The 121,618-nt window shown below is 36.2% G+C and overlaps 2 protein-coding genes and 1 long non-coding RNA gene across 4 annotated transcripts; 2 read left to right on the top strand and 1 right to left on the bottom strand.

Annotated features, from left to right (window-relative positions):
* The first annotated feature begins 9,357 nt into the window (after positions 1-9,357).
* LOC124364565 (visual pigment-like receptor peropsin) lies at positions 9,358-36,188 on the top strand. The gene is made up of 9 exons (XM_046820122.1): positions 9,358-9,508; positions 16,875-17,040; positions 22,183-22,310; positions 23,042-23,126; positions 24,115-24,240; positions 30,529-30,610; positions 33,098-33,229; positions 34,255-34,396; positions 36,026-36,188. Exons 1-9 carry the CDS (start codon positions 9,418-9,420, stop codon positions 36,058-36,060), a joined length of 987 nt encoding a protein of 328 aa, XP_046676078.1. The 5' UTR covers positions 9,358-9,417; the 3' UTR covers positions 36,061-36,188.
* A 13,983-nt stretch (positions 36,189-50,171) lies between these two features.
* LOC124364563 (sodium/potassium-transporting ATPase subunit beta-2-like) lies at positions 50,172-118,488 on the top strand. 2 transcript variants are annotated; one of them, XM_046820121.1, is made up of 8 exons: positions 50,172-50,329; positions 75,276-75,415; positions 106,696-106,836; positions 108,137-108,256; positions 110,517-110,686; positions 112,432-112,542; positions 114,182-114,350; positions 116,039-118,488. In XM_046820121.1, the coding sequence occupies exons 1-8, from the start codon at positions 50,274-50,276 to the stop codon at positions 116,140-116,142; spliced, it is 1,011 nt and encodes a 336-aa protein (XP_046676077.1). In that variant the 5' UTR covers positions 50,172-50,273; the 3' UTR covers positions 116,143-118,488. The 2 variants fall into 2 exon arrangements, with proteins under 2 accessions (XP_046676077.1, XP_046676076.1); XM_046820120.1 differs by lacking the exon at positions 50,172-50,329 and adding an exon at positions 65,441-65,578.
* LOC124364564 lies at positions 60,257-61,368 on the bottom strand. Its single transcript, XR_006922635.1, has 2 exons — positions 61,187-61,368; positions 60,257-60,540 (listed from the first exon to the last, which is right to left on the bottom strand). It is a non-coding gene; the product is annotated as an uncharacterized LOC124364564 (long non-coding RNA).
* Positions 118,489-121,618: the final 3,130 nt, after the last annotated feature.

Raw genomic sequence — 121,618 nt, 5'->3', positions numbered from 1 at the left:
GTCAGCTATGTGTTACGCTTAAACACATCGCTGTTTAAAGTAACTTAAAACTTTGATCAGTGAAGACGGCATTAAAGGTGCATAAGTTTCACCGTTATAAAATCACACCAGTACAAGGACTGAATGAAGATGAGTTTGATAGAATGCTAGAATTTTCTTGCGCAGTATCTTCTTTTAATATTCTTTTTACTGATGAAGATTTCAACTTAATGGACAAGTTAACAGACACAACTGTAGGTATTGGGCACAAGAAAACCCTCACTGGTACCAGGAAGGCCACACCCAACACCCACAGAAATTAAATGTATTGGCCGGTATGATTGATAATTTTATCATAGGATCGTTTTCTGTTGGTGACAAGTTTAACTGTGTCAACTAAAACAACATGCTAAATACACAGATAATTCTAGCTCTCGACAACTAAATAAAAACAACTGCAATACCAGATGGTAATCATGTTTTTAATAGAGATGAAATATTTTTTCAACAAGACGGAGCCCCATTATACAAGAGTTAACAATTCCCTAATTATTGGATTGAACGGAGAGAAAGTATCAAGTGGCCAGCCCGATCACCTGATTTAAACTCACTAGATGTTTTTGTGAGGCCATCTAAAATCAGTGTTATACAGTTCAAAGCCAGCATCTATTGAACAATTAAGAGAACGAGCAGAGACTGAATGCAAAATAATTAGAGATGAAACATTTCAAAATGTCAAGAACATGTTTGAATGAAGACTATTACTGCATGGAGGTTCATGGAGAGCAATTTGAACAGTATAGGAGGTACGGAAGCGATTATCTCTTAATATAATTAATATTTACTAAAAATATTCAGTATCCAGTACTCATAATTGATTTGGTTACAAAGTTAAATTTTTAATAGTTTTATTTTCATTTTAACAACTTTTTTAAATGTAAAGGTATAATAAAATAAATCAGTTGAAATAGTATCTTGTTCAAGAAGGTTCCCTCAGTGGTTAAACAATTGTTCTTGATTTGTAGCCTATCACTTCATATTCTGAAAGATTGTCGCAAGATTTAAAGTGATATCTGCAAAAAAGTTAAGGGGATGCAAATTACTTTTTAACATCATACGTTTGGGCTGCCATTTCTAGTAGAGTGACCTGATTTCAATTCTTAAACTGTATTTTTATTGACTAACCTAGACCTTTAAAATGATATGTTATAAGACTATAAGTGCTATTTGAAAATTTTTAGTTACCTCCACCCCCACTTTCACTCCCACAGAACTGCATAAATATAAGCATAGAAAGTACAAACCGCAAGTGAAATATTTTCTATGACAGCACAGCAATTGTTAAATTGGTTACCCATTTACCACCTTGTACTACTATTTCATTGGTAATTTGCGTATATCCAATCATAAGCTGTCTACGAATATGCGCAATAGACTTGCAGTGTTGCATGTACATAAATATAGAACTGATAACTACAAGAAAAAATTATGTACAAAAATACAATGATTTGTTAATTAGGTTATCTGTTTACGGGTTTTGAGACACAAAGTACAACAAAAACATTGTAGTGATCTGTGACTTGCGTAAGGCGAATCAATTGATAATTAATGACACAGCAAGTCAATGCTGAATCTTATCCATCGATTCAGGATTTGGCTACACATCACTAGTGTAAATACTGTAATAGCATATCCAGTTGCAATTAATAAACTGAACTACAAAAAAATATAAACTACTGCAAATCGTTTCCCTTATTTCTTGGCCAACTTATGCAGTATTCTAATATTATATATACAAATAAACGGGTTGCAAAAGGTTCAAATCCTTTAGTGCAATTTTTCACTACGTGCCATTTGTAGTTTTATAGTTGAGAATAGTCTTTTCCAAACACCAAATTTGGTTTTTTACCACCATAAGTGTCTGTGAATAAAAGTATAAGGAGGATTGGAATTGTCTTCTGACATTTGCTCGGTTAACACTTTGACTAATAAGCGTGTTACTCGAGAATGCGTCTTGTGTCATTAGCAGTAATCCAACTTGCTCTGCGGAACCTGCTTGTCATCTGTCTCGGAACAGTACAAGATTCTATTGTAAAATAGTAAAAGCAATCACCAGATTCTGTTTCATGTTTGTTTACTTTCTTGCTACATTCTCTTATTTAGTAAACTTATTTTTATGTGGTTGATGGATATTGCAAGTGATTATTAGTGGATAAACATTTAAGCAGCTAGCAGTAGTATAAAATAGCACAAGAAATATTTTCAAATACATTTTACCTGAGTTTTTTATGGACAAAGGAAGTGATTATAGTTCTAATAATGATGAAAACAATTGCATAGAGACTGTCGGTTATACTTCTGTGGGGTGGTCTATTACCATGTACTCAAGGGCCTTTTACACACCCCAGAAGTGTACCATTAGGCTGACAAGTGTACGATTTCAGCAGTTTTACAAATCGCTGAAAACAACCTATTAGGTCCTCCTGGGGTAATTTGCCACCCTTATCCAGACTACTAAAGATGGTGTACCACTACCTTGCTATTGCTGGACAATGAAAGAGCAGGTGTTCAGCAGTTTCCTCCTGCTCGTTACACATTCTACAGAGCGGATCCTTCCAAAGGATGCTGACTCTGTGAAGGTGCTTCCTCAGGTGACCATGTCCCGTAATCAGATCCATAACCCGAGACATTGATCTACGAGTACTTAGTGAGAGAAAGTCAGACACCACTCTGGAGGAAGGCGACTTCCATTCTGCTCATTCTCATGCCCGGATGCAACCTCCACCTTCTCTCATGTGCAGCGTGAACCCATTTCGAAACAGCCCCAAAGGATTCACACATAGAAATGCCACAGAACGGTTGAGGTCCCGTCATATTGCACGCTGAGACCAAGTTGGCCAGAGCATCAGCTCTTTCGTTCCCAGAGATCTCCTCATGACCAGGAACCCAACAAACAGTCACATTGTTGATTCTGGCAAGGGAAGAAACGACTTGATAGCAAATCCCAGACAAGTTTGGAGTCCAACGCCTTCAGTGCTGCATGGCTATCTGTGAAAATACTAATCGTCTCACTCCTATACCGCAGACGAAGATTCTCACAAGCACACTTCATAATGGCTGCGACTTCTGCCTGATAAACCGACTGTGAGTGTTGATTAGCAGCAGCATCCATGATGTGCTGTGCTCCCCAACTGCTTTCACGCCTTCACACCATTAAAATTCCTATAGGTACATATATACACATTTTATAATTATGTGTAAGTGTTTGGTATGTTTAGTTTTTTTAAAGAAGATTGACTAAAAATAAGTTTTAATAAAACTACTTTTTTGTAAGTTATCTGCTCACTTTCTGGGGAAGAGCTACTGTGAATATGTCAAAGGGTTAAAACATCAATGCTAACAAATGCAAAATCTGAGTACGGACTCATGTTACAAGGTTGTATGTGACATGCATGACGCTAACAAATGACGCAGTGAGGAATAATTGATTGAGTCAGTGACTACTGTTTGATCGGCACAGTAATCATATTACTATCAGATTGTTTGATCAAAGTAGGAAGACTAGCTGATAAAGTGATATTATCAAAGTGTTAAATTTTTATCAGTATATTTTACAAAATATTAGAGTGAAATAAAAATATGTCAAATAATTAAATATGAAAACAGTTCATTCAGTGCTGTTTAACAAATTATAAAGATAATTTCTGTTTAGGTAAATAATAATGAACATCTAATAATAATTGTTGGCTGAAAGGAGGAAAAGCCAGAATTTCATAAGTAAGCAGTATATTTTCTTAAAAAAATAAAGTTTTTTCTAAAACAAGAGTTTAAATTTTGGAGTTATAGTTTGAACAATCTTGTTACCTGCAAAGGTGGTCTTTACAAAGAAATGTCAAGGTATTTTTTGCTCTTCTTCAGCAATTCAAATTGAAGAACTTGAATCTCAAGGCTCGATGCTCTGGAAATTTAAATATGCAGTTTACAAAATTGTGTTAACTGCACACACAAAAACTGATTCACAATTATAGATAACTGAATTATGTCCTACAGACCTATAAGTCCACGTAAAAAACATATCTAAACCGAGAAATGCAATAGCAGCACAGTTATGAAAAATTATCTTACACAGATGGACTTAGGATATCTTATTAAAATATGATAAATAATAATTATCAGTGATTTTGTAACATTTTTAATATAACCGTGTAAATAATTGTATTAGAGATGTAGCCTCGAAAAGTGTTTATAAAAATTCCCAGAATTTGAAATGTACATAGTATGGAAAATAAAAAGTGTTAAAAGGTTTATAATTATATACATAAATAATTGTCTCAAAAAATTATTTTTACATTTATGCAGAAGATGTTGCAGCTAGTAGTATAATGTTTTCGAGATAGCTGAACAACATACAAATAGTATTGAATTACTCAGATGGATGCATGATCAAAAAAGTCATAAATGCTAATAAAATGAAGTATCGAAGCCCTTGACAGAACATAACAAAAGCTGTACTACGCAATCCATTAAAAATACCTTCATTGCACATGGAACTGTGTCATATGATTGTACTGTTTGTTTACAAATTTTTTTATTCTGTGTGTGTGTGTTTTTTTTTTTTTTTCATCATGGTTATCTGTATAGGAGCAATGTAAAAATGTAATTTTGCTTTTCTCTTTAACTTTTGACCTTTGACCCCAAATTCAACAGCGTTCTTCTTCGAACCTAAGAGAACCTATGTACTAAGTCTCTAGGATCTTTTTATCAAAGAGTCATCGCTCAGATAATGATATGATTTTAAGAAAGCGCTATCAGGTTCTTAATAATGATGTTAGAAGTTCATTCATCTCATAACATACCTCATTAAAGCAAATATTCAAAATTATGTTGCAACTTTGTTTGCTTGAAAAATCACTTTTAGAGTACAATACTGTGTGATTGCCATTTTGAGTATAATAAGTACCTGCAAGTAATTTTTGTGGATCACAATAAGGTAAGTTAGTTCGTTCATATAGGTACTTCATTAAGGACATTAAGATAATTCAAACTAAACTTACCATCTCGAATCATTTTTAGCTTTAAACTAATTTCCAAAAATCCAAACCCTTATTTATTCCTTATGGAATTTAAGTCTGGGTAAAGATTATGATGAGAAGTGTGTTTACTCGAATTTTTTAAATTTTATAACAGTCTGTTATTATTTGTCTTTTGTTAATGTGTTTATTGTTCAAAACTAACAAGTGACATTGTAGAGTTCAATGTAGAACAAGGCAGCCTTTGTTCTGTCGTTAACTACGATTTGGGTGAGTTCATCGATATTGATTAGTTTCTGTGTGTACTTAATATTTTGTAAGGTTTTTTGGTGCCTGAAGAAGAGGGTAGATTCCAGTACCTGAAACTTGATGTTCTATTTTTGTAACTATATAAAAATCAAATGCAATACCGCTGATGGTGTAATGAACTTGTACTGAGCAGGTAGAGTGAAAATATAGGAAGAAAATTCCATGTCAATATTTTTTGGTTGGGAGCTGCTGAATAATTCGTTGAAGCTCATCCTCAACGACAGCGCCAATACCATTGACGTTGCTGGGCTCTTCACAAGGGGCATACTTGAGGCTCAGATGGCCGAGGATCTTTCCCACCAGCAACAGATGTGAAAGTCATTAAGCTGATTGGCAATCTGTTTCATCCTTCACAAGCCTAGACCCAATCTTAATTTTAATTGGTTTGTTAGCTTTTTTATTGGTAATTATGTCCCTAGTTGTTTTTTTTAAATATTTTTGGAGCTTCAATCACTTTGTGTTTTTTTTATAATTCTTGACAAAATTTTTGGATTGCTAAGACTCGTACTACACGCAAGCGTCCACTGTTACGACAGTATCGTCTGGATAACCGAGAGATATCGGAGGTTCACACTGTGTGGCACAGTCTGCAGTCATGGCGGCACGCGGCGCGGTCGTATGTGCGAAACTGGAGTTGTTGGTGACAAACATTTGGTCAGTGGACTGGAGAAGACGAGTGTCCCGATTCAATTGAGTGGTCCAGTAAAACCGTTACTCTTCTGTTTAGATCAGCTATTTTCTCCCTCAGTAACTTGTTTTCCACTGCCAAATCGTCCGAAAGTGTTGGGCTAGGCGAGGAGTAATCAGGTGTTGAGGGACTGCCCGGTAGAGTAAATGGTGTAGGCGAAGGTGGCATTGAGATGGTGACACCGGGCGTGGAGCACGCGGGAGTTTGTCCCTGTTGTGAAGACATCAGTTGTCTCATAGTAACATAGGAAACATGTAATGCAAGCTAAATATTATTTGAAAAACTAAAATGATTTGTTAATTTGGTTATCTATCTATAAGTATGTTTTCATGCACAAAATACGATGAAAACACGTTTTAGCACTCGGATCTGCGGTTGTCCGCGAATAGACGCAGCTGACTCGAGGCGATGCGCGATCTTAAAACATATTCGTATCTAATGCATTTCAACAAACTATATATATTATCTGAGTCTCGGAAACGGCTTCAAAGATTTTCATCAAATTTAGTATGCAGGGGGTTTGGGGGCCGATAAATTGATCTAGCTAGGTTTCATTTTTAGAAAACGTTGTTTTATCCGTATTTTCAATCAATAAAAAACAGCTACAAAGTAAATATTTATTTATTTGTTTATTTACATTCTATAATAAATTACATCTGATGTATCATAACAAGTCATCATACTGACGAATATCTCACAGCTGATGTTTCATCAGAAATGCCAAAGAGTAAAAATTAAAATGTTTATATACATTAACGAAAGATTAAACCGAAAGGAAATTTTGATTGTAATATTTTTTAATTAAATCTATTTCATATACTTCGCCCCACATGTACTGCTGAAGTTAAATGCCTGCAAACCTTAATTAACATTATACGAACAGAAACGTCTCGTGATTTAGATGTTTCACAAGAGGTAGCTACTGAAAATAACGAACAAGAGCAACGTCTGCAAGATGTGCGGCAGCGTGCGACACAACGTGTAGCTACTGAAAATAACGAACAGGAGTGACGTCTGCAAGATATGCGGCAGCGTGCGACACAACGTGTAGCTACTGAAAATAACGAACAGGAGTGACGTCTGCAAGATATGCGGCAGCGTGCGACACAACGTGTAGCTACTGAAAATAACGAACAGGAGTGACGTCTGCAAGATATGCGGCAGCGTGCGACACAACGTATAGCTACTGAAATAACGAACAGGAGTGACGTCTGCAAGATATGCGGCAGCGTGCGACACAACGTGTAGCTACTGAAATAACGAACAGGAGTGACGTCTGCAAGATATGCGGCAGCGTGCGACACAACGTATAGCTACTGAAATAACGAACAGGAGTGACGTCTGCAAGATATGCGGCAGCGTGCGACACAACGTGTAGCTACTGAAAATAACGAACAGGAGTGACGTCTGCAAGATATGCGGCAGCGTGCGACACAACGTGTAGCTACTGAAAATAACGAACAAGAGCAACGTCTGCAAGATATGCGGCAGCGTGCGACACAACGTGTAGCTACTGAAAATAACGAACAGGAGTGACGTCTGCAAGATATGCGGCAGCGTGCGACACAACGTGTAGGTACTGAAAATAACGAACAGGAGTGACGTCTGCAAGATATGCGGCAGCGTGCGACACAACGTGTAGCTACTGAAAATAACGAACAGGAGTGACGTCTGCAAGATATGCGGCAGCGTGCGACACAACGTGTAGCTACTGAAAATGATGAGCTACGAGAATAGAAGAGATTAGAAGAACAAAGGCGTCGTAGGACTTTAGAACTTAATAATTATTTACCGATACATAAATGTACCATTACTGCAGCTGTGCAATATTACGCCTTAGGACCATTTGAAATTCTGTGTTTTCCTTGCGATGCATTCATTGCATTTCCCTGAGGGACTGGTTTCTAATCGCATAAATAGAAATTCTTTTGGCGACTGTTCTTTGCATGGACAAATTTTAACCGAGAAACCAAAATTGTCAAATGGATTAGTACATTTTTTAACCATCACCCATATTCGGAAGAATTTCCTGATATTATAAACATTATCTATGAGCAACGTATTATTTAAATCACTATTGTAATTATTTTAACTATATGTGTTTGCTATACACAAATTACGACGGGAGCACGTTGTAGCGATCTGCGTATTGCGATGTCGTCCGCGAATAGACTTATTTGTAAATTCGTGTAATAGCTTCAATCCATCACTAGTCCCAATAGTGTGAAATCGTGAATTTCTACGCATATATAAGCACTACTATCGATTTTATTGCATCATTTCAGTATCGAGAATCCTCGATATTATTGGAATCGACCCATCCCTAACATAATGTTTTTATCTGAATGCATACAGAATAAACTCCTTGGAGTACTTCCCTGTTCTTTAAAAATCATACATATACTAGACATATTTATAAAGCGATTAAAAGCTATTCTAATTAAAACTGTCACTAAACTATTAGGAATATAAGCTATACTATTGATTGAAAAATATTTTGAATCCTTTCAATCAATAGAAACCCTCCCGACTCCCAACCTGGTGTCCTACTGCCTACAACCTGGTATCCTACTGCCTACAACCTGGTGTTTTACTGCCCGCAACCCTGTGTCTTACTGCCCACAACCGGTGTCCTACCGCCTCCAACCCGGTGTCCTACCGCCCACAACCCGGTGTCCTACCGCCCACAACCCGGTGTCCTACTGCCCACAACCCGGTGTCCTACTGCCTCCAACCCGGTGTCCTACCGCCCAACCCGGTGTCCTACCGCCCACAACCCGGTGTCCTACCGCCCACAACCCGGTGTCCTACCGCCCACAACCCGGTGTCCTACCGCCCACAACCCGGTGTCCTACCGCCCACAACCCGGTATCCTACTGCCTCCAACCCGGTGTCCTACCGCTACTGCCCACAACCCGGTGTCCTACCGCCTACAACCCGGTGTCCTACCACCCACAACCCGGTGTCCTACTGCCCACAACCCGGTGTCCTACCGCCCACAACCCGGTGTCCTACTGACTACAACCGGGTGTTCGCCCTGCTAAGCATGATTTGTGCATGAAGTGTGCATTTTGCGACGTGTCTTCCTAAAATTGAAGCTCATTGTCGTGTCCAAGGCGTGGGGAAACACTGAGCAAAAGGGTGTTATGTTTTACAGCAACTCAAACATGACAATCTGAGATTGGAACCTGCTATGTTACAGGATTTTAAACATAAGAACATAGAAAATAACATATAAACAATTCTCATATAACCAAGAAACAATGATATTCATTTAGTAAGGAGTAGTGTGAGCACAAAGAAGGGTCAGACAGTGTGAATGTGGGTTTACGCTCAGGTGAGCCAAGATGATGGTGTCAGTTACGAGATGTCAGTTCCTGCTCAGGGACCGTCACATCTGCCTGAGCCAGGATGTGGACCACTCTGCTCCTGCAGGACTGTGGAGTCCCGGTCCTTGACAATCACATGAAGGCGATGTTGGGCTCATCTCTTATATTTACAGGTTAGTGAATTGAACAGTGTTTAATGTGAATTTATACAAATTTATATTTACTAGAATTTTAGGTGTTAATGCGTTATTAGATTTTAAACTTCTCCCTAATTAAGAAGAAAGTAATGTAGTAAATACGTTTAAAGTCTCAACGAGATATTGTTTAGGGTTCCCTAAAAGAAACAACAGCTTTGATGCCTGGATGTATGTACATAGATTTACAGATGTAACATTACTCACATGAAAGACGTGTTTAATTTGCTAATACTGCAAAATAATTTTCAAACGGTAACTCATTTATACGAATAAATAAACTTCCTTAAAAAATGAATATTATTACTCTTACACGTAACGTAGATGGGATGGGTTGAATCAATGTGAATGTTGAGTTTAGCGCCAGTTCACCTGTTCACCTAGGCTACATTATATTTTGTATCGTCTCTGATGTCGAAACAACACATAGAGTTCGTTTTGAACTTCTTCGTCACCGAATGTTTTTCGATCTCTTCAGACGAACATGACCCCAAATTCCAGGAGTGAGGTCTATGACATTAGATTTCAGACGCTGTATTAAGAGGAAGGTGGACTGCAACTAAATTAAATTTTCAAAATTTGCATTACCTTCAAAATCCGATTATACGTTAAAATTCTATAAAAAATTGTAACCAATATCATAATAAAATGGTTTCATTTTTCCTGTATGTATAGTATAGCATGTGGACCATTTATTACTAGATTCTAACATTAAATCAAATTATACATTTCACGATCTTCTATTACATTGATTTAGGAGTGGTACATTTGCATCAGTTACTTGAACCGAATCAGCGATTGGGTCAGTTGTTACGGTAAGGAGATACTCTGACAGATGTAGTTTAGACACGCACATTAAATTATCATCAAGATAACATAAAGGTGCTTTTACCTAAAATATCAAGATAAGATAAAGGTGCGTTTACCATAAGCACATTAGCTTAATAGAATAAAATTAAATATGGTATCATTCTTTGCCTGCTTGATTGACGTACCTACTTTGTATGTGTAAAGTTTCGAAATTTTCACTATAAACCCTTTGTGTTTCATAGAAATGATTAACATAAAATATTACGGAGATGTTTCCTAATTCTCGTTATTCATCACAAAACAGTAGATAGGAGTCTATGTTGTTCATTAAGTACGGTAGATGACAATGACATATAATGATACAGGGCGTTCTTTGGAAAACAAGTTATAAACTTTTAGCATAGTAATCTTTCCGATCGGAACAAAAACTTATAATCATTATTTTGTCCGTAAAACATCATAGGAGTTCATCAGTATAACTGTTCAAATATTAAGGAATGTGGGTTTTATTCTTAAGTTTATACTAGCCTCTCATGAAGTCCCAGGAACTGCATCCCAACGACTACAATCTGAGCTGGATGACTTGTCGGAGTGGCTTGTGAGATGGAGGGTGAAGGTTAATGAAACCAAGTCCACTCATGTAACTTTCACAACAAGGCCTGCTAACTGCCCACCTGTCTCTCTTAATAATGTCCTCCTCCCCCAATATGAAGAAGTGAAATATCTGGGTATGCATCTAGACCGAAGACTAACTTGGCGTTCTCATATCTGGCACAAAAGATTATTTTTAAACTCAAAATTCAAAAAAATATCCTGGCTTTTAAACAAGAGGTCGAAATTATCATTAAGAAATAAGTTGTTAGTATATACAAGGTGATTTTGAAACCTGTTTGGACTTATGGTATACAGCTTTGGGGTACAGCCAGTAACTCCAACATCGAAATTCTCCAACGTTTTCAGTCTAAAGTCCTTCGGAACATCCTGGAAGCTCCGTGGTATATAACTAATCAATTAATACATCAAGACACCAAAATTCCCACAATAAAAGAGGAAATAACTCGCTACAGCAAGAAGTACCAAGACAAGCTGTATTCTCATCCGAACTACCTTGCGATGAACCTGTTGGATAATAGTGCGTCAGTTACACGTCTGAAGAGACACTCAATCCTGGACTTACCTCTTAGGTTCTAATTTCAAACTTTCTTGTTTATTTGTGTTAGCTCTATCGCTGGATAGAGTCTAACTCGTGTTAATTTATTATTTTATCTAATTTACTTATTGTTCTAAGAATGTCTGAACAGATTGCAAATACAATTGTAAAAAAAAAGTTTATACTAACTCTAAATTAAACATTGAAAAAATTACTGGCCACGTAGTATAATACATTATAAATTTTGTTAAGCAAATTTTAAACATTCAGTGACTATCAGAGTTTTATTCTCAACGACTTTAATATTTAGAATAAAAAAACCCTAAAACTAAAAATTAATATTTATTTCCAACACAAATTGCAATTAAAAATATAATTTTCCTTCTGCAGGGTTTCGTTCAAACTGAAATAAATAAAAGGTAAAGTAAAAAACATTACTAGAAAAAACACACTTATGTACTTTATTAAGTAGATGTAGAGGCATACAAGAAGAAGTTTGTAATTGTAGAAGAAGCTGTTTTGTATAATACAGTTTCTGGGTAATCAAAGTCTCTAATCCATGTCCCAGTTCAGTACATTTCCTTGTGGTTTTAGACCACATATCCAAACATCCTGTATCTTATTAATAAACAAGGTAGAAGTGACCACCACGTTATGCGTAACAGGCTTCGATGGGAGTGCTTGAAAAATTTCAAATCTGTATCTAATTATATTCTTGATATGTTCACAGATAAACATACAGACAATCATACAGAAAAGAAAATTTTACATCCCCGACTGACAAGAGAAATTGTGTTATTCAATTGTGTTATTGAAGCCTCCTGAGCGATAGGCTTCAATAACACTCAGCCAAATTCCATGATTAGACATACACCTTCATGTAACTTATCCTTGTCTATGTAAAAATAAATTTTCATGTAATATTAACACTTTACGGATGAAATCTTTTTCAAGATATCTTACCACATGATACATTCACATTTTTGTGTATTGCGTTAGCTTTCACAGCAGTGTTCAAATAATAACAGTTTCGCTGTTTCGGTGACCTAGGGAGAGTACTACAACGCAAGAGTCCGCTGAAATAAAATCTTGCCACCAGTTCATAATATTGACTTTCCACTCAACGATTTTTGCTCTTTTACCTCTATTAATAAAAATGTCACATATTGAAACTTCATATGGTTGTACAAGTTTGTTTACAAATTTACTTACAAATAGTAAATATAATCAGACTAAGAATTAATAGGACATGTCACAGTGAACAAGACTCTTCATCTAATGAAACTTTATTTCATTCCTCTGTGCTTAAATTGCACTGCAGGCAGTAGCGTAGCCAGAAATTTCGTTCGGGGGGGGGGGTCCGAAAATTTGGGTCCGAAACCGGGGAACGTTTTGTGTGTTATTTGCCAATGAGTTCACTGGTAAAAGGTAAATACCAAAAATATGGAGCTTTAGTAACTACGCCTTATAGAAAGTGGAAAGATGTAATAGGCAAATTCAACTCTCACAGCAACTCTAGTACCACAAATTTTCTTGTATAGCTACAGAAACTTTACGAAGTTCAATTCTGGCCGAATAGATGGCACCAAAGTGATGTTGGATTCACTGCATAAGAAAGAAAAAGAACAAAACAGAGCTTCACTCAAGCGTATATTTGACACAGCTATATTCTGTGGAGAAAATGAAATACCCCTTCGGGGACATTGGGCCTCTGACGGCCGAAAATCCTTTTAGAAAAGGAGGGCAATTTTCGAGTGTTGCTCGGGTACAGATCAGACTAACGGTCGGAAAATGCACCGGAAAAACTTTACTGATTAGAAGTTCGGCTACTTTGGATTTCACTGATTGAGGTATTTATGAATAAGTTATAATGAAGATTTTTTGTATCATTACACTGTAGACGAGTATATAATTATCGGAAAAAATAAAAAAAATCACTTTCGGTCGGAAATAAAATACACCTGAAAAACTCTAACTATTAGAACTTCAACTACATCGGACTTAAGGTATTGAGGTAAACGTGGCACTTTTGATTGAGTTAGGACGACGATTTTTGTTATCATTAAAATGTACTCGACTACCTATATAATTATCGAGAAACAAAACAATAAAATCACTTTCGGTCGGTAAATACCGAAGAAAAGCTCTCTACATATTCAAGTTTTGACGATTTTGGATTTCACTGGTTGAGTGGTTGAGGTAAAGTGGTACTTATAATTATGTTAGGACATCGATTTTAGGTATTAATTCAACGCCGACTAATAAATATATAATTATCGAGAAAAAAACAAAAATAATCACTTCCGATCGGAATATACTAAGGAAAATGAAATAATACCTCAGTGAGTGAAATCCAAAGTAGTCGGAACTTCTTATCAGCAGAGTTTTTCCGGGTGTATTGTCCGACCGGAAGTAATTTTTGATTTTTCTTCGATAATTATATAGGTATTAGTCGACGTTGAATTAATACCTAAAATAAACGTCTTAACATTTATAAGTACCACTTTTACCTCAACCACTCAACCAGTGAAATCCAAAATCGTCAAAGCTTGAATCTGTAGAGAGCTTTTCTTCTGTATTTACCGACCGGAAGTGATTTTTTTCGATAATTATATAGGTACATTGTACACTTTAATGATAAAAAAACTCGTCGTCCTAACTCAGTCGAAAACACCACATTTACCTCAATCACTGAAGTCCAAATTAGTTGAAGTTCTAATCAGTAGAGTTTTTCAAGTGTACGAGTATTTTCCGACCGAAAGTGATTTTTTATATTTTTTTCGATAATTATATACACGTCTACAGTTTAATGACACCTAAAATCAACGTCGTAACTTAATTCTAAGCAGTCATTTTACGTCCTCAAGACTATGCAAGGAACTCATGTTTCCAACAAATTAGAAGAATACCTGATGACGATACCTCAGAAAAACTCAAAAAAATTTTATATAGTTTTGATGCAAGATTATATAAGGAAATAAATCGATTTCTGACAACCATAAAAAGAAACATATAGCATAATAGTGGAATAATGATCGAAGGCAATCGCAGATGAAACCAGTGCAAAACATTCTTTTAAGTGAAAATTGACTTCATGGTGTAATTCCAAGTCAGCCGTAAGGCATTTAGATAAAAAAATAAAAAATAAATTACTTATCTGGTATTTTAACGTTGCTATCATAGACCTATAAGACCAATGTAAACATATTCGCTAACGCTCAGCCAAATTCCATGGAGTGACATGCGAACTCAGTATCGCATATATAAAATTGAAGATTCATGGCAACTTTAAAGTCTATAGGTCAGTTCATTTTCGAGATACCGTGCGGACACGCAATACAAAAGTGAAACTTTTTTCTAGCGTATCGAGTAATAGGCTTCACTAAGGCTCAGCAAATAATAAAAGAGGAGATTAATCTAGGATAGTAATAAGAGCTCTCCAGAAATATCTGATATCGTGGAGCTAACAAAATGCCACCTACTCGTATATTATATGAGTAGAAACTGCCCTATTTCGGTGATCGGTCTTTCTGGAAGGTTTGATAAGAAATGAGTTTTGTTATCCGGTGAGTTATTTTATCCTTCATATTTCCTAATTTTATTATTACAATTTCAAATACTCCTATGTAGGTATTAATGTTTTATTGTACATTATTGTATTTGTTCCAAAATTGTGGTATCATGTAATACAAATTGGTAATTAACTTGCAAAATTTGATTTTCTGTAGACTACGCTTTTTGACACGTCAGTGTGGCAATTTGATGCTGTCAAAACTATAATTGTATAATATTATAAATGAGACATTGTTGAAAATGCCTTTATTGTAAGGCATTGTATTGTTTATTATATAATTCCAATTCAATAAGCAGACAAGTAAATTTATAACACTCAAAGATTAATAATCAGTAAACAAATATTGTCATTGTAACTTCACTTGTCTAATTGCAGTCTAACTTCAGTAAGTTAACAAATGAGTTCAAATTGAAAGGATAAGAAACTACGTAACAATAATATAAACAATGTTTACCACAGACTAGTATAACATGGTTACAGTTAACACAAGTTTTTCAGTTATGGCAAATTTAAAGTTTTCATTCCTCCTTTACTAAGTTCCCGTCAAACAAAGTTTTAAAAGCTCCTACATGGTTATAATCAGATAAATTTACTTTTAAACATAATAGTTAATTGTGCAAGTTATTTTCATCGAATAGTTCAAGCGATTCTCAGTTAAATGATTAAATAAAAAAATATATATTCTAGATAACTCATCTATGATCTCTTCTGATTTTGATTTAATTCTAACAGAGCTTGATTTGAAACACCGCTCGATTCACGATTGGCAAACATTCTTTTTGTAGATATTGTTAAGTAAATTGGTATCTTATTTGGTAGCGTTGACCAAAATAATACATTTTAAATATGGTCAGTATAGTTACCCAAGCTGCTTTATTAATTGTTGTTTAAATTAACTATAATTACTGAACATAAATTATTATTTAAAATTAAATAGGTACTTAAATACTTCTCGATTAACGATTTTATAGTACAACATGCTAAGGCAAGGTAACTGTTTTAATTTCATAATCATATCATTCTCTTTTAATCAGACATTTCGAAGTTAATTAATTGTCTTTTTCCAATTATAAAATATTGTAATTCTAATCTAAAAGCAATTAAATATATATATATATATACATGTCAGGCCGTTTCTTCGTTTATATTCATATATATATATAATTTCAATATATATATATATATATATATATATATATATATATATATATATATATATATGAATATAAACGAAGAAACGGCCTGACATCAAAATGACCGCGATAGTCCCACCCCTAGCGGTTACAGAGCTAACAAGCGTGACGTGACAATCCGTGACGCGAAACGAAGTTTTCTCCCTATGCAAAACATTACATCCATAGCTCGCCAAAAGAAGTAATCGCTTTAAAAGATTTGTATATAATAGTATAGACTGAAAGATCTTTTAAATGTAATCAACTGTTCGTATAAAATTGTTTTATAACAGCACAACGGTATGTTTAATTAATTTAACTACTATTTTCAATTTGTTTACAGTTATAATAGTCTTGACAGCATAGCTTTATACTATCAACACTTATTTAAATCTTTTCAGCAACCACTGTTGATAACAGAGACAGACATTGATACGTCTCAAGTGCAAGAGCTTTAGTTTAATACTAAACATGTATATAAAATTATAATTTTACATATCTAAAATCGCTGTAAAATTAAGAAATTATTTTACTAATGTTGATAAATAGATGATGTTTCAAAATTGAGGTAGTGTTACCTTAAAGTAACAGCCACAGTAACAGACAAAATTATGTTCAATCAGTCTCTGTATTTTGTAGGTCTGGTAGGAGCAGCGGTAAATGGATGGCTTGTAGCTACGTTGTTCCTCCGAGCTGAAGTCATGTCCTGGAGTCATCTGTTGCTACTCAACATCGGAATATCCTGCCTCGGCAGGTCTCTCCTGGGTGGCTTCCCATTCTCTGCAACGTCAGCCCTGGCCAGCAGGTGAGTAGACGTGATTAGATGGAGTGTGGCTACATTGTTCTTCCGAGCTGAAGTCATCTCCTGGAGTCATCTGTTGCTACTCAACATCTGGATATCCTGCCTCGGTAGGTCTCTCCTGGGTGGCTTCCAATTCTCTTCAACGTCAGCCCTGGCCAACAGGTGAGTAGATGTGATTAGATGGAGTGTGGCTACATTGTTCTTCCGAGCTGAAGTCATGTCCTGGAGTCATCTGTTGCTACTCAACATCTGGATATCCTGCCTCGGCAGGTCTCTCCTGGGTGGCTTCCCATTCTCTTCAACGTTAGCCCTAGCCAGCAGGTGAGTAAACGTGAATAAATGGAGTGTGGCTACATTGTTCTTCCGAGCTGAAGTCATGTCCTGGAGTCATCTGTTGCTACTCAACATCTGGATATCCTGCCTCGGCAGGTCTCTCCTAGCTTCACATTCTCTTCAACGTTAGCCCTGGCCAGCAGGTGAGTAGACGTGAATAGATGGAGTGTGGCTACATTGTTCTTCCGAGCTGAAGTCATGTCCTGGAGTCATCTGTTGCTACTCAACATCTGGATATCCTGCCTCGGCAGGTCTCTCCTAGCTTCACATTCTCTTCAACGTTAGCCCTGGCCAGCAGGTGAGTAGACGTGAATAGATGGAGTGTGGCTACATTGTTCTTCCGAGCTGAAGTCATGTCCTGGAGTCATCTGTTGCTACTCAACATCTGGATATCCTGCCTCGGCAGGTCTCTCCTAGCTTCACATTCTCTTCAACGTTAGCCCTGGCCAGCAGGTGAGTAGACGTGAATAGATGGAGTGTGGCTACATTGTTCCTCCGAGCTGAAGTCATCCCCTGGAGTCATCTGTTGTTACTCAACATCTGGATATCCTGCTTCGGCAGGTCTCTCCTGGGTGGCTTCCCATTCTCTGCAACGTCAGCCCTGGCCAGCAGGTGAGTAGACGTAAATAGATGGAGTGTGGCTACATTGTTCCTCCGAGCTGAAGTCATAATAATAATAATTCCTTATTGCAGTAAAATAATTAACAAAATTGTAATGCAAGCGTCATTTATCATAACATTGATTAAAAACCTATAAATTAAACCTATCTTACGTTATCATAAGCACAGTCAATTCCACACTATATATGTATACTATTATCTTATGATTTAATTTTCACTTAAAAGTCTAGTTGTGAGCAGAATTTAGCTCAACTCCTCTCTGTATCAATACCAGTTTTGTATGAATTTTACATGTTTTTATGTGTATCCCCACATCTACCAAAGCATGTGACTTAACATATCCATATGCCTACTTATGTGGGTTCAACTGGAAGGTATAAACCAGCCAGAAGTGAACCCTTCTGGGTATCACTCGTGCGGACATTTAACGTTTTGTCACCTCAATGTAGACCGAGCCATAAACACACGGAATTTCGTAGATTTCCGGCGTACACAGCGGCATGGTGTCCCTGCCTGTTTTCACACGATCCTTCGGTCTTTGAGCTGCTTGAAAGTAGTGTTGATATTGTGCATCCTTAGAATATTAATACTCTATTGATACTTTATTTACAGTTATTTGAATTTAGGGAGATAGGTAGTTTTGTGTTTTGTTATGGACACTCTTCCTTAATTCGATTTAAATGTTTTTGGTTTAACAATAGTAGTCTTTCCACAGCGGAACTGAAATACCGTACTAGCAGTACTAGCAGTTACCCGCGGCTTCACACGCAAAGTTTCAAAAACGAAGGCTATAGCTTCCTTAGTGAAAGCATTTTAATTATTGTTTCACTATCCATGGTTGAGAGATTCAAAACGTAAATACAATTTTAACTGGTTATATTTTAAGTTGTTGAATATGCATATATCAAACAATTATTTTAATTATTGTGATGATGTATTGCATATTGTATGTGTTCTTAAAATACTGATACCGTAGTAAAAATGTTCCAAATAATGTACTCATCAGAATTATGTTCGTCATCTCCGTAATCTCTCCATAATTAAATGTGTTACATAATGAGTTTTCATTTTTTCTAAAATTGATTAAGATCTGATCCATCTACAAAGAGTAGGAACGTGAACCAGAAAGTGAATAATAGCCAATAACTCAACTCCGGTCCTGGCTGAAGCGTTGGCACTCTTGGCTTTGCACACTGAGTTTCCAATTATTGGTTTTCCATTTATCCTATCGTTGTTGAAACTCTTTAATCGTGTTTTACATAGATTTTGTATAGAAACTCGTCCTCTTGGTAGCACTTATTGAAAATTTCCACATAACTTCACCAAATATAACCTCCAGAGCTCAAAACAAGAATGTTACGTATGTATGTTGATCAGCAGCTTGGTATAGAAGAGAATTTATAGCATGACCGGTGACTTCGAGATGCGCCATAGGCAAAGACGCAACTAAAGTGGTGGGGGGTGGAGCGGCTCAGTCTGTTGCCGTATTTAGCCTTGTGAACTTCGGTCTCCAGTCTTCTATACTTGCCGCCCAAAAAACATTCGCTTGTGCCAGTTCACGAGTTGTAATACAATTTGTGAATTAACTGCGTTGTGCTCATTACGTTTTAAGTAAAGAGTTTGAGATGGATCATAATGTAAAAAGTAAAATTGGAAGTAGAAAGGTTATACACGGCCAAGCAAGAGAAGTGCTTCCCATTTTATGAAACGGGAAGCAGAAACCAACACACTTATAAATTTGAAGAAAGTTCAACAGCGTGTCGTAGAGGCAACTGGAATTTCTGGAAGTACGCTGAGACGAATTTTGAAGGAGGAAAAAAAATAAGTCCAATTGGCAATTCTTTTAGTACGCCCAACAAAGTAAGAAAACGCAAACATACTAAAAGTAATCTGGAAAATTTTGATTTGGGTGTAGTTCGAAGAACAATAAATAATTTTCATCGACAACGGGGTTTTGTTATGTTAACTATTGCGTGTGGATCGTTGGCGTTATTGTTATTTTAAGTATACATCATTAAATTAACTTGATACAAGTTGGTAGATAAAACTGAGTTTTTTTCTTATTCTACTGTGTATATTGACAAATTAGTTTAACCAGTTTTATATTAATTTTTAATTTAGCAGCTAGGCTATGTCAATTGAAAATTTTGTGTATCTACTATCGTAAATCCTGAAGCTTACACGGTTAGTATATGATAAATTGAATTTTAATGGCTAACAAAGCGTAACAATTACAATTCTGAACTGTTGTCGTCGTTGGAGATCAAGAATAATATAAATTCCTACCCTTTCCCAATTTATGAGAACCCTTTCTTACCACCAGGTATCTCTACTGCGAACTCATTAAGAAGGGTGAGCTATGAACACAAATTCGGCAGAACATAGTCATTGTTAAGATCACGTACATCCGGTCCCAATATTTCCAAGATTTCCTGTATTGAATTCCCCATCATAAAAGTCCGTCGCCGTAACTTCAAAAGAGTCTAGAAATGTTCAAATATTCTCAAGGTCTCCTATACTAAATTGCTCATCATAAAAGACCACCGTGGTAAGAACATAAGGGTCTAGAAATGTTGGCAAACACTAAAATATTCGGCTCCCGCCACCACTATGAGCCGGGAGCCGAAAGCTCTCAGTAGGGTTAGTAGCACCGTATTCACTCCCCTACTTTAGATTGTGCCCCCACGCGCTCAACTCCTCCACTCCTCACGCGCATCCCACCGGTCATGCTATAACTTTCCTAGAGTACGTCATTTCGCTTCAATATGGCGACCGTATAAACTTTATACAAATTCACAAGTCCTAGAAAAAATCGTTCTACAATCCATTTAAGACTTATACTATACATTTTGTAATATATTTTGTTGTATCTCAAACTGTATTCGAGATACTGATTATATGTAAAAACGTCTATTGCTAAGAACAAACGATAGGAATGCTGAAACAACTTCTGACTAGGCACAAAGATTAACCTTTCAAATACAAGTATGTTGACTGTGTTCATTGGCCAGCTCGGTACACCATTTTGTTTAAATTTGGCCGTTGAAACTTAAAAAACATAACTAGCTTATTTATGAATGTAAAGAAAAAACTAAAACTGTTTTAGAATACTTTTCTCTCCTACAACATCTCCTAAACCCTTTTCTATGAAAAAGACTTTGTATCTCGTACAGTGTTTGTAATATTGAATACATTTAAATCTCACGAGAATGAATATTAATAATATTTACGTTGTCGCAAAATTTATTAATCGTGATAAAATTATTTTATTGTCCTATCATATTCTCAGTACAAACAGTTCTTCAGATCTACTCTGTTCATAATTGCAATAGAATACATAATGTCTAACTACATTGATAAATACTATGCGGTACAACAACTTTAAAATTATAAAACTATAATGACTAAAGACATGTAAAACTAATCACAGCACATTGCTACAAACACGTTAGTCAAATGCATCGTTCATATGTACATTAAATATGATTTTACAGAGCAAAAATCTGTGTGACATTCATTCTAGAGTGAAGGGGGGATATGTGAAATAGTTTGTGTCTTTTACAAATAGCTAGACATCCAAAAGTTATCTTGCCTGCCCATGTGAAATAGTTTGTGTTTTTTACAAATAGCTAGACATCCAATAGTCATCTTGCCTGCCTAAAGCAGAAGCCAATACAGTATCTTCTCGTTATGCACAATAACTGGTTGTAACACCTACAATATCAGAGAAAAGATGAAAGGAACTCACAGCAAGTTTCAAGGAATTATAACTGCGGTAATTGGGAGTTTGAAAAGTAGTACAAAAGGCAACCACCAAGTGTTAAGTACTTCGTCAAGGGATCAAGGCAAAATTAGTTCGAGTCCTCTTACGTAAAAGGCAGTCAGTCAGTACGAGCCTTACCGGTACTCATAGCTTTTCCTCATAATCTCATTTCATCTGGATGCTTGGTTGCAGATGGCTGTTCGGAGATGCTTGCTGCATGCTGTACGCCTTCCTTCACCAACCGTTCAGTGTTGCAGAGCTTCTTGCTGTGATCCCCATAATATCACGTAATCTGGATGCTTGGTTGCAGATGGCTGTTCGGAGATGCTTGCTGCATGCTGTACGCCTTCCTTCACCAACTGTTCAGTGTTGCAGAGCTTCTTGCTGTGATCCTCATAATATCACGTAATCTGGATGATTGGTTGCAGATGGCTGTTCGGAGATGCTTGCTGCATGCTGTACGCCTTCCTTCACCAACTGTTCAGTGTTGCAGAGCTTCTTGCTGTGATGCTGCTATGCCTCGAACGCTACCAAGTCACTCGTCACGCTCATATGGGTAACTCTCTCTCTATCTCTCTCTCTCTCTCTCTGTCTCTCTCTCTCTCTCTCTCTCTCTCTCTCTCTCTCTCTCTCTCCCTCTCCCCTCACCATCACCATCCCCCTCTCCCCCTCTCCCCCTCTCCCTCTCTCTCAATCATTCTTTATCACTCTCGTTTACGAAACACAATCAACTTCAATACTATTAAAGATCTGGGAAGAATCGTTGGATACGTTTGTTGTAAATGTTTGATTAGAATGCCTAGCGTTGTTCAACTGCATACAATTCTAATATTTACTGCTAGACCTTTATCCATGTGTGCTGTTACGTAAGATAGGGAAATAATTGGTAGAGTTGTCACTCTCCAGCCACTTTTTTTATCATATTCCTCCAATCTAGAGAAAGAGAATCTAGCACTCCTATTGGAGTAGGCCCAATATCCAAACCATAAGGATGATAAGGCTGGAGGAAGATGTGCCCTTACAGTAAGAAACTGATTGGGCCTCTAAAGGCTCTTGAGGGATTGTATTAAACACTTTCTTAATGGGCATACCTGTCTTTATTTGTTAATAAAGAGCAATTAGGCAATCCTTTTTCATGGCCTCCTTTACTGTTTCATGTTTCTTGGTTTCAACGGATACAACCAAAACTTGAAATTTAATTTACATTTTGTGGGTTCCTTTCCCTCACAAGACTTCTAGTTTATAAAATGGGTAAATTAATAAGTTTACATTGTATTTTTCTTGTAGGTCAGTGTGCTTACATGTCTTCCCTGCTGCTGATGTGGATTGCATCCATGGTCTGGTCGCTCTTGCCCCTCCTCAACTATGGCAGGTGACTATAACTTGCACTTCCTAAAGGATCAGTTCCAATAAGTTAAGGTAGGAAAGGAAGAAACTATAAACCAATATTGGATTGTTATTAGTTGAACTCTTCAGGAGGGTTCACTCTTGGCTGGTTTACCAAATATATATCGAGTAGCGGCACACCACTAACCGCAAGTATCGTATTGGGATAAAGAGAGCTATTCGATAGATCTGGTTCACTCCATTAGTGTCCATGGCCTGTTCAAGCCTAAATGTGAGGGAGTTATCCAGTTCCCCTTTCCGCTTTGTTGGAAGAGGCTGGGCATAGCTAGCTTTCCCTTCCTCCTAGATAAAAAGACTGAGATATTGCCAGTTACCTCTCCACATGGGATCTCGTCAGGAGGTGACCCTACCCTCAACCTTACCCATCCTGGATATTCCCATCACTCCGGAAGAAGCGCAATGGTCCTTTTGGGACTAAGTGCAATGAGAGGTTTCCCCTTCCTCTTGTCCTAAGATAAACACGACTCGTATTCACTCCTTAAAGTATCAGTCCCAGTAACTTCAGGCAATAAAGAAAGAAACCATGATCAAAGTAGGGGTAATGTCAGTTTGATATTATCTCATGAAAACATGTGTGTTGCGCGTAATCTCGAAACGAACCTCTTCTTCTAGATTACACTTGATTTTGTAGTATAGTTGCCTCTAATGTCGAAGCGATGTAAATATTTCGTTTTGAGCTTTTTTGTTGCCGACTTTTTCGGGTCTCTGTAGACGTACGTGGACTCTAGATTCCAGTTCAAGTCTTTTACTAGTGTCCAGTGTTAATACAAGATATCAATTGTTGAAAATTACTCTAGTCTATTTAATAATGTTACGAATACAAAACAAAGATTCAATGTCTGATTTTGTTTATTATGACGTAATATATTATCATTTTAAATCCTTTGTTTTAGGAGTTTAAAAGGCTATGTAAGTATGAGGTAAAACATTTTATTTTTGCACTTTTGACGTAGGTATGGGTGTGATGCAGCTGGCATAGCCTGTGATCTGGACTGGCGGGTGGAGTACGGGGACACGTACAGCTTGGCCTACAATGTCTCTTATCTCGTGTTAGGGGTTCTTCTCGCTGTCATCCTCTCGTAAGTATCAGTGTCATGTGAGGATATACCACTTTACCACAAGTACTATACAGTTCAGTTGTCAAGTGGGTTTAACTATTCACTACAGGTATTACAGAAATTGGCCGAGGTAAGTTTAAAGCAGTTATTTCAAGAGGGAGAGTGTCTCCTATCTTGTGTTAAGCATTCTTATCGCTGTCATCATCTCGTAAGTACCAGTCTCATGTGTGGATATACCACTTCACCACAAGTACTATACAGTTCAGTTGTCAAGTGGGTTTAACTATTCACTACAGGTATTACAGAAATTGGCCGAGGTACGTTTTTAAAATCAGATTATTTCAAGAACAGAGTGTCTCCTATCTTGTTGTTAAGCATTCTTATCGCTGTCATCCTCTCGTAAGTACCCAGTCCTCATGTCGAGGATATACCACTTCACCACAAGTACAATACAGTTTCAGTTGTCAAGTGGGTTTAACTATTCACTACAGAGTATTTACAGAAATTTGGCCGAGGTACGTTTAAATCAGTTATTTCAAGAACAAAGTGTCTCCTATCTTGTGTTAAGAGCATTCATATCGGCTGTCATCCTCTCGTAGAGTACCATCGCATGTGAGGATATACCACTTCACCACAAGTACAATACAGTCAAGTTGTCAAGTGGGTTTAACTATTCACTACAGGTATTACAGAAATTGGCCGAGGTATGTTTTAAATCAGTTATTTTCAAGAGGGAGAGTGTCTCCTATCTTGTGTTAAAGCATTCTTTATCGCTGTCATCCTCTCGTAAGTATTCGTCTCAAGTGTGGATATACCACTCTTCACACACAAGTACGACAATTACAGTTCAGTTGTCAAGTGGGTTTAAACTATTCACTACAGGTATTACAGAAAATTGGCCGAGGTACGTTTTAAATCAATTATTTCAAGAACAGAGTGTCTCCTATCTTGTGTTAAGCATGTCTTATCGCTGTCATCCCTCTCGTAAGTACCAGTCTCATGTGAGGAGGATATACCATTCACCACAAGTACAATACAGTTCAGATTTTTTTTTTTTTTTTTTTTTTTGTTTTTTTTGTCATAGTGGGTTTAACAATTCACTACAGTATTACAGAAATTGGCCGAGGTACGTTTTAAATCAGTTATTTCAAGAACAGAGCTGTCTCCTATCTTGTGTTAAGCATTCTTATTCGCTGTCATCCCTCTCGTAGTATCGGTCTCATGTGAGGATATACGCACTTCACCACAAGTACAATACAGTTCAGTTGTCAAGTGGGTTTTAACTATTCAACTACAGTTGTTTACAGAAATTGGCCGATGTACGTTTAAATCAGTTATTTCAAGAGGTGAGAGTGTCTCCTATCTTGTGTTAAGCCATTCTTATCGTCTGTCATCCTCGTCGTATGTATCGTCCTCATGTGTGGATATACCACTTCACCACAAGTACTCTATACAGTTCAGTTGTCCAAGTGGGTTTAACTATTCACTACAGGTATTACAGAAAACTTGGCCGAGAGTACGTTTAAATCATTATTTCAAGAACAGAGTGTCTCCTATCTTGTGTTACGACTCATTCTATCGCTGTCATCCTCGCTCGTAAGTTACCTAGTCCCATGTGAGGATATACCACTTCACCACAAGTACAATACAGTTTCAGTTGTCAAGTGTGTTTAACTATTCACTACAGGTATTACAGAAATTGGCCGAGGTACGTTTAAAATCAGTTATTTTCAAGAGGGAGAGGTCTCCTATCTTGTGTTAAGCATTCTTATCGCTGTCATCCTCTCGTAAGTATCGGTCACATGTGTGGATATACCACTTCACTCACAAGTATAACAATACAGTTCAGTGTCAAGTGGTTTAACTATTCACTACAGGTGTTACAGAAATTTGGCCGAGGTACGTTTAAATCAGTTATTTCAAGAGGGAAGTGTCTCCTATCTTGTGTTAAGCATTCTTATCGCTGTCCATCCTCTCGTAAAGTATCGGTCTCATGTGTGGATATTACCACTTCACCACAAGTACTATACAGTTCAGTTGTCAAGTGGGTTTAACTATTCACTACAGGTATTACAGAAATTGGCCGAGGTTACGTTTAAATCAGTTATTTCAAGAACAGAGTGTCTCCTATCTTGTGTTAAGCATTCTTATCGCTGTCATCCTCTCGTAAGTACCAGTCCCATGTGAGGATATACCACTTTCATTCACCACAAAGTAACAATACAGTTCAGTTGTCAAGTGTGTTAACTATTCACTACAGGTATTACAGAAATTGGCCGAGGTACGTTTTAAACAGTTCATTTCACAAGAACAGAGTGTCTCCTATCTTTGTGTAACAGCATTCTTATCGCTGTCATCCTCTCGTAAGTACCAGTCTCATGTGAGGAATATACCACTTCACCACAAGTACAATACAAGTTCAGTTGTCAAGTGGGTTTTAACTATTCACTACAGGTATTACAGAAATTGGCCGAGGTACGTTTAAATCAGTTATTTCAAGAACAGAGTGTCTCCTATCTTGTGTTAAGCATTCTTATGCTGTCCATTCCTCTCGTAAGTATCGGTCTCATGTGAGGATATACCACTTCACCACAAGTACAATACAGTTTTCAGTTGTCAAGTGGGTTTAACTATTCACTACAGGTGTTACAGAAATTGGCCGTAGGTACGTTTAAATCAGTTATTTCAAGAGGGGAGAGTGTCTCCTATCTTGTGTTAAGCATTCTTATCGCTGTCATCCTCTCGTAAGTATCGGTCTCGATGTGTGGATATACCACTTCACCACAAGTACTATACAGTTCAGTTGTCAAGTGGGTTTAAATCTATTCACTACAGGTATTACAGAAATTGGCCGAGGTACGTTTTAAATCAGTTATTTCAAGAACAGAAGTGTCTCCTATCTTGTGTTAAGCATTCTTATCGCTGTCATCCTCTCGTAAAGTACACAGTCCCATGTGAGGATATACCACTTCACCCACAAGTACAATATACAGTTCAGTTGTCAAGTGTGTTTAACTATTCCACTACAGGTAATAACAGAAATTGGCCGAGGTACGTTTAAATCAGTTATTTCAAGAGGGAGAGTGTCTCCTATCTTGTGTTAAGCATTTCTTATCGCTGTCATCCTCTCTCAGTAAGTATCGGTCCTCGATGTGAGGATATACCACTTCACCACAAGTACTATACAGTTCAGTTGGTCAAGTGGGTTTAACTATACACTACAGGCGTGTTACAGAAATTGGCCGAGGTACGTTTAAATCAGATTATTATTACAAGAGGTGAGAGTGTCTCCTATCTTGTGTTAAGCAGTTCTTATCGCTGTCATCCTCTCGTAAGTATCGGTCTCATGTGTGGATTATCACACTTCAACCACAAGTACTATACAGTTCAGTTTGTCAAGTGGGTTTAACTATTCACTACAGGTATTACAGAAAATTGCCGAGGTACGTTTTAAATCAGTTATTTCAAGAAACAGAGTGTCTCCTATCTTGTGTTAAGCATTCTTATTCGCTGTCATCCCTCGTCGTAAGTACCAGTCCCCATGTGAGGATATACCACTTCACCACAAGTACAATACAGTTCAGTTTGTCAATGTGATTAACTATTCACTACAGGTATTACAGAAATTGGCCGAGTACGTTTAAATCAAGTTTTATTTTCAAGAGGGAGAGTGTCTCCTATCTTGTTTTGTTAAGCATTCTTATCGCTGTCATCCTCTCGTAAGTATCGTAGGTCTCATTGTGTGGATAACCACTTCACACACAAGTACAATACAGTTCAGTTTGTCAAGTGGGGTTTAACTATTCACTACATGTATTACAGAAATTGGCCGAGGTACGTTTAAATCAGTTTATGTCAAGAGGGAGTGTCTCCATATCTTGTGTTAAGCATTCTTATCGCTGTCATCCTCTCGTAAGTATTCGGTCTCATGTGTGGATATACCACTTCACCACAAGTACAATACAGTTCAGTTGTCAAGTGGGTTTAACTATTCACTACAGGTGTTACAGAAATTGGCCGAGGTACGTTTAAATCAGTTATTTCAAGAGGGAGAGTGTTTACTATCTGCCTTGACATAATTTACTGTTTGAAGAATCATGTCCTAGCAAGGTATATGTATTCAGACTGTTAAAATACATTGAGTTGAAACGGAATTGAAAAGGGTACTGGGAGCGATCTGATTGATCTGGTCTCCCCTCCACCGACAGACAACTGAGTGTTAATGGCGTTTGACGTTAACCGTCTAAGAAATACTAATTTAAGATTTTTTAAAGATTTAATTTTACCTTGGGGAGGATTAATTATTACTAAACAAAACATAAATATTTCTTGACTTTATAACGAAATAAGGTTGAATTTAATGCACGGGATCCAATCTAACCTCGTATAATGAATAGATCATGTTTGATGTATACTGGTTATCAAACAAAATTCTATTGTTCCATGTAATAAATTGTATTTAAAAGTTTTAACACAAAGTCATTTTTCAGCAACAAAAATATTGACAGGTATTGTTATCTAGAAAATAGTCTTGTACTTTAGTGGTACAATTCCAAATTGTGGGTAAATACCTCAAAAAGTCTTTAATATTTGGCTGTTCCAAAACTGGAAAAACAGCTTTGTAATTGTTTGTAATAGAAACAAAATCATATAGGGGAGGTATGGACACGAAACTCTAAGTTAAAATTCGGCCGCGTTTGAAATTGATCTACAGTGAAGTGTTACTGAAAATTTGACTGATTTAAATAGGAAATTAGTTCTTCGTAGTTGCTATAATCCATGTTCCCCGTAAGTTTAGATCTGAAGGAAATATTCAGGGTGTGTACCATCACTAAAAAATTATAAAAAAAGGAACCGTGAAATATGATACTTAATACCGTACAATTGGACTTGTAATAATTTTTACTATTATCACAACAAATTAAAACATATACGATACTTGTGTACATTAATCATTATTAGTTGGTGGTTGGTTAAGCTTCAGCCAATCATGAGAAAGCTCCGCCTCTTCAATTCTCCTATACAGACGAATGTTTATTATTAGCAGTTTCGGGTTATCGTCTGTCTCTTGACTGAAGACTGGTCGCCACAGCGTGGCCGAGATATTTCAAGAAGATAATTGTGTAACCAATGTTTTACCGGAAGACTTGGATTCTTTGTTATGATATTGTAAAGACATAAATGTAAATTGGTTTTTGACAGTTGAAAGGAAATAAATAAATAAAGACTACAATCATTTACGTGTTATAATAATGTCATAATAAAGGGACTTGTTAATTTGCAGCTTGCCGGAATTGAATGATATAGAAGAAATTTGAATTTTAGCCTCACCATGTTTAAATCTTCATTGAGATATTTTCAATAGTTTATATTGGATTGCCATTCAAAATTCCTTTATTTTTCATACGTTTTATTATCTAACTTGCTATGAGACGAGCTAGAAAGAAAATAATTTTGTATGCAATATTCCACGCGGCGTGAAGCGGTACATTTTGATGTTACATTCAATAAACCATAATAAACATTATTATTGTGGAGAGACTAGCTATTAAACAGATAGACAGCATTAATGGTGTATTACTTGTAAAGCCATACAATTGTAGGAATCCACAATTCCTATTATGCCTATTTATACAGTGTTATTGTAATTACAATAATTCGAAACATAACAAGCAAACACAAGTATAAAAGTAGAATATTAAGTAATTACGTAACAGCAGAGTGTTGGCGTACTGTCATGTCCAGTGGTGGTGGGGAGTGGAAGATATTTATCGTCCAGCGAACGCTTTCTCGTTGCTTTCGCATCTTCAACAAGCAATTCAGTTCTGTTTCAAATCGATGGTTCTTACCAGCTGAGATAAAGTATGAGCGTGTTTAGTATCTTTTTCCTCCGCAAAGTATCGCTTTGAAATTCCAAATTATTTTTTAACTTTCTAAATTATTTTCTCTAAATATTTTTAACTATAACCATATGTCTTTAACAACAGTAATACTGGAAGATATTTTTGTATTTTCACTAGTTATGCTTCAACATTACTGTAGTTGGTATAATCCCAGGAAAATCAATTAAAAGTAATTTCTACAAGCCTGAGACCATACTCTGCTATAAACCTTTGTTCAACTATATGAGAACCCGTTGCCTTTTTTAAAGTGGTTTTTACAAGAGAGATATTACGAGTGTTTGGCTCCTGAAGGTCTGTTAAGCAGTGCCCTGAGCTTTCAAAGAACATTTAGTATTTTGTCCACATTGTGTTGTTTCTGGATAACATATTTTTTTATCACAGTTCGTGTTTCATACTTTGTTTGCAGGTGTGGGAGCCTATGGAAAACTGTGACGTCGCCAGAGAGCGTTTATCGTCTCTCAGGTCACCACCAGAGACACATTACTAAGGTGAGTGTTTTAACTTTCTCTAATTGGAGGGTATATTTGATACTCATCTTTCTTAATAACATATACTTTGTTATGTGGCTTTGACAATTTTTCTGGGGGATTCCTAATATTGTGCAGAAGGCGAAAAGGTAGGCTGATGAGCAGATGGAATATGACAGTACACTTGCGAGAATATCTTGTGGAGAGAGAAGCTGAGGGAAATGTAAAGAAGTAGAGAATAAATATAGGAGGACAGAGTATCATTTGAAATGCTAGCTGGGCATTCTCGGGAAAATTCTGGAATTTGTACTAAAATGAAGCAGCTGTAAACTTGTTAGGAGCTCGAAGGCAATTGCGATATAATACCATAAAAGTTGAGGCTAAGATATTCTACTTCGTTCTGTGTTCAACTCTAAATAGATATGTATATGCCGGTCCTGGCTCACTTTTGGAAGCAAGCGGTAAATGAAAGTAAATAACTGTTAAAAAAACTATAAATAATCAAACAACAAATCTGTTAACCACACTTTAAAACAGACCGAAAAATCGATCTAAAATACTATATCTAAAATTGTGTTCAGAGGATAAAAACCAAAACAGTAAATTTGGTAAAAATTAATGAAAATCTGCTTGAAAACAACTGAATAATGTATCCAATGAAAAATCTGCTCGGAATGTGTGAAAAATCTGTAACAAAACTGAAAAATCTGTCATCACTAAAAAAAGTGTTGAGAATTTCCGTAAAACCAATGAGGCCATCTGCAGGAAGCCAAAATGTTTTCTCACCAACTTTTTCATGTAGCCAGGCGAAGAAATAACAGCGAAATTATAAAGAATTTTTTGAGAATATAAATATTAGCAAGAATGACGCTTAGTAAAATTCGTCTTGTGGAAACACTCTGCTTCGAAATCTCACACGTTTAATACATACGCGTTGTATGACTTTTGGTAAACTCTATTAATAGATCTCTCTACACATTAAATCATTAAATATTTTTAGATTAATGCGAATTTAATTTTATAAACAGTATTGCCTCAACTTTATTAGAATGATTTGCCTCTTGACTCTTACTACAGATGATTTTCCACAGATTCTTCAAAACTGACAGGAAACTGATAGCGTACAAATTAAAGTTTTGTTTTAATGAGCTGGGCTGTTAAAATGTAACATTAAAACAACCGTACTTTTTGGAATTGTTAAAAGATTAGTTGATAAATGCCAGACATAAATTGTTTTTACTTTTAGGATAATTCATTATTACTTATTCATTACTTTTAGGTCATTTTGTATATGTAACTGTTATAGAGCCACCTGAAAAACTAATTCTTTGGGTGTATAAAATAAAGAATCACTAAGATTGATTGAATGATTTATAATGAGTAATACAAAAGTTTGCAGTAATTTATTTGGCGTCTTCTGAACCTTCTATTCTTGGTTCGCTTCGCTCTGAGAGTATGGTTGGCTGGATAATTATCCTCATTTACACAGTTTTTTTGTCACACAAGAAGCTGAGGAACCTCTCATTGCACAGTCCTAAAGGAGCTTTGCGCTTGCTTCCGAAGTGACAGGATATTCAGGATGGGTAGGAACCATCTCGTGAGGAGGTCTAGTGAGCTCTGTATCTCAGTCTTATCACTTTGGAAAAAGGGGAAATTAATTTGACCCAGTGTCTCCCAGTCAACAGTGTCTTGCAACAGACGTTAAGGTTGAGCTTGCAACCGCTAGATCGCATGAGCATCATCGTTTCCTATTTTCTGCGATAAGCAGCCTGCTGGTCCATCCCGCCTCCTCTCCAAATACCGGGATCGGTTACCATTCTGTCCCATTTGTGTAAATATCTCTCTCTCTCCCTCGATCTTTCTGAGCCCTAGATCTGACAGTTTCTAAAGTAGCAGTGTACTATTTGATGTTTAGCATTCGTAACAAATATTTTTATACTCAATTTATCAAGTAATCGGTATTGCTATCTCCATAAAATTCTGAAGTTTATTTATGTACCAATAAATACACAATAAATAAACAATTGTCTTGTTGTATATTGATTTTATCAGGTTGAACGTAAAAATTTAACATTTGTAAACAAAAACTTCAAATTTGGCAAAAAGATGCGAAAAGTAAAACTTTGTTAAAATCGGTTTTTAGAACTTTAAAAATATGACACAAATAAAAACTTATATAACCACTCTTTTCCCAAACTGTGAATGTGTCAACTTTAAAGTGTAAGAGTTGTCAAAGAAGTGTAAGTATAAAAAACTGTAATATTGTGTCTGTATCGGTAAATAATTGAATTACAACTGTGCAGTGTTGAATAATATACAGTATACACTATAACATACACTAAGGGAACTCCACCCACCTCCAACCATCTTCGGTAAACAAGACCTACAGACCAACCCTTATACCCAACCATCCTTAGGCCTCTCACACAAACACATAGATACCTTCAGCCAGTTGCAACCCAGAAGTGAACACATTGTAATAATGTTGTATTCTTACAATGTGTGCAGGCCACCATAGCTCTGGTCGCGGGTATGTACATCATGTGGACTCCCCAGGCTATATTGTCTCTCTGGCGACTGATGTTCAATGTTCCTCGGCTCTCCCAGTCCATCGTCTTTATGGCTCCAGTCTGTGCCGAGGTGAACATATTTCTCTTTAAAATATCTTAGGTTAATACAAAAGATTAAATTTTATTAACTACCCTCCAAAACAAAAGTTGGAGTCAACAATTACTACCAACAGAAATCATTGCAACAAAATTCATAGTCCGAAAATGTTCTCAAAAACCTTTGTCTTAAAACATTGGCAACAAAAATACTGCCTATAAATTATAATTCTGCTCATTTTCCTTCTAATAATATTTTGTTTAAATTGCCAACTAGACAAATACAGGACAAAAGTGTATAACTCCAAAACTTTTCATTTCAAAAAATTTGCCTTAAAATTGGCAGCACAATAGTTTTGCTCATTAATTCTAACTCTAGTATTTTCTTTGTCAAAATATGAGCATTTTGTGTTTAAAAACTTGACAAATACCGAACAAAAAATTCAACTTCAAAGATTTGTCAGGTCAATAATTAATTGTAGTCAACAATTTCCAACTAAACATACCGCACATACCATATAAAAAATCTGTCTTAAAAATTAGTAAAACAATATTTATCATACTTTCTTTTCCTCGTCAAAATATTTTGTTTAAAAATCGAACAAATTAAATTTCATTCAAAACTTTTATTCAAATGCTAAACAAAAGTTCTAACTTTGTAAATTTTCCTTGTCAAAATATATTGTTTTCAAACATTTCCAATGTCTTATACTGCTCAAAAAGTCTATCTCTGACAATTTTTCATGTCAAAACATTTGTCTTAAAATATTTACAACAAAAAATAATGCCTGTAAATTCTAACTATAGAAATTTTCTTGGTCAAAATAAGAGTATTTTATTTTCAAGAATTTCTAACTCGACAAATACAGAACAAAAATTCATACTCTGGAAATGTTTTAGGTCAAATATTTGTAGTCAATAATTGCCAACAAAACAGCACAAAAATACGTACACAAACATTTTTCTATGTCAAAAATTTGTCTTAAAAATTGGCAGTTGTTATTAACTATCATTTATCTCAGAGAGGATATTTATTGTCATAAATAGCGTTTTGTGAAGTTTTCAGCTGTAGTGCCCACCCTTGCGTTTCTCTGCTACGAACCACGGCTGCGCAACAACCTGCTGGGGCTACCTCCCGATGACACCCCCGAGAAACCGCGCATGCGCCGTCATCGCAGGAGAGCCCCTGGGCGAATCTACGGTAATCCCGACTTCATCTCAAGCTGTTACTGAAAGGTTCCTCACACTACCATTTGTACGAGCTGTTGAGTGAAAATAGAGTTTTGCTAATCTCAATGGTCTATTTTTCCAAGTTTCAAAAAATTAAAGTATTTTTCTTGTTTCAAAAGTTGATGCAAGTACTCAGACAGTATAAAAATAAAAAAGTTATTTTGGGTAAAAAAAAATAAACACGATAATTATTATTAAATTTGGAAAACTATATTTTTACAAACAATCTGCATGACTTAACTTTCATCAGCTGAATCTGCTTTCATGTTAAGACACAGCTGATTAGAACAACAATTAAGTCAGATAAGTAAGTTATTTCCTTGTTTATATTTGAATGGGTAACCTGCAATCTTAAATAGGATAAGAGCACTATTAACCAATAATGTTTTACAACTTGGCAAATACAATATATTACTAAGTTAAGAAAATTGCCACGACTTTTTTTATCTATTGAGCGATTTAAATAAATAAGGTATAGTTTTTTTTAAATCTATTGACCTTAGTACATTTTTTCTACAGGAAGTAGTTTTTAAGAAATTCACCATCAAAGATTTTAACGAGCCGCCATTAATTTTGAATTTTATTGACTAAAAATGTTCAATTGTTTAAAAATTGACGATCTTTGCTAGATTAGCATATGTTGAACATTTTAACTTTCCATCTTTAATGATTGTTTAGAAAAAAATTTTAATGTAAAAAACACAAACAGACAAGACAGACGGAAAACGATACATTTTAGGACATACATTTATAGGAACTTTTTGAATTGTTTTGATCCCAGGAACAACCTCCTGAAGTTTGTCGGTCTATTTCAGTTACACCCTGTATAGAAAATTATTTCGGGGGAAATGTTCACTGGGTGGTTTAGGAAGTATAAAATACTCTCCAAAAACAGGGGCTCAAGAATAAGACCTCATGAGTTTTTTATAGCTTAAAACCAACAACTGGGGCAATTGTAATGAATGTCTTTCAACATTTAGGAGGGGGGCGGTTGAGCCCCCTGAGCTCCCCCTTATATACGCTCCTGTCTAATAGAGGAATCAGTCGTCAGTCCAGATTTTTATACAGGTACCTGGAGAAATATTTTTATGCAGATATGGATATCGAACCTCAACAGAGTTTTCTTTAATTATTAATATTTATTTTTAAATGGTTAATATTTTTGTGCACTACAAAAATGTTTAAATGAATGTGATGTAGTTTGATGTTTTTGATACATACAATCGATGTAAGCTGTTGTTATGTATCGATTTTCTATTATTTTCAAGGTAGTAGTGTACTGTAAGAAGTAGTTTAACACTAAAATCTGACGCGTCACAGACTTTTGGAACTTTTCAGAGAAACGAGGAAAGTGAACTGGAGCTAAACTCAACATTCAAAATATTAATTTCCTTCGTTTCAAGTATTTTTTGTTTTGCAATTTTAAATTTTTATTCTGAATGGACGTATGGTTTTAAAAATTTGAAATGTCTAATGATATACATATTTTAATTACGAATTGGTACATTGAGTAGCTTTCCAACCATTAACGAAATTGAATGTCAAAATTAGCTGTAAATGGTGTATACTATAAAATTTTAAATTGATATTTTTGTTTCAGGTGGGAAGATGGTCGAGAGAGAAATCTTTGCCTAAGTAATACTAACTATCTATTGTTAAACGTTTTAGTAATCTTAACGAATCAGTATTCGTACACTTTTTTATCTGCAACGTAAATAAAGTTTAGCAATGTAAACTAAACAAATAAAAATACTATCTGAAAATGTCTCGTTCGTTTATATTTCCCACTTCTATGTAACTCATAACTTGTTACTTTTCAAAAATTAAGTGAACTTATTTGCTGAGGAAATAAAAAAAATAGTATTCAGATATAAATGTGTTACTGCACTCAAATTAATTTTGAAACATTTTTGTTCTTTCAAAAGTACCTGGACATATTCGTTTTCAAATTTATGGGGTACTGAAATCACATGATTTTAGCTTTTATTAATATACGCGCAATATATTGTCAATACCAAGGAACCCTCCTGTTCCTTCCGGCTGGTTTATACCTTTCAGTTGAACCCACACTGGGCACAGCAAAAACCGATGTGTCACTTAAATCTGGGCAACCTTATGAATGTCCAGGAGCGGCACATCACTAACTGCAAATGTTGAGATTCTGGGGTGCAAGGATAGATCGATATGTCTAGTCTACTGCAGGAGATGACTGTTGGAGTTGGTAGGGTTTGTTTCCTAGGAGTCAAAGGTTCTTGCTAGCCCAGACATAAAGGTTTGCCACCCTCTGCCTGCTTTGATTGGAGGGACAGGTTTAGAGAGCTGGCTTCCCCTTCTTCCGGGCGGACATGCCCTAAATTCTTCTACATGAATTTTGACAAAAGGCGGCCCCTACCCCCAAACTTACCCATGCAGAATATCCTTTCATTCCGGAAGCAGCGCAAAGGTGCATAGAACTAAATGCAATTTCTAAGCTTCTTGTCCTAAATGAACAAAAAGATATATATTGTCAATTGGTAATGTAAACTTTCCTTTTCTTACTTCTGAACCATTCTCCTAATGGCTCAATGACAAAAAAAAAACTTAAAAGGGCTATATTTTGTTAAAAAAAAAAAAACATTTATCTAAACTAAGGTAATTATATCAATATTTTTATATCAATTCTATACTATCACTCTATATTTCTACACACGCCGTGTTCTAATTTTCTTCCTGTAACATTTTTCACCTTATTTTGCCAGCATAGAGTTGTATGCAAAATTAAATTAAAATAGCCTTATTAGTTATCAATCCAAAATGTTATATTATTCCTATACAAACACGATGCGAAAATATATCAAATGGAGACCAATTATGTTTTAAATCTTTGAAATATTACTATATACTGTATTTTATTAGATATTACAGTGATTATTCATACTTTAGATTGTATTTTCTTAGTTTTTTAATAAATAAAAACATAAGTAAAAATTTGAAATAAGCGGACATTTCTTAGGAGTTGCTATATTTTCTTAGCTGTAGGATTTTGTGAATTTATACTTAACGTTGGTTAGTATTAATATGCACGCGGAGTGCAAGATGTGTGAAAATATACACATTTAGCAGATATATAATATTAAATATTAAACAAATCATTTTTATAGTATTTGTAAAATACTGTAATTTAAAAGAAAATGGAAAGTGTCTCATCATTTATCATTTTTGGCTAAATTAAGGATTTTTGAAATAAGCTAAGTGGATTTTTCAATCCAAATCTATAAAACAAGAATATAATGAGGAGATGTTTGATGTAAGGAGTGAGGCGATATGGCAACAGCGACAACACACCGCGCCATTGTTGGCCGGACCCCAAACGTCGTCTTTCCTGCTCACGGGTGTAGAGTAGCGAGCACTGAGCAGGTTTTTACAACAAATAGGTTTAGAACGGGTAACACGAAATCAGCATGCCAGCATTTTATATTAAACTGTTATTTATGAGAGACAAAACAATGTACGTGGGACAAATGTTAAGTATATGCCGTAGAGATATTGTGTTAGAATTTTCATAAACGAGTAATCCTCCATATGTATAATATGAATTAATTATAAATTTATAATTTAAAATAAATAATATTTGAAATAAGTAAAACTACATTTCTCACATCAAAGTTAGATCAGATTTATTTATTGCTACTTTGAATATGAAATACAGGAGATAAAGAGATTGAATGATGACTGGAATAGTTATAATATATTATTCATTAGCAGAGACGTAGCCAACTCCAATCAACGTACGGTTTCCTCCTTTCCTCACACATTTTCCTCTCCTACCGCTTTTGCTGTCTCCTTCATCAGTTCTATCTGGGTACTTTTTCTCCTGCATATTTTACATAAGGTTTTGTATATCCTTTCATAGTTCACTCTGGTTGGATGAGGATAAGGAATGTTTCAGAAAGGGTCCATTTTACTCCTTAACCCATTTCATTTTTTAAATATTCATTGAGATTTATAAAAGGATTTATAATTTCATAAAAATATGTTTTAATTTCAAAATTTAGTTTTAATTAGAAATTTTAAACGATAACACGTTTTCACTCATTGAATATTATTTAATGGAATAAGACAAGCACAAGTCAAGTGCCAATGTTGACACTTTGTGAATCTAACTTTATAACAGGGTTTAATTTTTGCATAGAGTTACGAAATTAATATTTGTTTAAATTAGTGTTACTAACTAGATAAACTTAAGTATTCTAAACTCTAAGTAAGGGAATTAACATTTATCATTGAGTAGGGGCTTCGTAAAGTTTCAACATAACACTATTTAAGAAACTACCAATCAAATTGTATAAATGATCAAACACTTTAATGCACATTTTTTATGGCTCTCGAAGGACAAGAAGCTTATAAATTTCACTTGGTTCTGTGAACCTTAGCGCTGCTTCCGGAGTGACAGGATATTCAGGATGGGTAATGTTATAGGGGGTTGGGGCCGCCTCCTATCGAGATCATGAGGAACAATTAGGGCATTTATCTCGAAGTCATGTCCCCTCGGAAGAAGGGTAAGCCAGTTATGAACCAGCCTCTCCAGTTAAAGCAGGCAGGGGGTGGCACACCCTTGTTGGAAGCTCACGAACTTCCAATAGTAATATTATTATAATAATGCCAAGTTTGGATCCTGTGTTCTTGAGGTTTTGGCGACACAATTAATTGTGTCCTATGTTGGGGAGCAATTCAGATTTACTATAATGCCTCAACATGAACGCGGAAATGATAATCTACTCATAACCGTCAGTGATGCATAGGAATATATCGCCATTTATAAGAGAGCCGTGATGTTCTAAAAGCAGGTCACTTGCTCCGGAGTTTGGTGCAGCGGTATGAGCTAATATGAGAAGATTTTATTTACACAATTGACCATCACCGATGTCAGATGCATTGAGGGGATCTCGATCTTCAGGTAGAGTACCTGGTAACACTCATGCTGAAGACACAACGGCGGTATGGATGTTTGGTTTGCATTTTGACTCTTTTTAAAGGAGAGGACGATTACATTTAGGCTTTATTATATATGTCCTCATGAGCCACTGGCCTGTGCGAGGATTTTATCAAACACAATAACAGGGACAGCCGATACAGTAAAAAGTCGATGGCACTGATAAAACTTGGTTTGCTCACAGATATGTTTTGAACCCACATTCAAATTCCGACATTTTAGAACGCTCGGAAATTGGCACTCCCAGTTCATTCCGGGTTGAGAATGAATTCCCAATTTGTTTTTATTTGTTGTTGAATTGTCCGTCGCAATTGGTAAGAAACTATGCGCCTCGGAAAATCCAGCAAGCTGCTTGGCTGCAAGGCGCCATTGATCGCGTTTTCTCGCGGATGACTTCCAAGCACGAAGCTTTCGTCGGCGATGTACTACACACAGTGTGCCTAACTACTGCACATCTTTCTAACTGTCGTGTGACACATTTCCTGCATGTCAATCATATGTGGAACATGTGAACGAAGTGAGGAGATGAATGCAGGGGTGTCGTTAGGCTACTGAGCATTTTTGAATATCCGGACGGACTTTCGACCCTATCATGATAACGGTCCACATAATAAGTTCACCCCCTAGATGATCAGTTATATCAATACATATTTCACCAAAATAAAAATAACGGAAGTAACTTTTTCAAATTAAACTAAGTTGACCACAATGATGAAAGCATTTTAGCATACAGTTGCTTAACTTACAGTATAACTATTATATCTCAGCTGTACGTACAATATTTGTAGTATATTTACATAAAAGTTGTCCTTATCATCCAAGATGAAATATGATGAAAAAATCGTCTAAATACGTATTTTGGACGATTTTAGGTATTTCTTGTGACGAATGGTTAAGAACAGAATTGTTTATAACAAATTTGTGTATTTTTGCTTAGAGAAGGTGCCTATAACACTTAACTGTTAAAATGTGAATTCACGTAGATTCTTTGTATTAAATCATGTAAATTGTTTCATCTGAATCAGTTTATAAAATTTTGAAATTAGTGGATGTACCCAACCACAGAATATTAATTAATCTTAAAAACTATCTTGCACTATAACAATACTGTAATAAGCTTAAAATTTCATTGCTAGGGTATACTTAAATTCGTATTATGTAGAGCATTCAGTTTCCATGTACGATACTAAATATAACAGAAAAGTATGACATTCTTTTTTTATTGATTATTAATGTTTTAAGAGATTAAAGTATCTTAGACAGTTAATTGAAGTTCTCTTAAGACACACTTGGAGAAATGTTAAATTGCTGTAGAATCAAACTAGTCGCTACAACATTTGGCATTTGCGAATGTTGCATTTAGCTCCACTTAACTTTCCTCTTACGTGCAGCATCAGAAACTTGATGCTGTTGCACACTGAAATCTGGCATGCACTAAATCATCATTTTCAAGTACATTCCTAAAAATCCAAAAAATGAAACGTTTTTAATTTTATAAAAAGTATAGAACTGACAGAAATAAAAAGAGAATATGAGATAATCGACCAAAATATGAAGTGTAATTCTTAAAGAAAATTAGAATTGGTTGGTCTCTAAGTTGGTCTCTACGTACAGTGGGATATATTAAGCCCCAAACCTTATTGTACAGGGTGTCGCATATGTCAGTTACCCAGAAGAAAAATTTGTTATAGCAGTTGTTCGAAATATCCACCTTGATTTTCTACAGGGTGTCCAGCAACCATTCGAACAAACTTTGTCACATTGTTCAGCAGGCCAAAACTAACAAATAATGCAATATAACAGGTGCCCTATTTCACTTCGTTTAGCGTCTGTCTGTCTGTATGTGTTTTTGGGACACATTGATTACTGTAAATGGAACAAAAATGATTTTTTTTAGGTTATAATAATTGTTCAGTATTTTAATAAAGAACCTTAAAAAGTTTATTCGTAAAAATCCACTACATTGTTGTATGTACTTGCAATGCATGGATTTAACCTGTTTTTTACGTTTGATGCTGTAACTCAGTTATTTGTTATTCAATCTTTTTGAAACAAAAAGTGTTGAATTGGTAATAAAATACGCTAAAAAAAGTTATCCAGGTGAATTTGTTGTCAAAGTAGCCGTTTCAAAGCTAATACAATTTAAAAATTTTGAACGGCCGCCATTTTGAAATGCAATGAGATATTTGTTTCATTTTTTTCACTGAAAAGGACCAACACTAGGTTAACATAACTGTTAAGTTTGAATTCTGTATCTTAAGTGGTTTTTGAGTAGTAATTGTTTCCCAAAAAACACATACAGACAGACAGACGCTAAACGAAGCGAAATAGGGCACCTGTTATATTGCATTATTTGTTAGTTTTGGCCTGCTGAACAATGTGGCAAAGTTTGTTCGAATGGTTGCTGGACACCCTGTATACACTTCATACAACGACTGAGAAAAGAATTACAATTTTTTAGCAATAAAGGTTTATTGTTATTAAGAAGTTCAAATGCATTTATAATTATTAGGTTTCTGAGTTCGTCAAGATTTTGCGGTATTGAAGCATACACAGTCTCCTTTATAATACCCCACAGTGAAAAACCACATAGGATCAGGTCTGGCGAGCGTGCAGGCTAATCAATTATACCACGGCGACCAATCCATTCATTAAACGTGTTATTTAAAAAATCTCGAACTTGGGTACTACTTTGGGATGTGCTAAGGCACCATCTTGTTCCCAGATGAGCGAATGAATATTGAAAGCAGGATTCTGAGCAAAACTACCACCTCTTGCAGTTACCGTAAGTAACTTTCTGAGTTAACATTTCCTTGAAGAAAATAAGGTCCAATCGATGCAGTACTCGAAATGCCTCCCCATACCATAACACCAGGAACATTGAGTTATGCGTGGATTTTATTAGGATTTACATCCGACTAGTACACGCAGTTATGCCGATTAACGCGTACACTACATTTTAGTCTGAAACATGCCTCATCACACCACAAAATTGATCGCAAGACGTTTTAATCAGCCTCTGAGCGGATAATTATTGTCTCACAGAATTCCAATTTTCTATCGGAATCATCCATTAACATTCTTCTTCTTGATATTTCTAGTTCAGCAGATGCCTTACGAGTCGATTTACCGGGACAAGCTACAAAAGCTTGAGCAACAGTCTGCAGGTTTTCGTCGTTACAAATTGATCGTGAACGACCACACTTCGGGGCATTTAAAACGCTTCCTGTGTTTTCAAATTTCTTATTTAACTTCCGCATATACTATCGGGTGGGTATCACGGTACATGGATATTTACCACTAAATTCTTCAATTATTATACCAGTATTTTTATTATGCTTCCACCACAACTCCACAACTAAAGGATGTTGGGTTGTAAACATTTAAAAAACACACACACAAACAAATAACATATACAAAGAGCGTCTCTACACTAGCCACCGGAACAGACAACAATGAATTTACTACGTGTTGCTGCCAACTTAACATTGTTACCAACCTATCGAAACAAAATATCCCAATTTATGGGGAAACTAACACATGCACCACCCTGTATAAAGGTTTATCATCAGAATGAACACTTACCTATCCGAATAAAAACGCCCTTTCAAAGTAGTGTTTAAAAATATATTTCCAAACGTTCATGAGAGAAATTTACAGATATAGTCTACAAAATAGTTAGTTTTGCGATAGGTCTATAGTAACCTTCTAGGTTAATTTTGGTAGTTTTGCCTACTAGCTCTGCCATATGGCGCCACAGTTGTTCCATTATCGTATTATCAGAATATTGCACAAAAATAATCCTGTATCGTTTACCAAATATTAGGACGTTATTGGGGCGTGAATGTGGATTAGCTCCAGTTCACCTTCATCTTAGTGCAGCGTCTGAAATCTGACGTTATAAACTTAAGTAATGGTATCTGGAGTCATGTTCTCTTTTGAACAGATTCAAAAATGTCTGCAACGAAGAACGTCAAAATAAATCCATTACATCGGGAAAATGGTAATATATTATGTTTCATAATTTAAATTTAACTGACAATAAACAGCTGTAGACACTTTCAGTGTAAGTTCGTCTAAGAGGCTGAAACACTTATACACTAATATTTATACACTGTAATAAATCTAACATAAAATAACTTAAACTAACCTCACATAATCGAATCAAACCTGACCTAACTTAATCTAATCTAACATAACCTAAACTAACGTAAGGTAACTAAAATACCCAACCTAACGAATATAAAACTAAAGTAACGTAATCTAACGTAACCTAATGAAAACTAACGTAACGTAACATAACCAAACCTAAAATAACGAAACGTAAGGTCAAAAAACCTAACCTAACATACCAGTACCAAAATATATTACTATCGAGAGCCTAACTATGTTGTACCAGTACCTAACCCAACGTAACAGAACATAAAGTAACCTAACACAACGAAATGTACCTAATTAAATATAACCTAATCTAACCGGACCTAACCTAACATATAACGTAGGTTAACCTAAACTAACCTAACGTAGAATAAATTACCCTAACCTTACCTAACGTATCGTATTCTAACTTAACCTTACGTAACGAAATATAATCGAACCTCAGCTAACGTAACATTACATAATGTAACCTAACATAAACTAACGTTACATAACCTATACCTTATCTAATCTAACGTAACCTAGCCTAACCAAAACTAATCTAACGTATACTGTATTAACCTAGGAGTGAATGGAATATTGTGTTAAAGTTTAGTTAGAAAAGTGTTTTTCTGTACTATTAACATTATTTTTTATTAAGAGGTTATATGTAAGAAATGGGCATGTGGTCCTAATTTCGCCGAAATACCTCACCTATGCTAACCCTAAGTAAAATTTACGTAACCTAAACTAATCTAACCTAAGGCGATCTAACCTAATCAAACCTAACTAACTTAATCTAAACTAATCTAACGTAAATAAATGAGTCTAACGTATCATAGCCTAACCCAAGCTAACGTAACGTAACGTAACTTTACGCAATCTATCCCAACCGAAACTAACGTAACGAAACCTACTCGAACCTCAGTTAACGTAACATAACCTAACCATAACTAATCTGACATATCCTAAACTAACGTTATGTAACCTAAACTAACACAATCTTACCTAACCGAACCGAACCTAATGTAAGATATTGTAGGAATGGTTCTAATGATTGAGCAAACACGTGGTAGTAAACTGACTGTTATTCAAAACTGCATCAGCAGGGCCTAGCATCGGGCAACATTAACTACGAGGTCCAGTCACCAAACGGGCGCAAATGTTCTCCAAATATTTACACATTGCAACATACTATTTTTAGGAAGAGTGTGACCGTTTGGGTCGTTTCCTCTACATTCAATTCTAAAGCATTATTAGAACTTCACTAAGTTTGTCAAGTACTGTCCCGTCAGCCTCAAGATGGAATCGGGCTGGCCCTTTTCAAAGGCATCTCTTGTACTTCTAGAAAGGATCTTAGATATTTCTAGATCTTGGTCTGAGGATCAGTGTCAGAACTCTAACATAGTGAATGTTCCGAATGCACGGCGTCAAAGCATTCCTTACACAATCAATTAAAGTCTCGACATAATTGTCTTGTTGTGGTGAGTTATTGGAACATCAGATTAGAGTCCGGGATTTTGTTTAACATCTCTTGACTCAAGATGGATCCTCCAGATTGAGGCAGACATCTCAAGATTACAAATCCGGCATGAACCGGAAATGTTAGAAAGTAGACACTTTAGTATCCGGAATACACGGACTCTGTGTTCTATTGTAAACAAAACAAAACGAGAGCATCTAGTTATTTCATTAGCATAACCATTCCAGTATCTAGTATAGTACAGTAGTATACATAACAATTGGTCTTCATGTTAACGTGACTCACAATCGCCACTGCGTTCAGCTATAAATGACAAATAATTTCAAATATAGGGTTATATGGCCTACAATTTTTAAATTGTAAATCATAAACACCAGTTTGCTGGTTGATAACATATTGTTCCATGTTTCATACTGGAACATCGAAAAGATGCCAATCAATGGGGAAATGTTTCTACCTATACAGTCGCGGTACACAGCTGATCGGCAGTTGAGCAGCCAACAGTTGCCATCCGGTTTCTGTCAAAATGTAAGTGTATAGATAGAGTAGCCAGGGCCAAAATACCCCGATGACTTCTGAAACGGTGTTGCCATATCGCTGGTGACCAACAGCTGTTTCCGCTACGATGTGGCTATGCTTACTAGTGTCTGTTCAGTTTACATGTTGTATGAAAAGGTGAATTAACTCAAATGTACGAATGTTTTTATGGCGAACTTTAATTTTTGAACAGATGTTGAGACGGGTCGTTTGTTTTCTAAACACGTAAAATTGGCAACATTGCTTAACGCTGGGTAGCAAGAGCCAACATTTGACTAGCGACGTCGCACGCAATTTTGAAAATCGAAGTCCTTAATAGCACTTATGGTGTAATATGATAGAATCTTATTCATTTTTTCAAACGTATGTAAGCATACATTAAATTCATATTATTTTGGTGTTTATGGTTAAGATGATCAGAGTGTAACATGATTCTTATATCATGTTGCCCAGATCACGAAAATACTAATACACAGGTCTCGGAAATCTACTTAGGTCAAAAGCCTGCTTACAGTACTTGTCATACGACACTACTACCGGTCTAAGATATTTCCAGTGTCATAGTAGTTTGCTTTGTTGTCCCGACGAAGAACCAATACATACATATGTAGGACTGAGAAGCCTACTTAGGTCAAAAGGTCTACTTCTGGCCGTTTAAATTCATTTATGGTGTCCCAGTTTAATTTTTCTTATTGTCTGATCAAAAAAATATAGGCTACGTATTTAGCCCTTGAATCTTCTTCGGTCAAAAAGCGTCTTCTTCCGGTTCATGCTATTTTCTTTTTAAGATATTCCCAGTGCTATAGTTGTGTTTGCCTTGACTCCACGAAAAAATATTCATACAGACTTAGGGCTGACAAGCCTATTACAGTCTAGGTAGAAATCCTTCCTATCTACTTCCATTATTCGGGGGGGGGGGGATACTTATTAATTTCATGCGACATTTAAAAATCATTCTTTAAAACGTTGTTTGGTTTCAAGTCTTGTTTTTCTGACTGTAGTATGGGAAGGAATGTATCGTTAAATGTATTGATATACCTTATCGTTGAGGCATGTTAGTGTTCATTTCTCTGTTTCTTCCTTAAAATAATGTTAAAATACCATATCACAATGCTAAGTAAGGCAACCAGTTTCGAGACATTAAATGACAACAATCACAGCTTTGCTCGCTTTACACGTTAAATAGTATTTACAATGCATTAGATATCGAGGATGGAGCTTGTATTGGCTACTGTTGACTTAATCAATTTTAAACACAAACCAACATTTAAAACTTAGTAGTAACAGTAGTACCATCAGTCTTTGCTATCTGCATCATTACTAATAAAGCACTGTTCTAAAATTCAAGTCGTAAACAAAGTATGTATCTCCCTCTTTCATAAACTCCTACTGTTAGTGTCATTATCATTTCCCAAATTAAAAAATATTCCAACTTTTCAGATCGTTCTTATATACCTTCCTCGGATTTTAATAAATATTTTACAAAAAGAATTAATTAGTCGAATTGGTCTGGTTAGCGTTTCATTTTTATACATAAGATTATCTCGATCAGCTGTACTCCGCAATAAGATGTGCAGATTCTTTTTGTGAACACATGCCATATTACTTAATTAATGTCATTGATCATAAGGCCTAATATTTATAGCTTTATAGACAACGAAAATTTCGCTATAAAACTAATATTTTAGAATCCTATCTCCAAGTTATAAAAGACTTGAAACATCACTTCGTATCTGAGATTGTATTACTGCTAGATGAAATCCCCTAAAGCAATCAAAAGGTAAGCTAAACTTACAATTACATCTCCAAATATCAAGTTTTTGAGTTTCTCCTTTCAATTGCTGACATTAACATAATGAATGGTAACTCACAGCATTTATGAACCATAACGACTTATCTTCGATAGTCTTCAGTTAAGTGTTAAAATTATCTCTGAAACGTGCTTTAGCAAAAATTTCCTTAACTATGTATTATTTTGTTATTTAGTATCCAACAGCATTTGTTATTTGTTACAGGTTGTTATTTAGTGAGAACTGGTTTCCGCAATAACCGCCATTACCTAATCCAAATTTAAAACAAAACATGAATATTTAAACCCTTTTTACAAAATAGTTAATTTGTCACTAAGATGATTTGTGCGTACCTATTAATCGATATGCAATGCTCTTATCTGTTACAAACAAAATAGGTAGTGATTATTTATTTGTAGAAATATATATATATATATATATATATATATATATATATATATACATAGAATACATAGAATATATACATAGATTCGGGTTCGAGTCCCGGCGGAGCAAGTACTTTTTGCGATTCAATATTTATTGAAATTAAATTAGGCTATTGCCTCTTATACAAATTTAATGAATGTAAACAGAAGTCATTTGACAGGTATTTGATCTTCCGATCATATGTTAGTTTGGTTATTTAAACACATATGTGAAAGAAACGGCCAATTACAAAATAATTGAATCGTAAAAAGTGAGGGCTCTGTGGTGTGATGGTAGCACATTCACCCGGCAAGTGAAAGATCCGGGTTCGAGTCCCGGCGGAGCAAGTACTTTTTGCGATTCAATATTTATATATTATTGAACATATATAAAACATCGACCACGGCAATGTTCTGTATTTCTAAAAGTAAAAAAATGTATAATTATTTTTTTAGCTGAGTGTCAGCAAACCTGTGAAATTTCTTTTCTGTCCGTTAAACCACAGGATATTCGGGAACACTTGTACACTTGAAAATCGCATGTAATAGAACTTTATTTCTACAAAGGCTTTTATCATTAAGGACCCTATAGGCAATAACAATCAAGTTTGTCCTAGTTTCATGTAGATTCCGAACCATGTGGATGTCGTGCTTGTATCAGTTGGTATACTGGAGTTCAGTTTTCAATGCCAAATTCTACTCTTCGTTTTCTTAAAAGGTAGACTCCATTATACCTAGATGAGGTTACTTTGAGAAATAGGCGTCCTACAAGTGTGTAACAGTGGTTTCACAGCTACGGTTTAGGTTATAAACCCTGTCCCTGTCTATATCTGCAGGATATTTCCAAAATTAAATGAGCTGTATATAGACTTGAAATTTTGTATGCAACCTTAGCGAAGTGGAGGAGCAACCGTGTTTTCTACGCATGAAGTAGCTAAGAGGTGGGGTTGATTCAATTAGATCTCTTTTGTACTGTAGGTGTCTCTGATGACGAAACGATGTAAGGAGTTCGTTTTGAGCTTATTCGTCGTCGACTGTTTTGGGTTTCTTGAGACAGATGCCTTGGAGTCAAGTATGTGACTCAGATTCCAGGAGTCAAGTCTGTGACAATGTCAGATCCCAGGAGTCCAGCATGTGACTGTGTCAGATTCCAGGAGTTAAGTCTGTGACAGTTGAGATTTCAGTAGTCAAGTCTGTGACAGTGTCAGATCCCAGGAGTCCAGCATGTGACTGTGTCAGATTCCAGGAATTAAGTCTGTGACAGTTGAGATTTCAGTAGTCAAGTCTGTGACAGTGTCAGATCCCAGGAGTCAAGTATGTGACAGTGTCAGATCCCAGGAGTCCAGCATGTGACTGTGTCAGATTCCAGGAATTAAGTCTGTGACAGTTGAGATTTCAGTAGTCAAGTCTGTGACAGTGTCAGATCCCAGGAGTCAGCATGTGACAGTGTCAGATTCCAGGAGTTAAGTCTGTGACAGTTGAGATTTCAGTAGTCAAGTCTGTGACAGTGTCAGATCCCAGGAGTCCAGCATGTGACTGTGTCAGATTCCAGGAGTTAAGTCTGTGACAGTTGAGATTTCAGTAGTCAAGTCTGTGACAGTGTCAGATCCCAGGAGTCAAGTATGTGACAGTGTCAGATTCTAGGAGTCCAAGTCTGTGAGAGTGTGAGATTTCAGGAGTCACGTTTGTGACAGTGTCAGATCCCAGGAGTCAAGTATGTGACAGTGTCAGATTCTAGGAGTCCAAGTCTGTGAGAGTGTGAGATTTCAGGAGTCAAGTTTGTGACAGAGTCAGATTTCAGATACTTCACTGGGTTGAGGTTGATTTGGAACTAAACTCTACATTCGTATCTCATTGAAGCGTTTCACGCGAGAGGTGTGTGTGGGATTCTTCCAACGCTGTAGTAGACAAAATGAATACTTACATATATGTTTTATTATTAATGTTTCATTTTAAGTGCCCAAAAGAAGTATTTTCCCACAGTTTAGCCTATGGAATCCTTCTGTTGTGTGGGCATGATAAATATTGTGCAATAAGAGATTGTTTTTTAATAGTAGCTTTAATCAACTGAGGGCCAAACGATATAATAAAGTCAACTTTGTTTAATTTCTCAGCGAGTATTGCAGTCAGTCAATGCATCGTCAATAGGTAAAAATATACATAACAAAATCAGAAAACCTTTAGAATATCGATAAGCTGAAAATAATTACTTATCGATTTGTAGTATAATTTATAACCGAGGATTATAGACGACTCACTGAACTGATACGGAAGTAATCTAATTGGCAGATCGCTACTTGTCTACAGTCATGTGAGGAACAACCGACTCTTTGTACTGAAACATTACGTCCAGTACGAGTCAGATAGGGTCGGGAATCATGTCGTCTCTTGCATAAGTACTTGGATCGTTCACAAAACCACTGGGAGTCTCAAGGATATCTTGCAGCTGGACTAACTGCTTCGCATCCATTGCAGTTGGACTGAGTGGTGTAGTGGCTGATACGATGTACGGATCCATGGGATACATCGATCACAAAGATAAGGATGTGCTGGTGCCCAGGTATGTGATAAGGAGGTCTAAGACCGCTCTAAGTCAGCATTGTTTGGTAAATGAAATTGAATCACTCCAGCAACAATTTTTGGTTTACACAATGTGCCGGTAGTATTTTTGGAGTTAAAATTTAAGCTTCGTTTTGTAGACGGAGAATTCTGGTATAAAATTAACTGAATAAATTTAATTAAATTCAAGAGCAAGGCTAAAATTAGTTGAAGAGTTAAAGTAGAGTTGTTTACGTAATCAATAGAGTAACTGAAGGCATGTATATAACAACAAGATCGTGATAACTTGCCAAGTTCCTATTACAATCTTAACAGAGAGAAAATGATGAGTTTTTAACTTGTGCCACCCACTAGTAAATGAAAAAATAAGGGACAATCATTAATGTTTTATTTTAAAATATATTTATTAAATGACTATTAAATTATGGCCTAAGGAAGTAAGTTTATATTAAACCAAATAAAATTAATAACTTATTCATATAATAACATAAGTAACGTATTAGGGTTTGTGTAATCACCAGGCATAAAAATAAAAAAATATTAATTTATTGTTTTCGTGTTTTTAAATTTAGTAGCTAAAAATGGGTAATCAATATAAAAATTCATATTTAGACCTATTTTGATGACATAAAAAAATAGAAAGGTAATGATCTGTCATGCAATATATACTGTATTTTATGTTAGCAGCTAGCCGTTACTTCGCACTCAACTTTATATCTTTTGTGCGTTTATCACTTCTGCTTCCAACGCCAATGTTGCTATGAAGTTTGCCTTGTTGCTATGATAAAAAAAATCATAGATCTCAAAAGCCTACTTACGTAAAAAACAAATAACATGGGTTGCGTAATTAACAATCTTTAAATTTATAATAGATTATAGTAACTTTGTTTTTGATACCTGCATTACAGTACTTACCAAGCACTGCGTACTTAATAGTTGCTAAAATATACAGTCTCATGTATTTTAATTTTCTTATCTGGACATTTTCTTACTCTCTGCACAACGTAGGTTGCAGTAAAGAATGAAATAAGAAGTGTCGTTACTATCAAGCTTACTCTTTGCTTCCACACTATAAAATATGTCAAACTGAAAATAGTGGTAAAGTTAAATACCACGTCTGTGCTGTTTCAAACAACGTTTACACAGAACATTTGGTTACATTAACATACTTTTCCAATTAATATTTTCCAACCTTAGACACCAGTGGGACGTATTCCAGGAGAGATTCTTGAAATAAGATTATGTCTAGTATTCATACCAGGGACCGTAAGAATGCCGGCGTAAAATTTCAGTACAATCGGTTGAATAGTTTACGCGTGAAACCCAAACAAGCAAATAAAGTCGCTTTCGTATTTATAATATTATTAGGATTAGGGATGTCAGTATGTCATAATGATAACTTAAATTAAATTAACTGTTATTGTTGATAAGCAAGTAACACAGTTAGCCTACATTAGCAGTAATACTAGTATATAGTAAAACGTTACAATATAGTAGTTTTCAAAGCAAATGTTGTATTTATTCGCGTTTCATAGCACGTTTTACGGTTCATTAGATAAAGTCGTATTGGGTTTTGTTGTGAAGTTTGAACAAATATTATGTATGAGTAAAGTATACATTATTTAAAATTATGTGACTTTAGAACTTAAGGTATAGAGAGTGAGGTAGACCAGACGTGCTGTATGTAATTGCAGTCGCACTAACTCTAGTTTCTCATTTCCCATAATTCGACCTCACAGGATCCAATGAAATTGTTACCAACTTTGTAAAATTTCCCAATTGTGGGCCCATAGGGGCATGCACATCATCCAACGACCTCTTCCTTACATATAAAAGAAGTTTCAAGCAAAATTTAAATTCGTCGCTCAATTAACCCTCTGATGGTTCCTTGAGTGGTAGGCTTCGCTAACGCTCAGCTAAATCCTGTGGACGGACGTGAACAATAATCAAAGTGCATCTTGCCTATGTAGAGTTCAAGCACATGCAAAATGTCATGTCTACATCAAGATAAGTTTTCGAGGTACAGACAGAAGACGCTCGGACAATTGCGCAATACGCACTCCCGGGAGTGCTAGAAAAGCTAAAAAATAATTTGCAATCTGACTAAATTATAACACCAAAGTCAAAATGTAGAAAAACGGAAGGTCAAGTTATAATTCATAGAATTCTGCTTATCATTATCAGAACAATTTGCTGAATACGCTACTGTTCTGAGAACTACTTGCATCTATAGATACTGACAAGTTTACATGCAATACGTCTTTAGATTAAGCTATGCCGATTTCAACATCGTTCACTAATCTGAATTTTACTCTTTAATATGACATCATATAAATAGCTAAAGTCTACACATTTTAAAACATATTTTTATAAAGCATAATTTGATCTACAGAGTAGGTACGTTTTCTACAATTTTACTTCGTCAGTTCTAACTTTTATATTTTTAACCTAAAATAACGAAACGTAAGGTCAAAAAGCCTAACCTAACATACCAGTACCAAAATATATTACTATCGAGTGCCTAACTATGTTATACCAGTACCTAACCCAACGTAACAGAACGTAAAGTAACCTAACACAACCAAATCTACCTAATTAAATATAACCTAATCTAACCGGACCCAACCCTACCGGACCTAACCTAACATATAACGTAGGTTAACCTAAACTAACTTAACGTAGAATAAATTACCCTAACCTTACCTAACGTATCGTATTCTAACTTGACCTTACGTAACGAAATATAATCGAACCTCAGTTAACGTAACATTACGTAATGTAACCTAACATAAAATAACGTTACATAACCTATACCTTATCTAATCTAACGTAACCTAGCCTAACCAAAACTAATCTAACGTATACTGTATTAACCTAGGAGTGAATGGAATATTGTGTTAATAAAGTTTAGTTAGAAAAGTGTTTTTCTGTACTATTAACATTATTTTGACGTGACAACGTCTTAAATTAGGTTGCGGCTCGGAGTCACTCATGAAAAAGTGTAACGCCCGGTAACGTTACGATGCCCGTCCAGTGGGTCCGCCGCACGGGATCCGCACGGGATAAAGCAGATAACTGTGGGTCCGCCGCACGGGATAAAGCAGATAACTATGTTTATTCGTGAAAATGTGGAGTGCTTAGATTCGTCATTTACAACAACTACAACAATAAAGGTAAATAATTGTACACTGATATTTCATTATCGTAAACTATGATTGATTGATTAATTGTTAGATTGACACAAAAGTTGAGAAACTGAGTTTATAGGTTATGTCATACTATTGACAAATGTTGATAGTGTTAAGTAAATTATTAGTTTAAATCGCTCTGCAATCAATCGTAATTCAGTCGATTGAGAAGAAACAGCGCGTATTGCTAGTCAAACATTTAAAATAACAAATTATAACCTCTAACCTGTCATAACAGTGCGACCAAACAAACGAACTAAACCGATCAATCACCACGCGCGGAGTTAGAATTTAACTGTGTTTAGCAAGAATTTCAAATTCCAATTTTAGTAAATGTTTTATTCAACTTTACCATTTACAATAACAAATTTTAATTAATTTCAAATTATGTACAATGTTTTAGTAAACAAAATATATTTCTATAGTTAAAATTTGTGCAATTCTTATTTTCATTCAATTCCTTGTTCCTATTGTGCAATTTAATAATATTCATATCAATAAATATTCTACCGAGAAAAAGACGTTGTCACGTAAAATCTTCGCCCGTAAAACCGACTTTACAGGCAACCATAATTTTTTTTATTAAGAGGTTATATGTAAGAAATGGGCATGTGGTCCTAATTTCGCCGAAATACCTCACCTATGCTAACCCTAAGTAAAATTTACGTAACCTAAACTAATCTAACCTAAGGCAACCTAACCTAATCAAACCTAACTAACTTAATCTAAACTAACTAAACCTTAATTGAACTAATCTAACGTAAATAAATGAGTCTAACGTATCATAGCCTAACCCAAGCTAACGTAACGTAACGTAACTTTACGCAATCTATCCCAACCGAAACTAACGTAACGAAACCTACTCGAACCTCAGTTAACGTAACATAAACTAACCATACCTAATCTGACATATCCTAAACTAACGTTATGTAACCTAAACTAACACAATCTTACCTAACCGAACCGAACCTAACGTAAGATATTGTAGGAATGGTTCTAATGATTGAGCAAACACGTGGTAGTAAACTGACTGTTATTCAAAACTGCATCATCAGGGCCTAGCATCGGGCAACATTAACTACGAGGTCCAGTCACCAAACGGGCGCAAATGTTCTCCAAATATTTACACATTGCAACATACTATTTTTAGGAAGAGTGTGACCGTTTGGGTCGTTTCCTCTACATTCAATTCTAAAGCATTATTAGAACTTCACTAAGTTTGTCAAGTACTGTCCCGTCAGCCTCAAGATGGAATCGGGCTGGCCCTTTTCAAAGGCATCTCTTGTACTTCTAGAAAGGATCTTAGATATTTCTAGATCTTGGTCTGAGGATCAGTGTCAGAACTCTAACATAGTGAATGTTCCGAATGCACGGCGTCAAAGCATTCCTTACACAATCAATTAAAGTCTCGACATAATTGTCTTGTTGTGGTGAGTTATTGGAACATCAGATTAGAGTCCGGGATTTTGCTTAACATCTCTTGACTCAAGATGGATCCTCCAGATTGAGGCAGACATCTCAAGATTATAAATCCGGCATGAACCGGAAATGTTAGAAAGTAGACACTTTAGTATCCGGAATACACGGACTCTGTGTTCTATTGTAAACAAAACAAAACGAGAGCATCTAGTTATTTCATTAGCATAACCATTCCAGTATCTAGTATAGTACAGTAGTATACATAACAATTGGTCTTCATGTTAACGTGACTCACAATCGCCACTGCATTCAGCTATAAATGACAAATAATTTCAAATATAGGGTTATATGGCCTACAATTTTTAAATTGTAAATCATAAACACCAGTTTGCTGGTTGATAACATATTGTTCCATGTTTCATACTGGAACATCGAAAAGATGCCAATCAATGGGGAAATGTTTCTACCTATACAGTCGCGGTACACAGCTGATCGGCAGTTGAGCAGCCAACAGTTGCCATCCGGTTTCTGTCAAAATGTAAGTGTATAGAGTAGCCAGGGCCAAAATACCCCGATGACTTCTGAGGCGGTGTTGCTATATCGCTGGTGACCAACAGCTGTTTCCGCTACGATGTGGCTATGCTTACTAGTGTCTGTTCAGTTTACATGTTGTATGAAAAGGTGAATTAACTCAAATGTACGAATGTTTTTATGGCGAACTTTAAATTTGAACAGATGTTGAGACTGGTCGTTTGTTTTCTAAACACGTAAAATTGGCAACATTGCTTAACGCTGGGTAGCAAGAGCCAACATTTGACTAGCGACGTCGCACGCAATTTTGTAAATCGAAGTCCTTAATAGCACTTATGGTGTAATATGATAGAATCTTATTCATTTTTTCAAACGTATGTAAGCATACATTAAATTCATATTATTTTGGTGTTTATGGTTAAGATGATCAGAGTGTAACATGATTCTTATATCATGTTGCCCAGATCACGAAAATACTAATACACAGGTCTCGGAAATCTACTTAGGTCAAAAGCCTGCTTACAGCACTTGTCATACGACACTACTACCGGTCTAAGATATTTCCAGTGTCATAGTAGTTTGCTTTGTTGTCCCGACGAAGAACCAATACATACATATGTAGGACTGAGAAGCCTACTTAGGTCAAAAGGTCTACTTCTGGCCGTTTAAATTCATTTATGGTGTCCCAGTTTAATTTTTCTTATTGTCTGATCAAAAAAATATAGGCTACGTATTTAGCCCTTGAATCTTCTTCGGTCAAAAAGCGTCTTCTTCCGGTTCATGCTATTTTCTTTTTAAGATATTCCCAGTGCTATAGTTGTGTTTGCCTTGACTCCACGAAAAAATATTCATACAGACTTAGGGCTGACAAGCCTATTACAGTCTAGGTAGAAATCCTTCCTATCTACTTCCATTATTCGGGGGGGGGGGGATACTTATTAATTTCATGCGACATTTAAAAATCATTCTTTAAAACGTTGTTTGGTTTCAAGTCTTGTTTTTCTGACTGTAGTATGGGAAGGAATGTATCGTTAAATGTATTGATATACCTTATCGTTGAGGCATGTTAGTGTTCATTTCTCTGTTTCTTCCTTAAAATAATGTTAAAATACCATATCACAATGCTAAGTAAGGCAACCAGTTTCGAGACATTAAATGACAACACTCACAGCTTTGCTCGCTTTACACGTTAAATAGTATTTACAATGCATTAGATATCGAGGATGGAGCTTGTATTGGCTACTGTTGACTCAGGGGTGCCCAGCCCCCCCAAGGGCAATGGCGCATGCCCCCCCCAAAGTACCCCAATACCCAACCCTTTAGTTTTTAACATTAGTCAGTGTATGACAATAAAATTCACATCTTACATTCTAATCTTCCAAAGGACATCATTTACCTTTGGTCTTGTGAGGAATTCTTTCTGTTTTCATTATTGTAAAAAATATATACCACTGTTTATTATCTTTTTTAGAATAGAAATAAAGTATCTTTTTGAATTTTGATATAATTTTTGACACTAGCAGTGCACCCGTTCTTTGTACGGGAGGACTAAAAAGTAGTAAACAATTATTATAGTTTTTAATATTTATATGTTTATCAAAGTACTAGATTACATCAGGAATAGCTACATGACAAATATTTTAATAGGATATTAAAAGGTCAGTAAGGGAGGCTTTGCCTTTTAAATGTTAAGGTTACTTATAAAAAGTTGAATAATAATATCATTGATAATTCTTTATTGCAAAAGAATATTGCATAGCAACTTTGGTAAACATTCATACAATTTTGGAACGTTTATAAAAAGTTAGATTCCAGCCAAAAAACCAAAAAAGGATTGAAAAAAAAATTGAAGAACTGAAGGTTAAGGTTATCAAAGGTTAAGGCAATGAAATAATAGCACTTCAATCTTCAATGTATATGTCATTTTAAACACTTTTATTTATAAGTAATTATACTGTAGTTCCAATAGCAATTATAGTCACTAGTCTAGTATGTTGCTGTCATGAAAACAATGAGATACAATTTACAGCTGATCATACAATACAATCCAAATAGTACAACATATTATAATCCAAATAGTGTTGTAAATTTTATTTCATAAAACGGCATGTATTAAAAAGTTTAATAAATGTATTAATTTAATTTTGTTTCTATTATGGTGGAGGCATCATGTTTAACAATAACCAGAGTTTTCACAAGTGAATGGAATAAACATAGCTGTAAATTAATATATAATGTTGGCAAGTTTAGGTATTCTAAATTATTATAAATTGGAACAGGTTGTTACTGATGTTGTGTTGTAGGTTGTATTTACTTTTACATTACAAGAGTAAATAACAAAAATCTAACAAAATGTATCATTAAATGGTTTGATTTTTGGAATAAAGATATCATCTGAACAAGTACATTTTGTAAATTCTATCTACTAATACCAATAACAATAACAACTTTTACAAAAAAGAAAAAAGTAATAAAACATTACAATAGTTACTTGATTACTGTGTGGTAAATAGGGTGTAAATTTGAAAGGTTGAAATTGGCTTCATTTGATACTTTTCTTAAATTTTTGACAAAAGAAGTTTTTTTCTTTGCACACTTGAAAGTGCAAACCTGTTGATGATTTCTTCATTTGAGATCTGTTTTAGAATTTCTTTCTCGCAAGAAAGAATGAGCAAGCTTGAAAGCCAACTATCCCCCATGGTGCGTCTTAGACGATTCTTAACTATCTTCATCCGACTCATAGTTCTCTCAGCAGAACAACTTGTGACTGGCAGAGACAACAGTATCCTATAAAGTATACTGAGATGAGGGAATCCTGATAGATTCAATAGGCACCTGTATGGTCTAATAAATCCTCTTTTCACCCAGTCGTCAACATTTTTCTTTTTCTTGAACTTGTCAGTCACTGTAACGTCCTCCTGTTCTTCATCTTCATCATGGTCAGAACTTAAACTATCCTCGGGGTTAGCAGTACTGGTTCTCTCTGATTTCTTCTTCTCAGACATGATATCAGAAATATCTATGTCCAAGTGAGTAGCTTTGTAAACATCAATGAAGATGTCTAGTTCATCTACAATTAATTCCTTGTCTAGATTGTAGTATTCACAAAGATTCTCAATTGAAGATGGATTACATTTTAGGCCTTTTTTCTTATCATCTACCATCTTCAAAATTCCATCATGAGAAAAATATCCCATCTGCGACACCATAGCCAGAGAACTTTCTGGAAATCTGTCATTTAGCTGGTTGTAGAGAGAGTCTAGAACGTTGAAATAAATATCAACCTTTACTTTCTTAATAGGGTCTTCTATGCATTCCTCAATTGCCAACTCGTCCATGAATCTTTTCCTTTTTCTGATTCGTTGTCTGGTGGGTAAAGAAATGTTGTGTTCTTCAGCAAAGGAAGTAATGCCACTTTCAATCTTTTCCCACGCCGAATCTTGGCGCATGAACGCCAGTTTTTCCTGTGTTTCTTTAATAACTTTTGGGACTATACTGTAATCAATGGTAGGTGACTGAAAACAAATTGTTATGGGAGACAATATTTTGAACAAAGAAGATGCTATGTATATTGTGCTTATATTTTCAAAATCTGTCATTTGCTTTAGGAGGCCTATTGCTTGGGCTTTGGTGTTGTTGTCAGAATTCTTGTCAGTCGACAAATTTTGCAATGTATCTCTTATTGTTTCAAAACAACTCACAATGGTTTGAAGGGCGTCAGTTTTACTCGACCAACGAGTAGTCTGTACTCTTTTTAAGCGTCTCTTGCTTCTTTTTTCCCCCTTTTCTAGATTTTCGAGCAAAAGGTGGTGTCTCCTGTGGCCTGACATGAAAACATACAAATCTTCCAAGAATGAAAACAAATTCCTCATTTGACAGCATATATCAAGGGACTGCTCTACAACAAGGGCGAACCTGTGAGAGCAGCACCATACATAAAAAGCTTTAGGGTTTTCTTTTGTGACTAGTGATTTGAGACCTTTGAACTGCCCTCTCATGTTCCCTGCACCGTCCATACTCTGGCCCACTATACCTTTGAGATCAAGGTTTAGGGCTGTTAAGCATTTCTTTAGCTCTCTAAACAACATTTCCCCGGATGTATCCCCACTTGTAAAAACCTTGACCAAGCGCTCTTTTGGTTTTACGTTTGATATTGTAGTTTGTTGTGTATCATCCATGTGCTCAATGTAGCGAACTATGATAGTGGTACATTCTTTTTTACTCACATCCTGGGTAGAGTCTAGTATAATCGAATAAATGTTGGTTAAATTCACACTTGTTACAATTTTATTAACTACCACGTCACTCATTGTATTGATAAGATCAAAAATATTCCTGTAACTCAAGAAATTAGATCCCAGTCTTACATTCTCAGCCCTTGCTCTATCAATTTTTTCAAGGTAAACTCTCGCATCTGGGCTATATTTTCCTATAAGTCTAAATAACCCTAACAGCTTTCCTTCTAAAACATCGTTTTTGCGAAAGGCAATCATTCCCTCACTCAAGTAACTACAGCAATCAATGACAACTGACAGGACTTCTCGGTTTTGGTCAACTGCTCTGTTACATTGTTGAGCAAGGCTCGAATCTATTCTCTTTTGTGATATCCATTGAATTCTGGCAACCTCTGCAGATATATGATTTTTGGAAGTCTCGTGGAGTAAAAAATCTCTTTCTCCTCTATGCTCTGTCCACCCTCTGTAGCCGGTTGTTCCCCATACAGACCGTTCAGTTGGAAGTGCAAATAATGGTGTGCAAGGCAAACAAAATACAGCGTCCTTTTTTTACTGTACTGTACACTAGCCACTTCCTAGGTTTCACACTGTTATTGGGCAATATACAATTTTTCCACAGAGGATTAAATTTTCTTCCACTCGTTGAAGGAAATTCTATTGATGATAAGTCTTGATTTTCCAAATTTAGAGCCACATTTATGTCTTCAGGAGAGAGCTTGAGGTTAGCATATGAAGCTGGATCACTGTGATCTTCATTAGATGAAATATCCGAGTCTGGTTCATCTACATCACTTGTTCCAAAATTGTCAGGTTCCTGTTCTTCCAGTTCTTGGTTTGATCTACAAATATATACAAAATTTGTTTAGTCTGTGAGAAGTTATTAAGCCCTAAGCTAATAGGTTTTAAAATTCTCAAAAAATGGTAGGCCTATAACTTCCAACATATGCCTGAAGAAAATTAACCCTTCTATGCACGCCAATTCTATGCTCTACCCGTCGATAGATAAACAACCAAGAAGCTTCTGAACTCTAACGGGACTTTGGCGAACTACAAAAATATTCAGACAGTGAAGAACGTCAAGAATGTTGTACACGGTTATATTTGTATTCAGTATTTGGGTCAAACTATTTGGGTACATAACTATTAGGCCTATGTTATAACCTAACCTAACTCCACAGAGTGCTGAACAGTACCAAAATACTTATAACAGTGAATACGGCAGAACCAAATCAGACTTTGGTTTCACTCCTCAGAATACAAGCTTGGGTAAGTTAGGCTATACCATACATTTTACAAGATATTATGTTTTTAGGTAGGTTGGATACATAAAGGCTTAGTATTCGTGTTAATCGTGTTTGCCTCTATAAAACAATATAACAGCCTGCGCCCTGCGCCTAGGCCTAGACATATTAAAATTTTGACTAAGTAAAACCCGTTTTTGCCCCTTAGGTTTACATTAGTTAGTTATTACAAAGTTAGGCCTACCTTTGTGTTTCTAGTTCAGAGTCTGTGACTTCTAGTAGTGGTAGAGTAATTGCATCAGTCTCGATCTCGCTGGTAGATTTATCTTGGAAACTTTCTGATGTTGGCTCAAAAACATCTTAATCTTGGTCTTGGGTAGGCCTAATCGTCAAAGTATGAGGGATGTCATCCAGGGATGTAGATTGGCTTGGGCTTGGGTCTGAAGAACGTATTTTTGCCATGGGCCGTTGTCGACCTTTATTTCAACCACTTTATAATTGATTTTTAAATTGTTCTTAAACTTGTAACTATGTTTCTTCTTACAGTGATCCAACCATTTGTCTTTGCGATGGATCGTGTTGCACATCACTTCTAGGCATTTAAATTTGTACAACGTTTTTGCTCTCTTAGGCATCTTTAGTTTTAGTTATGAACAAATCACAAATCTACAACATAACATAAGACATACATACCATACGCATAACAAATACACGCACATTCAACCTTCATTAACGTCCGTAACCGAGCTTCTTCAAACGAGACAGTTTTGTTCTGTTGCAATAGGTACTCAAACTCAAAACTCACGACTCACATTCACATCAGTACATCACTAACGGCTGTGATGTGACTGTGACAGACAGCAGACGGCAGACAAGACAGTGTTGCCAGTTGAGCCACTGCCAACCTAATCGCCCTAAACAAATAAAATATTTCTCTTAAGGATTTACACGGAGATCCTGGAGTTAGTTTAAACGGCGGAATAATATTTAGCTATGGCAATTTCGATCTTGAATCTTGATGATATGGTTAAATGATTAATCAGTACTTTTAACTTAACTGTTGAGTATAATTCTCATTTCTCTGGTTATCGTCATGGTTTAAAATGTTAACATAAAAAAAAATCATGCCCCCCCAAAAAATTTTGATGGCGCAAATTGCGCCATGCCCCCCCCTTCTGGGCACCCCTGTGTTGACTTAATCAATTTTAAACACAAACCAACATTTAAAACTTAGTAGTAACAGTAGTACCACCAGTCTTTGCTATCTGCATCATTACTAATAAAGCACTGTTCTAAAATTCAAGTCGTAAACAAAGTATGTATCTCCCTCTTTCATAAACTCCTACTGTTAGTGTCATTATCATTTCCCAAATTAAAAAATATTCCAACTTTTCAGATCGTTCTTATATACCTTCCTCGGATTTTAATAAATATTTTACAAAAAGAATTAATTAGTCGAATTGGTCTGGTTAGCGTTTCATTTTTATACATAAGATTATCTCGATCAGCTGTACTCCGCAATAAGATGTGCAGATTCTTTTTGTGAACACATGCCATATTACTTAATTAATGTCATTGATCATAAGGCCTAATATTTATAGCTTTATAGACAACGAAAATTTCGCTATAAAACTAATATTTTAGAATCCTATCTCCAAGTTATAAAAGACTTGAAACATTACTTCGTATCTGAGATTGTATTACTGCTAGATGAAATCCCCTAAAGCAATCAAAAGGTAAGCTAAACTTACAATTACATCTCCAAATATCAAGTTTTTGAGTTTCTCCTTTCAATTGCTGACATTAACATAATGAATGGTAACTCACAGCATTTATGAACCATAACGACTTATCTTCGATAGCCTCCAGTTAAGTGTTAAAATTATCTCTGAAACGTGCTTTAGCAAAAATTTCCTTAACTATCTATTATTTTGTTATTTAGTATCCAACAGCATTTGTTATTATTTTGTTACAGGTTGTTATTTAGTGAGAACTGGTTTCCGAAATAACCGCCATTACCTAATCCAAATTTAAAACAAAACATGAATATTTAAACCCTTTTTACAAAATAGTTAATTTGTCACTAAGATGATTTGTGCGTACCTATTAATCGATATGCAATGCTCTTATCTGTTACAAACAAAATAGGTAGTGATTATTTAAAGTAAAAAAAAAAAAGTAAAGAATGTCTTATTTTACCAGGCGAAGTTAGGGCTAAGAAGCCCTCTCTAACACTTAACCTGGGGACCAACGGCTTAAAGGTGACTTCCGAACCACCACAACATTACACACCACAACAATTTATTTGTAGAACATTTGTAGAAATATATATAAATATATACATAGATCCGGGTTCGAGTCCCGGCGGAGCAAGTACTTTTTGCGATTCAATATTTATTGAAATTAAATTAGGCTATTGCCTCTTATACAAATTTAATGAATGTAAACAGAAGTCATTTGACAGGTATTTGATCTTCCGATCATATGTTAGTTTGGTTATTTAAACACATATGTGAAAGAAACGGCCAAATACAAAATAATTGAATCGTAAAAAGTGAGGGCTCTGTGGTGTGATGGTAGCACATTCGCCCGGCAAGTGAAAGATCCGGGTTCGAGTCCCGGCGGAGCAAGTACTTTTTGTGATTCAATATTTATATATTATTGAACATATATAAAACATCGACCACGGCAATGTTCTGTATTTCTAAAAGTAAAAAAATGTATAATTATTTTTTTAGCTGAGTGTCAGCAAACCTGTGAAATTTCTTTTCTGTCCGTTAAACCGCAGGATATTCGGGAACGAATGTAGCTGTACACTTGAAAATCGCATGTAATAGAACTTTATTTCTACAAAGGCTTTTATCATTAAGGACCCTATAGGCAATAACAATCAAGTTTGTCCTAGTTTCATGTAGATTCCGAACCATGTGGATGTCGTGCTTGTATCAGTTGGTATACTGGAGTTCAGTTTTCAATGCCAAATTCTACTCTTCGTTTTCTTAAAAGGTAGACTCCATTATACCTAGATGAGGTTACTTTGAGAAATAGGCGTCCTACAAGTGTGTAACAGTGGTTTCACAGCTACGGTTTAGGTTATAAACCCTGTCCCTGTCTATATCTGCAGGATATTTCCAAAATTAAATGAGCTGTATATAGACTTGAAATTTTGTATGCAACCTTAGCGAAGTGGAGGAGCAACCGTGTTTTCTACGCATGAAGTAGCTAAGAGGTGGGGTTGATTCAATTAGATCTCTTTTGTACTGTAGGTGTCTCTGATGACGAAACGATGTAAGGAGTTCGTTTTGAGCTTATTCGTCGTCGACTGTTTTGGGTTTCTTGAGACAGATGCCTTGGAGTCAAGTATGTGACTCAGATTCCAGGAGTCAAGTCTGTGACAATGTCAGATCCCAGGAGTCCAGCATGTGACTGTGTCAGATTCCAGGAGTTAAGTCTATGACAGTTGAGATTTCAGTAGTCAAGTCTGTGACAGTGTCAGATCCCAGGAGTCAAGTATGTGACAGTGTCAGATTCTAGGAGTCCAAGTCTGTGAGAGTGTGAGATTTCAGGAGTCAAGTCTGTGACAGTGTCAGATCCCAGGAGTCAAGTATGTGACAGTGTCAGATTCTAGGAGTCCAAGTCTGTGAGAGTGTTTATCAGTCAAGTCTGTGACAATGTCAGATCCCAGGAGTCCAGCATGTGACTGTGTCAGATTCTAGGAGTCCAAGTCTGTGAGAGTGTGAGATTTCAGGAGTCAAGTCTGTGACAATGTCAGATCCCAGGAGTCAAGTATGTGACAGTGTCAGATTCTAGGAGTCCAAGTCTGTGAGAGTGTGAGATTTCAGGAGTCAAGTTTGTGACAGAGTCAGATTTCAGATACTTCACTGGGTTGAGGTTGATTTGGAACTAAACTCTACATTCGTATATCATTGAAGCGTTTCACGCGACGTGTGTGTATGATACTTCCAACGCTGTAGTAGACAAAATGAATACTTACATATATTTTTTATTATTAATGTTTCATTTTAAGTGCCCAAAAGAAGTCTTTTCCCACAGTTTAGCCTATGGAATCCTTCGGTTGTGTGGGCATGATAAATATTACAGCTGTGCAATAAGAGATTGTTTTTTAATAGTAGCTTTAATCAACTGAGGGCCAAACGATATAACAAAGTCAACTTTGTTTAATTTCTCAGCGAGTATTGCAGTCAGTCAATGCATCCTCAATAGGTAAAAATATACATAACACAATCAGAAAGCCTTTAGAATATCGATAAGCTGAAAATAATTACTTATCGATTTGTAGTATAATTTATAACCGAGGATTATAGACGACTCACTGAACTGATACGGAAGTAATCTAATTGGCAGATCGCTACTTGTCTACAGTCATGTGAGGAACAACCGACTCTTTGTACTGAAACATTACGTCCAGTACGAGTCAGATAGGGTCGGGAATCATGTCGTCTCTTGCATAAGAACTTGGATCGTTCACAAAACCACTGGGAGTCTCAAGGATATCTTGCAGCTGGACTAACTGCTTCGCATCCATTGCAGTTGGACTGAGTGGTGTAGTGGCTGATACGATGTACGGATCTGTGGGATACATCGATCATAAAGATAAGGATGTGCTGGTGCCCAGGTATGTGATAAGGAGGTCTAAGACCGCTCTAAGTCAGCATTGTTTGGTAAATGAAATTGAATCACTCCAGCAACAATTTTTGGTTTACACAATGTGCCGGTAGTATTTTTGGAGTTAAAATTTAAGCTTCGTTTTGTAGACGTAGAATTCTGGAATAAAATTAACTGAATAAATTTAATTAAATTCAAGAGCAAGGCTAAAATTAGTTGAAGAGTTAAAGTAGAGTTGTTTACGTAATCAATAGAGTAACTGAAGGCATGTATATAACAACAAGATCGCGATAACTTGCCAAGTTCCTATTACAATCTTAACAGAGAGAAAATGATGAGTTTTTAACTTGTGCCACCCACTAGTAAATGAAAAAATAAGGGACAATCATTAATGTTTTATTTTAAAATATATTTATTAAATGACTATTAAATTATGGCCTAAGGAAGTTTACATTAAACCAAATAAAATTAATAACTTATTTCATATAATAACATAAGTAACGTATTAGGGTTTTGTGTAATCACCAGGCATAAAAATAAAAAAATATTAATTTATTGTTTTCGTGTTTTTAAAATTTAGTAGCTAAAAATGGGTAATCAATATAAAAATTCATATTTAGACCTATTTTGATGACATAAAAAAATAGAAAGGTAATGATCTGTCATGCAACATATACTGTATTTTATGTTAGCAGCTAGCCGTTACTTCGCACTCAACTTTATATCTTTTGTGCGTTTATCACTTCTGCTTCCAACGCCAATGTTGCTATGAAGTTTGCCTTGTTGCTATGATCAAAAAAATCATAGATCTCAAAAGCCTACTTACGTAAAAAACAAATAATATAAGTTGCGTAATTAACAATCTTTAAATTTATAATAGATGATAGTAACTTTGTTTTTGATACCTGCATTACAGTACTTACCAAGCACTGCGTACTTAATAGTTGCTAAAATATACAGTCTCATGTATTTTAATTTTCTTATCTGGACATTTTCTTACTCTCTGCACAACGTAGGTTGCAGTAAAGAATGAAATAAGAAGTTTCGTTACTATCAAGCTTACTCTTTGCTTCCACACTATAAAATATGTCAAACTGAAAATAGTGGTAAAGTTAAATACCACGTCTATGCTGTTTCAAACAACGTTTACACAGAACATTTGGTTACATTAACATAATTTTCCAATTAATATTTTCCAACCTTAGACACCAGTGGGACGTATTCCAGGAGAGATTCTTGAAATAAGATTATGTCTAGTATTCATACCAGGGACCGTAAGAATGCCGGCGTAAAATTTCAGTACAATCGGTTGAATAGTTTACGCGTGAAACCCAAACAAGCAAATAAAGTCGCTTTCGTATTTATAATATTATTAGGATTGGGATGTCAGTGTGTCATAATGATAACTTAAATTAAATTAACTGTTATTGTTGATAAGCAAGTAACACAGTTAGCCTACATTAGCAGTAATACTAGTATATAGTAAAACGTTACAATATAGTAGTTTTCAAAGCAAATGTTGTATTTATTCGCGTTTCATAGCACGTTTTACGGTTCATTAGATAAAGTCGTATTGGGTTTTGTTGTGAAGTTTGAACAAATATTATGTATGAGTAAAGTATACATTATTTAAAATTATGTGACTTTAGAACTTAAGGTATAGAGAGTGAGGTAGACCAGACGTGCTGTATGTAATTGCAGTCGCACTAACTCTAGTTTCTCATTTCCCATAATTCGACCTCACAGGATCCAATGAAATTGTTACCAACTTTGTAAAATTTCCCAATTGTGTGCCCATAGGGGCATGCACATCATCCAACGACCTCTTCCTTACATATAAAAGAAGTTTCAAGCAAAATTTTAATTCGTCGCTCAATTAACCCTCTGATGGTTCCTTGAGTGGTAGGCTTCGCTAACGCTCAGCTAAATCCTGTGGACGGACGTGAACAATAATCAAAGTGCATCTTGCCTATGTAGAGTTCAAGCACATGCAAAAAATCATGTCTACATCAAGATAAGTTTTCGAGGTACAGACAGAAGACGCTCGGACAATTGCGCAATACGCACTCCCGGGAGTGCTAGAAAAGCTAAAAAATAATTTGCAATCTGACTAAATTATAACACCAAAGTCAAAATGTAGAAAAACGGAAGGTCAAGTTATAATTCATAGAATTCTGCTTATCATTATCAGAACAATTTGCTGAATACGCTACTGTTCTGAGAACTACTTGCATCTATAGATACTGACAAGTTTACATGCAATACGTCTTTAGATTAAGCTATGCCGATTTCAACATCGTTCACTAATCTGAATTTTACTCTTTAATATGACATCATATAAATAGCTAAAGTCTACACATTTTAAAACATATTTTTATAAAGCATAATTTGATCTACAGAGTAGGTACGTTTTCTACAATTTTACTTCGTCAGTTCTAAGTTTTATATTTTTAATCTGACACTTTCTCATTTTATTTAATCTCATTAATGTGATTAATGCGAAAATTCGTAAAGAATTATTGTGTTTGCATGTTTTGATATTTTTATTTTTGGTTGTTTGGATATTAATACTTAATCACGCAAAATCTAGTGAACATACAGGGTGGTTATAAATTATTGTACACATTTTAAGATTGAATAAATAAATAACCAATCAACTTAAAAACATGGAAATTGTTTTATTAAATAGCAAATTTAAAACAGTTTTATTACCAATGAAGGACAAAAAGATTACTGTTACTCATACTTCTACAAGGAAACTAAACCAATTCCACGTGCTCTCCGAGGTTTGCACGCAAAGTTTGTAGTCTAAATTCAACCTCACACCATGTGTTTCTGAGCATTGCTGGAGGTATGCTTCCAATAACCTCTCGAACTCTATTCTTGAGTTCCTCAATATCTTAAACTTTTTTGGCGAAGACTCTGTCCTTGACATAGCCCCACAAAAAAAAAGTCTAAGGGTGTAATGTCTGGGGAACGTGGAGGCCAAGGAATTGGACCATCCCGTCCAATCCAACGACCAAGAAACGTGTCATTTAGGTAGTCACGTACTATCTTACCCCAGTGTGGAGGGGCATCTTGCTGCCAGTAAACATTTGGTTGTCTATGCTCAATTTGCGGTATTGCAAAAAGTTCAAGCATGTCGAGGTATACCTCTTTAGTGACTGTCGGTTCTGCGAAGAAAAAGGGTCCTATCACTTCATCTATAGCCAATGCACACCAAACGTTTATTTTAGGGCTGTCTCTTTCTTGTTCTCGAACATTATGAGGATTTTCAGTACCCCAAATCCTACAATTGTGTCTATTCACCTTACCAGAAACATGAAAGGTTGCTTCATCAGAAAAAAATACTTTTTTCAAGAAATTGCTTTCTCCAATGTTTATTGTTTGTTCTTCGAGGTCAAGTAATCTAACAGCAAAATCGTAGCGTCGAGGTTTATCGTTAGGTTTTAGTTCATGTAATAACTGAATTTTGTAGAGATGGAGATTAAGGTGTTTGTGCAAAATTTTTAAGACTGTTGATCGAGGTAATCCTAGTTCCAAACTTGCACGCCGAGTAGACTTACCAGGGCTCCTCGTAAACAATTCTCTTACTTGATCAACAATAGCTTCAGAAACTGGAGGTCTACCAGCACCTTTTCTACATTGGACACTTCCTGTCTGTTCAAACTGCCTATACCAGCGTTTTATAGAATTGTTACTCGGAGGATTGCGGCCATACTCTAAACGAAACCTTCTTTGAACAGTTATTACAGATCTGCTTTCATGAAACCAAAGAACACACCTTGCTTTTTCTTGCACACTAGCCATTTTGATACTGAGGTTAGTTTAGTGTTTGTTTAGTCAACTGTAATTAACAGCTGGTGTGGAAAGATCCATTGTTGACCAGCTGACTATGTCACAACACAAGTCATTAAGAAGAATCATACCTTACACCCACAGTTTAAGTGACATTTTTACTTTCTTTTTATAACTACTTTTTATAATTATTGTAATGTGTACAATTATTAATTTGTATATAAAATTTGTATATTATCAGTCAGTATATAAAACTGTTTTAAATTTACAATTTAATAAAACAATTCCCAAGTTTTTAAGATGATTGGTTATTTATTTATTCAATCTTAAAATGTGTACAATAATTTATAACCACCCTGTATTTCAACGAAATTTGGAATGATTATTGTTTGGATTTCAGAATAAAACATAAACGTACTTTTATGAGATGTGTTTATCAGTATGTTACTAGGTTATACTATAATTAGGTTTTATTTTTCTCTTACCTATTAGTTTAGAGATAACAATTTGTTAATACAAAATCCAAAATGGCGGCTAGCGGCTAAAGGAAGTGGAAACTGGAAAAGTTCCTTCATTTTTAGCTTAGAATCACACATAGAATTTGAAAATACATAGCCAGCCCAATTTTTTTGTTACATCCTGTATACAGGGTTAATTATGTTCTGATACGCTTGGATATACGAGTATTCCAAACGATTGAGATATCGATGTACAATCTTCACCATACTCATTAATATTCTTTATTTTAGACTTTTTGAAGAATAAAAATATTGCCCCAAATGTACAATCACCACTTTTTCAAATGTACAATCATCGCCATACCCATTAAGTTACCTTTATTGGTTTTTTTAGGGTAAAAATATTTCACCCAGTTTTTTAAAAGGGGGCAGTGTGGGGTAATTTTAAATTATAAAACTTCAACCCCTTTCTTCTGACATGCCATTTTAAAAGTCTATTCAATGGAAACACAATACGATAAACAAAACATCTAAACAACGATCCTACCAAAAGTTAAGGGCAAATAATCCGTTACATTGTAATGCCACGTAGAAAAAGATACCTCTTACCAAAGTATGCACACCAGAAACATGAGATACTACCTAAAGGGATAAACTGGGCACCTCAAACTCTTACTGAAAGATATCACGCATGCATTGTGTTCATATGCGCAAGACACTAGCATTGTCCGGATTATTGAAATTACCTTAAAAAGGCCAGTATACACTAATTAAGTACACAAACATTTTAAAATTTTATATTTTCTGTTATACAGTAAAGGGTTTAGAGGTAAAATTAATCAAAAACATATCTTATGTTTACACACTGTATTGTAATTTCTTAGTAGTAACATGTGTACAGTAAAAACATCAAACACTATTTGATCTTTAAAAACATGCGTAATAGGTTTTTGGACTGCAGTAGTGATTCTTTTCTTCGCAGCTAAGTCCTTAATTCGTTTTTAAAAATATCAGCTGAGTGGGTGAGCTCTCGTTTTGTTTCTCTAGCTAAAACATCATTATTTGTCTCCGCTGATACAAACGCTTCAGAATGAGTGGGACCTGTTTTTTCTGTCTCATGTTCTGAGTGCAAGGGTAGATGGTACGATGTTTTAATTTTTGCTAGATACAAATCCGGATTATTGACGGTCCGGAGTTTTGACGTCCGAATTATCGACGTTCTACTGCACTTTGATAATCCTGTGGATATCTTTCTATAACAGCGAATGAATAGTTCAGTAGCACGTAACTTGCACGGACAATGGAATACTTAAACTCACAAAATACTGGTCCCCAAGAAGGTAAGATCTGTAAATAAAGAAATTACAGCGTTCACAACATATTCAACCTCTATGCAATTTCTGCAACTAACCGGTTTGAACCAGAATAAAATTATGCACTATAGTATTAACCGGTGTTAACCATAAGTTTCTAGTTAGCTGTTAAGATCACACCTAGAGAGTCTTACGCATATCTCTGCTCCGCAGATAATTTACTTCTTCCTCATGTCACAATGTGAGCTAGGATTACTCTGAAGATGCTTGACAATCTAAATTGGTACTGCAAGAGCCAGCATAATACTACTGCATATTGTTGAGAAGTGTCAACTTACTTGTATTAGCTGAGCGTTAGCGAAGTTTATAACTAGACTGAACAAATTTCCTTCCCGTCTGTCCATACGACATTTCAACAACGAACTGACCTATAGACTTGGAATTTTGCTCGAAACTTAATTTCTACGTAGGCAAGAATGAATTCTATGATTGTGCACGCCCAGCCATGGAGTTAGTCAGCAAAGCACACTGTTTTCCGCTCAGATCGGACCCATGCCTTGGAGATCGGCAACAGTTTTAGTTGTTCAAGTTACGTTGCCACAATTGTAAATATTCGTACTGCAACCCTAAACAATGTCATCCTCCAGAGTCATGAAACAAACTAATGTCCTATATTTAAAGTTTGTTTTTGACGATGAAAGGGTTATGAAGGGAACATTATTTCCCGCATATTTGCTATCGTTCAATGATACAAGAAATCAGCAACACTAATTTCACTCTAAACTAGGCCGCTTTGGTTTCCAATTCTGATAAATTAAGGTAACAGTAAAACCTAAATTATCGAACAGATTTACGATAAACCGATGGTGAGTTATATTATGCTTTTAAGAATATTGTCTAGAATACATAGAATATATGTCTAGAATAACAATAAAAATAACCAAATCTTGTTTCCAAATTACGGCAATTCTGTTGCTGCCGTGACGATCGCCATTTACTATAGCCCTCAGGTCAGTTTTCGGTGGATGGACGGTCAGCGCAGACCTTCATTAACTTGTATTCTTTATATCGGTTTCTAGAATTAGTGTTTTTTTTTTTTATTAAATAATTGTTTTAGAGTTAGGATGCATGGAGTAGACACAACTTATTTGTTGTAATTCCTGACCTATGCGTGTCACAACGTTCTGGTATGAGTTATCTATACTGTACTTATGTGTGTTAGGTTAGTTATCCACGTGAGAAAGAGAGCAGATTGCAGATCTCTAAACTTAGTAGTAAAGTGATTTATCGTATTACTGAACAATATGAAATGCCCGGAAAATCCTTTTTCCTTCCTGTTAATATCCGTTGTCTTAATTTCCCCAAGATAATTTATTTGATCGGGCAAAGCATAGCTTGTTGGAGAAGAGATAGGAGGCGTAATAAAATAATACCGTACTATTTATTACTTAATCTGCCGGTATTTACTCATTCTTTAACGTTTATAATATGTAAAAAACCGCCATGTCTTATGTCACCAAATATGAAAATTTGAGCTAAAAAAGTATTCAAGATAAAACTAACGAAATTTTAGTAATAATGGACTTTTTCAACGTTCATTAAAAAAGCATTAATATGGCTATTAAAGATTGAACAGGTCTATTTTTAGTTACTACCTTTTGTTAATAACGACCAATTATATAACATCAATATGTTTTTATTATTAATGGTACGGTTGTAACAAATTATATAAATAATTATATATTGTTTTGTTGTTTTCATAAAGTAGTCCGTTATTACAAACTTTGCCATCGTACAGATTTAACGTCCACAATTAAAATAAAACTGTGGTATAAAACTATGGTAGTTAAATCAATGTTTTACACTACAAACATAATAATTCCATCCAAATTTGAAACTTTAAACTTTGTTGTTTTTTTCATTAAAATAAGAAAATACGAGTACTCTTACGCACAGGAAACACGTAGGAAACTCAACATATTAGAATGTATTTTTTTGAAACTTTTTCTCTGTTTTTAATGTTTTATCATTTACCAGTTTACCCTCCTCCCTGAAAAGGCCACCCTGATGTAAGACGACGTAGATGGTTCTGAGAAGCACGATTAATTATATACTCGTATATTTTGACTTGCACATTGCTTATTATGACTATTATCAATGTATTTTGAATCAACCCATCTTACTTATGAAAGATTGGAAAGTACTGATAGGTTATCCCTTAAAGCCCTGATGGCGGGAGGCTAGTCGTGGAACTCTGGCGTACTTTAATACTTTTACAATGTCCCAGAGCGCGATTAATTCACACATAAAGAAGGTTTGTTTCATCACTTAGTAATTTGGAAACATAAGCACGCACGTTATTGCTCCAAGAGAAATGCTATAACTTGAGTCGTATTTATGTCGTACTATTTTTACCAACCGCAATAAGTAACCGAGACGCAAACCAGAAGTGATAAAATCTTCACTTTGCGTTGTGCAGCAAACAATCCAGATTAGATTTATGTTGCTGCCGTAAAACACAACTGTATAGTTCTCTGTTGTACGTGACAGATCAACCTACTCTTCAGATTCTGAATGCTTTCAGCTATTGCTTGAGCTTTTTATTTCTTTATTAAACGGAGAGGCCATACCAGTTTTGCACGTCCTCATGCGCTAGTGGCCTCCAGATTTGAGAAGTCAAGTATGGAACGGTGGCATCGGATTTCAGAAGGTGAAATGGAGCTTCACTCAACTTTCGCACTGAATGAACATATCCCACCATAGCTGCGTTGTGTGCGTAAAAGAATGTTGCTGCCTTCATCGAATTTAGTTCATAGTGTTTTTGTTAGTAAGCAATTCAGGCAGGCCAAGTAAGAATAAACTTGTGTCGCCAGAACCACGTGTCGTCAGCACACTAGAGTCACCAGCACACTAGATTCGTCAGCACACTAGAGTCGCCAGTACACTCGTGTCGTCAGCACACTAGAGTCGCCAGTACGCTCGGGTGGTCAACACACTAGAATCACCATCAAGATCGTGTCGTCAGCACACTAGAGTTGCAGTAACGGTTATGTCGCCAGCACACTCGTGTCCTCACTAGAGTCGTGTCGTCAACACATTAGAGTCTCCAGCACGTTCGGGTTGCCATCAAAATAGAGTCACCATCACGCTCGTGTCGCCAACACACGAGAGTCATCAGCACACTAGAGTCGTCAGCACCTTAGAGTTGCCAGCAAATTAGAGTTGCAGGCACGCTTATGGCGCCAGCACACTAGAGTTGCCAGCACGCTCGTATAGCCAGCACACTAGAATTGCCAGCACGCTCGTGTAGCCAGCACACTAGAGTTGCCAGCACGCTCGTGTCGCCAGCACACTAGAATCATCGTCACATTTAAACTAAACATAATGTAATAATTTATTTATGAACACATTAAACATTGATGTAGAATCATTTGGTACGAATTAAAATTTCCGCGTGTAAGTATGAATTTTGTTTCGCTTAGCATAAGCACAGAGCAGTGTTACCAATCTAACAGGTGATAAGTGGGTGATCTTACAATCTTTCTGCACCCGTTTCACTCTTTGTTCTTGTAGACTTACATTTATCTCATTTGTACAGAAATAAATACATTGCCTATCATTATTGATTGGCAAAACTAATCTATGCAAAATGTAAAATATATTTAATTGTCTATATATTTTTGTTTGAAACTTGATATTTTCGGCTAATACTTCTGTGTATTGTTTTATTAATATAAATAATATATTTTTTCAATTTATTAAATTCAAGGCAATGTTTTTGAAGAAAAAACTGTATATTTGCTATAATTTGCGAACATTTGATTCAGTGGTGGTGGAGGGGGAGTGGTTGGTCTGATTTTTTAAAATAGTTTTTAGTTGAAACAGTCTTTATGTCGGCAAGTAACTGCAATTAATCGGCGATCCCGGGTGCCACTAACATTTCTACATATTATCAGGAGTGTGGCTAGGAGGCGGGGGGCGGGGGGCTGACCCAGCGTCGTCTGCTATTGATCTGACAGTAGCAGGCTACTCCGCGAGCCGCGCTGTCGTGCTCGCACTCTCCGCGATCGATGCACAGAGGCGCCTAGGCTCCGAGCACCCTCCTTTCTGCTGCCGCACTCCACACTTTCCTGTCCAGGTTCAGATCCACGATGGCGGACAAGCTGAAGGAGGAGTACTACTCGCCGCCGCCCAAGCTCGGCAATTGGGAAGGGTTCAAGATCTTCCTCTGGAACTCGGAGACCAAGCAGTTCCTGGGCCGGACAGCAGGAAGTTGGGGTAAGTGATTTCAAATTTGCTCTACACCGCACCTCACTCAGTCCTGTCCTGCGTTGCATTAAATGTCATTTAATTAGAAAAAATAAATTAAAAAGAAAACAATCTGAGGGTATTTTAAAGAAAACAAATTATTTAATTTCCAAATGATAAAGCAACATCCTTGTTTTAACCAACAATCGTGGAATTTGCAGTCGTTGTGCCAGAAATGTGCAAATTCCAAATTATTTTCATCCAGCTTACATGTCAATTTGAAAATATTTAGATGCGGTGGTGAACTGTGTTCGGTACACATTACATAACGCACGGTTCTACTCTAGGTAAGTACGGGCATAGGGAGTCGGTGTCATCTGGTATCGATTGTGGGTAGGGGCGAGCGCGGGTCCGAGTCCTGCTACTCCTTTATTTCACCCCTGTAGTCCTTGACCTGTCGTCCTCCAGACCGCCATTTTACCGCCAACCACTCTGAGGGTTGGAAATCCACAAGAAATTGTGTTTCTGGAGAATGCAATATTTGAAATATATCGATCGTTCTTAATTTTTTTGTGACCAAAGGTATTGATTGTTTCATTGATATATCACTATGTAAATTCAAATTTAAAAATCAATTACTTTAACCTTATTTTTTCATAGTATGAAATGGATAACAAAGAGATGAGTAAATAAATTGGACAAGTTCAATTAGGATACATGAAAATCGGTACGATATTATCCTTAATTTATAATCGCCGTTATATTGTTAATACTTCCACCATCTTGGATTGTTTTATTTCTAACGACGAGGAAAATATGATTTTGTTGATAACCAGGAAATGTTGAGGCAGTGAAGAGGTTCCTGTGATAAACTCTTTAATATATGTTGAAATGGTAATTGTCATGAATAAAATGGAAAAGTAAGTTTTAGTAGCTATTAACTAAAGAATTTGTTGATTACATTCGATGAAGGTGTTTGAAATATCAATTAATATGTAATTTTAGTATTTTTTTTTTAAATATAAAGTTGTAATGGCATGTAAAGGTTAATCAAACAACTCAATTTCTTTTAGTATGCCTTAATCGCAAATCTCTTACATGAGCAAAAGGAACTTTAAGCTCCTTAGCTCAGACGTTTATGAAACTTCATAACATAAGTTTGTATCAAAATTTAAACGTGTGAACTAACCTTGAAATGCCGAAGAAAAAGATCGAACGAGCTCAAAGATGAGATGAGCCTTGAAGGCGGGCAATACATAGAGTAAGATATAATACGTTACTCTATGGACAGGGGTGTACTCCTAGCATTTTAAAACTTCTGCGTTTAACAATTAATAATTATGAACTTGAAAATTAAAGCCTTCTTTTCAGTTTCAATTATACATCGCTGGTTCTTGAGCTGTAACAGATTACGATCGTACTGAAAACCATGAATATATTACTCAAGTAGTTTCTTGAGCACTTGATTTTTTTACTTTTACCCATATATCTAAAAGTTGGTCAACTGCACATTCCCATAAAGAAAAACAGTCTATGTATATGTATCAAATTGTAAAGTAACTGATGCATTATGTGCAATTTTAAATTATATTATTATATTTCAAATTATATTGAAACATAAGAAGTAAAGTCTTGAAGAAACTATCCACTTTAATAAATTCGCAATACACCATAAAATAAATGTTGAAAGGTCATTCAATGTCATCGGGTTCAGACGTTCTCTGAAGTTTTGGACCTGAAAGTATTACAAAACAACTCTAGTAAAGTACACAGATGTAGTAAATCAACTATATCACAGTTTAAGTTTGAATTTTTAATTGTTTAAATAATTATTAAGATTGTTGAGAGGGATTTAACTTAAGACAACTACGTAGCCTGTGTCTTACCTCCTAAAGGATAAAATCAATATATGCAAATTTTTCTTGAGTTATGTTATGTTTATTTAATGAGTACCTGATGGATACACGTACTACAGTTTAATACACCTACTGCGATTACATTATGATAGAATTTCAAATAATGCAACCAAATGGACATAAACAATATACTACGAGTATATCAGAACTATCTCTATAAAGTTCAGGATACTGTTCCATATACAATAATTCCCATCCAAAATTAATTAAGTTGTCTGTTTCTTTTTGTATACTGTCTACTTGTTTTTATATGTGGTTATTTTAATAAAAAATGTATTCACAACGTAACCGAATTAAATTTAACGGCCATAAATTTCAATATGGCGGCTACTTAAAAGAAAATTTAAAAAATATCAGTTTAATAGTTTTAATAGCCGCCATTTTGAAATTTAAATGGCATATTGATAGCTCAAAGTCCCTTTCATTGATAGGTTTGTAAATGTAAGGCTTATTCTGCCCGCGCTCATGAGCCTCTGGCATGTGCGAGGATACTATCAAACAGAATAAGGGGGAGAGTTGATACAGTACAAGGTCGATGGTACTGATAAAAACAGACAGGATTTGAACCTCCGCTACCTCTACCTCAGATCTATGTCCGATGTCTTAGACCGCTCTGCCATCGGCACTCCTTAGGTATTTCTGAAGGTTTATTACGTAAATTAATACATTGCATATTATAGCACTGTTATCCAAATATGTGCCATGTGTTCTGCCTTTCGATAACACACATACGTAACAAATAAAACAAGAAAGTAAGTTTAAAAACTTTCAAACTTCCACACATAAGATCCGTCCATTCCATTGTTTTATCAGTAATCCTAGTCAACGTAAACCGGCAAAAAGATTACATTGCAGATTGAATTAAAATGTTCTAATTTGTATGGAACCAACCAATCCAATAAAGTGAATCTGTGTCAAAGGAAAATTCCCTATGATCAACAACTATGATTATTCTGTGCTTTTCTCGTTGCCAATATGGTTGCCCCATAAGACCATTGTAACCAGATCTAAACTGCTAAGTCAAGATTCCCAACGGACACCGGTGTTAAATATTTATAAATAGCTGTAATACGTAGAATTTCTTACCAAATAATAGATAACCCTCTTGGTGACAGATTCAAACAACATAGATCGTTCGCTCATCGGCATTCCCAATAATAATATTCTTTATTGCGTGAAACAATAATTACAAATATTGCATGGCACGAGTCAACGTAACTATATTGAATCGAGATAAATATATGCAATGCAATAAAATACTTGCTTGTATCAGAAGCGGGAGTTTCGTGGTTGTTGTTAATTAAAAAAATTTTCATCCCAGCGGGCTATCATAGTAAAACGCCTTTGACATAAGACAATGTTTTAGTCGAGTTTTGAATTATTTTGTCTCATTGAGTTGTTTGATGCCCAAAGGTAGCCTATTGATTAGTCCAACTCCAACTTGTGATGGCAAGTGTTCGAAAGCTGCCGTTCTGTGCTGCTCGACTCGAAAGTTATCCCTGCCTCTAGTCCCGTATTGGTGGACATCCCTGTCCCGTAACAACTCACAATTGTTTGAGTAACAAATATACACGTACAGATTTAGAGTAAACGAGCATAAATAGCACATTGCTTGCATTTAGTCTTCGGCTCCTTGTGGTCTATTGATCAAGGCTCTGAATTTTGTAGTTAGAGTTCTGAAACACCCTGTATATATTTCGACAGAGGCACATTCAGAAAGGGGGTTGAGTTGAAATAATCGTGACAATACATCAGTTTCAAGTTTAATACGACAAAGAATAAAGTTAAGTTAAGTAAACATGTCTTATTTTACCACGCGAAGTTAGGGCTAAGAAGCCCTCTCTAACACTTAACCTGGGGACCAACCAACGAACGGCTAAAGGACAGGATCGCTCAACGGTCACCCATCCTAGTAGCAACCACGCTCGACGTTGCTTGATCTGGTTATCTTGCGATAACCGTTGTACCAGACAATACACCAGGGGCATGTTTTAAACCAAAATTAAAATTAACTTTCGATACGACGGACCATTAAATGGTGTTTTTGGGTGGAGGAAGGCGGACTTGGATTCTGGATCTGATTATAATGTAACTTCAGGCCAGTATCAGAGGATTGTTAACGTGTGAAAATATCATGCTCGAAAATGGAATCTTGAACTCAAGCCATTCACCAAGATACCAGAGACTGTACTAAGATACCAAATAGTTTAGAGGCACAAGTAAGCGATGGCACTCAGTCTGATTGGCACCAATGAATGGATGCAGAGACTGACTGATTAGTGGCGCACATACACACGGCCGCACAGTGAGCGCGCTCTTATCACTTCCCGCTCTGATAACTAACCGCGTGTTCCTGTTGACGGCAATCTGGGAATCTATAAACCAAACAGTTGCAGGCATACTCGAGTCGAGTGGTTGATATAACCTCAGTGACGGCTCTAGTGGTGGCTCTGGGGGGTCACACCTCCATATCCTCTAACATACATTGTTATTTTGTATCTGGTAACGAAACAAACAGTTAAAAACTGTATCACAATATTTAAAGCATATTTAAGTTTTATATATATTTTTTATGTTGTTATTGACAATGGAAGATTTAAAAGGTAAAAGGCTTTCGGACATTTGCCATCGTTATTGATTATAAAAGGTATAACACAACGTTTCGAGGGTTGGAATATATCCCCTTCGTCAGGTGGGGGAGGTACTTACCTATATTCTTGTTCTATTCCACAACTCCACACTCTTACTTTGTGATGGTGTCTGAATCTGATAATATATTGGAAGCCCCAATTTCCTGTATTGTATGACTGGTGACGTCCCTGAATCTGTATTACATCGGCAGTAAGTTCTGAAAACCTCCTTAAGTACGATATTCGGCAATATATAACAAGTGTTGTTTGTCACAAACTACTTTATTTCCATTTAATAATACGGAACAAAAACAGTCGGTGGCTGTCCTATTTCAAAGAAACGTTAAAAAGTCTGATGGTAATAGATGTCACAATACTTTGAAAAATCAAAAATATTAATACGACCTGTGTTAACGGATAAATAATAATTAATTTCGACTAGTGCCTTGTTTGGTCAGCTTATACTTTATTACTTAGTCTTACGATCATTTTTATTCAAATGTATACCAAGAAGGTATCATACCATAAAATGATTCGAGTTCACCTTCACGCATGATACTACCGGTGTTTCGTGCCACATTTGCTTCACATCTAAACAATGAAACCTTACACAATATCATCACTTCGTCTCAACGACAGATTTCTAAACCACGTGAGGTTGCGTCAAGATTATTTAGGTTGATGAGAGTCACTTCTTGGCCAGCAAGCAGCCAGTGATCAGTTAACATGAGTTAGCTGCGGCTGCAAAAACAGTGCGGTATTATTGATCGGCCTTGACTTGCCTCGGTCTGAGCCGCAGCCGTGCAGTGCACGTCCATCATCCATCAGTACTATACTGCCGGTCTCGTGTTAATGTCCATAACTTACTGTTCAGCTGCACATGTGCCAGCCGTGCTGAGGTCTCGGCCTTGACACAGTCTCGGCCACAGCCGTGCAGTTAACGTCCATAATCCATCAGTGCTATACTGCTGATGTGTTAATGTCAATAATTTACTTACTCAGCTGCACATGTGCCAGCCGTGCTGAGATCTCAGCCTTGACACAGTCTCGGCCACAGCCGTGCAGTGAACGTCCATAATCCATCAGTGCTATACTGCTGATGTGTTAATGTCAATAATTTACTTACTCAGCTGCACATGTGCCAGCCGTGCTGAGGTCTCGGCCTTGACACAGTCTCGGCCACAGCCGAGCAGTGAACGTCCATAATCCATCAGTGCTATACTGCTGATGTGTTAATGTCAATAATTTACTTACTCAGCTGCACATGTGCCAGCCGTGCTGAGGTCTCGGCCTTGACACAGTCTCAGCCACAGCCGTGCAGTGAACGTCCATAATCCATCAGTGCTATACTGCTGATGTGTTAATGTCAATAATTTACTTACTCAGCTGCACATGTGCCAGCCGTGCTGAGGTCTCGGCCTTGACACAGTCTCGGCCACAGCCGTGCAGTGAACGTCCATAATCCATCAGTGCTATACTGCTGATGTGTTAATGTCAATAATTTACTTACTCAGCTGCACATGTGCCAGCCGTGCTGAGATCTCGGCCTTGACACAGTCTCGGCCACAGCCGTGCAGTGAACGTCCATAATCCATCAGTTCTATACTGCTGATGTGTTAATGTCAATAATTTACTTACTCATCTGCACATGTGCCAGCCGTGCTGAGATCTCAGCCTTGACACAGTCTCAGCCACAGCCGTGCAGTGAACGTCCATAATCCATCAGTTCTATACTGCTGATGTGTTAATGTCAATAATTTACTTACTCAGCTGCACATGTGCCAGCCGTGCTGAGGTCTCGGCCTTGACACAGTCTCGGCCACAGCCGTGCAGTGAACGTCCATAATCCATCAGTGCTATACTGCTGATGTGTTAATGTCAATAATTTACTTACTCAGCTGCACATGTGCCAGCCGTGCTGAGATCTCGGCCTTGACACAGTCTCGGCCACAGCCGTGCAGTGAACGTCCATAATCCATCAGTTCTATACTGCTGATGTGTTAATGTCAATAATTTACTTACTCATCTGCACATGTGCCAGCCGTGCTGAGATCTCAGCCTTGACACAGTCTCAGCCACAGCCGTGCAGTGAACGTCCATAATCCATCAGTTCTATACTGCTGATGTGTTAATGTCAATAATTTACTTACTCAGCTGCACATGTGCCAGCCGTGCTGAGGTCTCGGCCTTGACACAGTCTCGGCCACAGCCGTGCAGTGAACGTCCACAATCCATCAGTGCTATACTGCTGATGTGTTAATGTAAATAATTTACTTACTCAGCTGCACATGTGCCAGCCGTGCTGAGGTCTCGGCCTTGACACAGTCTCAGCCACAGCCGTGCAGTGAACGTCCACAATCCATCAGTGCTATACTGCTGATGTGTTAATGTCAATAATTTACTTACTCATCTGCACATGTGCCAGCCGTTCTGAGGTCTCGGCCTTGACACAGTCTAGCCACAGCCGTGCAGTGAACGTCCATAATCCATCAGTGCTATACTGCTGATGTGTTAATGTCAATAATTTACTTACTCAGCTGCACATGTGCCAGCCGTGCTGAGGTCTCGGCCTTGACACAGTCTCGGCCACAGCCGTGCAGTGAACGTCCATAATCCATCAGTGCTATACTGCTGATGTGTTAATGTCAATAATTTACTTACTCAGCTGCACATGTGCCAGCCGTGCTGAGGTCTCGGCCTTGACACAGTCTCGGCCACAGCCGTGCAGTGAACGTCCATAATCCATCAGTGCTATACTGCTGATGTGTTAATGTCAATAATTTACTTACTCAGCTGCACATGTGCCAGCCGTGCTGAGGTCTCGGCCTTGACACAGTCTCGGCCACAGCCGTGCAGTGAACGTCCATAATCCATCAGTGCTATACTGCTGATGTGTTAATGTCAATAATTTACTTACTCAGCTGCACATGTGCCAGCCGTGCTGAGATCTCGGCCTTGACACAGTCTCAGCCACAGCCGTGCAGTGAACGTCCATAATCCATCAGTTCTATACTGCTGATGTGTTAATGTCAATAATTTACTTACTCATCTGCACATGTGCCAGCCGTGCTGAGATCTCGGCCTTGACACAGTCTCAGCCACAGCCGTGCAGTGAACGTCCATAATCCATCAGTTCTATACTGCTGATGTGTTAATGTCAATAATTTACTTACTCATCTGCACATGTGCCAGCCGTGCTGAGGTCTCGGCCTTGACACAGTCTCGGCCACAGCCGTGCAGTGAACGTCCATAATCCATCAGTGCTATTATACTGCTGATGTGTTAATGTCAATAATTTACTTACTCAGCTGCACATGTGCCAGCCGTGCTGAGATCTCGGCCTTGACACAGTCTCAGCCACAGCCGTGCAGTGAACGTCCATAATCCATCAGTGCTATACTGCTGATGTGTTAATGTCAATAATTTACTTACTCAGCTGCACATGTGCCAGCCGTGCTGAGGTCTCGGCCTTGACACAGTCTCGGCCACAGCCGTGCAGTGAACGTCCATAATCCATCAGTGCTATTATACTGCTGATGTGTTAATGTCAATAATTTACTTACTCAGCTGCACATGTGCCAGCCGTGCTGAGGTCTCGGCCTTGACACAGTCTCAGCCACAGCCGTGCAGTGAACGTCCATAATCCATCAGTGCTATACTGCTGATGTGTTAATGTCAATAATTTACTTACTCAGCTGCACATGTGCCAGCCGTGCTGAGGTCTCGGCCTTGACACAGTCTCAGCCACAGCCGTGCAGTGAACGTCCATAATCCATCAGTGCTATTATACTGCTGATGTGTTAATGTCAATAATTTACTTACTCAGCTGCACATGTGCCAGCCGTGCTGAGATCTCGGCCTTGACACAGTCTCGGCCACAGCCGTGCAGTGAACGTCCATAATCCATCAGTTCTATACTGCTGATGTGTTAATGTCAATAATTTACTTACTCATCTGCACATGTGCCAGCCGTGCTGAGATCTCAGCCTTGACACAGTCTCAGCCACAGCCGTGCAGTGAACGTCCATAATCCATCAGTTCTATACTGCTGATGTGTTAATGTCAATAATTTACTTACTCAGCTGCACATGTGCCAGCCGTGCTGAGATCTCGGCCTTGACACAGTCTCAGCCACAGCCGTGCAGTGAACGTCCATAATCCATCAGTGCTATACTGCTGATGTGTTAATGTCAATAATTTACTTACTCATCTGCACATGTGCCAGCCGTGCTGAGGTCTCGGCCTTGACACAGTCTCGGCCACAGCCGTGCAGTGAACGTCCATAATCCATCAGTGCTATTATACTGCTGATGTGTTAATGTCAATAATTTACTTACTCAGCTGCACATGTGCCAGCCGTGCTGAGGTCTCGGCCTTGACACAGTCTCAGCCACAGCCGTGCAGTGAACGTCCATAATCCATCAGTGCTATACTGCTGATGTGTTAATGTCAATAATTTACTTACTCATCTGCACATGTGCCAGCCGTGCTGAGGTCTCGGCCTTGACACAGTCTCAGCCACAGCCGTGCAGTGAACGTCCATAATCCATCAGTGCTATTATACTGCTGATGTGTTAATGTCAATAATTTACTTACTCAGCTGCACATGTGCCAGCCGTGCTGAGATCTCGGCCTTGACACAGTCTCAGCCACAGCCGTGCAGTGAACGTCCATAATCCATCAGTTCTATACTGCTGATGTGTTAATGTAAATAATTTACTTACTCATCTGCACATGTGCCAGCCGTGCTGAGGTCTCGGCCTTGACACAGTCTCGGCCACAGCCGTGCAGTGAACGTCCATAATCCATAAGTGCTATTATACTGCTGATGTGTTAATGTCAATAATTTACTTACTCAGCTGCACATGTGCCAGCCGTGCTGAGATCTCGGCCTTGACACAGTCTCAGCCACAGCCGTGCAGTGAACGTCCATAATCCATCAGTGCTATACTGCTGATGTGTTAATGTCAATAATTTACTTACTCATCTGCACATGTGCCAGCCGTGCTGAGGTCTCAGCCTTGACACAGTCTCAGCCACAGCCGTGCAGTGAACGTCCATAATCCATTAGTGCTATTATACTGCTGATGTGTTAATGTCAATAATTTACTTACTCAGCTGCACATGTGCCAGCCGTGCTGAGGTCTCGGCCTTGACACAGTCTCGGCCACAGCCGTGCAGTGAACGTCCATAATCCATCAGTGCTATTATACTGCTGATGTGTTAATGTAAATAATTTACTTACTCAGCTGCACATGTGCCAGCCGTGCTGAGGTCTCGGCCTTGACACAGTCTCGGCCACAGCCGTGCAGTGAACGTCCATAATCCATCAGTGCTATACTGCTGATGTGTTAATGTCAATAATTTACTTACTCATCTGCACATGTGCCAGCCGTGCTGAGGTCTCGGCCTTGACACAGTCTCGGCCACAGCCGTGCAGTGAACGTCCATAATCCATCAGTGCTATTATACTGCTGATGTGTTAATGTAAATAATTTACTTACTCAGCTGCACATGTGCCAGCCGTGCTGAGGTCTCAGCCTTGACACAGTGTCAGCCGCAGCCGTGCAGTGAACGTCCATTATCCATCATTACTGTATGCTCTCGAGTATGCAAGTGAATATAAAATTGTTTGGATTTTTGTAAATATCTAGATGACGGGCTTCGTCTATCATTCAAAAGAACTTTTTTAATATTTCGATAAGTATACAGTGTGTATTAATCTGAGTATAATGCAATAAAATTAGTATTATTACTACGTTAAAGCAAATGTAAATATGCTACATATTTTAAAATTTATTTAAAACAATCTACTTCTTTTTTCAGCTCTTATTTTATGAAAGCATGTCTGTTATAAGAGTTAAAGAAAACATAAACAAGTAACAATTGCGTCTTTCTCTGCGTACGGAGTCTTTGTTTCAAAGTGCGAACTGTCATCACACCATTGCTAAACTGTTTGGGTTTCACACCAAGGCTAAAACATTCAGTTCTCACGTACATAACTTCCGATTTTACGTTATGGTTAAAACATCGATCTCATATAACGTCTAAAACGTTCGGTTCTCAAATAACGTCAAATATGTCCGTACTCACATCACAGCTCAAAGGTTTGGGTGTCTCACACAATGGCCAAATGTTCAATTATCAAATCACGTCTAAAACGTTCGATTATCAGATAACGTCAACTATTTCCGAACTCACATCACAGCTCAAAGGTTTGGTTGTCTCACACAATGGCCAAATGTTCAATTATCAAATCACGTCTAAAAAGTTCGATTATCAGATAACGTCAACTATTTCCGAACTCACATCACAGCTCAAAGGTTTGGTTGTCTCACACAATGACCAAATGTTCAATTATCAAATAACGTCTAAAACGTTCGATTATCAGATAACGTCAACTGTTTCCGAACTCACATCACAGCTCAAAAGTTTGTATGTCTCACATAGTGCCTTTATGTTCAATTCTCAAATCATGGCTAAAGAATTCGTTTCTTAAATAACATTAAACATTTCTGATTTCACATAACAGCTTCAAAAGTTTGGGTGTCTCACATAGTAGCTAAATGTTCAATTCTCAAACCACGGCTAAAACGTTCGGTTCTCACATAATGCCAACTATGTCCGATCTCACATCCATTACAGCTAAAATTTGGGTGTCTCAAGAATATCAATATTAGTTTAAACGTGCTGTTTACATTTTTTCTCCTTTTTAAAAATCTTATGTTCCTAATTCCTCTAGTACTCAGCGACAGCGGCTGCATGTATAAATATATTCACCAGTTTAGATCTATTCCATCACCAAAACTAACTGAGAATTTGAGGTATGTTCGATTCCTGAATATGACAACAATTTTCGGGATTACATGTTCTCGTGTTCATATGAATAACAATCGTTTGAATGTATACGCACCGCACGTGCTCTGTACTCAAACACAAGTTTGTAGCAAGTCTGTTGTACAGGATTTATCCTCGTTATGGTCAGAACTTTATCTTTAGATATGGCAGCAACAAACGCGGAAACTAAGAGGGCTAGATAACAACAGGTGAGATAAGCACAGCAACCCGGGGACTATGTCAAGGTCGTGACGGAGCAGATAACGTTGATACGTTGTAAAGTATAAGTGTTACAGTAAGATTAAAGTGTAACAATTATTCCGAGTGCTTTTCGTAATATGCGTTCAGGATGCATATTGTACATACGTTATCTTCGGGGCCGAGGTTAGGGGCTTGCTGCTGGGGGGCCTGTGGGGTAGATATGGCAGCAACAAACGCGGAAACTAAGAGGGCTAGATAACAACAGGTGAGATAAGCACAGACAGCATCCCGGGGACTATGTCAAGGTCGCGACGGAGCAGATAACGTTGATACGTTGTAAAGTATAAGTGTTACAGTAAGATTAAAGTGTAACAATTATTCCGAGTGCTTTTCCTAATATGCGTTCAGGATGCATATTGTACATACGTTATCTTCGGGGCCGAGGTTAGGGGCTTGCTGCTGGGGGGCCTGTGGGGTAGATATGGCAGCAACAAACGCGGAAACTAAGAGGGCTAGATAACAACAGGTGAGATAAGCACAGACAGCATCCCGGGGACTATGTCAAGGTCGCGACGGAGCAGATAACGTTGATACGTTGTAAAGTATAAGTGTTACAGTAAGATTAAAGTGTAACAATTATTCCGAGTGCTTTTCCTAATATGCGTTCAGGATGCATATTGTACATACGTTATCTTCGGGGCCGAGGTTAGGGGCTTGCTGCTGGGGGTGGTGCTGCTTGTTGCGGTCATGTGGTCAATCGGTGTGTTAGAATGATTGAATGTGTCTTGTTTCTTGCTCCTCATTTTGAATTTTCTGGTATTTACCATAATATGTGTAAAGTTTTTCTTTTTTATTTTAAGTTTCTTCTAAAGAACGATTGAAGTCTTGGAGTGTGATAGGTTAATAAGACAATCATACAGTCAAAAAATCGAATAGTCAAATTGGTTTGTTTATATTGCAATTGTAATAGAAAAAAAACATAGAGCATACAGAGTGGCAGTTTTAAATGATCCACCATTTTGAGTTTTGGAAACAACAAATATGGCAGCAAACCTTGTTTGTTAGATAAATTTAAAATATGTACATAATACTTTTAAAAACAACCGCTATTTTCCAGTATGGTGATTAATTTTGATTTTATTATGGAATATTCTGTGTTTTGTTACTTTCGATTGGAACAATAACTTCAAGACACTTTTTATTTTAGCACGTTTTTGATACTTATACGGTTAATACGTTGATACACCTTTGTAATAATCGAAAATTTAAACATTTTTTTCATTGTAAATCTATTATCTTACTTATGGGAATTTCGCTCGTATTTAAGACATTAAAAAATGTTTAAACGGGAAAGGAGACATTCATGTTAATAGCGTTTCTTTAGATCAAGGTGTCTGATTAACAAAATACGATTTGGTCAATTAAAGTGTCTTTGCTCCAGCTACTAAATTTGTGTTTGAAAATAACGTAATTTTTTTTAGGAAGATTTACATCTATTTTAGCAAAGGAAAATAATTAAATTTAAAATGTTATAATATCAGTTTAAAACATTCAAATAGACGCCTATTTAATGTTATACTCAGACGTTTAAGACATATTCCCTAAATTCCACGAGGAATTGTGCCCATTAAAAATATTAATTCCCAATGACGCAGTGTAACGGGTACAACGGCTATCACAAGATAATGGGATCAAGCAACGTCGAGCGTGGCTGCTACTTGGATGGGTGACCGCTAAGCAATCCTGTCCTTGCAAGCAGCCCGCCTGCCCGGCCGTTGGTGGTGGTTCGGAAGTCACCTTTACCATCGGTCCTCAGGTTAACTGTTGGAGAGGGCTTCTTAGTCTTAATAACTTCGCCTGGTAAAATAAGACATATTTGCTTTTACTTTTTTTACTTTTAAAATGTTGAATGAGTTAATTTTGGTATTTTAATACATCTTTGCTCTTTTAATTTTAAACTATTTAAGTGAATATAGTACGGTGTGAGATGTGCTGCTCCCGTCTCACATCGTAAACGTAACGTAACAATAGTACTGAGCTCTTTGCAGCTTCTCACTAAGTACTACGGTCACGGAGTTACAGTACTTGAAATGTGGAAGTACAAGTGATACAGTCAAGAGCACCTTGATATATTCCGGTAAAACTCGTATAAAACGTTAGAGTGAGTGAACGTATGCGAAAACGCGTTTACAAATGTCCGCAACAGCCTCAGTCCAAATTAAAGTCGAGTTTATAGTCAAACCAAGATGTTTTACTTATCCTAGTACGGTAAACCATTTACAGTTATCGTTTTAATAGTATTGAAGTTGATTGTGTTTCGTAAACGAGAGTGATAAAGAATGATTGGGATTCGTTTTTAATGGGTTACACAATAGACAATAGACTTTATTTGCACAATCCATAGAGGATATCATTAGCGTGAAAGATACAGTACCAAACAATTAGAGAGAGAGAGAGAGAGAGAGAGAGAGAGAGAGAGAGAGAGAGAGAGAGAGGAGAGAGAGAGAGAGAGAGAGAGAGAGAGAGAGAGAGAGAGAGAGAGAGAGAGAGAGAGAGAGAGAGAGAGAGAGAGAGAGAGAGAGAGAGAGAGAGAGAGAGAGAGGAGAGAGAGAGAGAGAGAGAGAGAGAGAGAGAGAGAGAGAGAGAGAGAGAGTGTTATGCTGGTGTACGTCACTGCCTCGGGTCAGGTTTTTCTCATGTACGTAGGCTATTATATTGAAGATATAGAGTGACACTACAGTTAGAATTGAGTGTTCAACAAAAGCAGCTGTACAACTGTCTGTACGCTGTAACCCAGCTAGTATTCTTATGCACTTATTTTGTATGATTAGGGTTCTTTGTATATTGAACTAGATATTCCCCAAACTAGAATACCGTACTGAAGATGTGCCTCAAAAAGTGCGTAATAGGCAGTTTTAGCAGTTTAACATCACTTATTGTCTTAATTCGACGGACGAAGTATAGCCCGGAGCTTAGCTTCTTACAGAGACTATCAACATGATAAATCCAGTTAAGACATTTGTCAATAATTATAACACCTAGATACCTTACTACATCTACTCTTCCTATGCTAGGTAGAGTTCCAACTTTGAGCTTTCGTCTCCCCAAACATGGTTAGTCCTACGCCATGACTTTCAGACCACGTAACAATATTTTTGATGTCACCATTGATTCTGCTGATACAATCATTAATGGAGTAAATCTGTAAGTGTGAATAGATTTGAAGGTCATCAGCATTTATGTGGTATGGCAGTGTTTAAGTACAGGAATATCGTCCACAGACAGCAAGGCCAATAGTAAAGGACCAAGAATAGATCCCTGTGGCATTCCGAAGTCATTTAATCAACTACGTTTCATACATATAGCCCAACACTAGCGAACCTGTTGATTGGTCTTAGTGAGAGTAATTATTTAGTTCAGTAAAGTCGATCATTAAACGTAAAATTAGTTGTTTAAACAAAAATATAATGTAAATTGTTGATTGAACTTGACTTATTGAGAAACTTCCACAGAAGCAAGCGAGCGATAACGAGGTTATCAGTAGATTGTGGTTCAAGTACGTTCTTGGATCGGGTTCGCTGTTGTGTGTCCAGTCTGTGCTCGTTTTGTTTCTACATCTTAAAAGACGTAGGATTTGAAATAAAGCTTCAAAATTAAATCTATAAATACCAATGTTTTAATCTATAGATAAGTTAATTCGCACTTTTAGAAAAACAAGAACCCTCTTCGTAATGCAAAAGAACGTACATACATTTAAAATCAGTTCATCTAAAGAACCGCCCGACTTAAAAAGTTTAAATTTCACAAGGACATCTTTATATTAGATTTTGCAAGCTTAGTTCATTTTTAATGTGTCAGAAGAATTAAGAACTCATTGTAAGATGGACAAATGGCAAAAGTAAGGTTCTAATACAACTTATAAATTTACGAGGACAAAATAAATGTTATGTACCTGAATTAAAACTATAGATGTTTCATAATGTTTCTCAACAAACTTGAAATCAACAAAGAGATTCCGAAATAATATTATAACCATTTGAAATAGTATGTCTTAACCTAAGTACAACGACAAAACGAATCGTCGAAATAAAAGAAGGAACATTCTTTAATATCTGCTCTTAAAATTAAGCTCAATAGATCCTAATATACAGTAGGAACGCAAAAACAAAAATGAGTGAAATTGTTAATGTTTGACAATATATTTAAGAACAGAATATCAAATTTAAATGTGTTGGATCATAATGTGAAGCCGGACGTGTTTATTTCCATGTACAAATTAAATAAAAATTTAATTTATGTTATATATATATATATATTAATTATTATTATGTTATAAATATTTCACTATGCTCTATACTATTAACAAAATCAACTATGAGATGTGAATTAAATATTTATTACTCAGTGAGTTGAGTCCTTATACTATACTATAATCAAAAATAAAATTTGAAATTTTATATCACATATTTAATCATTTAAATCAACATCGGGATAAATAACTGCGTTGGAATTATTTTTACTTAATTGCCTTTCGTAGACGTCAAATAAATTATGGTGTCTTACAGTTTATTTAATTTAGTGCACTTCTGTTTTCCACATTTTTACATACCAGATGTTATGCCAGTATTCATCTTAGAGATAAGGTTACAATTGCTTTTATACCCTCAATGTCTTACGATTGAAAAGTAATGTACGTGCGTTAAAGTAAGTACCATTAAGAATCATTAAAAGAAATATGTGGAGACAATTATAGCAGTTAATGTATTTCTTTGTTTTAGACGAATAAATTTAACATCAGTTTTCAGACAATTTTATTGACAGTATAAATATTTAAATTCGGAATTAAAGCTTTCCCAGATTTGGCTAAACCATAGTCTGAAATTTGGACGGCCCCATAGACCGCCCAAATGGTAAAGATATCGACGAAGACCGAAAAAAGAAAGCAGACATGTAGTCTGGACAACTCCGCCCACACTGCAGCGGAAGAGAGATATGCCTCGAACCAATTACCACTTAATTAGGAAGTTGGCAAACCTGACATAACCTAGCATTGCAATTAATTACAGCGTCAAACAGACGGTTCCGGTAACGCCGCATGGATAGCGCGCCTGCCGCTGAAAATAACGTTTCTGACACCTATCATCAACTACCTAACTTGATGATTTTCATGAAAAATTTAAAAAAATTATAAATATGTAGTATATATAATTTTGTGTAAGTATAAAGAAGAACTACTCTTGAAAGTATATGGAAATATACTTAAAATGTATAGTTCTTTGCACAAGGTGTAGGAGGACAGATGTGACAAATTTCTAGCGAATGTTCAAGAGGTACATTTACAGACTGCAGGTCCTTTGTCATACCAAAACTCCCACACGTTTGACCCAAATTTTACCCTCCAAATTTTGAACAGTCAAGGAATATTTCCTTGAATAGCAGCTTCACTTTTCATATATTTGGTACATAAATATAGAGTACTAATTGTCCTAAATTCACTGCTGTCATAAACTATCATGTGAGATTGAAAAAGGCCATTAAAAGATGTTTGACTTATTTTGCCTGTGGCTAAATTTAAGACCAATAAATGGCTCATCAGAATGTTCTAGAATTGGGAATTGCGATACTCTGTACTTTTATCTGCGATGTGTCATATTTTGTATAGAGTCAATTTGAAGATAACTTTCCATACGTAACTTTCCTGCCGAGAATATCCGATGCATAATAAACAATATGACAACGAAACTATAGATCAACCACTCGCAAAGAAACCTGCGCAGAAGCAAATATCTGAGCGGCCACGCGCAGAGGTGCCCCCTCCAGTGGTGGGGAGTGGGACAAGCATCTCTGTTTTATCAGCTGTATGGATCGTGTCTCGCTCGCGCCATTTGGTTTATACTACACCTACTTACCTATTTTGGAAGTAAATCGTATTTTTGGTGTAGGCCTATACTAGTTTAAAATGTTAATTGAACAAACAAACGTAGCATTAGACGTATCCAGGGAGTTTGCGTTTTGGTGTGAGGTTTGTTTCTAAAAAGAAACTTTTCAATTTAGAGTTGTTTGGACTTCGATAGGGGTGTTCTTTTGGAGCTCAAAATAATAGGAGAAATATATGGGAAAGAGTTGTAGAATAACAGGTTTTGATAACTATAATAAAGCATAGAATTTAATTGTGTGAGTTAAGATATTGACTGTATATGACCATATATTTGAATTCATATACGGATATTATAAACTAAAGAAAATATAAAATAAAATCACAAGGTCTGTAATTAGGATCAGTCAAAGGAATTTGCTAGTGTTGGGCTGGTTACGCCAATGGTACTACTAGGCCTGGTTGGCTGATCGCGCTGTGTATATTGAGACATTTGTTTAGTCTTTTCTATAGACGGTCAGTGCTTTTGCAACGGACAGGATTTTGTTCAAATCAACTGGCCCTCCCATTATTATCATAGAAAGTTAATTTTTATATAATAATAATATAATACTGGAGTATGTTTAAGTTTTCTTTGATCTCAAAAATGCAATTCGGCTAGTCGAACCTTGTTTGAACTATATTTTTGAATTCACTAAAAACAGCTTTGATCCATGGCACTTTTAAAACAGCATTTTATATTATTGTTATATGGAGGTTATATTAAGAGACTGAGTAGAGAAACTATATACTTTTATCTATCGAATACCTTTTAAATGTAAGATAAAATAGAGATAAGAAACCTTGGCCGGAAATTCGTGGAACTGAAGTCGGGTTCGGGTTATAGATAGTGATGGAACATGTTTGTGACTGAAACACTTTTGATCAGCAATGTTTACTTAAAGCTGTACCAACATTAGTTTGTTTACAGCTTTTTCATGATTGAAGGATTGTGAAGGAACAGGTTCTTTTCCATACATTTTCTCTTCAGTGATACAAGAGATCAGTAACTCTACGATCTTATCAACTGTTCGCCTTATTCTGTTTGATAATATCCTGATAAACGCTAGGGGTTGTAATCTCCTTTTGAAGTTAGAGTCGGGCCGAATGTGATCTTAAGTGCGGATAATTGGACGGTGTTTCGGAGTTACCTCATTAATTTTTTCCATTATTGAGTGAGGTAACCCATTCCTCCTCGCGGCTCATCGAGGAATTGGAGAAATTGGAAATCGGTAGTCGGGGAGGAAATTTGGGTACCTTCCCGGTCGCTGTGATCATAACACTGTGTAGCCCGAGCTGGCGAGGTGATTTCGATCAGCATTCGTATGAACCCCGATTCCGTGACACGGTTCTAGGCTTCCTTATTATTTCTTTATAGTCTGATACGACCCCTGGAATTGCCCCCAGGTGAGTGGTCTGTGGCAACTCTCTCGTGGCAAAATTTGTCAGGCTTTTGGGAAATTTGTCACAGGACATTGGAGACAGATAGAATAAGGTTAAAGGAGAACGTTGTGGTTTATTTGAAAAGAACTAATCTGTTTTGGGAGGAGCAAAGAAAAAAGTCGTAATACTTCAGCTTAAGCATCCTACTCGAAATACCCGTAAATACCACCGTGACGTATTTTTCTGGGCGAATCGACGTCATGTAATCTTGCACTCGAGAGGAAGCGACTTCTAATCAGTGACTGGTAAAGGCAGTATGCCGTGTGTGACACATGAGTTATACGTGTCCAGATAACCTAGTAACGACTAACTCCGGGAAGACTTTGAGGAGATGCAAGCAAGCAAGCACGCCTACCGCAGACTGTGGAGGGTGACATACTGAGCTGGACGTTCAGATAAAGCATGTTAAACAGTGGAACAGAGATTTTATTCAATTTCGAACCAAACATTAGATGTACATAAAAATATGAATATACAGTTTCTAAATTACTTCCAATGACAATGTTTGTCTTTTGTTTTAAATTTCTGCCAACGACGTACGTACTGTCAGCACGTCGCACTATTTTGTTTCGTGCATTCCCACGTAATATTCAGAACACGTCTCTACATCGGAGGGTGTATTATTCAGCAGACTTGATATGGTCATTGGAATGAATCCAAGGACGTAGTCAGCGAGAGGGTCCAAGGGGTCCGGACCTCACCCCCCAAATTTTCAGTGTTTTGAAGACAAGAACCACAATACCGCAAGATTGCCGTTTGGCGACCGTTAAAAAGAGATGATGCAACAATGTAATGTATATAAATCATAGTTTTATTAACACATTTTTCATTGTATACTAAATATAAATTTTAATTTATGTGGAGGTTTTAAGAGACCTCCTGAAAAAGATCAGTCAACCTCGTTTAACAGCTTTTAGTGTGGGAAATAGTGAAAGTACGTATTTATACACAAGCCGTACTCAAGAATGCAGCCTTGTGCTTACAAGCTTTTATTTTATTACTTAGAAAAGATAAATCACTCATATGGATGTGGTGTGCTGGAGATCGAACGAATATATCAGTTAGTTCTGAGGTCCGACGCCAGTGCGCGCCACTTAACTTTGATTGTTTTTGTTCTCACTCCACAGATGGCACCCCGAGCGTTCACTTTTGCTACGCCTCAGTTTATAGCTCTGGATGATCTAACTCTTGTGTGACTAATACAATCAAGTACAAGGTAAATGTATACACAGGTGCAGATACTCACACGTGTTTCGACATGCTTACTCTCAACGCAAGAACACCGTTGGCGACCGTGAAAGTGAGATTATACAACAATGTAATGTATTGTTTTATAAACATATCTTTTATTGTATTATAAATATATATTTGAATTTGTGTTGATGTTTTAAGAGGCATGCTGAAAAAAGTCAGTCAACCTCATTTAACAGTTTTTAATGTAGAAAAACAGTGAATTTTTCATATTTCACATGAGAGTTTCCCATTAAGTAAAATAATTGGGTATTGACAAAAATTGTTGGTTATTCTGTAGATGTCAATGTACATAAGCACAATTTTAAATCTACGAAAAACAAACCAAAGCTAGACATTTTCCTTAGAAATAGTACTAAAAACCAGTCGCTAGAATTCGGTAGTATCCAACTCTTATAGTAAACGATTATTATTATTTAAATAATTCAGTATTACTGACATGTACTGCTTAAAGATCTTAACAAAGAAAAGAATCAAGAACTTTTTAAGGAACAAAATGGGGCCTTATTCTCTGTCCATTATAGGAAAATATCAGTTGTCTGGACCCCGCCCATTTTCCTGGCTACGTTTTTGCTCTTTTCTGTGTCTTTTCTCTTATTCTTTTCACAGTTTTAACTTTATAAGTCGTTTGCAAGTTTTCATACATATTACATATTATAGATGTATTTATTTTTTTAGCATCAGTTATTAATTTGGATAATACCTCTCTGTAGAATAGCGACAATGCGCTCCATAGACAATCCAAATCCAGAGCCCCATGATGGTTAGTAAGTACACCAATCGACAGGGTGCGCTAGTGATGCAATATGTCCCACCAATAGTTCTTAAACTGGGCCGTCAGATTTCGCTGTGAACAATATTCCATTGAGTTTCTGCGTGATTGAGTCCATCTTTCCTGTGACGTGCTCTGTATAACATCTAAGAATTACTTTCCACCTGACCTGGTGTTCTAGTATTCAAGTTCTCACAAGAAATTAAATACTAGTTAATTCTCTTAACACGAAAGAACGATTTAGTTGAGAAACGTTAGCTATATCTGTCTCTGACAATTTAGCACTTTCTCTAAGTACCATCGACTTTATTCACCCTTATTCTGTTTGATAAAATCAACACACAGGTAAAGTAAAGACTAACAGAGGATCGACCTCTTATTAAAAATACTAAATTGCCATTTTCTTAAATCATAATGCGTTTAAAGACGTCCAATTCATTTAAGTCATTATACACGCGAATAAACGAATCTTCTGCCTTCACATTCAAAGGTTGAAGCTTCTTCGCCAAGCGTAGTGTGCGGGTACACTATTACATAACCCGTGTTTTACACGCCGGGCTTGTGCTAAATGTTATGGCACTCGCCACCGCTTGTTGACGCCTTGGTGTAGATACTGTAAGTATTGTTACTCCTTGTTACCATTACTTCCGCTTGTCACGTGAATGCTGTTTTAAACATTATCTTATCCACTAATGCAAAGAAAGAACTCATGGTCTTTAGGTTCTGTCGTTGTTGCACTTTGGTACTGTTCGAAGTTTCGTTCAGACTCACGTTTCTTTACCATTCCACATAAACTATCACACGTGACCAAAGTGAATAGCGTCGTATCCACTGCATACTTACAACCTATGAGTGGGGAATCACAGATCAACTCCATACTTACAAACTGCATGTTCCTTCAAGGCTGCCATAAGAATGATTATTATGGATTGAAGCATGCGTATGATTATATAAATAAAGTTGATGTCGTATTAAATATCCTTGTCACGCACCTACTGTGGTGTATTTTGGGTTGACAATGGTCCAGCGAGTAGAATAGAATACTTCGCTGATAAGTACGGATGGCTGCTACCAACATCGTACTTAGGATCTGTTTAGGTCAGGACTAATTGGGAAATGCAAGCCTCAGATAGGATATGTGCCAAGTACCAAATATGAATAAATGGGCTGGAAGCTGTTCAAGTTTATGTCGTAGGTCATTAATGCCGAAAACGTAGACTGAAAGAACGAAATACTATCATGTGATTAACAAAAGCTACTTAGATTACGCTCTTCTCACAATACAGCCGAATCAGTTGTCCACAAACTGTCCTTATCTCTTTTATTCACTGCACACAGAGAAAATATTGCCTTATTTACTGTGCGTGTATGTGATTGTGAATACAACATAGACTGTAAATAAAGTTTTGTATACAATATGCTGTAATAGACCATAAGTAAAGTTGTGGATACAACATGCTGCAGTGGACTGTACGTAAAATTGTGGATACATCATATCGTTGTTGACTATTAGTAAAGTTTTGGATAAAACATGAGGTTAGTAAAATTTTGGATACACAATGCTGGGGTGAGCTATAAGGTTGTTTGGGTACATATTATAGTAGACTATAAGTAAGCTTGTGGGTACAATACAATGTTCAGGATGACTGTAAATCGTATAGGTACGGGGTTTATTCAACTAGAGAGTAACAATAGGAGTTTCATGTTGAGTTGGGGTAAAATCTCCCTCTCTCCCCCTTCTCCGACTGACCCAAGAAGGTTATATTTAATAAAGGAGGTGCATCTAATTACAAACATAACATTCAGCAAACGTCAAGATAGGTTTTATAGCCATTCATTACTTCAAAATAACTGTCACTAGCTGCTCATTTAATTAAATGTGGTCTATAGTTAGCATTTTCATATATAGATAATTTTTATATGCGAATAGATAATTGGTCGTTCACTCAATATGTACATATTGATGATAACCACAACAAGAACACTTCTGCTGTACTACAGTAGCATTTCAACATCATGGCGTAACATTGCACATATTGAAATCTATACTTTCCGCCCACTTGTGTAAGAGCTAATTACAAGAACAGTAAAACATTGCCATGAACACGTGTGATATAGGAGTTTACGTAAGTTTGCATATGAAGAACTGGATGCTAAACTATACTGGATTTCTAAAATAGGAATTTGAATTTATTTTGTTTTCAGCCAAACTGTATTGTCATAATCGACTATTTTGACAAGGTGCATTGTGCGGATAGACCGTACTCGTAGTGAACGCTATTTTAGGGTATCCGCCTCTGGGCTCTATTTTTAGTGGTGCATTTCAGTCAAGTTCAGTGCAATACTGTGTTGGGCACAAACTAACCGTATAGGAGGATTTCACAGTTGGTAGGGAAAGCGTGTTGCCTTGAAAGTGTCGCAAATACAGTGTAAAACATTTAACTGAGAATTTTGAGGATTTTCAATCTGTGTTATTTTGTTTTGAACATTCGGAGGATTAGTAGTAAATATGATGTAAAATATCTATAAGTATGTTTTCAACGAGGACATCGGCATACATAATGATGTAACCGTTGTGGGAGATCTAGATAGGAGCAGATTGCAGAGATGCGGATCTCTTCAAATGACCAAAACTGACCTCAGTGATTTTAGGAAAATGTATTTTTCGTGTTTGGCTTCGGGGATGTCTCCCTTTGGCATGGTTTAGGTTCAATATACTTCAAAGAACAACAACATAGGCAGTGCAGAGAAATTACAATTTTTCAAATTTCTCTTTTTATAATCAGAAATGCTTTGGAAAATATCTTGTTCATTCCATAGTCCCAAATGCCGCTCCTGTAGTAGGTATTTGAACAAAGCATGGAGCGGGTTTCCGAGATGCCATTTTCTTCCTATATCTTTACTTGTCTAAGAGATGCTACGAACATTCGCTGCTCGTATTGTGGTTCCGAAGGACATCACTGTTAGAGGCAATGCTGCATCTGTCCTGCTGCAGAGATTCTTGCAGAGATTGAGATTTATATTCCTCACCTGAGAGCCGAGCATCCACTGATGCCAAGGATATATTGCTCCAATCCTGTTACAAATCATGATGGCGCCGCTTTTGGAAAGCCATAACCGATCAGAGAGAAGCAAGACGGAATCATAAGCAGACATGGGATTTTTCCCAATGACAGTAAAGCCTCGTAGGATGAAATTTGTAGGTATTATAACTAATTGAGATAGAAGTATAATACACTTAAAATTCAGATGATATATACAATTCTTTATTGAATAACTTAGCTGGCAAGCAGATGAATTATTATGCTTATGATTCATAGCTTTATTGTTATTGTACAAGTGCTTGCATTAACGAGTATAATAATTACATTCACTATCCTGAAGCTAACAGATAAAAGTGACCCTCATGTAGAAATAATATCGACATTGACATTCAACTATCGCAATCACAACTATAATGTTATGTAATCTATATAATATAATATAAAATTCTAATCTCTCTCTCTCCCCCCTCTCTCCCCCTCCCTCCCTCTCTCTTTCTCTCTCCCTCCGGGGTACGCCCCACTGTTAAGGACTTGGCTTAATCAGCAGATATTAAATGTTTCTTTTGTCCTGTCAAAGTCAAGAATAATAAGTGTCATAATCATTTATTGACGTTTAAACAGGTAAACGTTTATTGTTCTAGTTACACTTTAAAAGGTCGCGCTACGCGCTGAAGTTTGTTTATGTCACATAGAAATAAATATGCACACATATCTAGCACACACAACGCGATTACCATCTCTGTGCTACAGGTAGGCCTGCTACCACAGGCGAAGATAGTTAGTCCTTCTACCCTCATGAGAAATTAAGAGGGATGGTTCCATTCACGTACTCTTATACCAGGATCTAACATGTTCCTAATTTATAATGTTCGTACTATTTTTAAAATCACCGTTCTTCTTCTGCGTGTGCATAGTATTAAAAACACAATCTCGTACTTTGCCTTACACCCAGTCTTTTCTGCACTCCCTTGCAAATTTACAATGGTACAAACGATCGTTCAGTCTATCCGATTGAATAAGTTATAGTGGAAGTTGGCAGAAATCACGAAGACAACCCAAGGAAGTACGCTTGTATGAGTGATTCACTGTGTTAATTTTGCAGGGCGAGAGTGGCGCTAATGAGACAGTCCCGTAATGGTGTCAGTGAGAATGCAATGTCAATGCCGAGTCAGGTGTTTCTTCACAGGGGACCGAGGCCAGAACACCCTGACTGAAGACTGGTAATTGAGGAACCCAAGAACTCTTGATAAAGAGGGTCTTGAGACTTGGAACTTGATTCTTCTTGGTCCATGAAAAACTCTATTGATTTTTAGAGGCAAAAAGCCAAAATCCTCCTTATTCGTGCCGACCTTCAACACGTACAAGAAGGCACCTAAGAATGAGTTTCAAGATGACACATGATTCTGAATTTTTCAAGACGCGCTTGCTTAACACATTCTTCACATATTACCAAGTAAAGAGTTATTTACGAGCTGTTAAAAATAGGAATCTGTTAATCTTCCTGTACAAAACTTCAGAAGTAGTGATTGTCCAATCATAGCTGACCTGAGTGAGATATTCATCTGTATTACAATAAAAGTCAAACTGCACTCTACCACCTCTACCTTACTCCTGCCAGTGCCAGATGAACCTTCGTTTTAATGGGCTCGTGTTCGGTAACACATTAATTATTTGAAAGCAATGGCTCAGAATTGCAACTTGGGATCATAATTCTTCTTGGGTCCGTCCACGAACACACAACAGCTGGTGTAGTCTTGAATTAACAAACCACACCGTAATTTATACAGTTCTATCCAGCTTCTTTTGCCAGACAAATGGGCAGATGTAAATGAACCTGTTAAGTGAACACCCAGCATTAAAAAAAGAGAAAAATCATATGTACTGGTAATAGGTGTTTTACTTCAGACGTTTGTTCCTCATTATTAAGTTTTGGGATGATTGAGTCACCTCTTTATTAAATTCAATTCACAACAATTCAATTTAGTTTCGGCCCAGTTTATTTACACAATTTACATTTTCTCAGATGTATTACTATTTATTCAAGAATAGTTTTCAGTTGATTCTGTCTTGTATAGGTTGTTTTGCTAAGAGTCAGGGAAGCCTAACACTCAAGGAATTGGAAATATTTAATCTCTGTCTGTTCCTACAATATCTCTAAAACGCACAAACCTATCTATTTGAAATTGTGCATGAAGCTTCATTTCTATGTGGGGAACATAAGTTTGATGACGGTGCATGTCACTCCATGAGATTTGGCTGAGCGTTAGCGAATATTTTACAGTGGTCTTACGGGTAACCATGGCGACAACAAAAAAATATAAAAATACTTAAATTAGTAAAAAAATTTAGTTCTCAAAAACAATTCTAACCTTTTTACGTATTTTCCATGTAGCGTAACTATCCCAACTAATACAACATTACTTTATGGTGGTTTGATGTATAGACTGTTATTATTAAATCGCCGATATGAAACCGAATTGGATAAAAAAATGTGATGTATCATGTGGCAAAATACCTTGAGAAATATTTCATCTGTAAACTTTAAATGTTGTATGATACTTCGTTACTACATAGACAGAAATGAATTATCGTATATGTTGTGTGTAGAATGGTGCATGTCCAACTATGGAAATATACTGAGCTCTTTGAAGCCTGTCACTCAGTGGGCTGACGCAATGTCTCTGTTGTTTGCAGAGGGATCTGTCAATAATGAAATTAGCAATAGACTTGAATTTGTTTCATTAAACCTCGGCGAAGCCTGTTGCGCGACACTGGGGTGGCGAACTCCTTACACTGTTAAATACTTTATGCGTGTTCAAAAACGAGATATTTTAAACACGAATACTGTTGTGAACTATAAAAAGGGAAAACAATATCTAATTAAATATTAATAAAAAACGCACAGTTTTAATGCGTAAGTCGTTTTCGTGGAAGAATGAAACTCTCGAATCCATATTTTCTTGGAAAGTTTGTAGTAAATCATTTGACATCCACCCCCAAAATCGGAACCTCTGGCCATGTAAATTTAGCCATTATTCGTGGCCCCAACAATCCTGCCACATTCAAACTTACGACAAATTGATACACTCAATTTGTCCATCACATCGCCAATTGCCAACACTTCCAACGCCAGAGTCAGTCATCGAATTAAGTCCCAGTTAAATGCCAGAAACTCGTTAACGCTGTAAAATGCGTTAGACGCTAGGAAGCGTCTCATACGTGTTTTTGATGTCTTTGTTGTTGGACCTGCAGTTCTGTGTCTTCCAGTAACTCTTTGAAGTTCAACTTGGCGATAACGCGAATCGCCTTTTTTCTGCAACCAAAAGACCCTCAGAAAATGACTGCTTGCACAGGCTTCCCACTGAACCATCCCAAAAGAACGGTGGGGGTAAATCAAACCATAATATGCCGGAATCAGTTGTTTGCTCAATCTTATACCATTGTATTTAACCAGCAGCATAATAATCAATTGGAATTTATAAGCTTTAGAACGGCAGCGGCAGACTGCAGCAACTAATTTGTGAAGGAATGTATGGAGGTGAGCGAAGCCAGCAGAGAGAGAGGGTGGTGGTAACATGAGCACTGCGGGGTGGTGAGATCAATAATAGACCCGGTGCTGTGCAGCGCTGCCCCAGTGTTTGGGGCATTGCTTACGTAACTGTTACAGAATTAGAGCTGGAATTAGTGTTATGCAATATCTGCAATCCTTAATTTTGATCCGGTTAAAAAGATTTAAACAATGTGCTTGTTAGAAGCAGTTATAAGTTTTATATGTAAACTATATGGAATACCACAATGGCCAAAACTTGGACCACTTTTTTCATAATTTATGTCCTAAAACACATAGAGAACTCTAGAACTTGGAACTGCAGTCGCTCGTGTTTGTGGTAATTTTGAAAATTGCATAAGGAATGAGTCACAAGATGGAGTTTAGCTTCCTTTCAATCAAAATCGTTATTAATAACATAATGAACTTGTAATATTCTCATGTATAATTGAAAATATCACGTGAAATTTTCCTGAAGTTATGAAACTTGATCTGTCATGATAAACCATTTAGTCAAGTCTTATTAAATTTGGTATTTTCCTACGAATCGTGAATAAATTTAAATAATATTGATCGGCTAGCATACAGGATTGGCCGGCGTTGGAAACACCTGAAAATAAGACCTAAACGAAATACAAAGGTAAATAATTCAAGGCCATCTTAACACTTAGGCTTATGTGGCTCTTTTCATAACTATCATTCGATATTTACAGTACATGCCAGTGGCGTAGCGAAGGGGGGGGGTCCAGGGGGTCCGGACCCCCCCCCGAAATTTTAAGACATTAAAAAAAGAAGCATGGAGCAGGAGAAAAAAGGTGAGTTATCATTACTCTTGTCTACAAACATTAAATTGATTGATTTAATTGATTAAAGTGACCGTTGTTAAAAATATAATTGTCCTTTCGTTTAAATCATAAAGTATCAAACGATACTTTTGGGCTCGGCCTTTCGGTTAGTCTAGTATAATCACGGTATTTCTATAGGGCGGGGTACGTGACATCGCAAAGTAACCTGAACTGTAACACGGCGAACAGTTTAAATTAGCGACCACTTCGTTCAAATTCGTCCTGGGGACGTAAAATGACCGCTTAGAATTAAGTTACGACGTTGATTTTAGGTGTTATTACACTGTAGACGTGTATATAATTATCGAAAAAAATATAAAAAGTCACTTTTGGTCGGAAAATACACTTGAAAACTCTACTGATTAGAATTTCAACTAATTTGGACTTCAGTTATTGAGGTAACGTGGTATTTTTGATTGAGCCAGAGCGAAGATTTTTTTACCACTAAACTGTACTCGACTAACTATATAATTATCGAGAAAAAAATAACTTCCGGTCGGTAAATACCGAAGAAAAGCTCTCTACAGATTCAAGTTTTGACGATTTTGGACTTCACCGGTTGAGTGGTTAAACAACTTCTTATCAGTAGGGTTTTTCCTGTGTATTATCTGACCGGAAGTTATTTTTTCAATATTTCTTCGATAATTATATAGTTATTAGTCGACGTTCAATTGATACCCAAAATCAATGTTCTAACATAATTCTAAGTACCACTTTTATCTCAACGACTCAACCAGTGAAATCCAAAATCGTCAAAACTTGAATCTGTAGGGAGCTTTTCTTCGGTATTTACCGACCGAAAGTGATTTTTTTCTCGATAATTATATAGGTAGTCGAGTACAGTTTAATGATAACAAAAATCGTCGTCCTAACTCAATCAAAAGTGCCACGTTTACCTCAATACCTTAAGTCCGATGTAGTTGAAGTTCTAATAGTTAGAGTTTTTCAAGTGTATTTTCCGACCAAGTGATTTTTTTTCTCGATAATTATGTAGTTAGTCGAGTACAGTTTAATGATAAAAAATAATCGTCGCCCTAACTCAATTAAAAATACCACGTTTACCTCAATAACTGAAGTCCGAAGTAGTTGAAGTTCTAATCATTAGAGTTTTTCATGTGTATTTTTTTTCTGACCGAAAGTGATTTTTTGTTTTTTCCGATCATTATATACTCGTCTACAGTGTAATGATACAAAAAATCGTCATTATAACTCATTCATAAATACCTCAATCAGTGAAATCCAAAGCAGCCGAACTTCTAATCAGTAGAGTTTTTCCGATGCATTTTCTGACCATTAGTTTGATCTGTACCCGAGCAACGCTAGAAAATTGCCCTCCTTTTCTAAAGGGTTTTCATTTTCTCCACAGAATATAGTTGTGTCAATTATACGCTTGAGTGAAGTTCTTTTTTGTTCTTCTTCTTTCTTATCCAGTAAATGTAACATCACATTGGTACCTTCTACTCGGCCAGAATCGAACTTCGTAAAGTTTCTGTAACTATACAAGAAAGTTTGTGGTACTAGAGTTGCTGAAGAGTTGAATTTGCCTATTACATCTTTCCACTTTCTATAGGGCGTAGTTACTAAAGCTCCATATTTTTGGTATTTACCTTTTACCAGTGAACTCATTGGCAAATAACACACAAAACGTCCCCCGGATCCCCGGTTTCGGACCCCCCCCCCCCGAACGAAATTTCTGGCTACGCTATTGGTACATGCAGTGTCGGGTTATCGTGTAAACATGTGTAAGTTTAAATATTGTTGATTAAAAATTGTTTTTGGTAGTTTTTCGATGCGTGTGAACCGAAACTCCTAAATGACTGACAAAGGTACAGTTAGTTTTGTTTCTCTTTGTTCTCTTTAGAATACTCGAGGATAATTCGCACTAGTTATGAGTATTCTGTTAAAAAATGAAGTTTTCTCTTAACTTGTTTTTTTTTTTCAAAATTTTGAGCCAGAATGTTACTGCAACTTAACCATTTATTTTATTTACGCATTCGTTTAATTTTAGATATCGTTAAAATCTACTCAAGCTTATAGTCCAATGATGTTTAATGTCGATACAATGTCAATTATAATATCGAAATTTTCCCTTTTAATGTTGAAACCTGATGGAGAATTGGTTTACATGGCATTTTGAAGTATTTTATTCATACGAAATAAATTGGTAGTTTTATTTCATATTTTTCACTGGTTCTGTCAAAATCTATAGTCTTGAAAAGAACTTATTCGATTATATTCAATTATATATTAGGCTACTATACTTAAGCTATTTAAAACGTTCTTCTTGGGTTAATTATTGTCAATGTAACTAATTATAAATTAGCTAATCAATTGTACCTCGTAATTTATTCTTTATAACTGAAAAGAATAAAATAAATCAATTTTAGCATTATATACAAATCCCATAAATTAAACTCTTATATTCGTTTCTAATAAAGTTTTCCTTGATTAATTACATATTTTCCTTATTTTCTCCAACAATATAGTTTTGTGAATGTTAAATTTTGTTCCAGTTCACCTTCTTTTCTTAGTGTAGAGTCTCAAGTCTGACGTAGTCACAGATTTGACTCCTGGAATTTGTAGTCATGTTCGTCTGAAGAGATAGAAAAAGTTGGCAGCAAAGATGCTCAAAGTGAACTATTTGTTCTTGATACGCAACCTTGAAGAGTTCATTTTGAGCTTCATCGTCGCCAATTTTTTGGGATCTCTTCAGACGAACATGACTCAGATTCCTTGAATCGAGTCTGTGATAGCATCAGATTTCAAACGCTGCACTAAAAGGAAGCCGAATTGAAGCTACACTCAACGTTCGCATTGAATCAACCATTCCCACCATAGCTACAATACACATAGCTTTATGGAATGTATAACAGGTAACTCAAAGAAACATAAAGCATGTTTGTGTTGCAGCAAAGATCTTGTTGTTCTACTGCTGTTTCTACGCATGCCTCATCGGGTTTTTCTCCGCTATGTTGGCAATATTCTACCAGACCCTGGACATGAAAGTTCCCAAGTGGCAACTGGACAGTTCCCTGATTGGCAGTAACCCTGGTGAGTTTGTTTAACTGTCTTCAAAGTAAATTTGCTTCCACAAGACTGTAAAGCTCGAGTGAATTACTTAAGTTTTAATTGAAGTTAATTCAGTTTGTCCAGTCAGGTCTCCAGAAACAATGTATGATCTCACTGACACTGTTAAGTCTGTTATAGCTGATGCATCTGTAGGGTTACAACCAAATAGGTTTTTATTTAAATCACGCTAAAACTCAGAATATTGCATTCACTCTAGGGTCTTTTAATATACCTCAATCAAATTTTGTCAATATGACTAGTATTAAGTTCTTAGATGTGTATATAGATAATCAGCTTACACGGTCAAGTCATGTAGACAATATTTTGCCTAGGTTGTCAAGAGTAATTTATCTCTTGAGACGATTAACGTCCCCTGTCACTATAAATTGTCTTAAAATAGTTTACTTTGCCCTCTTCCAATCAATTATAATATATGGTCTGTTATTCTGGGCAAACTCGAGCCACTTGGATGAATTATTAATTTTACAAAAAAGCCGTCAGAATACTTCCTAATGCTGAATCCCTTGACCACTGCAAACCTATTTCCATAGAACTTAAAATCAATACTGTTGTTAATCTCTACATATTTGACCCTGTTTCAATATTTAATGAAGATGTTCATAGTTATAATACAAGAGGTAAACATAAACTATCTTTTGGTCATTGTAGGTAGAGTAAAACGGTGATGTCATAGAGAGTTTACAATAAGTTTAGTAACCTCAGTAATAACTATAACATACAGACACTTAAACATACAGAAGTTAATTGCCTGGCTCTTCAAGAACCTCTTTTATTCTTTGACTGACTTCTTGACATATCAAGATATATCCTTCTAATTTAATAATTTGTTATTGATTTGTTAATTCAATAAAATTGATCTTTTTGCTCATTTTTGTAGGTTCAGGCCAACCAGCATTGTTATCTACGTGCCATATTTATTCATAATCCTCTTTTAACATTGATGTATTTGTTAATTTTTATTTTTATTGTTGTTATTTATGCTGTTTCAATTTACTTTTTATGCAGTTAATGTTGCTCTAATTACTGTTTTATATTAAGTATTTTTATACAAGTTCTAAAGTTACTATTTTAACTATGTTAGTCTACAGAACTACATCCGATATCTCATTTTTACTTTGTTATGTAATGATGTATACATTTGACTGAAATTTGTCTTTGTCACTGCATGTAACTGCCATACGACAGTAAAAATGATTTGATTTGAATGTGCTTGCCAACTATTCGATGAAAGGTTTGTGAGCTCAATGTTAAATTGTTGCAGGTCTGGGGTTCCGACCAATGCCACCCGAGAGCCACGTGGAGAGCACACTCGTCTGGTTCAAAAAGACAGATTCTCAAAATTTGAACATCTGGATCAACAAGATCGATGAATTTCTCCAGCGTAAGTTTCGATGTTTACACCAGTTTGTAACAACCGTTCACTTAAGTTACGAATAAATCATTCCAAGTCATTACATTCTAATCACGACATACTCCTACTCCTCCTCTTGTTAAAGATGTACACGATTATGATGTAGTTCCGGACGCCGTGAATTACTAGGTACGTCTCAAATGTATAACTTGACCTGAGAGAGGACGTTAAAAGATCTTATCTTCGACAAAACGTTATATAACGTCATCATCATCATAAAAGATGTGTTCAAAAAGTGGGTTTTCTGACATCCCGACAGAACATTTAAGATTACATTTTATATACAATTGTAAAATGGTACATAGCTTACACAATAACAGTATTTAACTTGTAGGTCACAATATGTTGAATAAATATGTTTATGGCAATCCATAATTTAAATGTCCACAGTTAAAAATAGGAACGTTTACTTTGTTGTAACGTATCGTTTGGAGCCAAGTTCTATAAATAAGGAAAACTAATAAATTGATGTAAGGTTTATAATACTCTTTTAAAATACACATACTACATACGACCATAGATTCAAAAATTTAAACAGTTTTTTAAATGTGTGTTTAGTTTTAGCCCAAAATCTTTTAATGTTTAATACAACTGGTAATTTATTTCGTAAACATAGAGAGTACAACGGGGTGGAGGCCCCGTCTCCAAGGTGATCGATGACTTGATTGTAGTAATAGAACACATTTAGTTTAAAACATTACACTTATAATATCAAAGTAAAATGGTGACACTAACATTACTCTGGTGTATAGTGATCAAGTTGGTCCAGTTATGCAGACTGTTTCAAGTACTTTGACTGACACTAAACGTCGTTTTAATGTCCGATCATTCAAACTTCGATCATTAGAAATTCGTAGTATCTCAAAATACTTGGTATCAGAGGGCTATCGCCATTAGGGTCAACGAAGAACCTTTATATTTCTTGAACCAACCGGTGCCTTGGACCCGCCTTTCCCTCAACTATTTAAGCCTCAAATCAGTCGAAGTCCCTGCCTCTGGGGCTTTGACAAGAAGCCTGTCATCTTCTCTGGTTTCAAAAGGTACCTAGATTTGTTTTGGTGATCATACAGTTTGAACTACCTGAGCTTCTGGCTCCAGAACGGGTCCCTTAGATTACTCGGCCACTTGAAGTTCTCGACCACGAAAAACCTGGTCTTTGTAATTTACTCTAAGAATATCGTTACAAAAACCCATTTGAATCGTATGAAAATATAATCATGAGTAAGTAGAGGTTAAATACATATGACCCTGTAGACAGCGGGAACAAGTAGCAGCACTCATACAGTTAATGGCCTTTATGGTAATTAAGTAAACGTTCTATCTATCTTTTACTGAGCGGAAAATTAAGGCACATTGGATTGGATGGTACACATCTCTGATTGTTTTGAAATGATCCCTCTGACGATAATTCCAATAGTTTCATTTGTTTACATCATGTTTAATGAATATTGGACCTTGCCTTAGATTCTACCTAAAACAAGATCCTAAGATAAAAAAGTCATTCAATACATACTGTTTCAATGTAAAGTCATATCAAATCAACTCCTTGTAAGTGCCAAAATTAGTTGTACAACATTCAAAAGAGCAAACTACGAAATGTTTCCCTTGTGTTCGAACCATTTAGGCACCTAGTAAACCGTTCAGACGGAACATGGAGCTCCGAGGTTAACAGAGCCGGAACGTCCGGAACTTCTAGGCACGTACCTGTTCCGACGGAACATGCAGTTCCAAAGAAGTGAACTGTTCCAATTCTTTTGGCACATCTCTAGCTGAAATTCTTACTACCAACGAGTATGAACCCGGTCATAAATGGTAACAATGCAGGCTCTCTGGTTCAAATTATGTCAAGTTTCAGTGAGAATTGAACATTCTACAAAGCTATGAAAGTACATCATTTCTAACAGAAAAACTAAATATTTTCTAAAATAATATATCGTGATGAGTGTGATCTTTACTTTTTAGTGACATACTCTCCGGAAATTCAAAAACAAGTCACCCTAGTTAACCTCATGAACTGGTAAAAATGCAAAACATTACTGTTTCCATTAGGCAAATTCTAATGTTTGCCAATTTCCAAATCCATTACGCAATAAACAAACATACAGCAGTGTACATTTTTGTGGAAATGAAAAACTTACACTACATAAATTCATCATCATTTAGTTAGTGATTATTGTCTAAAACACAGTTTTTAACGTTTTAGAACGTTGTTCATTGTTGTCTGTTACAGCTTACAGAAACGTAAGTGTTGGAGGTAACGTGGTCACGTGCAACTACAACAATCCCCCGCCGGAGGGGAAGGTCTGCTCTGTGGACATCAACGAATGGGAACCGTGCACCAAGGAAAAGGGCTACAGCTATAATAGGGGCACTCCGTGTATCTTCCTCAAACTGAACAAGGTATCAAATCGATGTACTTTGGGAAAGTGTTCATTTAAATCAATGTTTTCTTAGGAATTCTATGAGCGTTGATTGTACAAACACAAGAGATAACTCAGTCAATGCTGTAAAAAGTGGCAAGGGGAAGGTGAGCGCTCGGAGTGCCATATGTGGAGCAAGCGGTGAAGTAGTGAATATTTGAACGGTACGTGGCGCAACTCTAGCGTCTGACTTCAGAACTAACTGAAATAATCCCTCCGGCCTTCAGCACGCCTCGTCCTTATATACATTATTTATCTCCTATGTAACCAATAGACTACAATTAAAGCTATGAGTAGAATAAAGACAGCGCTGGCCCAATTCAAGCCCGGACTTTACACTTTGTAACAGTAGTCTACTAGTAGACTACTATTCACACTGTACTGTACAAACTTTCTCCTTTACGTTAGTTGTCTTTTTATATATCTTCAGGCTTTGGGGGTTGGGTAGAGTAAGGGTAAAAGTGAAAAGGATAAAAACCATACCCTGTACTTATATGGTTGTATTTTAATCGTACTTCATAATATGAGATTCTTCAAGGAAAGTGAAGGATTATATTTGACAGTTTGGATGTCCTGTCTCTCTGTCAGAATAGGATAGTACATTCTAGGATAGTATTTATACAGGATGTATTGAAATATTGGTTTCTTACCTTTTAAATGTGACGAAACTATTATGTGGAATGAGGAGGAAGAAACAGTGTGTAGTCACATTGCAGCTAGACAAATAATAGATTCATATTTAGTTGATATAACAAATTAGTATTATATATTTAATGAAACTCAGAGCTTCACTATTAGACAGGTTTTTATAAGAATATATAATTTTATATACTTGTTTAAATAATAACAAAATCTGTTCTACCACTTCTCATTCGTGTAATTCAATCCTCTTACAATACACAAGTAATAATTTAATTAAATTAGTCAGCTTATAGAATTCGTTCGCCTCAACTTTTATTGTACACAACTTACTTACAAAAGTGCATGTTTAAACTAGAAATCCATAAGTTCTTGAACTGCGTAGTATATTCTGTGCTATCGATGAATTGAACAGTTACCCCACGTTTCTTACCTCTTACCAAAAATTTCTTGTATCTGATTGCTCTTATTTTCAAAGTAGTTGTTTATTTTCATTCGATAAATTCTTGACTCAATTACATTAGCACAGTCCTCCCCCGTAAACTAATGGTTATAGTCTCGGCTCTGTAACCGAGAGATCACGGGTTCAAATCCCGGGGAGGTCCAATCAATGTACTTTGACAATAAAATCCAGTGAACATCGAAGCCGGCATAGCTGACGCTGAGGCTTAAATGAGAAAAAAAATACATTACCACAGCTGTTATCATCTTTGTCATTATAAACTCTCTTTTTACTTTTACAGTTTCATTTGTATTATTCAATACTGTATATTTAATCTTAGATATTTTAATCGCTGTTGTATATTTTACTGCCATTTGGCGATAGCATACTGTGTATATTTCTCTGAAGTAAAATTAAATCATTTTACAACTTCAATACTGTTTCACGTCAAAAGCAGTAGAATTACTCCGTTCACTCACAAGAAAAAACCTCAAAAGGCGAAATGTTTCAACAGTAACAAATTATGATGAATGTTTGATTTCAGTTAAAGGACTTTCTAGTTATATTATTTTTGTTGCATTAACACTTTACACTAAAACCTGTCTTTTAACAATGCTCAAATATCCGAAGTTGTCTGTTCGTAGATATTCAACTGGATGCCTCAATACTACACAGGCGTGGGTGAACTGCCGGAGAAGATGCCTCAAGATCTCAAGAATCACATACAAGCCGAACACCTCAACGATCAAGCCTCAGTAAGTTCTGGATTTGGGCATTACATAAGTGCATCATGACTAAAAAAGGAAGTCTAGGTTTAAATAATGAATGAATTGGTTTTTAACATTTCAATTGCTAATGTGTCTAACATGTGTCCGAGACCGAAGATGCCAAATGGTATATTACTGTTATTGCATTGTTTATAATCTTGTATAATTTATAAAAGAGGGTTGTTCGTTAGTACCTTAGCTAATCGCATAATGCTTTGGAGTTTTAAGTAACCTTAATTATTGGTATACCCTTTTTTATTAGAATATTATCAATGTCAATTATATACAGTATGTGTTTGGTTACTTAAATTGTAAAAATATTATTTAACTTTTCCAGATAAAACAATAATACCAAGTTAATATAATAGTAATAAAATTAAACGGTGAATAATGTCTATAACATTGGCAAATGCTTGGCTAAAATACAGTTGAATAATCTAAGTTTACTATTAAAACCATAAACTCGCTAAAAGTATGTGGTTTAAAATACTTTTAAAATTTCTCGCCTTTCACTCATATTGTCAAAAACTAATTCGGTTCCAAATGTATATTTTGAAAAAGATTAGTTGAATATTTATCATCCGCTTGGTTAACTAGAGAAATTAATCAGTACTGCTGACGACAAAAAATCACTCTCTGAAGACTAATATAATAATTGGAAAGAATTCTAACGATGAAGAATGATATACATGAATTATTTGTTTAAAAACTGACAGTGACCAGTCAAAGATCATTACTTTCTATGTGGGGGTGTTTCTCTACTGACTGAGAAAACGACAATTTTGGACTCACACAAGTACACCAGTGTAGTTCACCTTGTCAGCACTTATCGACGCAGCTCCCAGCACCTGTAGTTCTGCTCCCCGTGGGAGGATATCTTTCTTGTCTGGTCGTGCTCAAGTGGCTTGCTCACTAGAAGAAGGTTTATCTCCATAATCCGAGGGTGAAGCTCCTCAGCGTTAAAACGGATTGTTCCTGTATTAAACTACCCCCCCCCCCAGCCAACCATCCATGGCTGCTAAGGCATACAGGCACTACCCTTGTGCTATGCACTTGGTTTGAGCAAAGGAGCAGATGCTCCGCGTAGTGAAGCTGTTTCGACGTTGTTTCGTCTCTTAATACACAGATAGACAGCATGTTCCAGCTGTCACTGTGTTACAGCGTACTCAGTTGAAGATTGAGAGCTTTGCTTTCTCTTCGAGTAGTACTATCTCAGCCAGTGTAGGAAACTAACCTCGACTACTAACTTTCCTGGCTAACACGATCTGATATATTCACAAATAGTCTATATATCCATAAAATATTAGTAATAGCTTAAGTACATAGGGTGTATGAACTGGTGTTACAAAAGGGTAATCAGAAAGCTGAAATTCAATATACACTATTCTTCTTTTCATTGTAAAATACGTATTTAACGACAACAAAATGTCAATACTTTATTAGATTGATTTAAAAATGAATTTTTAAATTAGCAAGTGTACTATAGATTAAGTTGTACTTGCAGATATCAGAGTTTTAATTTGAATTAGATATAATAATTGCTACCATTAAATTTCACAGTCAACAAAAACAATTAGATTGTTAAGGTCTCTTGTCCCAATGGTACATCAGTCATGTTGTTATCCAGTTAAACACGGTGTGGGTGAGCTGCGAGGGTGAGAATCCAGCTGATGTTGAGAACATCGGTTCCATCCAGTACTTCCCAAAACGAGGGTTCCCGGGGTACTTCTTCCCATACAAGAACCAAGAAGGTTACCTGAGCCCGGTGATCGCCATCTGGTTCGAGGCTCCCACAAGTGAGTTTCTCTTTTGTCGAGCAATAATTACCGTACAGAAATAGTGGTAAAGAATATTAAAACACCTTTTAAGTTTGTATATTTTTAGTTTATTTCGTACTTATTTATTAGTAAGACAATCCTTATACCATGATGAGGAGCTACCGAAATACATTTACCAAGCACTTGTATGAAGTGTACATGAAGCCTAAAGAATATAAAACTCGTATTTCGTATGTAGATATGCCATGAGGTATTATCCGGCACGACACGAAGTGACTAGTGAACTCTAGCGGCAAAGAGGTGGAATTACTGGCGACACTAGCGCGATGTTGGCTCAACGATTCACTTTGAAGAAAGCCTTATACAGGCCATAGTCCTGATACTATGACGTCAAGAGACCCGTCCGACCGCTTCGCTTCATTCAATGGGAATATAAGCGAGCGCTTGGCCTCATAATTGTTAAATGCTTTATTTACTAGAGAACATTTTGCCTTTTAAAGAGAAGTGTGTTTAAAGGTTATATTTTCTTTTAGCATTAAGATTTTAACTGAGGCATACGTAGTAGTTTGTAAACTTTCATACAACAAAAGAGTTTGTAGCAGACAACTAGTAGCAGATGATTGCGTACTTATAGCTGTGATAAATGCGTGAGGAGTGTACGGCAGGCTGGACGGCTCTCCAGTCCGTATTATTGTCTGGCCTCGGCTGAAGCCTAGAAAGTGAGTCACACTCCACCCTCTATAAGTATCTCATCTCTATATGCAGAGTGTTTGTGTCTGTATTCTCTTTAAGTCATGCCTTGAGAAATCTTGTCCTGATTTCAGCACTGAAGAACATGTTAATTGTAAATTTGAACTTCACTTGAAGCGAGATAGTATTGTTGACTGAGCGGTAGCAAAACCTATCACTTGATGTGCTGGACATTTCTGCCGTCTGCCCGCACGATATCTCGAGAACTAACTGACCTATAGACTGAATTTTGCACGAAGCTTCATTTCTACATAGAGCAACATCGAGTTCGATTATTGTGCATGTCACTCCGCGGAATTCTAGTAAATATTATCGAACCGTTTTACATTGGTCTTGTGTTTAACCATGATGCCAACGAGAGAAAATAGCAGAATAAATACATTTGTAAACAAAATTAATACACCCATAAGAGATTCAAATGTGACATAGTAACAGCACACCTCCACTGACTGTTCTAACACATACATCATTATTAGGGGGGCTTGCTGTGTGGACTTTTATTATTTAAATACGTGTATGAAAACCAATTTAATGAATTAAAATTTGGATTTATTATGCAGTCAGATATGTAGCTTCAAAATTTCATTTATATTTGTGTGTCCGTCTGTCAGCACAATATCTCGAAAACGAACTAACCTGTAGACTTGAAATTTTGAATTAGGATTAATTTCATTGTATTCTATGATGGAGCTTGTTGTCCCTCCATGGGATTTGGATCAAAATTTTACATTGGTCTTATGGGTAACCACGATGGCAACGAGAAATTCCCTGAATAATGTAAACACACTGAGTACAATCATTAAATTTGACATTTTATCATGTAACATAGGAACACCGCTGTAACGGTTTATTGTACAGAGTAGTATATTAAATTTAACAATTATTTTATTGTGATAAATACAAACTTCTTTATCACTTTGTGACGATTCCGTTGATCATAAAGTTCTGTTTTCCAGCTGGGGTTTTGGTCAACATCGAATGTAAAGCCTGGGCGAAGAACATCATGCACGATCGGATGGAGAGACGCGGCTCAGTGCACTTTGAACTCATGGTGGACTAAGCTGTACAACGCTCATCGCTAGTATCTAAGTGTTTTAGATTCGCAATTGAACAAGTAATAAGAATTCGGTCATTTCATCTGAATAAACATTTGCATTACTTTCAGAGCCAAGAGTGTGCTGTTTTAGTTGTGCTGTAACTTAAGTTTAGATAGTTCAGAGTTTTTGTAAAAACATTCGGCTTGAGTACAGAAACACGAAATTTTTATATTTTAGTACGTTTTAAGTTGGTTATTGTGATTGTTTTCCTACTCTGTGTTGTATTGTCAGTATTTCTAAACACTTTCATTCAGTAAAATTAAAATTGTTATTTTTGTCTAAGTTCTATATTTATTTGTAAGGTAGTTCTGAAATTTTTATTTACAAATAGGCATACCATTATTATTATTTTCCCCTTAAATGCAATTGACTTTAGGTTGTACAATTTAAGAATGTGTGTTATTATCTTTTACTAACTCGTATATGTAGTATAGGCTGTGTTCAATCTTGTGTTGTATTGTTAAAAAAATAAAACTTTTCAATTTGTTGAGTTCAATCATCAAGCAGAAGTTATAATCGTGAATAAATAATAATGTATAAAACGTATTCGTGTTTAAGAAGTCAAGGAACTTTTTCAGGTCCAGTTTAATTTAAGACTTATTCCTTGTTAACTTTTAAAATGTTTTAACAGTGTTTGAAAATCCAATGATAATAATAATGTACATAAATTCCGTTTAAAATCTTATTGAACACCATGTAAATGTGTGTATCTGCCTTAGCCTGGGGAATCTGTAAGAAAGACGGTATTATTGGATTGTCCATCAAAGCTGTGCAGCCGCAGCACCTGAGTTTTCAACTATTCCAATCGGTTACAATAATTTTGATCCGTTACACTGAATAAACTGACTTTTAAAAACGCAACAACTTTGTCTTCAACTTGGCTACTCATTGGTTCCTCTCAGATTTAAATCGAAAGCCAAGAAATTGTTTGAATAGTCACAGTTCTATCTACCTTACAGCTTCAGTCAGTACACAAACACTTTTGTATTATAATATTTGTAATTCCTAGTTAGATGCAAATGGTTTCCAAGTAATTGAATTGTTAGTTTCGTTAACTAGCGTAAACTGCATTCGCGGTTTCAAACCGAGGTAGGGATTTCCTTAGTGCATCGACGACACCATAGGTTGTTCTGTTGATGTTAGTTTCTAAGCTGCCACTACTTGCATTGTATTCTTTCGTGTCCTAGAACACTATTGTACTAGATCTAGTCATGAGAGTACGTGGTTAGAGTGCTTGGATCACGCCACATTCCCATCCACGCTTCACCTTGATACCGTTTCTTATCGTTTTTCATAACCTCAGTTTGTTATTTACGAATGGTTTGAATGTTTACTACGTGTGTTAATTGTCCATCTATGGGTACGATTCATCATTATTGTATTTTTAGTCCTAGCGTAAGGAGATGTACAATAATTTTAGTTTAGTTACAACTGTGTTTGTATAAATCTATATTGTCTTCGGACATGCTGTGTTTTTCGTTGATACTTTCTAAATGCGTTGGGTTTCTCATAGTGTAATTTGTCCATCTTGTTGACCGTATAAATGATAAGTGCTACAGGTTCGAGATACGATGTGATTGAATGTAATACTTAAGAGCTATGTTACTTGGGAAGTATTGTTAGTAAACAGTATATAAATGGTTTTAATGTTAATATACATACCTTTAAAACGGTATCTATCAGTACCATTGAAAAGAATTTTGTTAAAGCTGTTCGAATTTAGTTATCAACTAAAAATGTATATTGAGAAAAACTATTGCTCATGTTGAAAGTGAAATTAAACTTTATTTAATGTTGTGTAATTGTGGTTTGTACTTTGTTAAATAATTTGTTGCTTTAGTTTTCTACCTTAGATTTTAACTCAATTAATTATATATTGTATGAAGAAAATTGTACACAAAATCTGATCGTATTTTACCACAGGAAATTGGCTAAAATTACTAATCTTTAAAATAAAAATATAACTGATGTACATAATCTGCTATGTACAGTATATACTGTATAGTCAAAAGTGTGCAAATCACTCGAGACACATGGTATGTACTAATTAATTAATTAATACTAACAGATTTGCAATTCATTATTTTTTATTTTACTCGTCATTCAATTTATTACCCGAGGGGTTTGAAAAGTTTAAGAATACAATCAAAAAAACCTGTATTGAAACATGTTCTTAAGAAAAATTTAGACCAAAATAAAGAGTGACAGAAGTGCTGGTTTTGCCACAACAGTATTATTGTATATTGTTGTCTGCAAACTATGTTGTGTAATGTTATCTCAAATATAAATTTATTATTTACAATACACTATATATATTTTTCTTTTTTCCTCACCCATACATTCCTTCACAAATATAAAGAAACGAAAAATGCAGCTTCTTAAATGATACTAGGGGAATCCAATTTAAGAAGGTTTGATAAATTCCATGCATAGATTGTCAAATTGAAGGTGGTTTTAGCCATGAAATTTTCAATTTTAAACCTGCTACACACAGTAGGTGAACGCTAGTAAACAAAATTTCAAATTTAAAACATTTTCAATTATTAAAAACTATTTAACTGTTTCAAATTGCCTGACCATGACATTACAAAATTGGCAGTTGTCATAAACATCTGATATTTGCTATAACTTTCAAAATAATATACGTGAATATCGGCAAAGTTGCTACATAAATATATAGTCAAAGTTTGTACATGGAAAAGAATGGTTCTCTCTCTATTGTTTTAGAGTTAGTGTGCAAAGAATAGACACACAACATGGCTGTTGTTGTTCCTGATTTATGCGTGTCACAGCGCTCTGGTATATTTTGTTTACTTTAACCTAGAGCATTAGATTAGGCATTTACCTGAAGAAGAGATTAGATTTCAGATCTCGAAACGTAGTGCTACTGATTGTATGTATCACTAAACGATGGCAAGCTCAGGAATAAGACATGATGATGCTCCTCTCTACATACTTCCTCCTTGTCTTTCTAAATTATTCGACACTTGATTCAAGCACTCCCATTCTGATAATACGTAACAAAATATCACGTCTAATGTCAACATACGACATTGCAAACAACACAGACGATTATCACAGTGCCGATCGTAATAGGAGACTGAGACTAGTTGCTCCCCAGCCACGTGCGCGGGCATGTCAGACTACAGATCGTGAGCTCTACTGTTCGTGTCCAAGAGAGTGGCTTTCCGAGGGACCCTGTCTCAGGAACGGTATTTCATCACTACTCACGCAAATATCTCTCTTCGTTTTGAAGGGAATATGTAGCACTTAGATAAGGATCAAGGAAATGTTTTATAAATAATATCATTAAAAAGGATGAATAAAAATGTTTGTACAATATTATACAATATACCTAATATTTAATTTAAAACATTTAAAAGCTATTACTTTGAATGCATTATGAAAAAGACTTATAAACATATTCAAAACATTAAAATGTTTCTAGGTAGGTAACAAATCAGAAATCAATTCCTATTTTTGTTTTATAAAAATATATATTCGTGACTCTGAAGACGACGTTGTATTCCAATTCGAATCCTTGGAAATGTACATACTGAGACGAATTAAATATTCAATACTTATATTGCTTGATTTTATCAAATATTTTAGTAGTAAATATATGATTGTTCCATAAGTTATGCTTTACGGTTTTCCCGTTGGGGTTTTAGTTAACATCGAGTTAAATCCTTGGTAAAAAAACCGGACGGACAAGCGTAGTTCAATTAATTGTTTTATTAGTTTATTATATGTTAATTAACCACTGTTTCATTAAATTAGAAAGATTATAATTTAGCGTTTTTCTAATTTAACAGACATTGATTTGAGAATATAGTAGCTTTTTCATAGTATGAAGACAGTGTGTTAGAGATAAAGAATATCAGACAATACTTATCGCTCAATCCTTGTTCAGGTGGCCATCATAATCTATCTACTATAAGCAGTCCCTCAACCCAACACATATGCGGCTTTTATGCGTTCTCTCTCGTAGTAACGGTAGGCTATATTGAAACCTCCCCTTTATAATTTTTAACAATATTACCTGTCAAAACCCTTATGTAACCCTTTCAAACAGTGACTTGTGCAAGTGTTACTGCAAGATGAATTTTGAAGAATTCCGTGCGCGACTACCGCGGCTGTTGTGAACTAACGATGTGCGTTATGCGTTCGTTATCCGTCGTTTGAGAACTACATCTCTTCAACCCCTTTGAACACTCTCCCAGATGTGGACTCGAACTCGCGTTAGTGGTAGCATAGCGATCTAATGGTCCTCCGAAATAAGGTAATGTGAACCCACTGCAACTTTAAATATTGCTCTTTTTTCTATGCTCTGTTATTACAAATATTTTATTGTTTTTATTCTATTATCAATGCCCCTCACGAAACAATAACACTATAAGTAACGACAATTTGGCAATAATCCGAAATTAAATTAAATTAAAATTAAATGAAATAAAAAATGTCTTTATTGAATACAACGAAAAACATACTCAATTGACGATGTTAGGACTATCAAGTCCTCTCTTACAACTAACTATTAAACTAAAATTAATAAACTATGCTATTAGTGTAAAACAAGAGCCACAATATAGTCTGCATTACTATTTTACATTCAAAAATTGTAATCTATATTTATATAAAATAATAAAATTAAAAGAAAGTTCTTTATGAAAATAAAAATAAATAAATAAAATAAAACTTACAAGGAAATTAACAGACATTCACCCATCACCATTCATACAAAGCCATCGTCCTATACCCTCTGCCACGATATCGTTAACCCGACGAGGCCCGAAACAGATGGTCCTTAAGCACCCCCCGAAACCGCTCCCGACTACGAATACCTCTGTTATGATCCGGGAGATTATTCCAGAGTCAACAAGCAGAGACTGTGAATGATTTGCTGCAAATAGAAGATCTATGAACGGGAATATACAACAGAGGGGCTCCACGTCGAGTATTCCAATTACTTGTTTCAGAAATGAAAGAAAAGCGTTCAGACAGATAAGAAGGGGGAATAATCGTTATACAAAATATAATGTAACATGCTAAGAATGTGGAACTGACGGAGTAGATTCAATTTTAACAGATGTAACTGATTGATGAATGGTGTTATACGATCATATCGTCTAAGGTTGACGGTAAAACGAACACAATAATTTTGAACACGTTGTAATCTGTCAGAAAGCTCTACCGTTATGTCATTTATAACTTTGCTGCAGTAATTGAAATGGCAGAAAATCAGGGTCTTCACTAGCATGACTTTAAAATTCAAGGGTAAATAAATAGCAAATTGCTTAAGACGATGAATGCTAGCAAATACTCTACCACAAGTCTCAGTAACATTATCTGCCCGACTAAGAGTTTTTGTAATAGTCAGTCCAAGATTTTTGACCTTGTCACTGTATGAAAGAGGATGACCGTTCAATATGAGTGTAG

The sequence above is a fragment of the Homalodisca vitripennis genome, chromosome 6 (assembly GCF_021130785.1).
Source record: "Homalodisca vitripennis isolate AUS2020 chromosome 6, UT_GWSS_2.1, whole genome shotgun sequence".
Taxonomy (NCBI): Eukaryota; Metazoa; Arthropoda; class Insecta; order Hemiptera; family Cicadellidae; genus Homalodisca; species Homalodisca vitripennis.
This window is presented reverse-complemented; position numbering and strand designations above follow the sequence as displayed.

Excerpts from the sequence above, each read along its gene's own strand:
- LOC124364565 (XM_046820122.1), top strand. The coding sequence starts at position 9,418 with ATGTGGACCACTCTGCTCCTGCAGGACTGTGGAGTCCCGGTCCTTGAC. Across the intron at positions 24,241-30,528 it reads CTTCTCGCTGTCATCCTCTC|GTGTGGGAGCCTATGGAAAA; the intron begins GTAAGTATCAGT and ends CTTTGTTTGCAG. Across the intron at positions 30,611-33,097 it reads ACCAGAGACACATTACTAAG|GCCACCATAGCTCTGGTCGC; the intron begins GTGAGTGTTTTA and ends CAATGTGTGCAG.
- LOC124364563 (XM_046820121.1), top strand. The coding sequence starts at position 50,274 with ATGTACGGATCCATGGGATACATCGATCACAAAGATAAGGATGTGCTG. Across the intron at positions 50,330-75,275 it reads AAGGATGTGCTGGTGCCCAG|GTTCAGATCCACGATGGCGG; the intron begins GTATGTGATAAG and ends TTTCCTGTCCAG. Across the intron at positions 112,543-114,181 it reads ACCTCAACGATCAAGCCTCA|TTAAACACGGTGTGGGTGAG; the intron begins GTAAGTTCTGGA and ends GTTGTTATCCAG.